We start from the raw sequence: 144,179 nt of genomic DNA on the forward strand, positions 1-144,179 counted from the left end.
GAGGGGGTGTGGCAGCAAGTGGCAGTAGACTTTTTTGGTCCATTTAAGTCGGGACAATACATCTTAGCCATAATGGATGAATACTCTCGCTTCCCCATTGCTCACATCATATCATCCACCAGAGCTTCAAGTACGATACCTGTGCTAGATGAAGTATTCGCGGCCTGGGGCATCCCTATAACGGTGAAAACAGACAATGGGCCCCCGTTCAATAGTCAGGATTTTGCGGACTTTGCCAAGCATCTAAATTTCAGACATCGCAAAATCACGCCTCTGTGGCCTCAAGCCAATGGGATGATCGAGAGATTCATGTCCACGCTAAAGAAAGCCATTCAGCAAGCAGAGGTGGCACGGCAAGACATCCAGACAGTGCTCAATGAAGTTCTACGGGCATACCGGAACACTCCTCATTCCACGACGGGGAAATGTCCCGCCACGCTAATGCTGGGTCGGCCCGTGCGCACCAGGATCCCGATGGTGGAGTGGTCTGACAAGGCCATGTGGCCAGAATCGGACACCGATGACATTGCTCGAGCGGATCAACTCAAAAAGGAGAAAATGAAAGCGTATGCGGACCATCGTAGGAGGGCTGCTCCATCTGGGATCCAGAAGGTGACTGGGTCCTGGTGAAACAGGAACAGCAGAAGAAAACGGACTGTCGTTTTAATGAGACTCCTCTGGTGGTCGTCAGACAAATGGGGACTATGATCACTGCCGAGTCGGATGACAAGAGGATAACCAGGAACGTGACTCACTTTCAGAAATGTAGTCCCAAGGTGCGAGAGTCTCTTGGCAGTGCCAGCCAAAGGGAAAACGTTCCCCGTGAAACTGAGACCAGTATTCTGCCACCAAGAGCGGACTCGAATGAAGGAGGCAGTCATCGTCCTGGAGTCGATAGTCGTCCTCGCCGACACATCAAGAGGCCGAGTCGGCTGATCGAGGAACTGTAACTATGTTGATGTTATTTGAGTATGTACATCAAATATTAGGATGAGCGTTTTGAATTTTGTTAAGAAAGGGGGAGATGTAATGTGGTGCTGATTTGGAAGGGCGCTAGGACCGCCTCGGACTAGGAGGCAGGGAGGGGCGGGACTAGGGAGGGGCAAGGGGATGCCTGGGAAAAAGGAACGGCAGTTGAATGCAGGCTAGCGACGAAGTAGGTCGCGTGTAATAAAGAAAGAGTTGAACCCTCACATGTGTATGCGTGGTACCTCCGCCGACACTACAGTGTCCAGGTTGGCGCGACTGAGGGAAAGGGTGAGCCGATTTCACCGCACTCGGTGGCATTTACTACATGCATCAAACGGGGATGACTGAATTTTTCCCTCGCAGAGGCCAGGCCGCGGGTCACGTGCGTGCAGTGGCTGGCCTGGCTTTTGTTCTGTATGGGTGAGGCCTCGCGCAGGGTGGGATGTGGCGTCCCAAGCATATCAGGGCTTTAAGGGTATGATTAGGATCGCATGTTGAGGGCTATGGGGACCTGGGTTCCATTCACTCGGTCTTCAGGACAAGAATTTCTGTTTAGCACGCGATGCACTTATGCAGCTTGTACCATGCGCGGGGTTCGGCCTCTGGTCGCATTTTGTCGAGGCATAAGGGCCATTAAGAGCACGGTCGAAGGGGCCAGGGGGGGCTTACGGAGCACACGCGGGCGTGTTCCTATTAGGCGTCCGGGGCGGTGTGGACAGTTTGTGTGGCTCTTGGTTGTGAGTGTCCCCAACACGATAGTTGTCCGGGGCCGAACCCATGTCCTGGGCTGAATTAATACAAATTTGGGCATGTTGTTGCACCCACAGCAATTACCCCGCAAGGCAGCGGCTGAGGTGCCCCCCCCCTTTTCATATTTGATAGGTCTGCTCATCGCTCGGGGGGGAAGGGTCCTGTGGGGGTTGTGTGGTGCCGCCGCCTCGCTTGTGCGGATCGGTGCCGGGCTCCGGCTGGCGGTGTGTCACTGGTGGCCTTGTCACCTGTCCCAGGGGTTGTACCTTGCTATGGCCCCTCTCCCCCATTGGGACAGTGGTTTGTGCCCCCCCTGGGTGGGGGTAGGGGGTGGGGGTCACGGGAACACTGCCATTTGGTCCCGCATCCAGTCTGTTGATGCTATGCACCGCATGTTCCCAATAGGGGAAGAGTCGCAGCGGGGGTGCACACCCCCCTCTCGTGTTTTCTTGGTTCGAGGCGCGATTGCGGCTCCCAGAACCCTGCTCCAGACAGTGCATTTCACTTAGGCTCTTTCTGCCTTTTGTAATATATGGGGATCAGCACAGTCATTCTGTTTGGGGTGAGCCTGGCCGCTTCCGGCGTAGGTGTTGTGACCCCTGCAGTGATGGGCTTGGCGTTGCCGGCAGGGGGTGCTGGTAGCATAGCCTCTGTTAATGGTGTTCTCTCTGTGATGGTACTGCTAGGGGCGAAGGCCACTCGGGTCACTGTTGGTACTTTGGCTGCATGCGGATAGGCGTTCCGGTAGGTTCTTATTTGTTTGAGAACTAGTCGTTCGGTCTTTTCGTTAAGATAACTATTTTCAGACCTCAGTGGGTTGCGGGGACATGAGAAAGCAGATTCCTTGAAAATAGTCGCTAGTGCCGCAAGAGGCATTGGGCCTCACGCAGCTACAGTAAAAGGACAATTATACTGCCCCTAGGAGAACACCGTTCCAGTCTCCTGAGCCGGGACAATATTTCTGTTGTAACATGGACTCGTTTTCAAAGCAGGTGCCAGAACTCTAGGTGGGTGAGAGCCAACTGATGCTGTTGGGTGTTCTTGCAGACATAGGCCAGGGTAGACTTCCTGATGCCCCTTGACTTAAGGGACAATGCAGGTTGCCCTCTCAGGTTCATCTTTCTCACCTCAGGGTTGAGACCTATAATCAGCAGTGGCGTCACTAGGGTTGGTGTCACCCGGTGCGGGTAACTCATGGTGTCACCCCCTCACGACTTACTGCATGGACCTCCTCCGCTCCGAGTCCGCCAGTAGACACAGTTGGCAAATAACGGGACCATTCAGAATCCTCAGTAACGTTTGTAAATGTAGGTCCTATATTTACAAAATGTGCCTGTTAACAACAGTGTGATAATGACTCTTTAATCAGGTTGTACAGTGGGCTACCTGCTAGTCAACAGTTTATTGGAATTTATAATATCATAGGTATGGTACTTTGTACTGGTGTGGTGTTCCCACTATCCAGCAACACGATATATCAGTGGTCGAAGTGGGGGGAAAAAAGTAGGGGAACTGTGGGCGGAGAATCAGAGGGCAGGAATAACCCAAGGATTGGATCAGTGGGCAGAGCCAGAGGTGTGGCCAGAATGCGCAAACATCCCAATTTTTTGTAATTGTTTGGTTTCACTGCCCAGTTTTATCAACCAATGGATACACATGATTATTTACGGTTATAATGAGTTATTGACAGTAAAATGTATTCACAAAGTGGGATATACTTCTAATCACAGAATGTCCCCAAATGCGATAAAAAGCACAAGCCATTTGTCTCCGAGCCATGGAGTTTCTGTCATCAGCACTTCTCCCTTTTCCACAGCAGTTCAAACATGAATGGCTAAAAATCCTAGTTTGCAAATGTTTTCTAAATAATAATGGCTCTGACATATTTGCCTCATAATGCAAGATCTGCAGCATGATCTGTCCATTTCAACTAATAAATTGTTTGTAGCTCATATGTATCAAAAGTTAATAAAAAATGTGACTTGTGTTGCTGCGGAGTAGATGACAGTTAATAGCTCACTGTTCTATGTTAGGATTTTAACTTATAAACTGCAAGTAACAAAAGGATCTCTCTGACAAAAGCAGTAGCCCACTGGCCTATTTACATTCTGTGCACTTTGTGATCTGCATGGTACATGTTCTCTGCAGCAGGTACATTAACCCTCTGAGCTACTTTTCCATGAGTTAAATCTTCCATTAGACAAAATTCCGATCTCTCTCTAGGAAGAACATTAATCACCAGAGTCATCATGACATTTTTATTGTTACCGAAAATTGCTGGAGGCCAGGAAGGAGGCAGCAAGCGCTTTTAAAACCATAATAGACTTGCAAAAATGATGCCTTCACCTAAAGTCAGCACCTGGTGCGGTCACACCGGTTGCACCGCCCTAGAGCTGGCCCTTCTCAAGGGTCCTGTGATCTCAGTGACAGGGTCACTGTTGTTCTAGGCTGTGCTGCTTCATAGGCCAGCCCGCAAGACTGGAGGTGAACTTCAGTATGAATAGTGGTGGACAAGCCTTGAAGGTTAACCTACACTTGTCATGCTAGGGTGCACCTGCTGGTGCTACGACACCAGGGATTCTAATGTCTTGCGAAGCCTTCTAAGGTCTAGCATGAGATAGTGCTCTCTCAGGAGAGTGGTCTGGCGGACTGGTTATTAAGGCTGAACCTGGTTCCCCAGTTCCAAATTCAGCAGCTCTGGCCATAGTGCCACATCCTCTCCCCCACTGAACACCATATTGCCCCACTGAGAAAATCTCAGACTGCCTTCAACTACAACCCAATTGTTGCCAGCGATAAACACCTGGATGCGGCTCAATTTAAATTACGCACTGGGCAAGAGCAATATGTGGCCTGCAAGTAAAAAGTGAGAGCATCCTGGAAAAAGCAAACAATCATAGGGAATGCAAAATTTTGCAAACCATGTGAAATGTAAGCAGGTACAACATGATTACCTTAACGCTTTTACACTCACTGTTCAGAAATCAGTGAGTGCTTTTGCCTGAAAAGTTAAGGACATGACAACAGGGCCCTGAATGGACCCATTTCAATGACCATTGCTTATATCCTTACAAAACGTAAGCAGTATGGTAAAAAAAGACAACATCCCTAGATGCAGAGCAGCAGCACAAATTTTGTTTTTCAATCCTCACATTGCAGTACCTCCAGGATTGGTGCACTAGTTCCAAGCCCGGGGAAAACAAGGCCAAGACAACAAAAATAGCGCTTCACTGGCAAACTCTGTAAAAGTGGCGCTAATGTGTTTGGGTGTGAATAAAATCAATCTGGCCAGTTTGCTACCACTCTGTCTTACTTTATTTAGTTATTTATTTTGCATATTTTTAAACTTTTATTCCCGATGCTGCACTTTGGAATTAAATGTCAGAAAAATACGACATTGATTTTCCAGCAAAAGTGATTTTCTTTTTTCGATCCATTTCACAGGGGAGCAAATAAAAGAAAGGAGAGGAAAGAGAGTGAGAACCCCGTCTTGCAGCCACTGTCTTCAGTAAGAGAAGAACTGCCGGGTTAGCAGGCGAGAGGCCTCAGCTTGTACACAGAGCTGCTGTGCCTGAGAGTCGTCTTCGCAGGCCTCCAGACAGCTCAAAAGATGGGCCCACAACTCGGTGATCAGAGGCAAGCAACCTCGCTCCGCACTGCCTTCGCCCTCCCCCTGCGCCCTGCTGGGTGTCACCCCATGTGAGGGTGTCACCCGGTGCGGTCCGCACCCCCCGCACCCCCATAGTGACGCCGCTGATAATCAGGACATGTGAATGATGGGTTGGACCTACTGTTGTGCAGTATCCTGTTGTTTGTCGGCTTGGCCAAGGGGAGGGGTAATTGCGTTTACCTCTCCCAGCCATATTCGAATCTGATCCTCTTGTTACGGGGAAACATGTCAGTTACGTCAGGTGAGACTTGGGATTAGATTCTCGGCCGCGTGCATGCACAGTCCATGTTCTAGTGAGCTGCAGTTCTGAATGTTTTGGCATCAAAAGCAGCTACTTTAACTGTGCTTGTGGGGCAAGGTGGTTCCTGGTGCGTGGCTAGGAACAACACTAACAGCCTGGGAACCTATTTTGCGGGCCTGCATCACCCCTGATTAGTTTGCTCCATTGGTCGGACAACATTAAGAATTATATAGAATGTTTACACCAAATAGGCCAATTTGGGATAGAGGGTTGGTCAACTTGTGGGGGTCCTAAACCCGGAGCTCCTCACTCACATAGATGTACGGTACGGACATACGTGCATAGTGAAGTAAACACTAAGTGGACAGCCATATTCATAGGAAGGTTAAGGATAAAACTACACCCCTGCAATGGATTAAATTGTGAGGTACATGGGTGACTAGGTCATGATTTCATCAACAGTTCAGTTAATTGTTAGAAGCACGCGGACGAGGGGCGGGATGACTTAGTTATTTGCTGAGATTTATTGTGTTGGTCCATGCAACATACATAATCAGTATATTAGACCAAAGCAGGACCTCATAAATGAGAAGTGGAGGGTGTCACAGATATTATTTTGCAGTGATAGCAGTGAGCGGCTGCTGTGTTCCAATGTTTGAAAACACAAGTCACTATCCCTGGATATTGATGCTTAACGGCACACAATAAGGTTTTGAACTGCAGGGGGAAGGACTCAATTAACTTTCACCCTCTCAATAGAGTCACAGTGATACACACTTTACAGTTGAACTACACAGGTGCTTGAACTAAAAACTGATGGATTTAACTTTGCCCACATTAACTTAGTTGTATCACAACATCACCATTTTCTTGGACTCAGGGCCACTGGAATTATGGTAAGGCAGCAGCAAGTTGCACAAACCTTGGGGCCTGCAGTAGCCTCTAATATACCTCCTCCATTCTGGCCCACACTTAGTCCATTCGGCTCTGACTCCACTGTTGGTCTGGCTGATACAACAAAGCCTTTTATTTGTTTAATCTCTTTGGATTTAATGGTTTGTTTTAATTTCTGTTGCCCAGAATACAATTTTAACGTGGGCGATGCGTGAGAAGATATTAGTTATCTTGCAGAGCAATATTGTGTGCTTCGTACAACAACAAAACAGTATCCTAAAACATCACAGGACCTCAAAAATGAAGGGTTGGGGGTCATATATGATTGGCAGTAATATTAGGGAGCTGCTGCTGAAGTACACGTTAAAAACACGAGTCATTATCCCTAAATATTGACGCAAACACAATTAGATCACAGGGGCCAGTAGGCGGGGAAGATTTCGACAATAGGAGGAGCAGGCTTGTTAACCTATACTTTGTCCGATCTGAAGGGTTACATGTACTTGAATAAGAACTGTTGGTTTTAATACTGCCCACAGTAACATAAGTTGTATCACAGCATCGCCAGTGTCTTATACTCAGGCCCATTGGCATTATGGTAATGCGGCAGCATAGTGCACAGAGCTTTGGGCCTGCATTAGCCACACATACCTCCTCCAGTCTGACCCACACTAAGATCATTCAGCTCTGGCTCCACTTCGGGTCGGGTTGATACAAGAAAGCCTTTAACTTGTTTAATCTCATTGGACACATATTGACACATTTATGGCCATATAGGGTTGTGTCTTAGCAGGAGTGCCTGCGATTGGTTTGGCTGGTTTTACTTGAAGGGTCCGAATGTGGGCAGGCAAAAACAACGTCTAAAACGCAACAGGGTTCACATGCAGTGGAGGGCCCTTGGCTAGGTGCACTAGTAATCTTTCTACCTCAGACAGTATTTATTTAGTGGTTATTCAGGTACTAAGGTGGGGATACCATAGGCAGTATTTACATGCCTGGAAGTACGTAGTGAGGAAGTAAGTGCCCCAAGTTGCGCAATATGATATATATATTTGGAGAGGGTGCTTGTTAAAAGCTGCCTTGGGTCCAACGAGTGCCAGGCAAACGGGTTTGATCAAATGGGCGTAATTACTGATATCGGTATGTCTCCCTCATCTTCATTGTTAGATTGCCAGCAAGAAAGTGTCATTCATAGTCTTTTAAATGTCACTCTTAGTGCATTGAAATGATGGAAATGTCACACATAGCAGTTGAAACCTTGGCAGCCATGGATGGGGGCGGCTAGCTCTTGGTTGGCTATGCAAGAAAGCTATTATTGTGGCTTATTTATCTTATGCAACTATGAAGCGTTGACTGAGCCAACAGATGGGCTTGTTGTAGGTGTAGTGCTCCTTTTGTAGTAAATATAGGGAGGCAATGACATAGCGGCTAAATACCAGGCAATATTCAGCACATTGCCTGAGTGAGATGGGTAGCCCTGCAGATTAATTAGGCCTGCATAAGCCACACATATACTGCCTACATTCTGTCTCACGCTGAGACATTTACATAAGTTGTATCACAGCATCGCCAGTTTCTTATACTTAGGCCCGTTGGCATTATGGTGATGCATTATCAATTTGCACAGATTTTGGGCCTGCATTAGCCACACATACCTCCTCCAGTCTGACCCCACTAAGACCATTCAGCTCTGGCTCCACTTCGGGTCTGGCTGATACAATAAAGCGTCTAACTGGTTTAATCTCATTGGCAACGAGTGCCAAGCAAACGTGGACGACTTGTAAAAGAGATAAACATGAGTAGTTACTCAACACCGTGTGTTAGAAGGGATGTTGCCTAAGCAGAACTCAAACTGGCCTTAAACGCATGATGGAGACAATTAGTGACATGCCTAAAGAGCAAAAACCTGTGTTAAAGGGAGGGTATGCCAAGGGAGATAGCTTACATATTTCACGGAATTGCGTCAATGCAACATGCCTAAGTAAGCAAGGCATGCCCGAGTGATGGGTTGGACCTGGTATTAATTTTATTAAACACACCAAGTACTGCGAAGTAGTGACATTTGAACTCATTCAAGGGTACTTCCAGGACACATCTCCTTCAGTACACACACCGCCAGACAGGGCTGCTCTCCCATGGAGCAAAGGGAAGCTAAACACCATAAACGGCATAACGCCAACGCGTTGGCAACGTTAGCTAAGCTTGCGGCCAGGCAGTGGGCTTGTCTAACTAATATGATAATGTTAAGGGTTGCACGCATGCACCAAGAGATGGATCCTCTGGACCATCCAGGACAGACAAAAAGACCCACCCTATTGCCAGGGAGCCAGGCATTTGTGGAGGCTGCCAGCTAACTTGTGGGTTGCGGTACAATAAGCTGAGGGGAACAAGGGGTCAGAGCATATGTGGCTACAATGATTGAAGAAGGATTGTTTTGCAGTTCCCACTGCTCAAGAAGGGGCAAGTATTCATTCTGTTGTTCCCCCTTTTACACGGCAGGTACACGAGGACACCCGTGCTTATGTCACATATCCCATGGCAGGATAGTCACCAAAAGGAGGGAATGGCCATTGACATGCCTTGCCAGGATAGGGATAGCCACTCACACTAACTGGCGCCTCTAGGAAGATAAATGTTAGAAACACAGACTGGGTGTGCTGGGCCCAAAACCCTTCACCAAAGCTGCGGGGGGCATTAGGCTGTCAGGTGCCTTTGAGGGACAGGCAAGGGCATTAAGGGCCATAGTGCGTGACACAGCATTTGCAGGGATACAGAAGGGTCCCAGCGGATCCACCAAAGGGACTACAGCGAAACATCTACATCTAGCCGCCTTCCTCGAGACGAACGGATCCCTCGACCCATCGCAGTCCGGATTCAGAGCGAACCACAGCACCGAGACCGCCCTCATCGCAGCCACCGACGACATCCGAGCCCTGCTCGACAACGGCGAAACAGCGGCACTCATCCTCCTAGACCTCTCCGAAGCATTTGACACCGTCTGCCACCGCACCCTAGTCCAACGCCTTAACGACACTGGCATCCAAGGAAATGCCCTGGAATGGATCATCTCCTACCTCTCCGGCAGAACACAAAGAGTACGCCTCCCTCCGTTCCGCTCTGAAGCCACCGAAGTCATCTGCGGCGTCCCGCAAGGATCATCGCTCAGCCCCACCCTCTTCAACGTCTACATGAAACCCCTCGCTGCCATCGCACGCCAACACAACCTCAACATCATTTCCTACGCCGACGACACCCAACTGATTCTCTCCCTCACCAGAGACCCCGACACCGCCAAAGTCTGCCTACACGAAGGAATGAAAGACGTCGCCGAATGGATGAACATCAGCCGCCTGAAGCTGAACACGGACAAGACAGAAGTCCTCATCCTGGGACCATCGCCCTCCGCATGGGACGACTCCTGGTGGCCCCCGGCACTAGGCACCGCACCCAAACCAACGGACCACGCACGCAACTTGGGCGTCATCCTGGACTCCTCCCTATCGATGGCCAGACAAGTCAACGCCGTCTCCTCAGCTTGCTTCCACAACCTTCGCATGCTCCGCAAGATCTTCCGATGGATCCCGATCGAGACCAGGAAGACGGTCACCCAGGCCCTCGTCACCAGCAGACTAGACTACGGAAACACCCTCTACGCCGGTACAACAGCCAAGCTTCAGAAACGACTTCAACGTATCCAGAACGCCTCCGCCCGACTCATCCTGGACGTCCCCCGACGCTGCCACATCTCGAGCCACCTAAGAGACCTGCACTGGCTCCCTGTCAACAAGAGGATCACGTTCAGACTCCTCACCCACGCACACAAATCCCTCCACGACCTGGGCCCAAGATACCTCAACGACCGACTGACCTTCTACACGCCCACCCGCCAGCTACGATCCGCGAACCTCGCCCTCGCCGTCGTCCCTCGCATCCAGAGAACCACCGCCGGAGGAAGATCCTTCTCCTACCTGGCGGCTAAGACATGGAACTCCCTGCCCGTCCACCTGCGACTGACCCGGGACCACCTCGCCTTCAGGAGGCAGCTCAAGACCTGGCTGTTCGAGCAGTAGCAGCCCCCCTCCCCCAAGCGCCTTGAGACCCTTCCGGGTGAGTAGTGCGCGATACAAATTTCTTGATTGATTGATTGAACATGTGACACAGAATCTGGTAGTCCGACACCATTACTGGTGTAAGTTCCTAGGGTCACAGGTGGATAGCAGGGACCGGGCATCTGTGGTGCAGACAGGTTCAGCAAGCAGAGTAGGCTGCGTAAGTTGTCACTTCACAAAAGGGTGTAGTGTCTAATAATGGGCCCCATACACTTATTCCCTCAAACCTGTTGTGACACCATTACTATGTGCACCAGGGATACATTGAAAAGAACTATGAAATTGTTTGGTCAATGTGGCGAAGTAATGCACCCTAGAAGAAGACCACACGGTGCAAATTAGCAACCAGTTGGGGACAGGCGAACTTCAGTGTTCTGAAATCACCCCCGGCTCCCGTGGCATGGAGCTCGGTCGGGGGAGGCGATGGAGCCGGCGCGCAGGAGGTTCATCTGCGCTATGCGTAAATTCACTGAGCAGAGGAGATTTGGCTTCATTAGACATGGGTGCTACACCCCAAATTCACAGGGCACTTTGAGGACTGTTGGACTTGGCTGTTACATGACTCTGGGCACTTTGCCACTGCTGATCAGTGCTAAAGTGTATATGCTCTCCCTATTGTAAATTATTGTATGAATTTGTGATTCCATGAGTGGTTGGTTTGGTTTACCTGTCAGATCCTAGTACAGTGCACCAGGAGTGCCCAGGGCTTGTAAATCCAAATGCTGCTGGTGGGCTTGCAGCACTGGTTGTGCCACCCACAGAAGCAGCCTGTAAAAGTGTGTCTAAGGTCTGCCATTGCAGAGCCTGCGTGCAGTCTGGTACTGTCATGCTGACTGGGCAAGTGCACCCACTTGCCAGTCCCTAAACCTTCCCTTTTCTTCATATCAGACACCCCTATGGTAGGCCCAAGGGCAGGGTGCATTGTAAGCATAAGGTAGGACATGCCCTGGTGTGTGTGGCATGTTCTAATAGTGAATCACAGCCATTTTCGTTTTTCACTATTGCAGGGCTACCTGTTCTCCATAGGCCAGAAAGGGCAGTTTGATTATTACATCTTATAATCCTAACTGACTCAGGGAACATGGTAGAAGTTCGAATTTAGTACGCCTGAACTCAGAATGATAAAATACATCTTTTAGTGAAGTTGGTTTTAACATTCTGTGTTTGAAAATACCACTTTTAGAAAGTAGGTATTTTCTTGTCTAACCATTCAAACCTGCCTCTGCAAGGCTGTGTATTCCCTGTCTGGAGTTTGAGTGACAGGGCTGGGGAATTCCAGGAGACAGGGTGAGTCCGCCCAGTGGTGAATAGAGAGATCTGCATCTAGATGGGAGGGAGGAGTTGCACCTGGGACATGAATTTGACAGTGACTGCCCCCCACAGTGCTGGCTCCACCCCCTGTGGAGCGTCTGATGTCTCTGCCCTGCACTGTGAAAGGAGAGAAGGAATCATGTCAACAAAGTGCTCCAGGGCTGTGCTTTCCCTCCACAATGCTGGCTCCACCTCCTGTGGGGCGTCTGATGTTTCTGCCCTGTACTGTGAAAGGAAAGAAGGAGTCATGTAAACAGAGTGCTCCAGAACTGGTTTGGACTGGGAAAAGGCCCCTCTGCCCTCAGAGGACAAAGGATTTTGGGGTATAAATATTGGGACCCTGATCCCAAGAAATTAGATCCCTTTGGGAAAACTAGAAGAACCTCTGCTGATGGAGGAACCAGAAGACGCTGAGGAGGAAACTATCCCTGAACCTGGGGGATTTGCCTGCAGTGGTTGCCTTACTGCCAAAGAGAGGAGAACGGAACTTTGTGTGTACTTTTGCTCAACTTGTGAAGGATCTCCAAGGGCTTGGAAAAGAGCTTGCCTCCTGCTGAAGTCTCAGGAACAACAGACTTCACCCCCCAGCTCCTCAGAGTTCTTTGGAAGTGCCTGCTGCTGTTGTTGGGCCTTCTGAGGGACTGAGTGTCGCAAGGAGCTGGAAGCGTGACTCAAGAAGGAGAAGCGTGCCACCGTCTGAGATGTTGTCGTCGCATCTCGTAAAGTGTGTCGCCGCTGCAGAATCGCATCGAGCGGAAGCGTCTCGCATCATCCAGGAAGTGTCCCGCGTGTCGCCATCGCAGCCATCGTAGCTGACGCATTGCACCGCATCAAGAGAAGAGACTTGCATCGAGGAAGAAGCGTGTCGCCATCGCAGCCATCGTAGTTGTCGCATTGCACCGCATCAAGAAAAGCTCCTTGCATCCACGGAGAAGCATGGCGCCATCGGAGCTGCAGTCATTGCATCGTGTAAAGGGGTGTCGCCGCTGCAACATCACATCGAGCGGAAGCGTCTCGCAAACATCAGAGAAGAGTGTCGCTGCCAAGGCCGCTGTTGTCGCATCGCGTAAAGGGTGACGCCGCTGCAGCTGAAGCATCGAATCGATTCTTCTCGCAACATCGGAGAAGCGTGCCGCCTCTGGAAGATCTTCACATCTTTGTTTCTTTGCACAAAAAACTTCATCGCATCAACATAGTTGCAACACTTTCGTTGCCCTGCGTGTCGCATCTAAAAGGTACATTGACTTAAAGTGTCGAATTTAAGAACTTAAGAGAACTAAGCAAAATTCTACTATCTAAAATAACAGTATTGTGTGTTTTTGTCGTTTAATGGTCTTGTGGTCAATCTATATAAAGAATACTTATTTTTTATATAAAGCCTGTGTGGTGTCCATTTGTAGTGTTGTCACTTGGTTACTGTATGTGTTCACAAATGCTTTACACACTGCCTCTGAGATAAGCCTGTCTGCTCGTGCCAAGCTACCAAGGGGGTGAGCAGGGGTTATTTTAGGAGTGTACCCCCTTACCCTGACTGGAGGAGGAGGTCCCTATTTGTCACAAGTGCATACCTGTGCCAACTAGAGACCCCCAAGTCTAACAAGGACGATGGGGTACATCTGTCCAGTATAAGCATGGACCTGTTTCTTGCTGGATAGGGGAGAGGCCCTAGAAATAGCAGGATATAAGTAGGAATGCCGGCCTTGATGGGGGGCCCTGGCTGCTACGGTCGCCACACCCAGGGCTGTGGTGGAGTTACAGGGCAATCCAGAGGCGGAAAGGTACTCAGGGGTACCCTCTTCAGGAGCACAAAGGGTGCTGAGGCCTATTATCCCAGGAAGTCTGTGTGATGGACCCTGGGGTGCGACGGCGCCCCGTCTGTCCTACGGGCGGTTGGAAACCTGTACAACCGGGGGTCACTTAAACGCTCTGCCCCTCATAGGGGGGGGCGTGAGTAAGAGGGTGGACCGATGGTTCACCGGAAGTGGGAGGGGCTATCCCCTCACCACAACCACTAAGCACCGATTGGTGGTAGGCCGCGAGGGGCAGCTTGCCTTTGGATCGCCTGTTAGATAACCCACCATGTTGGCATATTTTGTATGCTAATAACCCTGCAGCAATTTTTCCCACCAAAGGATGTCTTGTCTGCTTATTTATGTTACATGTATGTTGCTGCGGAGGACTGGTGAATGTGGCTGATATTGGCACTATGCGGGCAGACCGACTCGTCCCCTCAGGGGACCCTCATAAGAGGGCGGCCCCTTTAGTGCCATAGGATGGCACACTGGATAGCCTAGTGTCCAGTGACCGATTCGGGGTACCATGCGTCACTTCCGGCCGAGGTGGGGGAAGGGGAGAGGTATATATGCCTCCCCGCCCACCTGGCGGCCTCTTTGTCCCTCACCGTGACGCCGTTTCCCTCCCTACCGCTTACCCGGCGTATCAGGGTTGAGGGGAAGGTTCTTCTAATCCTCTTTATTTGTGTTGCAGGCGGAGTTAAAGGGCGATCCAGAGGTGGAAAGGTACTCAGGGGTACCCTCTTCAGGAGCACAAAGGGTGCTGAGGCCTAATATCTCCAGGAAGTCTGTGCGGTGGACCCTGGGGTGCGACGGCACCCCGTCTGTCCTACGGGCAGTTGGAAATCTGTACAACTGGGGGTCGCTTTAACACTCCGCCCCTCGTAATGGGGGGCGTGAGTAAGAGGGTGGACTGATGGTTCACCAGAAGTGGGAGGGGCTATCCCCTCACCACAACCGCTAAGCACCAATTGGCTAAGACCACGATGCAAGTTGGCCCATCAGGTGGTAGGCCGCGAGGGGCGGCTTGCCTTTGGATCGCCTGTAAGATAACCCACCATGTTGGCATATTTTGTATGCTAATAAACCTGCAGCAATTTTTCCCACCAAAAGTTGTCTTGTCTGCTTATTTATGTTACATGTATGTTGCTGTGGGAGGGCTGGTGAGTGTGGCCGATATTGGCACTATGTTGCTGCTCCTGAGTTTCAAAAGGAGAAGGTGAATCCAGAGAGAAAATTATGCTCTTTAAAGGATTTCCCTTCCCCTACAACTCTCTCCACTAGTGAGGAGTGATCAGTATGAGCACGTGCACATCGATGTGCCTGCTGTCACTGCAGTCCGGAAAAAATGGACCGCCTGTGCCAGGGTATAAAACAGAGCCCGATAAAGACCCGTTTCAAGGCCCTCTTCAAAAAACTGCTGGTGCTCAGCACCAGTGAGACCCGTCCCACTTAAAGCCCTGGGCAGCACCAAAGCTGAATGCACGCGCGTCCAGATGGACAAACATGGCTGCTCTCGCCTCCTGCAAAGCTAAACATGCACGCGTAGGGACAAAAAAATGCACACGCATGTGGACAGCCCGATGCCATCTTTGACATGCGCACGCATTTTTTTGTCCGTACGCGTGCTTTCGCTTTTCCTCCCAATCCCCGTCGGCCCTCTGCACCCCTGCCACAAGTCCTGCGAGGGAGGTATTAGGCTGCGTGCGGTGTGTGCACATGTGGCATGCCGTGGTACACTAACCTCCTGCACTAGGGACAGCAACATGTATCCCCCAGCCACTCCCTGCACACTTTAAGTATTGCACGCTTTAAGTATTGCGCACACGGTGTGTATATGTGCATAATAAAATTCTAATGAGAGACGCCTGCAACTGGATCTGTGAAGTATGTGAGGGCTTGCACACTGTGTGTGCGCACGTGTCTGTGTGTATACCTGGTACGTCATGCCGGATTCCAGACTCATTGCACACTAAACACTACTCACCCCCATCATACCAACAGCTGTATAGGATGGGCAGTTAAAACCATGCACGTACGCTCATGCAGGGTGTAATACTTTCCACAAACTTTCATCCTGACTTTTGTATACCGCCCTGCACTTGTGCATACAGAGCGGTAGCCTGCACACGAACACTACCCTCTGCACAGGTCAAACATGGAAAGATTGACAGTGCACAGCGCCACCCGAGTCTTTCCACCATGTGTGCACACATCCACCATGTGTGCACACGTGCAATAAGTGTCCCCTCCTGTTTACCCCAGCTGTTGCCAATTCTCAGACTTAACAGTGTTGCCCATCACTCGGTACTACTTCAGCTAGAATGAAGTACACACCCATAGTGCCTAGTAACTCCCCCTATCCACCCAGCTGCCCTTCCCCGCACTAACCCCACTACCCACTGACAGAGGCTCTTCAACACAACATATCCCCACACAGTCAGACCCCCAATACATATACTGAGACCCCTGCTTCCCTCGACTTTACCTAAGGGCTGGCACACTTCGTGTACAATCACTGATCTACCAAGGCTGTCCTCCTCTGCATGTTCAACACCGCATAGTCTGCAGCGACCCAAGGGACAGGCCCGCCACAGTTATTAATGAGGTGAACATACATGTCTTAGTTATCACACACCATGGTGATTTGTGTGGCCAGCTCCGTGTCAGCGTCCTCAGTGCAGTGTGCCAGCCTGCTGTGGGCATCAATCTTGCTCGGCGCACTACAGCCTCACGTGCACAGTGACTCCACATGACCTGCCTATGGTGCACTTCTTAACGTTGCACAGCAGGCGGCCGTCGTTGGACATGGTGCTGCACCATCCCTGTGCACATAGTGCCAATATCGGCCACACTCACCAGCCCTCTTGCAGCAACATACAGGTAGCATAAATAAGCAGACAAGACAACTTTTGGTGGAGAAAATTGCTGCAGGTTTATTAGCATACCAAATATGCCAACATGGTGGGTTATCTTACAGGTGATCCAAAGGCAAGCCGCCCCTCACGGCCTACCACCTGATGGGTCAACTTGCATCGTGGTCTTAGCCAATCAGTGCTTAGCGGTTGTGGTGAGGGGATAGCCCCTCCCCCTTCCGGTGAAACATTGGTCCACCATATAACTCACGCCCCCCCCTACGAGGGGCGGAGCGTTCAAGCGACCCCCGGTTGTACAGGTTTCCAACCGCCCGTAGGACAGATGGGGCGCCGTCGCACCCCAGGCTCCACCGCACAGACTTCCTGGGATATTCGGCCTCAGCACCCTTTGTGCGCCTGAAGAGGGTACCCCTGAGTACCTTTCCGCCTCTGGATTGCCATGTGACTCCACCTGCAACACAAATAAAAAGATTAGAACATCCTTCCTCCCCTCACCCTGACACCCCGGGTAAGCGGTAGGGAGAGAGTTGGCATCAGGGCGAGGGAACTATTAGGCCGCCAGGGGGGCGGGGGAGGACTATATACCTCTCCCTGACCCCCCACTGGCCGGAAATGACGCGGAGAGGACCCCAACCGGGGTCTATGGACAAACACTAGGCTGCCCAGTGTGCCATCTTGTGGCACTAAAGGGGCTGCCCTCTTATGAGGGTCCCCTGCGGGGACAGTCGGTCAGCCCGCATAGTGCCAATATCGGCCACACTCACCAGCCCTCTTGCAGCAACATACAGGTAGCATAAATAAGCAGACAAGACAACTTTTGGTGGAGAATATTGCTGCAGGTTTATTAGCATATCAAATATGCCAACATCGTGGGTTATCTTACAGGCGATCCAAAGGCAAGCCGCCCCTCGCGGCCTACCACCTGATGGGCCAACTTGCATTGTGGTCTTAGCCAATCAGTGCTTAGCGGTTGTGGTGAGGGGATAGCCCCTCCCCCTTCCGGTGAAACATTGGTCCACCATATAACTCACACCCCCCCTACGAGGGGCGGAGCGTTTAAGCGACCCCCGGTTGTACAGGTTTTCAACCGCCCGTAGGACAGATGGGGCGCCGTCCACCCCAGGGTCCACCGCACAGACTTCCTGGGGATATTCGGCCTCAGCACCCTTTGTGCTCCTGAAGAGGGTACTCCTGAGTACCTTTCCGCCTCTGGATCGCCTTGTAACTCCGCCACAGCCCTGGGTGTGGCGACCGTCGCAGCCAGGGCCCCCTACCAAGGCCTGCGCTCCTATTTGCATCCCGCTATTTACAGGGCCTCCCCTAGGTCAAGGAGGAACAAGTCCATGCCTATTCTGGAGAGATGTTCCCCATCGTCCTCGAAACACCCTATGGATTTAGCATGAAGCAAACCATGCCTTATGAATCCAAACCCAATTTGTTCGGTGAATTTACGCATCGCGCAATTGACTCTCCTGCGCGCAGCCTCCATTGCTTCCCCAGAGCGTGCTCCCTGCCACAGGAGCCGTGGGGTGATTTCCGACCACCACAGTTCACATGTCCCTAACTTATTGCTAAATTTGCAACGAGTGGCTTTCATATTTTGAAGCAATGTCCTCTTGCCCAGTGCCATCAGGTCATTGCCCCTCAGGTGAATGACCAGCACATTTGGGGGACTCGTCACTCCCCCCAGTCTCTGCTGCAGTTTGTCCAACAACCCATTCCATCGCATGCCCTGGTACCCCAGCCAAGTTATCTCGGTGTTTGAAAAGCCATGCCTCCACTTCCTGCTCGCAGCCCACTCTGCCAATCTGCTGATGCCAGAATGGCCAATCACCCAGACCTTTGTTCCTGGTAAATAAAGAAATGTGATGTTGCAAAACGTTTATTACCAACACAGCACACCATAATGAAACATTTAAATTACACTAACACCACACTCCCGTCAGTTCCCGGAAAACCGGTTCCTGCGGGCAAACCAAATAACGTGGCTCATGGCCAAACACAATTGTAAATAGTAGCTTAAAAAACACAATGCCCCCCATCACATGCCATGACCGGGCTGCAGAAAAGGCCCCTAAAGTTCGTTGGCTCATGGACGTATGTGTCTTTTGAAACAGTGGGATTGCCAGCGCCCCACTTGTTTGATGCCCTCTGCTGGTAAGCCTTCCTTAAATGCTGTAGTTGCTGCCCCTATGCGGAAGGAGTGGCTGCAGAAACGTTTGCTAGGGTCCTTGTTACCAGATAGTGCCAGGCACGCATGCATGATGTGTTCCACCTGGTACTTAGTAAGAGGCGAGCTGTCTGCATGTATGAAAAGATAAGCGTCTGCTGTCGGACGCAGGGACGCAGAGGCGGAGAACAGCCTAACTGGGCAATACCTCCAGTCCCCCAAACTGTGCAGCCAGAACACCCTGCCTTTGCCGCTCTGATCTGTCTTTGACCTTCGTAGTGTTACTTTGAGGGCATCCCCGGCGACAACCACATCCTGCCAATTCAGAGCCCCCCCAGACTTATCATTCTTTTCTCTGGCCACCAACTCACTAATGCGAAGTGCCCCAAAGAAAGCCAGGCTGAACGCGGCAGCAAACAATGCTGCCTCAAACTCAGAGTGGGTGGCCTTGTGCATCCAATCTAGCATCCCTTGGAATGTCTCGAAGTCTATAGGGGACCTGTGTCATCCGGTGCCTTAGGTTCACTCCTGGCCCACCCTTTTAATGCCGCTCTGATTACAAAAGAACTTGTTGGGTCTGACTGCCCCTTGAGTCTAGCGTGGTGGCTGATTGCTGCAAGGTAGCCCGATATCCATGAATGACTCTTCCCATTGTCTTTTGCCCACAATATGAAGGATTTCACTCCGGTTGCTAAAGATAGATCGCCTCCATCCCATGGGCCCGTAACTGAACAGAATTTGTTCACACAGGATTTATATCTCTTGTTGGTCCCCGGCGCAGAGATAACTCGCCCAGGCCCCTCATACGTTTTGCCACTTCAACAGGAACCACAGGTGCGCAGGGAAAGGTGTCCCCTCCTCTCTCGCTTTCGGCCATGCCTCCCGGAACCGGTGCCACTGAAAACAAGAGAGAGCATCAGCCGCTGTGTTCTGCACACCCTGAATGTGTCGCGCCCTGAATTCAACATTGTTGTAAAGACAAGCCCGCACCAACTCCCTCAAGAGGCACAGAACCAGGGGACAACTCGCTGACTGGGAATTGATGGCCTGCACTACCGCTAGCTTGTCAGACCAGAAAAGGACCCTTTTGGCCGACAGTATTGTGGGCCATAAATGCAAAGCCACCACAATGGGGAATAACTCCAGCACTGTGATGTTGGTTGTGATCCTTTTCTTGTGCCAGGCACTAGGCCATTTCTCAGCACACCATTCCCTGTCTAGAATGGCTCCAAATCCTTCCCTGCCTGATGCATCTGTGTGTAGGGCTAGTTCCTGGGCTGCCTGCCCAGGGAGCCCTCCAAATTACTGAATCGTTGAAGTTGGCCAAGAAATCCGCCCACATGGCCAGGTCCAGTCTCATGCCTTTGCTTAGCTTGACCATGTTGGGCTTTTTTAAGACCCTGGCGGTGGCCCTGGCCAACCTTCTGGCAAATACTCTTCCAGCTGGTATGACCCTCGCTGCAAAGTTCAGTTTCCCTAAGAGCCCTTGAATGCATTCTAGGGTGGCCTTGCCCTGCGCAACCACAGACTGAATGTGTTGCGCGAGGTCGCGTACCTTGTCTGTAGGTAATATGGATTCCCCCGCGATGGTGTCTAGCTCTATCCCTAGAAAAGTTAAAACCTGTGCTGGACCCACCGTTTTAAGTGGTGCGAGGGGGACCCCCAAGTGACTGGTCAGCTGTTCAAAATCCTCAAGGGCTTGCTTACAGTCCTGCGTGCCCTCACTCCCAATGAACAGGAAGTCATCTAGATAATGGGTCACCCCTGCAACCCCGTAGGTATCCTGGAGAGCCCATTGCAAGAAGCAACTGAACGCCTCAAAATAGGCACAAGACACCGCGCTGCCCATGGGCATGCATCTGTACCATGTCGGTGGTGGACATTAAACGCACGCCACAGCAGGTCCCGGAGAGGTCACTTCTCTCACGCACACTGGCTGCGAGTCTGGCAAAGCGTTCACATTTCTGTCACAGGCGTGGCCTTGGCCTGTAGAGACTGTCGAACACCTAATATATTATGAGGCCCACCTCCTGCTCCTCTCAGGGACTACCTGCATTACCAGGGCTTTCCCTGCAGTCTGTGCTCGGCAAAGGGCCTGTGTTATGGGGCTTGCATTCTGTGTACCACAAGGAAAGCAAGTACTTCCGGGGCTTCTGTGCCCCACACGGGCCTGGTACTTCTTCATGTCATACCCTGCATTCCATGGTGCTAATATAAATAAATGCAGTCTGCCCCCCCCTCATTCCTTACTGGCAGGGGTATCCTGTGCAGTCCTTGTGGCACAGAGGACTTTCGAACTGCATGTGGTTTCCATTCATTGTAGGTAGCACAAGGGACCTACGACCTGCCTCAGGCATTGCATACATTCCAGTTGATGCAAGGGACCTGCTTACTACCCACGGGTCCCATGCATTCTGAGTAACTACTGTCTGGGAATTCCGTGCGTACGGTGCGTACCATGTAACACAAGGGGCATACCTACAGGTGAAGACACATACAGGGGCCCCATATATTGTCTGGGGTCTTCTCCTGCACTAAGTGTACTTACTACAAGGAACGTACGTACTTTGCAAGACTACACTAACATTACAGTGAGCCTCTACTATATGGGGTTTCACTCAAAGGGCCTAAATATGGTCCCGTGCTTCCTTACATTTTACAAGTAGCACAAGAAACAACGTTCAAAGGGGGCACCCTACCCTCCCTGAAACTAAAGCCCCTATTCCCAGCCAAAGGCGTCCTTTTGCGTTCCAGGTAACACAATGGGCGTATATGGTGCTTGGGCTCTTCGCCTACACTTCCTCTAACACCTGGAGTCGACTCCTAATACTGCACAACATTCTAGGTAATACAAGGGACAGCACCACCAAGGGCTTCTTACATTTCAGGTTTTGCAACGGGCCATCTACAATCTGACACTTCCATACATTCCAATTAACACAAGGGGCCATCTACCACCTGTGATCTTTCTATTTCTGGGCAACATTCTTTGCAGTCCCTTCCTAAGAGTCTCAGTTGGGACTTGGGGGCGGGAGTGAGCGATAGATTGCAAAATAAAACAAGCATTGAAAATGCAATAGGTCTTGCCTTTGATTAAGTTAAAGCCATTTGCTTTGCTAATGGTATTGTATAGCAAAGCAAAATGCTTTAACTTAATTAAAGGCGAGACCTATTGCATTTTTAGGTCTCGCCTTGGTGGCGCATGCGCTGCATGCGCTGTCTCAGTGAGACATAAAGTAATCTATATATGTTGGCAAGCGGCTGGTAGTTTCTCCTGCCGCTTGCCATTTGCTGAATGTTCGTATCGCTTTTGTTACCTTTGTTTTGATTGTCTGTTGATGTCCAACTGACTTCCGTGTAGTCCCGGAAGCAGCGGCCACCAACTACAGTTTTCGTCCGCACTGTTTGGACTTTTTCTTTGTCTTGCACGTCTCTGCCTGATGTAAACATGGCAGCGGCGCATGCGCAAGGAGCCGGTGTGACCGAGGGGCGGGCAGCACATGGGGGTCTGTCTTGGGCATATGTATCAGCACGGTGCCCACTGCGTAGATGCCGTGCTTGTTTTTAAAGTAAACATTTTCTTTCAATTATAATAAGCACCACTGCTTTTCCAGCCACTCTTACATTTTCGACTGATCTTTTAATTACACAGACCTCTTCGCAGCTTGTGTATCGGCGCTTATTTCACAGAGGCGCTTCATGTTTAGGATGCCGTTTCTCACCTAATCTCCTGTGCTGCCCTAAATGCCCCTCCCACAACACTGCTTAGGGTCTGCCTCAGGCTTGTGTGTTGGCGCCCAGTTCACAGAGGCACTTTCTGTTTGGGACACCATTTGTCACTTAATCTCCTGTCCCGTCCCCATGCCCCTCCCACAACACTGCTTGGGGTCTGCCTCAGGCTTGCGTGTCATAGCCCATTTCACAGAGGCGCTTCATGTTTCGGACACAGTTTCTCACAATCTCCTGTGCCGTCTCCCATGCCCTTCCCACAACACTGCTTGTTTGTGACAATATTGCTTGTGGTCATTTTCAAAGTTATGCTTTACTTTTTTGTGTGAATCTATTAAACACTATTACATTTGTACATAGTTCTCACATGTAAGTGTGCCTAAATAAGCAATTTGTATTTTCTTCTCAGATTAGTTTTTTTTTCAGACGAATACTTTGAGATTTGCAAGAAACTTGACAATTCACAGATGGTTGCCAGGCTTATCAACCATTCGATAGAGGCCATCTTGTTTTGCTAACCTTCTCCTTGCAAGTCTCCTTTTGGTGCCTCGTGCCTGCTGCACGCTGGGCACACCGGGAATGTGCGGTGGCTTCCCATGTCTCATTCTTCTCCTTGGGACCGTTTCCTCTTGCCCCTGGTTGGGCACTCGGCTTACTTCAGCCGGAATCGAGGTTAGCGTGCTCAGACGCCAAGGAGCCGGTAGTTGGTAAGAAAGAGAGGGTGAGAGTGGGGTAGGGTATTCTTTAAGTTGTCGTACTTGGTGCGGGGTAAGAGGTCATGCATATCCTCTCAGTATCTTCAGGTCTCCGAAGAGAACACATAGCTGTCTCACCTCTTCTGGGGTTCAATACATGCTCATAACCCTCCAGCTTTATACTGCCCCACATAATCTTCCGACACTTGACACATCTCTTTTAAGTTTGTCTAGCCTGTAATAAAGTAGGTTTTGTCAGTGGAATCATAGATGGTTGGCTGATCGCTTTTGTTTTTGAGTTCGTTCTGAAGAGAGAAGTCTTTAGTCTGCCTTCATATAGCGATGGGACTTTTGAAATTGTATTATGGATTTTGTGTTTAAAACCTGAAGTATTCAGGTTTTAAACACAAAATAGGTCGCACATGGTCAAATTGGTTTTATTCACAACCACACACATTAGCGCCACTTTACAGAGTTTGCTAGTGAAGCGCTACTTTTTCTCCTCTTTCTTTAAACAACATTGTTTTTCCGGGTGGGGAAATACACCATACCTGTAGGTACTGCAATACCTGGTTGATGCCTAAAGTGGTAAACGTTTAAATATGATCCTTATCAGTGTTTATTTTTATTTTAGTTTTAAAATATGTACAGCGGCCTTGTGCTCAGGAATATGGTCTTTTTAAACTATATTTTGTAAGGATTAAAGCAATGGACATTGAAACAGGTCAATGTAGTCATGTTCTTAACTTTTCAGGCAGAAACACTCAATAATTTCTAAATAATAGGTGTAAAAGCATTAAGGGAACTATGTTGTTCCTGCTTACATTTCACATGCTTTACTCAATTTGCATTGCCTACGAGTGTTTGCTATTTCCAGGATGTTGAAACTTTTTTTTTCAGCCAGCATATTACACGTCTGCCTTTCCTCATAACCTATTTCACAATTTTCTGGTTCTCCAGCGCTGCGGGAGGTCATAAAATGGCAATAGCCCTATGCAAATATCATCCTTCAACAGCATAATAAAAAAAATAAAAAGCATAGTGATTTTCAACATCAAGAGCTCTAACTTTCACAAATGCAAAACCGATTGCATTGCAAATGCTTGTTTATAAGCCCACTCCACTCCAAACCAAAATACATGGGTAAGAGTCATTGTCATTTAAAACGCCAATAGCTCTAACTCTCTCAAATGCGAGACCTACTGCATTGCAAATGCTTGTTAATGCTTGTTCTCTATGTAGGCTGCTTTGCAGCAGCCTAAATGGAGAAAATGGCCCGGCTGGGGCGCGCTCCGCTGAGCCTCACCAATCACAACGCTGCCATTGCAGCGTTGTGATTGGCGGAGGGGAGAGAGGGAGGCTGCCTTTCCTGGCTGAAGAAGATGCAGGAATTCAATTCGGAAAAGGCAGGACGGCGGGAGTCGTGAGTCGGATGGTGGACCCATCCAGAAGCTGAGATGGCAGCGGCGCAGGACGGTAAGTTAAGTTTTAAATTAGATTATATATTTTTTAAATTAAACAAACTCCTCCCGCCTCCCCCCATCCCTCCCGGGATGACCCCATTTCCGCCCCCTCTTCCCCCACCTGCTTATCATGCAGGCCGCAACTGCAGTTACCACAAGCAAATAAATGTTAATAAATTAGCAGGTGACTCGCATGGAAGATATGAGCTCCATTAAGTTGGGCAATAGAAACCATCTTCGTCTTTATTTGCTTTGTTACTTAATTCCTCACTGCCCCACCTCAAGCTACTTCGAAGCGCTAAGGTTAAGGTACATAGTAAAATGCTCGTGTGAAAAGAGTGATCAATTCTCTTCAGACAAGTCTGCCTCCGATAGCTCCTTTCATGCATCACTGGAAAGGTTCACTGCTCTGCTGAAATAGAAATCTGCGCCTGTACTTCAGCGTTCCTTCCGACTCTGAAGGGTCATGTTTTCACACTAGGCTTCACGATTCGTAGCTCGCGAGCTCAGCATGCACTGGGACTGTGTTTGTGCCACAGAGGTGCCACGGTGGTGCTTAGCACTGCGTCAGCCTGCCTGAACTCTGTTGTAATAGAAGATCTGCACCTGGCGCACTACAGTAATCCACGCTCATGCAGGCAGGCTATGGGACATGCCTTGTGAGGATAGATCATTGTAAGTGAAAAGCGTATAGCCTGGGATACTGATAGTGAATGGGAGATGTCGCATGCCACTGTTAAACCATCAACTCTGTGCAGAAATGAGATGGGTCAGTATTTGAAACAATATGTGACAATAGCTGAACCATGAACGTGTTTACATTTGCTGTAAAACTAAAAGCGAGAAAGTTACAGTAAAAGATTAATTGTGAGATGCAATTTTGCCTGACATTTTAGTTTACAGGTGACAAATATAAATCGATTTTAAATAACGTTAGTATTGGCACTTTTCAGCGTCAGTGCAACTGAAGATGTATGCAAATGACAATGGGGAAAAGTTTTTTTTTGTGTGTTAACTTTGTGTTATTTAGGTTGTCAATGATTTATGCAGCAGTGACTTTAGCATGCTGAGCTAAGAAATATGAAGTATTGTGATTATGAAAATTATGCTAGGTAATAGAAAAACCGTCTCCGGTTATATTTATGGAAACATAATTTTACTTTACCTCCACATTTATAGTATCCTAAAGTTATGTTACTGACCATAGGTGAATGCAGAGATTAACTTTCATAGAATTAAAAGACAATGTATGGATTTAAAGCACACCAGTGTAATGATTAATTGGGGAATTTTGAAATCATAGGTATTGTGTTCATACGCTAATGGGTTCATTATACATACTCTAATATGATACCAAAGTGTAGCATTTTGTAGTGTTTTGTTCCACTGATTCTTATTCTCTACTTTGTGTGTATTATAGTGCTGCGTTCACGTAGCTCTCTTTGACTGTGTTTTCCTCACTGGGGGTCCACATTTAGTGCTGTTTTTCTGTGCTTGCCAAACTCTGCTTTGCACGTTTACCCTTTATTGTCCTCAGGCTATTATTTTCAGGATTGCACTATGGTGTTGTGTCACGTGTCATATTAGACACGTGGCAGTGTTTGTTTGTGGCTGTGGCCCTCTAGGTAATCACTGGAGTCTGTCAGCACCCTTCAATGACTGATAACATGAAGACATTTGATCTTGCACACTTGTTACAGTTTGGCGTGGCAGTTTACGCCCTACTACTTTAAAAGTACACCAACCGCCACTGGAGAAAAGTGAGGGAGCACTTCAAAGGTTGCTGCCTTTGTTGGAGGAGTGGTTTCTCCATGGGATAAGCTGCCTCCCCATGGAGAAACAAAAAGGTTCTGGAGTGATAGATTATATCTTCACATAAAAAAATGAACAGGTGTCACATTTCCAAGTTCAACACCGTTTACTTCTGAAATTCTTGGGCATTCCATGAAAGCCAGAAAAAAGTCTGAGCTTTTTTTGTGAATTATACCTCAACTGAAAAGGTGTGGCATTTATTGTAGGAGTTTGTGAAAGTGCACCATCTTACATCTCACAACGCTGTATAGTATTTTTTAAATTATGGGCGATATGCAGAATTTGCAGTGCAAGTAGTTATAAAAAGCACTGGCAAAGCCAATAGGCATGCACCTATGTGATGGCTATTAGCTTTGTCAGTGTCATTTAGCCATGGTGTACAGCAGCACGGCTACAATGCAGCATGGCTAAAAGTTTGAAAAAAGTACTATGATGGTGCCAGCGCTGGCCATGTCAAAGCGCTTTTTTTTCCTATGGTGCGTGGGGATGTGCCATGATGGACAATGAGAGGGAGGGCAATAGAGAACGGGCAACACAAGCAACGGGACCAAGGGTAGCAGGCAACAGTATCGTAAATAAGAGCAGCTAATATACTATTTTCATATGGCAGATGGGAGGATTGGAGGGTTTAAAATCAACATGGACAAGAGGGATGGGAGGGAGGTAAAAGCAACACAGACAAAGGGGAAAGGGAGGGATTACATGCAACACAGAGAAGGGGGTGTAATGTGTTAAAACCAACATAGACATGAGGGAAGAGGGGGTTTAAAAGCAAAACAGACAATGGCAGGACGAGAGGGCATTTAAAGGCAATACAGACTGGGGAAGAAGGGTGTTTAAAAGCAAACCAGAGACAAATGAGTAATAGGGGCAAGGGTGTTAAAAGCTTTCAAAGGCCAGACCTATAAATGAGGAGCATCTCTGGGTATCTCAGGAATGGAGCTCCTAAGCTGATCTCCTACCTTCCTGGAGAGTCAAAGCTGGCCCCCACACCTACACAACCAACCAAAACATGTGTCCCCCTACTCATAGTGCAGTCTAGCCTAGTATGTCCAACCACCATCAGCCTTTTCTCCCCGCTTCACTCTGCTCTCCTGCCAGCCATTCTATTTTCCCAGCAGCTTATCCTGGCACCTACGAGTATTCCTAGGGAAGGTGCAGTCTTCTTGCCAGCATCTCCTGCTTGCTGACATCTACTACTTGGAACAGAAAATGGTGGAAGTGAGAGGTCCCACCACCCCATCAACTATTTCCTGCTCTTGGATATCAAAAAGCAGGACATGCCAGTGGGCAGGCTGTGCCTTCCATGGAACACCAGTGTAGGAAATTAGGTTACTGGTTGAGGGGGGTAAAACGCTACTCAAGCAGCAATCACAATTCTTGCCAGGGTGAAACAGAAGCGAACCCCAAACTAACCTGTGCTTTACCCTCTGGTAGCTTGGCACAAAAGCCGACAGGCTTAATTTAGAGGCAATGTGTAATGTACTTAGGCAGCATGTCAAACAATTAGAAAGTGAAAACACAACACAAGAAAAATCCCATATCAATTTAGAAATGTAGGGTAAAATTTAATAAATTGCTTGAGACCCAAACAGCAAAAATCTAATCAGTAGAAGGTGCTAACTGTGGCTATCTGGTTGGGCCGGACTGGGACAAAGTCACAAATTCAGGCCAACCGTGATGGAGCATGGATAAGATACAGGGACCAATTCACATCTGCTGAACAAATTACTTTCAATCATGGTTGCATTGCATTGTGAGATCTCTTTCAGAGCAGCAGTCCAGCAGAGTGGCAGTCATTGTAGCAGCACAGCAGTACTACTTAATGGCATATTATCCACAGGTCTAGAAGTGTATTGTAGTGGTGGTGTGTGACATATAATATTTATACCCAGTTGTGCTATTGAAGTGGGAAGAAGCTTCTAGGGGCATGACATTGAAGTACACAGATGTCCTGCCTTCCTAGCTGCAACTCCAGACTAACTACTGGGGGTATGCAGCCCTTTGTGTTGATGCAGGATACAGCCTGTTCAAGTGTAAGTGGGGATTTTCCCAGGCCCTTCCACACATCCTGCCAGCGATGGCCCATCCAGTTTCACCTAAGCTCCCCTATAGTGTGTGGCTGTTCAGGAGGAATACACAAAGTCCAACTGTCAACCACACTAAGTCATTTGACCCATATTTGGGCTGCATGCCTCAATTGGCTAAGGCAAGAAAAAATACCAACTTTCTAAAGTGCCATTTTCATCATAAGATAGGATTTTAAATTGTGATTCCGGAGGCACCAAACATTAATGGGTTACCTATTCCCATTAAGAAATTACACCCAAAAAATGTAATAAGGTAAGTCCAATGATATCCTGTGGAAGTGGTAGGCCTTGCATTAATGAAATATGAGTTTAAGAGCTTTTCACTACCAGGACATGTAAAACCTTAAAGGTACATGTCCTACTTTTTAAATGAATTACACCTTGCCCTTTGGGCCGTCCAGGACCTACCCTACTGGTGACTTATATGTATTAAAAAGGACAGTTTGGGCCTGGCAAAAGGTTTATTTTGCCAGGTCGAAGTGGCAGCTTAAAACTGCATCTATAGGCTCTGCAATGGCAGGTCTCAGACCTTGTTCAAAAGACTACTTATGAGGGTGTCACACTCTGTGCTGCCGGCCCACTAGTAGCATTTCACAAGAGGCCCTGGACACAGGTAGTGCCACTACACTAGGGACTTACAAGTAAATTAATATACCAATTGGGTGTAAGCTAACCCTGGGCATCGTACTCCTCTCCGCCAGCAGAGTTTGCAGAGTTTTACCAACTCTGCGCTCCGCTGTGAACGCGAAGTTGGACAAAACTCCACCTCTGTGGCAGAACGGAATATGAGGCCAGTCCCATTTAAAAAAAAAAATCCTAAACACACCACTTACCTTGTCTTCTGCCTTCCCTCCTCCTCGCCACGGTGTCTCCCTTCTTCCGGCGTCCTCCTCCTCGGGTCCCTGTAGGTATTACAACATGCGTGAACTGCGCATGCGCAGTTCACGGAAGAAGTAATACCTACAGGGACGCGAGGAGGAGGACGCGGGAAGAAGGGAGACACCGTGGTGAGGAGCAGGGCAGGCAGAAGACAAGGTAAGTGGTGATTTATAAAAAAATGTATACTGCTTTGTGTGGTCCTGGGACAGAGCTGAGCTCTGCGTAGTTCCACTGAGTTTTTTTTTACTCCATGGAACTACTCGGAGCACCACTACGCATACTCTGCCCAGGGTTAGCGTAAGCCAGTTCTGCCACGTTTTGAGGAGAGAGTACAATCACATTAGCACCATTTAGCAGTAGTAAAGTGGGCAAAGTCCTAAAAGCCAACAAAAACAGGTTCAGAAAACAGAAGGGTGAAGGCAAACAGTTTGGGAATGACCCTGCAGAAAGGGCCAAGTCCAACTACCGGCATTGCATTGTCATAGGAAAATAGGAAAAATACACTTACTATCCGTAGGCTAGAATTTCCCAACTTTCAGAACTATGGAGTCATAAGGAAAACTTTGCAGACCTCTACTTTATTGTCACCAGCTGTTTTTACTTCATGACTTTAACATAATTAATCTTCAAGTCTTGTTAATAATACCACTTCTGGCTACATTTCCTGCTTTTTGCTTCTCCTACGACCAAGAATGAGAACTGATAAAAATTTGAGCAAGTAAATACTGTCCAAGAAACATAAATTTGTTCACTAGACAAGACCCAATAACAATAACACTAGCTGTGTAAAAGACCAAAAATAAGTGTTATCTCAAAGTGAAAGAATTCAGATATGTGTATTATGTATGCAAAATGTAACATAGAAAGAATTTCTCTATTGATAGTACAAATCAATAACTTAAATTAGCAACTAAAATGATTTACTTGTAGCTTTCATGATCAAACATCAACTCTTCAAGCTACATGTGGATGAGTCATTGACAAAATTGTGCACTACGTTGCTTCAACAAGGCCTGTGTAAGATAGTTGATAAGAAACACTTATGGCCTATGACGGAGACACACATTGTACTCTAGTTGCTGTTGGTGATTCACAATATGTAATATGCCCTCACAAACAGATTTCCTCACACCGAAAATGATGCCACTATTGCACACCCTTAATCGGGAGAGGTGTGGCACAGCAGCCAGGGCAGCTGACTCCGGAGCACGGGCCTCATGGTTCGATTCCCAGCCCCGGCGGCAACTAAGCCCAGCACCTTGTTACTCTATGCAATAGCTCGCTTAATCTCCCCAATGGCCCCCAGTGCCTTGAGGCCCTTAGGGGTGATTAGTTTGCGTTTTACAAAATATCGGGTTATGGTATTCCACGTTAAGTAGACCAATCACATATGAGCAAATTAATAGATTTCTCTAAGGGTAACGTATCTTCCCTGCGAGAAACAAAAAAAGTTATTTAGTGCCAATGCAATCATGCATTGCATTTAAACATGAATGAAGAAATTCATGCTTAATTTATAAGTGTGTAAATGTGTATCTTTAATTGCAGCTTCCGAGGTCTACTCTTGGAATTCTTGTAAATGCCAGGAAAGTCAGAAGCTTTCTCAAAATGTAAGAGTAAACTTAAGGACCAAATATTCAAGCCTTTTTGAAAATCACGCCCTAAAAAACATGTGGGTGGTACTGTGAAATTGTGTTTCTATTTCATGATTGTGACATTCTCCCGCCTTGTGTTGCCAATAATCCGAATTCGGAATACATGCCCTGCTGTTTGCTTCTACTACTACAAAGACTGAGAACTAAGAGAAACTCTAATACGTAAATACTTCCCTAGAAAAGTATTTACTTTCACCAAACTGCAATCACTAAGATCATCCACGTAAGCCACAACTAATATATTACCTAAAGATGGTAGTGTTCAGCTTTATGTATGGTGCTAGCTTAGCATTATATCAATAAATTATGCATACACATAACAAAAAATATCTTAATTAGGTTAATGGAATCATTTATTTGCATGCTTTGCAATCAAATCTCACTTCTTGCAGCTGCTTGTGAATGACGCTTTGAAAGGATCACACCCTATGTCTCAACAAGTGTTGTCAGGTAATACATTGACATTTCTACTGCAATCTCCAATTGGAAGTAGGGGCATATTTGAATATGAAGAGGAAGGATATTGCACTTTTGTTAGTGGGGGGTCTAAGTTCTAGATGTAGATTGTGTATAGTTTGCAATTACCAAATAGTGAATTTATACGATTCGCTATTTGGTAATTGCAAACACCAATGTACAAACGTATCTTAGACGCATTTAGCGATTCCCAGTGGGTTTCAAGTAGATGAATATTGCATGTTACATCACATGTTATTACATCACGTTCCTTTACAATGCGGTTGTTACAACGACAGCGTTGGTAGAACGCGATACCTTTACAACGCAAGTCATTAGATCGACTTGCAGTAGGGGGCACGCTGGACTTTGGAATAGTATAATTTACTATTCCAACTCCAGCCTGCGCAACAGTAGGGAATGTGTTGGAATAGTAAATTATACTGTTCCTTAAGTTAGAGCGCCCTCTACAGTAAGTTGATCTAATGACTTGAGTTGTAAAGGCATTGCGTTCTAACAACACGGTCGTTGTAACGACCGCGTTGTAAAGGAACTGCGATGAAATGACTGCGTTGTAAACGCTGTCTCCCCAAGTAGACCTGCCTCATTAATATTCATGAGGTAGGTCTCGGTTTACGACCAATTGGGAATTGCAAAAATGACAGGGATGGTGGCCAGCAGCCAACCATGTCTGAGATTGGTTTTCAATAAACCAAATTTTTTTTAATGCAGCCCTTTTTCCTTAAATGAAAATGGGATGCGTTTCAAAAAGAAAAATTAAAAGCTTTCTTTTAATTTTTTAAGAGTAGGCAGTGGTGCGTGGGACCGCTGCCTGCTCTTAAAAAATGTTTTTGCAAATATTCTCACAGGGGAAAGGGTCCCGAGGGGACCCCTTCCCATTTGTATATGGGTTACCACCTAGTTGAAGTAGGCAGAAAAATTTGAATGTTTTGCAGCCTAATTTCGGTTGCAAAACATTCACACATACCACTGCAATACGGTATTAGAAAGGGACGCAGTAAACACGCCCTTTACTAATACCGAATCACAAATCCAATTTGCGATTCAGTAATAGATTACTTGAATTTTAAATTGGGCCTTTGTACATTAAAACATTTTATTTGGAGGTCGCAAACGACCCTATTCTGCGATTTGGGACTTTTGCGACGTCACAAAAGCTTTGTACATCTGGCCCTAAGTGGTTAAACCAGTAGCTCTTCTGTTTAAAGTTACATTGTAATACACAAGGTTAACTTGAAATGAATGTAAGATCATATGTGACAGACTGATACGAAATTGACATGGCTATTCCTGTCCCACACTGGCTCCTGCCCTACACAAAGAATGAGACTGCATTTGCCTTCCTGGGGAAAGTGGCCACCTCCGGCATATCATTTCTTGGATGGTAGCAGCTTCTATTGGTCAGTCAAAGGCCAGCACATTGCTGGATCTATAACTGGAACAGTGTTCTTCTTTGGCTTAGAGCAAATTGCCTTAATTATGGTGTATGTTTGAGTGAAAAAACTGATCCTGTCAGTCCACACCATGAGAAACTCATACAGTTAATCAGAGCAGGTGTTGTATTTACTCTTGTTAAATGTTGTATTTACTCTTGTGAATGTGACTAACTAAAGTTAACTTACAGTATTTACCTTTCTTCTGTCATTATAGTTCTCTAGAGTTCTGCCGGAGTCCAGACATCTAATTGTTCGAAAGGCAACTAACCACTGCATTAAGGGCAGAACGTTCTGCAAAATTTAGACTCCTTAATAATTTGGCTGCAAGATAAGACCAACCAGTAGCATGGGCATGTCCCTGCCCCCCAATACTTAACACATTGGGAATGTTCCATCAATATTTCAATCAGTGTTGGGCACATTTAAACTGAATCTCCCACACAGCCAGCCAAATTTGACTCCAACAATTGACTTTAAATTGGTAGACATGCAGCATTGCTCTGATTCAAAATTGACAACATCAGAGACAACTAGGGAAGTTGAAGACTCTACTGAGACCACTAACATTGGTGTGACACAATTTGCAACAGCAGCAAACGGGATAGAGATACCAAGCTATGGTTCACCTAACATAACCCTCTGCAGGCCAATGTTCACAAGTTTTGCGATGAGTCACTGTCCAATATTGCCTACAACATGAGACAAAAAAAGAAAAAACAATCAAATACCCCGTGAAAAAGCCTGAGCTTATAGGGGTAGATTCATTGCCCACCTCAACAATGAATCTATTGCCTTTGGCAAACAAGTCTACAAATACAATGGCAACAAACAACACACTAAAAAAGAGGGGGGCTTTGTTGCAGAAGAAAGTCAAGGACACTAGCTGCACAATGATAAATTTAAAAAAACATTTAAGTCATAAATTAAAAAACAATCACATTCATATGCTAATCATGTTGAAAGCTGTGATCCAACAACTTCAGAGTGTGGAATCTGAAATAAAAGCAAGAAATGAATCCACGCAAACAGTTCTCTGTCAAGGGTAAGATAATAGCGTTTATTGGAAAACCAATAACAGAGTAACGTGCAGCACGGGGGCATCAGCAAAGTCACTGAGTGCCCAAAGATGTGACGTTGGTGACAGCTTTTATAGGCCAAAACCACAAAGGATACGGCATCATCACATACGTAGCACAAATTGAGCCCTATCCATTTGACCAATTAGCAAAGGCCTAGATTGTGCTATACCTTTTAAGGTCCGAAATATACTGTTGCTAACCACGTGTCCCAAGTGGGCAGCTATGGGGACTTTCCACAGTAATGTAATCTAGCAACGTTGGTACCTTCCCAGTTAATTATTGCAACATAATAGAAAGGACCAGACATATTGCAAAATGTGCTATGCTGAAATGTCTGTGTCTACGTGAGCATCTACCCTGTCACGTATTATTCTTGATCGAACCTTGTGTTACAAAAGCTGTGTCTCTGAAGCGAATGGAAAAGTACAAGCATTTTGTGCACTGCTTTTCATGTCAACTTAGCAGGGCCTAAAAGCTTACAGCATTTGGTATCATACAAGAAAGATGGCTTCTACAAGAGGAGCATGATATTGGATCACCCCAAACCTCACCCACCTCCATCAAGATCTACTGGTTGAGATGGAAAAAGCATTACCTTTTTTCATGAACATAACCAACAAGACCCCATAATAGGGAGTAAGAGCCAAATCAACAGAAAAAAGAGTGACAGGGACCTCCTGTAACTAAATCCATTCCAATCTGTCAGGTACTGCAATGCGTCCTTTTTATAAGACACAAGAAAACTACAAAAATAGTGCAAAAATCTCCATCAAAACACCCCAGCTCTACTCTCGCTCTATCAGTCCATCAAATAGCACTACCTAAATCTGTGGAAGAGCCTTACCCTCATCCCCTTCACATGGATAGGCCTCGCTTGTGCATGTCCTCAAGCTTCTTGAGGGAAGAAGTACCTAAAGCACCTAGCAAGATTAGAACACCAAACCCTTTTGCTCTGGCAGCTCCAAATTGTCGTTTCCATTCTACACTATCCTGTCAGTGGTTTCCTTTTATGCCTTAGACAAGGGCCAGAACACTATTGTCCCTAGTAAATTTTTCATTGCTGCCATTTGTTTTCCCACTTATAGGGGCATCCCCTCCACTCATAGACTTGCTTTTCCACCAACATGCACCAATCCATGTCTTTTTACCCAGAGGTCAAATTTTGAGGCATATCAGATCCTTATTTCTTGCCCACATTCCTTTTTGCTATTATCAGCCCCAAGGTGGTGAGAGTTCTGTTTGTGGGAGGTGTGTTCAATGTCTCCAAATGTTGAGTACCTCTAGCCTGGGAGATAGTTTTGCCTGGGATCCAGTGACATAGCTCTGGCACGCCCATGCAGCCTTCAGTAGTCAGTTAGCATTGGGCAGCCCCATTGTGTGTAAAGAAAGGTTCCCAATCAGCTGCATCCACTGGCACAGAGATCTGACCCTATTTTACCCCATCTTACATAAGCTATATTTTGTTTAGTGGGATGTATATAGAAAGAGCAACTGGACCAGGCAAAAGCTAACCCAGATCACTATTTCTAGAGGGTGCTAAGTGCCTACTCCCACCCCCCTCTTTAGCTTCTCCAGGGCTTTCGGTAATTGTTGAGCAGCTATAAGTAAGTTAGATGGCTTCTTGGTAAGGGGTTCTTTCAGCGGGGGAGCCGTTGCAACCTATTCTCCCACCACTATGTGAGTCGACATAGCATGGTGTGTCTAGAACTAGAAAAAGACCTCCGTATCAGCCATCTGGCAGTCCTCCCAAAGGACAACCCAGGTTTTTCAGCCTTCCATCTTGGCACAAGCTCCCAATTTTCTGATTCATATCTAGTCCTAACCTCAGATCTCTGCGTTTTCTGCACTTCAGTCTGTGCCACACTGTCCCATACCAGGATTTGATTCACTAATGCCTTCTCCAATGCAATTATCTAGTGGCCTCCTTGAATGTTCAAAACATGGACTATGTATGTACCTTTAGTCCTGCCATTGTCTCAGGTCCATGCAAAGCTGTTAGGTAGCCCCTAGTTCCCAGAATCACTGTATCTACTTTTAGGAATGGCTCATTGTGATGCAGAGTAGTGTTTCCAGCAATCCAGTAGCACAATTCTACTGTCATAGACTTCCCTTGTGAGTTTGGCAAGGTTGTCTGCACCTCCCCTCCATCACACAGTAGCATTGGGATTTCTGCCTCCAACTCTCTTTTTTTTCTTTGTTTTCATAGAATAGGATAAAACAGTGTGGACCATCAGTCAAAGTGAATACAAAACACTTCCAAAATAAATTTCTGTCTGCACTCCCCTGACCCTCCCGCACTCCCCTGACCCTCCCCCACTCTCCGACCCTCCCTTTCCCACTAGGTAGAACTGCATGGATATGACTTCACTACCTTACCTAGCATTGAAGGTCAAATAAATGGTCCCACATCTGGCACTTAATAAATTGAACAACAAATCAACAATAGGTTACACAGTAGCTGCTCATTTACGATGTCAGGTGTAGGGATCTCAGCAACTTGAGACAAACATACACAAACTCTTTCTTGCAAGCAATGTACCAGGGGAGTCCACATCTTTTTATATTTATGCTCCATTTCAAGAATGCCCCAGATCAATGTTTCCATTGCCAACAATATCCAGAGTTATCCCACCCATTACATTGCCGAAATAAGAGGAGAGTTCCATTTAAGTGCCAGACTAATGGCAAAAGTCCATCTTGGATTCTCTTTCGATATGCATTTAATGTCAGGTGGCCTCAAATTAAGAACCATCGTCGCTGGGATTGTTTGTACGGGATATCCAACCACTACTCCATATGACTTAGGACTTCCTTACAAAAGAGCATACGGCAAGTATACATCCACCGCATATACATAGCATATCCCCACATTCTCACATCCCAGCCAGCAGAGCTGGCATGTCATACATGTTTCAATTTCACTGGTGTGGCATGCCATCCAATCATTATCGCATACAATAATTCTCTAGTCTGCAAACTCTTGCATAAGGATGGGATTGCCACCCATAGTTTTTGCCATTGAGACGAGGAGAGTTGCATTCCTAAGGACTTGAGCCAGTGCTTCATATAAGACCACTCCGGTGCTTCTCTCATATCTCTCAAAATAGCATATATATTGGAAATGAGCCCGGTAGGACCATCATATGTAGCATCACGCTTTTCCCAGACAGTCAGTGGTCTAAGTGCTGCAGCTGTATTCTCATGGTTAAGAGTTCACTGTTGCAACTTGAATTAGTGGATGCAGTCTGTCTCTGAGTTTGTAATCTTGCTGACATGTAAGGGTTTAATATCGGACCCATGAAACAAGTCTCATAGCAACCAGCACTCCCTTCCATCCAGCGTTTAAAGTCTCTCTTACCAATACTTAGAGTGAAATCTATTTTACCCACCAATGATGTATAGGGAGATGGAAAGGAAGCCAGAGTTTTACCATCACGCTATCTTGGCTGGTTTTAGAAGTTCAGAGTAATAGCAGACTGGTGGTCTATCTTTCTTGGGCAACCACAGAACAGCTAATGGGGCATGATTCCTCACTGTGGCATCCATATGGATTCAGTGGCGTTTAGTTTAATAAAAGGACCGTTCAAAAAATAATTGTAAGCTGAGACACCTAATAGTATTTCTTAATGTCTGGTAGCCCCACTCCACCTGAACGTTTGTGCTCTTTCAAACTTTTCCTCAAAACCCTTGCCTTTTTACACACCCTTATGAAGGCATTGATCACTTTCTTCCTAGTCCCTACATCAGACTTGGGGAGAATCACTGGGAGTGCTAGAAAAAGGTAAAGGAATCTCTGCAATAGATTCTATTCAATTACTGCTGCCCTGCCCATTCACAAGAGAAAGAGATTGCTCCACTTGTGCAAATCGTTAGTGATAGCATTAAGCAGGGAAGGGTAGTTTGCTGCACATATTAAGTGGTGTTTTGGAGTAATATTGAACTCTAAATATTCACATTTCTTTGCAGCCCACTTCAGTGGTCTGACCTCTAGGAGTCTAGTTTTGACCTCTGGCAGTATACCTAGATGAGCATTTCAGATTTATCTAGATTGATCTTGATTCCCGATAGTTTCCCATAGGATTCCAAAACTTCCATAACTTTAGTGATCAAGCATTCAGGGTCTGCCAGCGTTAATAAGAGATTGTCGTGAACAAGAGTATTTTATGTTGGTCATCCCCCGCGTGCATCACCAAGATATCCTGAAGCTGCTTCACAATGGCAGCTAAGGTCTCTATTACCACTACAAATATAAAAGGCACGGGGGCATCCCTGTTTCATCCTTCTTGATAGGGGAGTGGTCCAGTATGCTACATTGACCAGTACATTTGTGTAGTTTGCTTTTGGCTAGCCGCTATCCAGGGGAGAATGTTGGGGCCCAACTCGATCGCCTCTAGCACCTAAAAAAGAAATGTTTAGCTGACCATATCAAAGGGTAGGGGATCTTCCTGAACTTAGCCTTTTCAACCAGATAAAGAACTCGCTAAATATTATCAGCCACTTGTCTCCAAAAACCTGATCAGAGTCAGTAAGGTAGGGCCAATGAGGTATGAATCTATTGGCCAGCACGTTTGTGAAAATCTTGATATCCGAATTCATAAGAGCTATTGGACTGTAGGACTTGTATTTATCAACTGGTTTGCCAGGCTTATGAATGAGAGAAATATTTGCTATCAACATTGAGGCCATAAACATTTGTGATCACTGAAAGTATGGAATAGTATTACTAAGTGGGGATTAGTTCAGGTGCAAAATGTTTGTTAAAGCTAATAGTGAGACCATTCGGTCCCTGGGCTTTGTCAGGGATCTTGGTCAATGTTCCATTTAAGTCCTCCTTCCTGGTGAATTTTCTCTTAGATAGCTGCATTAACCTTGGTCAGTCACATATAAGTGACCTCTTTGACCAGGGACGGCTCCTCCGCTAAGACGGAGGAGCGTCGCCCCACTGCTCTGAGAGCAGGAGAAATGAAAAATAAAATGATAATAACCCAGTTATTATCATTTTATTTTTCTCTACAGGGCTAGGTTAGGGCGGGGCGGGGTAGGGGGTCACAGGTGGAGGAGTGGTTTGCATTCCCTAAGTGTGCATGAATGTTTGACCTGTACTCTTGGGCCGGCCAAACAGTCATGTGCAATTTGCATGTTCCCCACTAGGCTGCAATACACAGCCTGGTGAGGAATATACCGAGGCTCCCATTCCTGTCTAAGTGCCAAACCACGGTGCTCAGACTAATCACAACACTGCAGCGTTGTGATTTATTTAGGAAAGAGAGCCTGTGTGCTTCCTGCTTTCCCCGAAACTGAGGAGAAGGCGGCATGGGAAGGGACCGATGCGGAGGAGAGACAGTGGCAGGCAAAATGTAAGTTTTTTTTTTTGTCTGACGCCCCATCTCCCTGTTCCCTGCCAGCTTCCACTATCTTTGAGACAGGACTTTATGTCATCCACTGAGACAGGGTTCGCACACTAGAGGGCTTTGCATTAGTTCCTAAAAGCTTCAGCTTTAGCTGCATTTGCACTAATAATTTGATGCGTGATACCCTCGAGAGTCAGATTTGTACCTGCCGCCTTCCGTTAGTTAAGTCACCTTTAAAAATAAGGAAGCTCTTTTATTGGCATGTTCGTAAAATCTTTCTTGTAGGTATAATTTAGAACTTTTCTCACTCTCTGTGTGGCCAATAGGTCAACCAGAACTTTCAGCAAGGTGATCTTCCACCGGGCCTTTACGGAACCTATGTGTATATGTTGTTCAGTCGCCACTTTAAGCTCAGCTTCCAACGATCTTTTTTCAGACTTTCCTGTCTCACTCTGCTGGGCCCTATCCACTATACTGTTGCCCCTACAGACAGCTTTACATGTGTCCCATAACATAAGGGAAGACATTGCTCAGGTCATTCTCCTCAAAATACCTATTAATTGCATCCCTCAATGTCTGCAGATTTAGTCAATCTTTATGGAATGTTCTACCAAATTTCCAACTATTCGTTCTTCATTTCTCTTGCTGAATTTCTCACTGCCGAACAATCATTGTGTGGTCAGATACCACTATGGTACCATGCACACTAGAGGTTGTGTTGTCGACCAATGCCTGGCTACCCCATTAAGTGTGTCCATGAGTAGGATCTATGGACATGAGGGAAGACACTATATTCCTTCTCATCTGTTTTTTTAACTTTCCAAAGGTCGATAAGGCCTATGCCTGTCAGAACCTAATTTGTCTCCTGGGAGAGTATTCATGTCATGGTGGTGTCTATACAGGAAAGCATCTGGCGCAATGTTGAAGTACCCAACCCACAAAAGGCTGTCTGGTGCCCAGTTTTTGATCTTAGGTTTGAGGCTAACAATATATTGTTGTTGACCTTGGTTAGGGGTATAGAGGTTAAGTATGTCCACTGGGAGTCTCTGTTGTCTACCCCCAAATGAATGAAGCGACCATCTGCTGAGTCACATTGGACCCATAGTACTTTGTAATGAAAGTGTTTATATATCCCAATCACTACCCCTCTCTTACTAGCCGTAGCCACATGGTACTGTGTGGGATATAAGCGGTGTTTCATAAAGTTAATGTCAGAGGTTTCTCAAATGGGTTTCTTGAAGACACACAACCTCTGGGACAGCGTCCTGTATTACCCTCCAAATTTTGTGTCACTTAACCAGGGAATGTAATCCCTTTAAGTTCAATGTGATTACTTTAACCATGAAATAATAGAAGGGTTGAGATTTCTTGTGCCTGTTGCACTTTTCAAATCTAACTGGATGTCACATTTAATACAGCACCATATTTCAAAACATGCCTGTTAGAAATGGGGTTTCTGGTTGGCTCGTGTATGTATCTAAGCCAGGCAGGACCCACCACTCTAGTCAGGGTAAGGGAGCAAAACACAGAAGATAACCCCTGCTAACCCCCATGGTAGCTTGGCAGACCAGTCTGGCTTATCGCAGAGGCACTGTGTAAAGCGTTTGCGTAACACACACACACCAGTGACACACTAAGCACACCACAAAAAGAGACTCCACAAAAGGTTATATAAAAATATCACTTTGTATTATAGGTAAAACACGTTAGACCACAATCACATAATGCACTGCACCATTAGGTGATTGTCATGACGTGACGTAGATAAGTTACAGGAACCACAAATCACCTTTCCAACTAGGCAATTGTCATAACAATAAATTTAGTGCAATAAAGCAAATACTTATAAATTGCACGTCATGGGAATATCATGAAAGACATAATTACTGTGTATATTCTACCCTCCATAGCTACATCATTACATCAGGATATGATGTGTAGCAGTATTGTAGGGAGAGAAACACGACTCACCAGATATCACTCTTATAGCCTTGGACACCATGAAATTAATGACGACGTCGAGCCTGTGCTCGTACCAGAGGCTATACATTAATTTTGTGGGCTTCACGCAGATCCAGAATCACTGCATGCCCATTCTGTGGACAACAGTAACTTGGGGCCCTGTCAGCAAGTTCCCACTCAGGCGCCTCCGTTGATGCTAGTTACAGATAGGGGGCCTGTCCTGCCCTCATCCCGCAATGGGTACACGTGTTAAGATTGGGTGCCCCCCCAGGTAAGTTCAGACATGAAGGGGGCATAGACCACATCAGCAGGGACACTCAGCCTGCCCCCACGCGCTCATGAGTTAACCCACAGGTGCACACAATGCACATAGGCATATGGGGCAGGCTGCTACCACACGGTGCAGCCTTTGTCATCTGACGCCCGTCAGCCTGCAGCGCCTATCGCTTCTGGGGTGGTGAAATCAGAGACCTCCTCGGGTCCTGCTGCGGCCTCAAGAGTCCTCCCTTGTTCTTCACCAGCGGTGCCACTGCGGAGCTAACTACCTGTTGGCAGCCGCGCCGCTCAATCTCCTCAGTGGCACAGGAGCAACTCTGGCAAGCCCCTAGGGACTCCTTGACTTTGTACAGGCAGCATCATATTTCTCCTCTGTTGGAGGCAGCACAATCTCCCTCTGGGTCTCCGGTCTCGGACCCTGGTTGCTACGGCAACCTGCCAGCCGCAGTGTAGCTTTCCTGAGGACGGGTTCCTTCAAGGGGGGGCTTTGACCGTGTCGCCTGCGCTTCTCAGGCTCAGCAATCCTCAACAACCCGGGGCCACAAAGGCAGTGCCCTGGCTGTAAACCTTAAGGAAAGATGGCATTGAGAAGCGCTGGGCCCAGGGCAGGATGAACACAAACAAAAAGAAATACGAGGAAAGGGAAGCACTCACCACATGCTCCTTAAGGCTTGTTTGGTTTTAGCATTCCTCAGCCTTTAGTGAAAAGCAAAGCACTCCACATACAGGCAGAAAGCACTTTGGCCAGGTTTCCTTCTCTTTGGCCCAAAATAAACGAGGGGGGAAGCGCTCTTCAGGCAAAATCACAGCACTCTCCATGCACTTTATGATAACAGGGTGAAGAACAATCCACTCCTTCCCCCAGCTCCAAACAGCCAGTATCTTCCTTGAAGTCTTTTGTATCCCTCAGACTTCCAAGAGGAGGCCAGCACACACAAGATTTTGGAGATTCTTCACAAGCAAGCACACAAGCCTTTGGAGATTCTTCACAAGCAAGATACCACAGCAGGGCAAAAAGAATGAGTCCTTTCCATCCACCACAAACAGGAGCAGCAACTGCAGGCCAACCCACCCCTCACTCAGAAAAGCAAGTGCTCCTCACACAGTCCTTCCGCTCTCATCTTCGCAGAGAACATGTAAGTAGCACAAATGCACAGTGGTGTCCAGGGGGATACCAAACTATATACTAAAATAGTGGAATGCGAACCATGACTTAAGTCGGAACTAAACCCAGAAGATGTAGAAGAGTGGGGGACCCAAGGAACCACCCAAGGTAAGTACCCAGGAATCCCACTGAGGTCGTGTGCAGAGTGGGAACACGGCCGCGTGCTCAATACAAGTCAATGGGTAAGTCATGAATTTAAAGAAGAAGGACCCTTCCCAGCGGACCCTGAAGAAACTCCATGGAGTCACCCCACTCGTGGATACCCCAGGAACCAGGATACCTACACCAGTAAAGCTGGGTGCGTAGGTGCGAAGTGACATTGAAAACCACCAAAGACCACAATGGAGGACTTCGGTGAAGATGCTGCTAGCGAAGACGGCGAAAGAGCCCAAAGGTGGGAGGTACACTTATAACCAAGCACCCTGCCTTCAGGATGATTGAAAGGCCTGCCTTAGAGGTTACTTATAGGTTTTAAGTGCAGTGACCTCAGACTGTCATAAGTGGTGCTTGCACCAGCTTACACAGGCTTCAATGGCAGGCCTGCAGTCTCAATTTGAATGGTCTCCCATGGGTGGCACAATACATGCTTCAGCCCATGGGTGTATCTATGCCCTGGGTGCCTTAATACCATATACTAGGGACTTACAAGGGTACATCAGTAGCCAATCTGAGAGGTACCTAAGTACTCATCAAGACCAATTCCGGTAAGAAGTACAGAGACTGGGGTCAGATTAGCAGGATCCCACCCAGACTCGTCAGTAAACTATAATGACACCAGCAGAATGTTGGGGTGACCATGAAAGCTGATCCTACTTTCCTATACAGATTGATTGATTGAAAGTTAGGAGGTAACAGTATAAAGGAAACGGCCCCCACAAATCTCCTCATATTATGTTATTAGCAATCATGCGGCTTATTTTGCTGAATACACCTCTGTCGTGTCTGTGGGAAAAAGGTCTACATGATGTCAGCCTCTTATTCAGTTCAGCAATCCCAAGGTAGGCTGCAATATGGCCGCAGACATTAAGTGCTTGGGAAACGAGTGCCACGGAGGAAAGGCCATTCAGGAAGCCACCATGGAGGGTTATATTATACACTGCGTGCTGTCTGAGAAATTGAGCCTACCATGTCTAGTGGGTGCTGCCTCATGGAGGGTTTCAATTCACCTCAGGCAGATCACATGGGGAGCCAAGCCCGGAGCTCGTCCATCAGACACGTTTCATGTCCGAGCGCAGGCCGTCTGCCTACAGCTTTAGAAGGAATTCTGGTAAGATCCTGTAAGGGATATTTTGGAATGTGTAAAAGAGTTTGGACAGAGTGATCCTTTTGAACATTTTTACCTAGCCTAGTATAGCCGGTGCAGGACCCTCCAATGACGATCGTCATTCCTGAAGCTGTTCATAAATGGGGTACAGAGTTTTTTATAGGAAGACTTCATTTTTATCCATTACATATACCCCTAAATATTTAAATCCCTCCAGAACAATTGATATTGTTTTTCTGTACCTTACCTCCCAGGGTCAACCTGTTGATGGATAGAATAGGGATTTTTCCCAGTTGAAAGTAGATACTGAGTATGTGCCAAAAATCTGTATGAGTCTGGTCATTAGGGCATGACATGTACAAAAGGATATCCTCAGTGTATAGAGAGATTCTGTCCTCACAGTCTTCCTCCCCTCCCAGTCTCAGAACCTGCCAGTCTTCCCAGCTCCAGCAGGCCAGGGGTTCCAGCGAAAGTACACATAACATTGGGGATAGGTGCCATTCCTGCCTCATACCCCTCTCCTAACCGAAGAAGGCACAATATAATACCATTTACTTTTACCCTCGTCATTGGTTGACTGTAAAAGAGCTTTGTCCACTGTCGGAAGCAGGGGCCTATGCATACTCTTTCCAATACTCAATGCATGTATGTGCACTTCAGAGTGGTGGAGACTTTTGTGGTGTCAAGTTATAGTACAGCTTTATGATCTCTGTCAATCTACTACCGCAGCTGTAGAGGCATGTGATGTTCAGCATAGTTCTCCTATGAGGCATGCAACCCAACTGGTCAGTGTGACCCAGTTTAGAGATTTATTTAAATAGAATTTTATTGGTTCTTAACATTTGTACATATATATCAAGCCGTACTTTCAATATGTTGGTTTCATTACTTCCATATCTATAACTCTCCGAGTGCTCAACTTTCTATCAATCAACTGTCCGACCCTCCTCCCCGAGCAGCATCATACAATACCAGTTCCCCTTCAACCACAGCAGATCCTGGTCTGCAGGACTTGTCTCACCTTCATTTATAGTCCCACATCGGTAGGAAGTTTTATTTTGTACATTTTGTGTCAAGCAGTCATAAGCGTTATCCTTCATTTAGTTCCCATCCCCTTCCTGCTTTCTCTCATTCCCCAATGATGCCACTATCGATGAAGGGTCCTGATCCCTTATACAGTCCACCAGAGCTTCCCATGCTCGTGCTACCTCAAGAGAGATATGGCTTTGTTTGGCCTCTTGAAACAACACTCCACTTTCATATCCTGCCCATCTCTCAAGCTCACTGCGCCAGCCCTCTACTCTGGGCACCCTAGCTAACTTCTACTTCCGGATAATTTCCCACTTTGTAAATGTCAATTGTCTGTCGGTCAGATTATAAACCAAACACAAATTTGTGCTGTTACCGAACCTTCATGGCACGTGGCCAGAACGCAATTATTGTAGCGTCCATCTTAAAAGCAAAATGGAGCGCAATTGAGATTGCTCATGTTGTAGAATAGACAAATCTTGTTCCATTATGTTGATTTCTTTAGACACAATGTTGCCCAGTAAATAAATACGCGAATAAAGTGTTGTCATACCATTGTCTACCACAGCCAAGGCCTTTTCTAGGTTGAGTCTATCAATCTCACGTAATCTCTCAGCAGCATCCTGTTGGGAGACTTTCCACAGTTCATTGTAGATGGCATATAAGAAGCGTTTTTTACGCGGTTTCTTGGGACCTAGCAAGAAATCCCTACAATGCAGGTTGTCAGCTAGAAGGGACTAGTGTTGTTTCACCTGTAATAGTGTTGAGATTTTTAGCCATTCTAGGCACAACTTCCCAACACTATAAGAAGTCACTACCCCTGGGTTGTATGTGTGTACATAGCGTGGGTCAGCCCTATGGATACTAAGCCCTCCGGTGCTACCCCTGAATCTTGACTGAAACCTATTTGTGTTGATAGGCCAAACCAACCATCCCTTCCAATTGGTAGCTGATGAATTGTACGTACCATTCTGTATTATTGCACCCAGCATCGCCTCACTTATCAGTGTGTCATTTAATAAACCTTCAATTGGTGTGGGTAAGGGGGTGCCTGGTGTTATCAGGTCTTTTATTTTTGCAAACCTGTAGCAGGTAGTCTTTTGCACTGTTCTGTTTAGGAATATTATCTGTAATGGTATGAGGCAAGCTCTAAATAAACCCTCTGTTCCCTGAACCTGCCAGTCTTTTGTCCCCAGATGGATTTTGAGTCTATCGTGTCCCTCCAATAGTCGAAACATTGTATAGACAGGTGGACGATAAAAGGTGCTGAACATATGAGCTTGGTGTTTGTCAACATCATTTTCTTCGCAGTTGCATTTGTCTGTACTACCTTATAGTAATATGACATTGGGTCTGATGTACTAAACCCTGAAAAGTATGCAAATGTCTGTGTGAATGTGGCAGAACTAGGGGTGGGCAGAATTTGCGAAAGCGACTTTTTCAAATTATCGCGAAAATGTTTAAAATCTCCGCAAACACGCGGAAATATCGCGAAGATGCGGAAGTTTTTTTCCCGCCCATTCGTGGTATTTTCTGCGTGTTCGCGGCTCGCCAACTTACCCATGCGGTTGCTTGCGGGCGCGGCCATCTTGTTTTCACTCTTCTCGCGGTGCATGATCGCGAGAAGAAAGACGTGATCGCGTGACGCATGACGTTACAGCACGAGCAAGAACCAAATTATCGCTAAGCTGCGGAATGCGGAAATTTTGACATTTTCGCGCTCTCCACGGAACGCGAAAATGTCAAATTATCGCAATTTCCGCGAGCGGAACGGAAAGTTAGCCCAGGCCTAGGCAGAACTACCTTTTGGTGGTGTCAGGCAATATTCCCATTGATGGTAAGTGTTAACAGTGCAGGGACACTAGCTCTGTGTGAAATGTGATGACCATAATGCTGGTAGCAATACATACTGTCGAAGTCAGGTGTATCTTTGTACAATTCCCTTTAAGAAAATGCAGCAGATTGTTCTAAATCTAAGAGCATAGTATTTACAGTCTCAATGTCCCAATCATCAGAGAGTGTACTCGGGGTAATGAGATCCTTCAATGAAATTTTAAATACATGCAGAATTTTTAAGTGTTCAGTAGGACTAAATGCATCATATGAAACTCTATCCCAAACTATACCATTCGGTACTAAAACTGCTGCAATGTTCAATAGGGACAGGTCTCTCTGTTCACAGTGTAATGACATATGTAGTTTCAAGACCAAGTTAACAGGTTGGACTGCAGAGCATTGTTGGAGGTATCCATTCAGTAGTAGGAATAAGACAGTTACTATACCAATCCAAATTAACAGGAACAGGATCACTAATGCAAACCAAAGATGCAACCAAATGGACACAAAGTAAGTCTTTTTTAGCCAGAGATAGATTTCTTGAAATTTCTCTTTTTTGGAAATGGTTTGCGTTTGCTCTGGTTCACTTGGATCTGAAGAGAAGTCATAGAAGTTGATGAAGTAGCCAGAAGCAATTCGATCAATCTTTGGTAGCTCAGCAGGGTTTGTAGAACTGGCAGTTGCTTCATGTGAAGGCACATTGATGTAGATGTCATTATTGGGCCGATCTGCAATTTGCGTTTCAGTTGTATTTGCATATTGTTCTGTTTCAACAGGTGTAATTCATGCTCCATTGTTTGCTACTCCTGCATCTTGCGCAGAGGAGTCTTGAAACGTTAGTAGTCTTTCCACCAGAACTTCCTGTATAGTAGTGAGAGGAGATCCGCGGCTTCTCAGTATTCCACGTGGCCTGCTGTTTAGAATCGGCCACATAGTGTGGTTTGATCAGATCAATAGAGACAAATCATTTCTTTTTTTTGCCAGCAAGAGGCGGAAGAAGTACTGTTCTTGTCCCTAGAAACGCCAGGACAGGTACAGGTGTTCTTCAGAATGGCCCAAACTCCACCTTGCCCACGATCTTTTCTCTGACCAGGTCTTGCCAGGAACCAGTTTCACTTCTCCAGTGGCGGTGCAATTTACTTGGACATTACTTTGTAATGCCCGGAATTCATTGAGTTCTTGTAAAACAGCCCAACAATCATTCAATGCAAATGGTTTTACATCTTCCACTGTGCTGGCACCATCAATGGCAGGTACACACATTCTTGTCCCAAACAGGATATCATAAGGGGTATGTCATCCCAAGGAACTTCTTGGCATGTTGTCTAGTTCCCTCTGGACCCCATATAGGTGATTGACCCAAGTACCCGCGCCTAATACCCTTGCTGTTAAGGATTGCTTTAGGTCCTGGTTTTGCCTCTCCACCACCCGATTTCCCTCAGGATGGTAGGGAGAGGAGTACTGCAAGGCCATGCCCATATTTTGCATGGCTACCTTGTAAGCCTGTGAGCTAAATGCAGGGCCGCGGTCGGAATGTAACGTGCCAATTGCGTATGTCTCAATGAAGACTCGCAAATCCTTTATAACAGTTTGAGCGTCAGCCGAGCGCTGAGGCCAAACCCATAAAAATCTAAAGCATGAATCTACTGCCACCAAGATGTACTTGTAAGCCCCGTCTGAATTTAGGGGGCCACAGTGATCCAAATAGTCACATGCAAGAGGTCTGTCTGAAATGAGTAATGGTGTTTGTGGTGGGCGTGCTACGGTGGAACCTTTCATCTGCTGGCAGATGTCACACTTTAGTACAGAACCCTTGGTTTGTTTATACAAACCTGGCCACCAGAATCGTTGCTTCAGTAGTTAAATTGTAGCAGTGACTCCTGCATGTGCTGAGCCCAGACCCTCGTGCACAGCTAGTATTAAACCTAATCTGCGATCCATGTTTGGTATAACTCTATCCCCCACTTCTGGAATTTGAGCATACGTTGTGTATTGCACATCTAATTTATAGGAATATTTTAGTGTAAAGTCCTTTGGTACGTTGTTTTTCGAGGCATTGACAGCTATCAGTATATCTCTGTCTATCCTCATGCTAGAACAAGTGATTGCAGCAACGGCAGCAGTTTGCACTGTTGCCTTGGCGGCTTCATCAGCCAGTGAATTCCCTTCAACGTGTACACCAGCATGCTGATGGTTTCAGCTTTGCCACTTGTTCTCGTAACAATTTATGCTTAATTGTGCAACCCTTGGAATCTCTAAACCCATTCGGGCCCCAGTCATGAAGATATTCATTATAGGATTGCACACCGTAAAACGAATCGCATACTATCAGTGTGGGGAATTCTCGGTCCGTATACTGTGGTGCCAATATCAGGGCTTTTAGTTCTGCCAGCTGCACTGTACATTCGCCTAGAGATTGCCTAGTTGTATTGCTAGGATGGAATTTACTGTCTCGCATATGACCCTTCACTATAGCACATGCTGTGCGATACTGTTGTTTACTTCCAAAGGCAGTCTGAGCAGAACCATCAGTGTAAATGATGTAGTCATATTTTCCTAGAGGCAAGATTTCCTACGGGAGAGGGTTTTTTTGTTCGTACTGCAGGAAAGCTTGTGTTTTCAATGTAGAATAATATTTGTAATCTACATCTGTTGCAGTGAGAGAATTAGCACATTGTATCCATCGTGGATGCAGTGCTTTCGCTTTTGGAATGCTTGCTTTGGTACTAGCTCTAAAAGTCGGTACCGGGGTTACAACGATTATGCATTTCCCCTGTGCTAGTGCTCTTTTTCTCACTACTGCAGTCTGTGCTGCTGTCTGTATTTTTTCTGTGGCCACAAATCACATTTCAGCATTTGTGTATAAATGTGATAGGTATGGAATTGGGACTGCACCACCTTCGTTGAAATTAATGTATGAACATCCTGATAAACCCGGGATCACCCGATTCACCAAGTTGGAAAAATTCACACGTGTGTGCAAATATTTAGTTGCTATCATATCAGCCTGAACTGAACGTGGTATATCTGTATGTTCCTGTCTCTGCTGATGTGCTGTGAAATCAGGTCTGATTACGTTGTAGAAAGCTTTTACTCTCTCAGCATAATCCAGAATGTATGTTCTGCAAAACTTTTGAAATCCTAAAATGGATTGCAAACCCTTTAGATTCTTTGGAGGTTGGAGCAGCGCACAGTTTTCTAAAAAGTTGGCTGCCAGGCTCCTGCCTTCACTTGATAGCTCATGTCCCAAAAATAGGACATTGAGATGGGCAATTTTTGCTTTTTTGAAAAAATTGGCGAATCACAAAATTATGTTGTTTACCCTGCTCAAGAGCTCAAGTAATTCATCGTCCGTCAGATAGATGTTATCTACATAGGACACTGCCTCCTAGCCGCATGTTTGTAATATTTCTGACACTCTTGCCGAGAATAGCCCCAGGCTGCTCTTATAGCCCTGGGACAAACAACACAAATTTTGTTGACTGCAGAGGGCAGAAATGTTGTCCAATATCTGCTTTCTGGAGCTATATTTTGGCAGAAGAATCCATTCGAGATATCTAATGTTGTTTTGTATTTCTTCCGCACAATGTTATTCATTAATGCAGCACTGTGTGCATTCTGTACTGCAATTGTTTGTGTGCATCAGTTTAACCCCTTCGATGCGAATCCGCGCCGCGCTGAAGGGGTTAATGTCTAAAACGAGAATATATGAGTTGTCGGGTTTCATTATGGGAAACAAAGTATTGTTCATCAGGGAGGTGAAAGTCTCAATCACACCTTGGCATTCAAGTTGGTCTACGATTTCTTTGACCTATCTTTTTGCATCAATTTTTAATAGGGTTCTGTCTCTCTGGGATTTAGTGGTGGGTAGACTCCATGTACCACCATACATGGTTGTGGTATAATGCCGGAGCCAGCGCCACTCCTGTGCGTATGAATTTTGTAAAGATTCTGTAACGAGGTCGGAGAAAGCATGCAAAATAACGCTTTCTCCTTTTGGGCAATCCATCACAAGCTCAGGCGGTCAATCTTTTTCTGCTAACAGGACATCATATCTATAAGTTACGTTCTCCCAAAAGAGTCCTTTAACTTTTCTTGTGATGTCCCACTCTATTTGGAGTGTAATTTCTTACAGTCAATGTGGGACACTAACTCTTGTATCAGGTGTTTCCACCGTGATATGCTCATTCAATACTGCTGTCACCAGAAAATCCTTCAGGTTCTGGTGAGCTAATGTTACTTCTGTTGCGCTGTCTAGCATCTCAGAGCCCATTCCCCATTCAGAAGCGGAGTCCTCAGTAACCTGGGCATGTCTAATTTTTAAGCCAGCTACTTTCTTCTTTTTAAATTGAAGTTTCGTTTTAGGTTGTTCTTCCTGTTTGATAATATCATCTGAAGTACGATGTGTTTCTCTTTTTGTCTTTGGTCGATCTTCAGTCTTTTGTTCTGATCACCCGTCCCTCTCAGAGTTTTTGATGAACCCTGACACGAACGAAAGGAACATGTATCAGTGTCCTGATAGGTATCTTAATGTTATCACGATTCCTAAGGTTAAACCTCTTTTCAGAGGCCTCCCGTTGGGGAGGCTCACCCCTTGAGTGTGAATTCTTTTCTGTATTGTTATTTTTGGATTGTTTGTTATCCCACTTCTTTTTAGAAGAAGTGGGTGTTTGCTTTGAGTTGTTCTTTTTGAGACTACCCGCCATTTGCGGTTTCCCTGCTTTGGTTCCCAAATTATCTCTACCAAATGCAGCATAGGTTTCTTTGATAATTTTTGGTAATTCGCGCTCTTTATTTATAGGTGCTATTTCCCTTAGGCAGCTGTGTATCGTCCCAGCTGCTGCCTCCCCCTTTATTTTGCTCAGCATGATGGCAGAGATTTGAGCAAAATTACCCATCAGTTTCATTCCCAAGTCCAGGGCAGGTCCTGCCTTGTACTCCTTCTGTATCTGTTTCAATACCTCTGGAATGACTGCTATGGAAGGGGTACCATGTATTCTGATGTAAACAACATCAAAGATTGTTCCCCAAGTGGTACAATCCTCGATGGAGTGAACCATCCCCATTGGCAAGCAAATGGTTAGCATTCTATGTGTTTCCTACGGACCCGTATGGGGAAATACTGCTTCCAGCTGTGCTATATTTTGTGCAATCCAGAACGAAATTTGCCCCCGTTTGGAAAGTATTGTCCCTATTACTGATTTCAGTGTCTGTGGGATAATTGTTGGTGTTGCTTGATGTGGACCAGCTAGAGCATTTCTCACAGGTTGGACTGTCAATGTTCGCATGACAAACTGGACAATGCGTCTATATAGCCTGACTATGTCTTTGTATATTGTATGGACTTCATTCACTGATAGGGTATCCATTTCGGGATGTGGAGTGTATGTCGCTAAGACCGACCAGATCGCTCCTTCTATGCTGAGTGGACCGAGTCTCATGACAGATGTTGCGTGTGGGAGGGCGCCTTTATACCAGTTTCTGTGTTGCTGGTAAGTTAAGGGGACTGCATTGTCTCGGTATGGATTGTATTCTTCTGGTGGTTCAACTACAATGTATGTGTGGAAAAATGTAGTCTGTGGATCTGCAGGTGGGAACTGAACCAAGAATAGAACACCTCGTGTGCCTCAATCACGAAGGTAACACAGCCACCTGTTGTGGGTACGCTGCGTTCTATATTTTTGTTTTTATAGTTACTGCATATCTGCAGTTCTCTGTGATGTTAAGAGCGTTTGCAAATTCGTCTTCCACCGTACTACTAGCAGGGTCAGTAATTTTTTTAAAGAGAAAAGAAAAGTTATGGGCTAGGGTTTTGCACAATGTGGTGAACCTTTTATCCTTATAAGCTTGTTTAAACCTTCAGCCAATACACAGGGTATATCTACTCAGCTGAGGCGCCATGTCATGTAGTTCCTAGGAATCCCCAGGATCTGCGCTTTTTGAATGACCTAATCTGAGGGCTTTGTGTCCCAACCGCTTCAGGACACCCCCACAGGATATGTCAGCCATTAGACCAGCTAGCTCTACAGTGCCACTACCACTTACAGTGGTATAGGTAGTTTCTGGCAACCACTGAACATGACAACCCTGATTCCTCAAGATCGTGGAAAACAGTACAGTACTTTTTGCTCAGTCACTCGTGCTTATTCTCAGAAAATACACAGGATGGCGATTAGGACGTTTCAAAAGTATTTATTTGTCCAGCGTTATTCTTGTGTAAAATATATTTGCTACGATAATCAGGAGACAGAAGCATATGAAAGAAATCGCAAGTACTAATATGGTAAACAGTAGATACAGTTCTACCATAGTGCTAATAAGATGAAGATAAGCAGTTGAGATAAAAACAGTAGCATTTGCATATTCCTAAAATGCACGCCCTAAGTATTTTGCCTAAATGTACGTAGCCTAGATATGTTGGTGCAGCCTGTTTATGGGTATGGAACCAAGAATCCCCGAGGGGAGAACCCTCCTCACCAGATGGTAAAGAATAAGAATAAATGACCCCGTCTCTGCTTCGAGGATGACACCCCACATGGCATGTCAGACCACTGCATGTTGAAGATTCAGCATGCAGGACCCCGTGTCAGCTTGGAAGGAATTCTCTAATTTGCAGGGGCGAATAAGGGTCTTTTATACTAGAGTGATCATTCCAGGGTTTCCTAAAGAATCTATATGTTTTGAAAACAATCACAACTGTTTTGAAAACAATCTTAGATGTTTTTCCAAACAAATGCATTCATGCACAGCTGGCTGTTGGCCAAGGAGGAAAAAAGTGGTGACCCTTATACAGAATAATTAAGCGTTGCCTGAGGGCATGTTTATGTACGTCAGGTACAGGGATTATGATAGAATACTAAGAGCCTGGTGTCGAAGAGACAGGGGCAAGCTACTAGGTAAAAGGTCACCTGTTTCAGAACTGTTATAGTCATGTGGATGGGAAAATGTATGTAAAAAGGGGTATATATGACACGACTAGCCTAAAAGACATGACAGAACCAGAATACCTACACCAGGGAAGCCGGGAGCATAGGTGCAAAGTGGCGTCAGAAACTGCTCTAGGACTCAATGGAGGATTTCAGGAAGATGCTGCTGGCGAAGAAGGTGAAAGTGTTCGGTGGAACGCAAAGGTGTATTCACAAGGAGAAGCACCTGCAAGCAGAGGGGACAGAGTCTATTCCACTCAGGAGTGACCAGGAGGCATGGAAGATGCTTGCCAAACAATGTCTGGTGTTGAAGGTGACCTTGGAGCTGCAGCTGTGTGGACCAGGTGATGCTGTGGTAGACCAGGAGCTGGTCACAAGCTTTCCCACATCAGATGTCGAGACTTGAGGGGTCGTTGTCTGCCAGCAGCACCAACAAGCCTTGGCAACTGCAAACAATGTGGCAAGGGAAAAAGGTGCAGTGTCGGAACCAGCAAGGTCCAAGTGACTCACCACAAGTAGTAGGGTCAGAATTGGCCCCAAGCAATCAGAGGAGCCCACTGGAGTAAAAAAAGACCCTCGAAAGGACCCACAGGACAGAGGCACAGAAGTCGCAAAAGGACCTCGAGCAGTCAACAAAGATGCAGGCCTAAAGTGTAAGTCTAGTGGTGAGGACAAACATCTTGGCTGCAGGAGATGCTTCAGGATGGAGCTTCTTGAAGCCCATAGATCTCTGACCAAGAGATCCAACAAGTCTTTGCAAAGACAATTTGATGAGGAGCACAGGGGTTCCGTTCCAGGGGTTACGACGAGGGATACTAGCCTCAAACTAGGTGAGAAGACAGTGCAGGCCTAGAGGGAGTTGCAGAACCACCACCTGTGTGGCTGAGCCTTACAGAGTCCGTGGGAGATCGGGACCAGCAGACCGGAAAGCTGCATTGCGGTGCCTGCAGATGCAGGAAATTGACTCCTTTACTTCAAGGGAGATGCCTTCAGGTTCCTAGATTTCCACAGGCCTTGTTAGGAGGCTGTATGGAGCACAGGCACAGATGTTGCAGTAGACTTGCAGGACGACGAGACTAGGAGCAGCAGGAGTCATCTCAGTTGTAGTCTCGGTGCCTATAGCAAAGTCCAGTGAAGTCCCCAGACAGTCAAAGATGAAGTGTTGTCTTGATCTGAATCTTGTCCCACGATGAATCTAGGGACCCACCCACAGGTAAGCCCTTAAGTGCCTTAAAGAAAGGGTTGGGAAGATTCAGGGGACCATCCCAGAGGAAGGGATGGACAGTGGGGACGTTACTCCCATGTCCTTTGTCCAGTTTAGAGCCTGAGTGGGAGCCAACGGTTCCCTGGACTGGTCTGATCTGGAGTATGCAAGGAGGGTACCAAGTGTGCCCTTCATACAGTCTAAGTGGCGCTAGCAAGTGCCCCCACCCTGCCCCAATACACTAAACCCTGTCTAGGAGGTGGTCACAGCTCGCTGTGACAGGATATCTACTGTTCTGCCTTCCCCTGCTCAAGCTTGGCTCAGCAGGAGGACAGAAACATGTCTCTGGTAGGCAGCAGCCCTAGCTTGCCGTCCGGTTCTGGAAGACTGGTACCGGGAGCACTGAGGGCCTCCCGGAGGAACTTTACAGTGCATGGAATCATACCTCCCACACCGTTTTTGGTGTGGGGGTATGATTCCAACATGTTTGATACCAAACATGACAGGGTTCGTTACAGCCATTTTAGAGATGGTCATCACGTAATGACGCATGGCCACTCTATGTGCCGTAATGTCTGATGCAGTTACAACCCGGAAGAATGGACTCCTTGGGTTGCAGGGGTGTCCTGCTCATGTAGTGGCACCCTCATGCATTTATAACCAAGGACCCTGCCTTCAGAATTGAAAGGCCGGCCTTCGATGTGACTTATAGGTTTTAAGTGCAGCGCCCTCAGATATAAGGAAATGTATATCTGTTATAAGTGATGCTAGCACTAGTTTACACAGGCTGCAATGGTAGGCCTGTAGTCTCAATCTGAATGGTCTCCCATGGGTGGCCCAATACATGCTTAAGCAAATGGGTGACCACTGGTGTACCTATGCCCTGGGTACCTTAGTACCATATACTAGGGACTAACAAGGGTACATCAGTAGCCAATTTGGGGGGTACCTAAGTACTCACCATGTCCAATTTAGGGAAGAAGCACAGAGACTGAAGTCCTGATTAGCAGAATCCAAATCAGACTAGTCAGTAAACCGCAATGACACCAGCAAAAAGTTGGGATTACCATGAAAGCAGATCCTACTTTCCTACAGTGATGGATTGACTGAAACTTAGGAGGTAACAGTATAAAGAAAACAATCCTCACAGATCTCTTTATATTATGTTATTAGCCCTCATGCGGCTTACTTAGCCAAATACACCTCTATCGTGTCTTAGGGCAAAAGGTCTACATGATGTCAGCCTCTCATTCAGTTCAGCAATCCCAAAAAAGGCTGCTATTTGGCCGCAGTCATTATGTGCTTGGGGAACGGGTGCTGGCTGCCTGCCTACAGCTTTCAAATGAATTCTGGTAGGATCCTGTGAGGGATATTTTGAAACTCATAAAAGAGTTTGGACAGAGGGATCCTTTTGAACATTTCGGCCTGGCATAGTACTGCCGGTGCAGGGCTCTCCAATGCCTATCATCATTCCTGAAGCTGTCATAAATGGGGTAAAGATTTTTTGATAGGAAGACTTCGGGGCATATTATTATGGGCTGGCGATAAATATCGCAAAGCTCACTTAGCACTTGCATATTTATCGCCGGCTATCTCTGTTATTTATCGGCCGGTTAGCGCGCTATCAACAACGCGCATCGCGAGACGATAAAAATTCCAGAGATAGAGTGGATATTGCCGTTTTCCACCATGGAAAACGGCGATATCCTAGATGATAGGGCCTATGGTCTTAGCCACACAATCCACTCCACATGTTAGGTATGCCTTAGTCAGGAATTTAACAGACGTTAAATTCCTGCGTTAAGGCATACTTAACGTGATTTTAAATATCGCTAATCCTCGTTGTCAATATGACGAAGCTGGACTAGCGATATTTTCCCAAGGGAGTCTTGTCAGGCATGCCTCCTTTGCATCTCATTAGCGATTCGATGGGAGGCGTCCTGACAAGGAGCGCTATTGCAAGGAAACACGCACTAGCGTGTCATTGTTGATAATGCGATTATATTATTGCCGATTTTCGGCCAAAAACAGGCTCTAAAGCGGCGATAATATTATCGCCACCCCTTGTTGATATGCCCCTTCATTTTATCCATTACATATACCCTAATTATTTAAATCCCTTTAGAACTATTGATATGGTTGTTCTGTACCCTACCTCCCAATGTCAACCATTTTTCCCAGTTGAATGTTGATCCTGAGTATGTGCTGAAAATCTGTATGAGTCTGGTCATTAGGGCATGACACGTACACAAGGATATCATCAGTGTATAGAGAGATCTGTCCTCACAGTCTTCCTCCCCTCCCAGTCCCCATACCTGCCAGTCTTCCCAGATCCTGCAGGCCAGGGGTTCCAGCGAAAGCGCAAATAGCATTGGGGATAGATGCCATCCCTGCCTCGTTCCCCTCTCCAACCCAAAGAGGGTACGGTATAATACCATTTACTTGTACCCTCACCATTGGTTGACTGTAGCAGTGCTTTGTCCACTGTCGGAAGCAGTGGCCTATGCATACTCTTTCCAATACTCAATGCAGGTATGTGCACTTCAGAGTGGTGGAGACTTTCATGGAGTCAAGGGATAGTACAGCTGTGTGATCTCTCAATCCCCTCCGCCAGCTGTAGAGGCCTGTGATGTTCAGTGCAGTTCTCCTATGAGGCATGAAGCCCAACTGGTCAGGATGACCCAGTTTGAGGTTTTTTTAAACCTAATTTTATTGGTTCTCAACATTCGTACATATATATCAAGCCATACTTTCAATATATTAGTTTCATTACTTCCATATCAATAACTCTCCTACTGCCTAACTTTCTCTCCCTAAACTGTCCCACCCTCCTCCCCAAGCAGTATCATACAGTACTAGTGCCCCTTCAACCACAGCAGATCATGGCCTGCAAGACTTGTCTCACCTATGTTCATGGTCCCACATCCTTAGATAGCTTATTTTTACATTTTGTATTAAGCAGTCATAAGCGTTATCCTTCATTTAGTTCCCATTCCCTTCCTGCTTTCTCGTATTCGCTGTTGATGGAGGGTCCGGTTCCCTCATACAGTCCACCAAAGCCTTCCATGCTTGTGCTACCTCGATGGAGCTATGGTTTCGTTTGGCCTCTCGAAACAGCACTCCCATTCAACATCCTGCCCATCTCTCAAGCTCACTACGCCAGCCATCTTCTCTGTCCCCCAGCTGGCTTCTATTTCAGATAATTTCCCGCATTTTTAGTGTAGGTGGCTAATTTAGTATGTGGTGCTCACTTATGTAAGTGTAGCACCCTGCACTGAACCAGACAACCCTTAACGTGATTTTAGTGGCCTTAGACAACCTTAGGAAGCTCTCTAAGTGGTAGCTGTGGAGTGCAACCTCAGTCTTAGTCCAGAAGGACTGAGTGAAAAAGAACCACACAGTGTATTTATAAAAATATGTATTTATTATAAGAAACTCACTAACACACATATATAGCTCCTATCCGGAGATAGAACACAATGCACACAATACTTTGTAAATAAAACATGTAAGTAGCACAAATACAGAGGTCGCCAGGGGGAGACCAAACCATATACTAAAATAGTGGGATGCAAACCTCAACTCAAGCCAAAACTATACCCAGAAGATTTAGAAGTGCTTGGGGATCCAGGGAGCCACACTAGGTAAGTACCCAGGAACTCCACGGAGGCCGTTTGCAGAGTGGGCACACGACAGCGTGGTCAATTCAAGTCAACGTGTAAGTCGCAGTTGCAATTTTAAGGAAGAAAGACCCTTCCCAGTGGACATTGAAGAAATCCTGTGGAAGACAAAAGGTTGGAGAGCCACCCCACCTGTGTATAACTTAGGAACCAGGATACCTAAACCAAGGAATTTCGGGTAATTTCCTGCATTGTTAGTGTAGGGGGCTGGCTTAGTATATGGTGCTCACTTATGTAAGTGTACCACCCAGCACTGACCCAGACAACCCTTAAAGGGATTCTAGTGGTCTGAGACAACCTTAGAAAGCTCTCTAAGTGGTAGTTGTGGAGAGCAGGCTTCAGGCTTTGTCCAGAAGGTGTGTAAATCAGCGTGTTTTACCAGAACGGACTCTTATTGATATAGATTAAGTGAAAAAGAACCACACAGTGTATTTATAAAAATATGTATTTATTATAAGAAACTCACTAACGTATATATATATGTGTGTCCTAACCGGAGATATAACGCAATGCACACAATGCTTTGCAAATAAAACAGGTAAGTAGCACAAATACATAGTGGTCGCTGGGGGAGATTAAACCATTTACCAAAATTGTGGGATGCGAACCACAACTCAAGTCCAAACTATACTCAGAAGACGTACTAGTGATTGGGGACCCAAGGAACCACTCTAGGTAAGTACCCTGGAACACCACAAAGGCCGTTTGCAGAGTGGGAACACGACGGAGTGCTCAATTTAAATCTATGGGTAAGTCGTAGTTGCAATTATAAGGAAGACAGACCCTTCCCAGTGGACCCTGAAGAAATCCAGTGGAAGATAAAAGGTTGGAGAGCCACCCCACCTGTGTATACCCAAGGAACCAGGATACCTACACTAGGGAATTCCAGGTAATTTCCCGCTCTTGTAGTGTAGGAGTCTGGCTTAGTATATGCTCCTCACTTATGTAAGTGTAGCATCCTGCACTAATCCAGACAAACGCTAATGTGATTTTAGTGGTCTTAGACAAACTTAGAAATCTCTCTAGGTGGTAGCTGTGGAGAGCAGGCTTCAGGCTTAGTCCTGAAGGAGTGTAAAGCAGCTTGTTTTACCAGAACGTAATCTTATTGGTATAGATTAAGTGAAAAAGAAACACACAATGTATTTAGAAAAATATGTATTTATTACAAGACACTCACTAACATATATATATATCTCCTATCCGGAGATATAACACACTGCAGAAAATACTTTGCAAATAAAACAGGTAAGTAGCACAAATACACAGTGGTCACCAGGCGGAGACCAAACCATTTACTAAAATAGTGGGATGCGAACCACAACTCAAGTCAAGACTATATCTAAGACGTAGAAGTGCATTGGGACCAAAAGAACCACCCGAGGTAAGTACCCAGGAACCTCAGGGATGGCTTTCGAAGAGTGGGAACATGACCGCATGCACAATTCAAGTCAATGGGTAAGTTGCAGTTGCAATTTTAACAAAGAAAGACCCTTCCCAGTGGACCCTGAAGAAATCCCTTGGAAGACAAAAGGTTAGAGAGCCACCCCACCTGTTTATACAATAGGAAACAGGATACTTACACCAAGGAATTTTGGGTAATTTCCAGCTTCGTTACTGTAGGAGGGTGGCTTAGTACTGCACTAATCCAGACAGCTTTTAATGTGATTTTAGCGGTCTAAGAGAACCTTAGAAAGCTAAGTGGTAGTTGTGTAGAGCAGCCTTCACACTTAGTCATGAAGGAGAGTAAAGCAGCTTGTTTTACCAGAACGTGATCTTATTGGTATGGATTAAGTGAAAAAGAAGCAGACAATGTATTTATAAAAATATGTATTTATCATAGGACACTAAATAACATATATATATTTATATATATATATATATATATATATATATATATATATATATATATATATCTCACCAACGCCCAACCGCTTGAGGCCGCAACACAGCTGCAGTTAGGTCAGCAAACCTTTATTTAAACAAAAGCAGGTAACTTCGCATCCCTTTCTCCGTCCTTGGCCTGATACATTTCGGAGAATCTTCCTCCTTCTTCAGAGACCGTGTGTCAAATACCAATTCAGCTCGTATACTGCCTCCCCCTTGCATGCTCTAATTATATCCTTAATTGGCCTCCAGTGTGCCTCAGTGTCCGTAATCAAACCAAATGCATGCCGGGAAATGTAGTAAGTTTGTACCTTTTCAAACACCCTCCAGTGGGCTCTGGTCTTGACAACAATTTCAGGACCAATCACGGCCCTCCATTGAGCCTAGGATGGGACTTTGCCTACTTAAAGTAATTGTTCCTGCAGCGCCAACACAACGGGCAAATTTCCTTCCGTTGGACCCTTCACACGCTCTCGGGTTGCGCGATCCCTCTGCGGCTCGGACTCGCCGCATTAAATATCTCTCACCAACGCCCAAACGCTTGAGGGCGCAACACAGCTGCAGTTAGGTCAGCAAACCTTTATTTAAACAAAAGCAGGTAACTTCGCATCCCTTTCTCCGTCCTTGGCCTGATGCATTTCGGAGAATCTTCCTCCTTCTTCAGAGACCGTGTGTCAAATACCAATTCAGCTCGTATACTGCCTCCCCCTTGCATGCTCTAATTATATCCTTAATTGGCCTCCAGTGTGCCTCAGTGTCCGTAATCAAACCAAATGCATGCCGGGAAATGTATATGTATATATATATATGTATATATATCTCCTATCCAGAGATATAACACATTGCACACAATGCTTTGCAAATAAAACAGGTAAGTACACAGTCACCAGGGGGAGACCCAACCATTTACTAAAATAGTGGGATGCGAACCACACCTCATGTCAAGTTTATAACGAGAAGACAGAGAAGTGCAAGGGGACAGAAGGAACGATCTGAGGTATGTACCCAGGAACCCCACGGATGCAGTTTGCAGAGTGGTAACACAACCGCGTGCTCAATTCAAGTCAATGGGCAAGTCGCAGTTACAATGTTAAAGAAGAAAGACCCTTCAAGTGGACCCTGAAGAAATCCCATGGAAGACATAAGGTTGGAGAGCCATCCCACTTATGGATACCCTAGGAACCAGGATCCCTACACCAGGGAATTCCGGGTAATTTTCCGCTCTTTTAGTGTAGGAGTCTGGCTTAGTATATGCTCCTCACTTATGTAAGTGTATCACCATGCACTAATCCAGACAACCGTTATTAATGTGATGTTAGTGGTCCTAGACAACCTTAGAAAGCTCTCTAAGTGGTAGCTGTGGAGTGCAGCCTTCAGGCTTAGTCCTGAAGGAGTGTAAAGCAGTTTGTTTTTACCAGACTGTGATCTTATTGGTATAGATTAAGTGAAAAACAACCACCCAATGTATTTATAAAAATAATGTATTTAGTATAAGACAATCACTACCATATATATATATATCTCCTATCTGAAGATATAACACAATATACAAAATACTTTGCAAATTGAAATCGGTAAGTAGCACAAATACACAGTGGTCGCCAGTGGGAGACCAAACCATTTACTAAAATAGTGGGATGCGAACCACAACTGAAGTCAAGACTATATCCAGAAGACGTAAAAGTGCATGGGGACCATAGGAATTACCCGAGGAAAGTACCCAGGAACCCCACGGATGCCGTTTGCAGAGTGAGAACACAACCGCGTGCTCAATTCAAGTCAATGGGTAAGTCGCAGTTACAATCTTAAAGAAGAAGGACCCTTCAAGTGGATCCTGAAGAAATCCCATGGAAGACGTAAGGTTGGAGGGCCATCCCACTTATGGATACCCTAGGAACCAGAATCCCTACACCAGGGAATTCCGGGTAATTTCCCACTCTTTTAGTGTAGGAGTCTGGCTTAGTATATGCTCCCCCTTATTTAAGTGTAGCACCATGCACTAATCCAGACAACCAATATTAATGTGGTGTTACTGGTCCTAGACAACCTTAGAAAGCTCTCTAAGTGGCAGCTGTGGAGCACAACCTACAGGCTTAGTCCTAAAGGAGTGTAAAGCAGTTTGTTTTTCCAGAATGTGATCTTATTGATATAGATTAAGTGAAAAAGAACCACACAATGTATTTATAAAAAAAAACTCATGCGAATACCTCGCACTCTCCATAGTTAATAACGACAGCAGCTTTGCATGGTTTATACATTCTATCACCCACCAGGCAAGAATGAACCTTTTTGTCGGCCACTTAATGGAGATCATCACAGCAAACAAGCTCCCCACACTCCAATGACATATTCCTAGGAGACTTCAATTTACACTGGAACAATCCTAATGACAGACAGATCAACATCATCAAAGACTTCCTAGCAGACCAAAACCGAGTGCAAGCCTGCACGCTTCCAACGCAAAAGCTCCATGATAGACTGGATCATATCCAAAGATAAATCTGTGAGCTTGACCTCAATCATGCCTTGTGACTGGTCAGATCAACACATAATAACCTTCCAAATTCCCAGAATACTGAAGAAATGAATAACTCAACCAATCAAACCCAAACAATGGGTGAGGACCACAAAAAATGTGGACAATGAGAAGCTGGTGTCGTTATGTAGGAGAGATCTTCCCCTTCCCAGTAATATGACAAACGCCAACAAACTCACGGAGCACTACAATGCGAAGATGTCACAGATAATGGACACTATAGCACCGTTAAATCTAAGACGAACATCGGACAAAGATAAAAACCCCAGGTTCAGCGACACGCTAAATGAAGAAAGACTAGCAGAAAGGAAATGAAGCCAGTAACCATCCTCCCCACAGCTAAAACTGCTAAGAAAAACCAGAAGCGCCTACAATAAAAATATTCTGAAGTCAGAAAAAGATTTCTTCAGAACGGAATTGGAAAATGCGAAAAACAGACCTAGTAAACTATTTAAATTGGTTCAACAGCATCAAACAAAACATACAAATCCGCACTCGAAGTAACAAAATCGCAAATTAGCTGTGAAGAATTCTCAAATGTCTTTACATCCAAGGACGCGGCACTGGAATGTGAGCTTAAGTCAGCAGCTTCTACATGGGAGGCCTCTCAACCAAATATTCATTCAATGCCCAATGATTCAATACCCAAAAACAAAGCTTATTGGTCCACTTTTGAGCGATACGACCAGAACAACATCCTGAAAACCTTATCGGCCATTAAGCCAAACAATCACTTCAACGACCCACTCCCTGCAAAATTTGTGCCACACATCGACCAGGAGATCATCCCCAGCTGGACATCGATAGTCAATGCTTCCCTGTCTCAAGGATCTTTCTCAGACTGTCCTGAAATTGGGACAAGTCATTCCCATCATAAAAAAACTGACATAGAATCCCGCTGAACCTAGAAACTTTCGGCCAGTATCCAACATTTCCCTATTAGCTAAAGTGATTGAAAAATGTGTTCAGCAACAACTAAGTCAGCACATATCTAAATTTCAACTACTAGACGATTGCCAATCAGGATTTAGACCTAACCATAGTACAGAAACGGCAATTCTGCACATGGTAGATGACGCATTACTCGCTCTCGACCAAAATAAAGCATGTCTGTTAATCTTGCTGGATTTGTCATCCGCATTCGACACAGTTAACCACGAGATGCTGCTTGAATGTCTGGAGAACAGGATGGGTTTGCCCGAGAACGTTCTTGAATGGTTCAAGTCCTACTTGAGGAATAGATCACAAAGATTTCTGGTTAATAAGAACCTGTCAACTTCATCCCACATTCAGATAGGGGTTCCTCAAGGATCAACCCTCTACCCATCACTATTCAACTTATATGAGGAACCACTAACGGAAATACTCCACCGTGCCAACATCCTTTGCCACATGTATGCAGATGACACGCAGATCTACATTAAGATCTCCTCCTTAGAGGAGATTAGAACAATGAACAAGGCTCTACAGGAGACGATGCAATGGCTAACAAGCAACCAGCTTAAACTAAATGCAAAAGAACCAGAATTCCTCCTAATTTCCCCCCTAAAAGGCCGCCCACTATAAAAGAATGGACTTAACGCTAGACCAAAGCCTGAACATGCAGTCACACATTAACAGGCTAGCTAAAAATGCAAGATTTCACCTGAGCTACATTAAGAAATTGAAAACTTTCATTGAAACGGCGGACCTCAAAATGGCAGTTCAAGCATTAGTAATCTCGAGGATCGAATACGGATGCACAACACTTTCTGGGCTCCCCAAAATTGCAACAGCACCTCGAAGAGCCTGCCTCAACGCAGCAACAAGGCTCATAACAGGGTAAAGAAAATGCGACCACATCTCTCCTCACCTGAAAGCACTGAACTGGCTACCTTATGAAGCCAGAATTCAGCTCAAACTGGCGTGTATAACACACAAAGCTCTACACTTCAAGTCACCAAGATACCTAGCGCAAAAATTGGGGATCTCTGGGAGAAACAGACAATCAAGGAGCACCAGAGATCTAGTGTTGAAACCACCAATTTTCCAGACAAAAAAACTTACAACAGAGCGTTCTCAGGTGCCGCACCAAGAATATGGAACTTGCTACCTCCAGACATCAGAAGGCTACCCAACCACGCAAAATTCATGAGAGAAACTAAGATCTTCTTAATGAGTAAATTCCTACCGTAAACATTACAGAGCATCCACGCATGACTCGCCCAAATACTCTTGCCCTAGGTCACAAGCGCTTTTTATCAAGAGCTAATTGTCATTTGTCCTTACAGGGTTTTGCTTCCCTTGAGGACATGGGTCCTCTAGTCTTACAGCCTGTGAACGTACTATAGCAGCTATCAAAAGATGAAGCTGGGACAACTTTGAACAGGACTAGAATATTTTGGATGTCATACAGGACTCTGTACTGGAAAAGTTACCACGTCCTACGCTGTGAAGCGCTCTGATACCCTACTTGGTCAAGTTCGCGCTATACAAAACACTGAATAAATAAATAAATAAATGTATTTAAATATAAGACACTCACTACCATATATATATATATATACATATATATATATATATATATATATATATATATATATATATATATATATCCGAAGATATAACACAATGCACAAAATACTTTGCAAATAAAACAGTTAAGTAGCACAAATACACAGTGGTCGCCAGGGGGAGACCAAACCATTTATTAAAATAGTGGGATGTGAACCACAACTCAAGTCAAGACTATATCCAGACAGACGTAGAAGTGCATGGGAACCGAATGGTACCACCGGAGATAATTACCCAGGAACCGCATGGATGCCATTTGCAGAGTGGGAACACAACCACATGCTCAATTCAAGTCAATGGGTAAGTCGCAATTACAATTTTAAAGAAGAAAGACCCTTCGAAGTGTACCCTGAAGAAATGCCGTGAAAGGCAGGAGGTTGGAGAGCCACCCCACCTATGGATACCCTAGGAACCAGTATACTTACACCAGAGAATTCCGGGTAATTTTCCGCTTTGTTAGTGTGGGAGGCTGGCTTAGTGTATGGTGCTCACTAATGTCAGTGTAGCACCCTGCACTGATCCAGACAACCCTTAAGGTGATTTTCATGGTCATAGACAACCTTAGAAACCTCTCTAAGTGGTAGCTGTGGAGTGCAGCCTTCAGGCTTATTCCAGAAGGAGTGTAAATCCGCTTGTTTCACCAGAACAGAATCTTATTGGTATAGATTAAGTGAAAAAAAAACACAGAGTGTACTTATAAAAATATATTTTTATTATAAGACATTCACTAACACATATATATAGCTCCTATCCAGAGACAGAACACAATGCACATAATACTTTGCAAATAAACCAGGTAATTAGTACAAACACAGAGAGGTCGCCAGGGTTAGACCAAACCATATACTAAAATAGTGGGATGCGAACCACAACTCAAGTCAAAACTATACCCACAAAACTTAGAAGTACTTGGGGACCCAAGGAGCCACCCTAGGTAAGTACCCAGAAACCCCACGGAGGCATTTGCAGATTGGGAATACGACCACGTGCTCAATTCAAGTCAATGGGTAAGTTGCATTTGCAATTTTAAGGAAGAAACACCCTTCCCAGTGGACCCTGAAGAAATCCTGTGGAAGACAAAAGGTGGAGAGCCACCCCACCTGTGTATACCCTAGGAACCAGGATACCTACAACAGGGAATTCCGGGTAATTTCCTACTTTGTTAGTGTAGGAGTCTGGCTTAGTATATGCTGCTCGCTTATGTAAGTGTAGCACACTGTACTGATCCAGACAACTGTTAATCTGATTTTATTGGTCTTAGACAAACTTAGAAAGCTCTCTAAGTGGTAGCTGTGGAGAGCAGCCTCCAGGCTTAGTCCTGAAGGTGAGTAAAGCAGCTTGTTTTACCAGAATATGATCTTATTCATCTTATTTAATATAAGACACTAGCTACCATATTTATATATATATATTTCTCCGACTCGGAGATATAACACAATGCACACAATACTTTGCAAATAATACAGGTAAGTAGCAGAAACACACAGTGGTTGCCAGGGTGAGATCAAACCATTTACTAAACTAGTGGGATGAGAACCACAACTCAAGTCAAGGGTATACCCAGAAGATGTAGAAGTGCATGAGGACAGAAGGAACGACCCGAGGTAAGTACCCAGGAACCTCACGGATTCCGTTTGCAGATTGGGAACATGACTGCGTGCTCAATTCAAGTCAATGGGTAAGTCGCAGTAACAATTTTAAAGAAGAAAGACCCTTCCCACTGGACCCTGAAGAAATCCCATGAAAGACAGAAGGTCCGAGAGCTACCCTACTTATGGATACCCTAGGAGCCAGGATACCTACACCAGAGAATTCCTGGTAATTTCCAGCTTTGTTAGTCTAGAAGGCTGGCTTAGTTTATGGTGCTCACTTATGCATGTGTAGCACCCTGTACTGATCCAGACAACCGTTAATCTGATTTTATTGGTCTTAGACAAACTTAGAAAGCTCTCTAAGTGGTAGCTGTGGAGAGCAGCCTCCAGGCTTAGTCCTGAAGCTGAGTAAAGCAGCTTGTTTTACCAGAACATGATCTTATTCATCTTATTTAATATAAGACACTAGCTACCATATTTATATATATATATTTCTCCGACTCGGAGATATAACACAATGCACACAATACTTTGCAAATAAAACAGGTAAGTAGCAGAAACACACAGTGGTTGCCAGGGTGAGACCAAACCATTTACTAAACTAGTGGGATGAGAACCACAACTCAAGTCAAGGGTATACCCAGAAGACGTAGAAGTGCATGGGGACAGAAGGAACGACCCGAGGTACGTACCCAGGAACCTCACGGATTGCGTTTGCAGAGTGGGAACATGACTGCGTGCTCAATTCAAGTCAATGGGTAAGTCGCAGTTACAATTTTAAAGAAGAAAGACCCTTCCCACTAGACCCTGAAGAAATCCCATGAAAGACAGAAGGTCCGAGAGCTACCCTACTTATGGATACCCTAAGAGCCAGAATACCTACACCAGAGAATTCCTGGTAATTTCCAGCTTTGTTAGTCTAGACGGCTGGCTTAGTTTATGGTGCTCACTTATGCAAGTGTAGCACCCTGCACTGATCCAGACAACCCTTAAGGTGATTTTAGTGGTCTTAGAAAACCTTAGAAGGCTCTCTAAGTAGTAGCTGTGGAGAACAGCCTTCAGGCTTAGTCCCGAAGGAGTATAAATCATCTTGTTTTACCAGACCGGAGTCTGATTGGTATAGAACCACACAGTGTTTTAAAAAAATATGTATTTATTATAAGACACTCACTAACACATATATATAGCTCCTATCCGGAGATAGAAGACAATGCACACAATACTTTGTAAATAAAACAGGTAAGTAGCACAAATACATAGAGGTCGCCAGGGGAGACCAAACCATATACTAAAATAGTGGATGCGAACCACAACTCAAGTCAAGACTATACCCAGAAGAAATAGAAGGGCATGAGGACCCAAGGAACCACACAGGGTAAGTAACCAGGAACCCCCCCCCCCCGGGCCGTTTGCAGTTTGGGAACACGACCGCGTGCTCAATTCAAGTCAATGGGTAAGTTGCAGTTGCAATTTTAAAGAAGAGAGCACCTTGCCAGGGGACCCTGAAGAAATACCATGAAAGACAGAAGGTTGGAGAGCCACCCCACCCGTGCATACACTAGGATCCAGGATATCTACACCAGGGAAGCTGGGTGCATAGGTGCAAGTGGCATCAGAAATCGCCGTCGGACTCAATGGAGGTCTTCAAAAAGATGCTGCTGTCGAAGAAAGTGAAAGTGTCCGGTAGAACCCAAAGGGGGATTCAAGATGAGAAGAACCTGCAAGCGGAGGGTACAGAGTCTATGCCACTCAGGAGTGACCAGGAGGCATGGAAGGCGAATGCCAACCAATGTTGAGTGTTGCAGGAGAATTGAAGGTGAACTTGGAGCTGCAGCTGTGTGGACCAGGCAAAGCTGTGGCAGACCAGGAGCTGTTCACAAGCTATCCCATGTCGGATGTTGAGAGTTGAGGGGTCGTTGTTCGCCGGGAGCACCAACAAGCCTTGGCAACTGCAAACAACTTGGCAAGAGAAAAAGGTGCAATGTCGGTACCAGCAAGGTCCAAGTGACTCACAACAAGCGGGGAGTCAGAGTAATCCCCAAGCAATCAGAGGAGCCCACTGGAGTCTAACAAGACCCTCGAAGGGACCCACCAGCCGGAGGCACAGGAGTCGCAAAAGGACATTGAGCAGCTCAACAAAGATGCAGGCCCACGGTGTAAGAGTTGCGGTGAGGACAAAGATCTTGGCTGCCGAAGATGCTTGAGGTTGGAGCTTCTTGAACCCTGAAGATCTCTAAGAGAGAGAGCTAACAAGCCTTTTCAAAGACACTTCGATGCAGTGCATAGGGGTTCTGTTCCAGGGGTTACGACAAGGGATACTGGTCTCAATCTCAGGAATAAGAAAGTGCAGGCCTCTGGGGATTTGCAGAACCACCACTTGTGTTGCTGAGCCTTTCAGAGTCCGTGGGAACCCAGGATCAGCAGACCTTTCAGCAGCATTGTGATGCCTGCAAAGGCAGGGAAGTGACTACTTCACTTCAAAGAAAATTCCTTCAGGTGTCTTGGATGTCAACAGGCCTTGTTAGGATCCTGTATGAAGCAAATTCACATACTTTGCAGCAGACTTGCAGGACAATTAGACCAGGATCAGCAGGAGTCTTCCCAGTTGCAGTCTCGGTGCCCAGAACAAATTCCAGCAAATTCCAGAGTCCCCAGATGGTTGACGATATAGTGGTGTCTTGTTCTGAATCTTGTCCCATGAAGAATCTAGGAATCCTGCCACAGGTAAGCCCTTATGTACCCTAAGGAAAGGGTTTCAACCAGGGGCGTAACAAACACCCCCGCAGCCCCCGCGGTGCGGGGGGCCCCCAGTCTTCGGTTAGGTGAAGGGGGCCCCCTCAGCTCTTCGGTAAAGAGCTGGGAGAGAAATGCTTGCTGTAAAAAGCAGGTGCACTCTGCAGCCTGCTCAGAGCTCCTCGCGCTGACCCAGGGCAGGACTGAAGAGAAACAAAGTAACAAGTTACATTGTTTCTCTTCAGTCAGAGCCCGGCCGGAAAAGGGATGGGGGTGGGGGCCCCAGAGAGAGCATGCCCCACAAGGCACAGCCTCTGAGAAGGGACGAGGCAACAGAGTGTTGGCGGAGAAGGTTTGCAGCTCCAGGGACAGGACTCTGCTGGGACACATTGGAAGGTAAGCAAGCATTGGAAATGCAATTGGCTTCGCAGTCTCCCTGGATGGCACAGAGTGTTTCCTCTGTGGCCTGCAGTGTCCCCGATGCTGATAGTGAACATGGAAACGTTCCCAGATCTCTACAGAAGAGAGAAAAAAAAATGGCTCAAGAATGTTTGAAAATGGATGTACGTGTAGAAAATGACAGAGAATACTTTTTTAAATAGTTCAATATAGCGTAAGCTCGGCCCCAAGGTATTGGAGCGCTTTACACGAGCACCAGTTACATTACATGGATATTTCTTTTTCTATGCAGCGCAGGAAAAAATAAGTTTGTTTATTCCTATCACCTTTCCTGACCCCTGCAGCTGCTTATCACATCAGGCTGTGACACAAAGTTTGACTAATGGTGTAGGTAAGAGAATGTGTTACCATTTGTTTTTCTTTTTAAAATATGCACAGGCCCAGCAGGACACATACTTTGTGTGTGCTTCATTTAAACAGTTTTTATCATTATCATGGCTGATGCAGGACAACAATAAGACAATGCAAAATGCCCAGATAACGCTGGTGCTAAATTATCCTGCTGGAGAGAAATCATTTGTCTGTTAGTAGTTTTTAAATGCAGATGAGCTGTATTTTATGTGGAAGCTCAGTGGGTTACTGCCTTTGTCACAGATATCCTTGTGCTACTTGCAGTTCAGTAGTTACAATCCTAACATAGGACAGTGACCAATGACCTGTCATCAAACAGCTGCAGACAAACATGAATGGTATAGTTAGAACTTCGCTTTCTTTTTTTGTGATACAGTTAGAACTTTGCCAGTCTTTCATTATTCTAATGTTGCTAAAATGAGTAAGTGTGGGCAGATATACATTTTTATCAGTAAAGCTGACCCCCATGGAATACTCTTTAAATCCTGAGCTTGTGTTTCCCCAGACCAAACCCTCTTAAAATATACTGCCCACCAGTATGGATGACATGTGATTCCTACACCTTGTAATACTCATTGGCTTATGTGACATTCCCTGTAGACTGATTTACATACTTGTATGATTCACTGTCTCTGTATAATGTGTGCGTGGTGTAAGTACTGACACACACTACACTGATATGAGTAGCGCTACACAACACATGAAATGCATATGAGAGAGGCGCTACGTAAAGATGAGGAGCACTGTTGGAGGGTTACACAAGGCCACACTTATTTTTTAAGCACGGGGTTATTAAGTGATTTGCCCAGAATCACAGGATGTTGAACCAACGCTGAGACTCGAGCATGATCCCCCAGTTCCAAAGCCAGCATCTCTTGCTGTTATGCCACATTCCATTTGTGTCAGTGGTCTTCCCAGCTGCAAAGGAAGGGAGAACATGTCTGTGGTTGTTGCACATTTTTGAGTGACATTTGAGACCAAGTGCAAAACTATCTGGAGCCTTCAGCAAAATTCTATTTTTATGTTTTTTGCTCCCTCCTTAGAATTAATTGGTAATATTTGATGCTTTTGGTGTCAATTTGGCACTGTCTGGTGCTGGCACCATCGGCACCTGCCTAGTATTATTAACTCGCTTTATCATCAGCCCTTTATTTACTTTTAGACTCTGGCCATGGGCGTACATACCAATGGTTCAGCATGTGCAGTGGCATCGGGTCCTAGGAATGGGAGGGGCACACTGACTACAGATGTCTTTCAGTACCCAACCAGGAGCCAGGGGGCACTTTCACCTCCTTAAATGAGGGCGCGTGAGGCTCGTGCTACGCCACTGACTCCAGCTTAACTGAAAAACTCACATTTTAGGGGCCTCCAGAGTACTATAGAGTTGGGGAAAGTCATTCCCAGGTTCCACAGCACAGAACCTTTATTTTCTTTTTTTTAAATACATTTTAGGTATCCAGTTTCTGCCCATGCTGTGCACTTTTTATTTTATGTTTGTTTTGCTATGAATTCTATTTCTTGTTATTCACATTGGTAATATTTTTTATTGAAGAATCCAATAAAGAGCAGGTTATGAATTGGTACTTAAAGTCTAATGATGCATAGAATGAGCCCAGAACAGCAACGAAATGCTAAAAATAATAGAGATATATTCAGGGAAATGAATGGGACTGGAGTGTAGCAAACTATCACCAGAGTCATATGGGAGAGAGTAGGACACACATAAGAATGGAAGGACATTGTGGGTCGGAAGGGGAGAATCCATGTAAGATGTCATATCTAATAAGCGTTGGCAAAGCCAATAGGTCTGACGTTGGTTGGATGACTATTGGCTGTACCATTGTATGTTTCTTTTGCTGTAGTTTATTATGAATTTATTGTTCCAAGATGGCTAATGGATGCTGAGAGAAGAAAGACATGAAGGAATCATTGAAATACGAAAGGGTGTAAATACAGCGGGTGGACAGCGGTGTATGAGAGACAATGAAATACTTCAGGGTGTAAATACAGTGGGTGGACAGTGGTGTATGAGAGACAATGAAATACAGGGTGTAAATACTGCAGGTGGACAGTGGTGTATAAGAGACAATGAAATACTAAAGGGTGTAAATGCAGTGGGTGGACAGTGGTGTATGAGAGACAATGAAATACTACAGGGTGTAAATACAGTGGGTGGACAGTGGTGTATGAGAGACAGTGAAATATGAAAGGGTGTAAATACAGCAGGTGGACAGTTGTGTATAACAGACAATGAAATACTACAGGGTGTAAATACAGTGGGTGGATAGAAATGTATGAGCGACAATGAAATACAGGGTGTAAATACTGTAGGTGGACAGTGGTGAATAAGAGACAATGAAAAAATACTACAGGGCGTAAATACAGTAGGTGGACAGTGGTGTATGAGAGACAATGAAATGCGAAAGGGTGTAAATACTGTAAGTGGACAGTGGTGTATGAGATACAATGAAATATTACAGGGTGTAAATACAGTGGGTGGACAGCGGTGTATGAGAGACAATGGAATACAGGGTGTAAATACAGTGGGTGCGACAGCAGTGTATGAGAGACAATGAATTACAGGGTGTAAATACAGTAGGTGGACAGTAGTGTATGAGAGACAATGAATTACAGTGTGTAAATACAGTAGGTGGACAGTGGTGAATGAGAGACAATGAACTACTACAGGGTGTAAATACAGTAGGTGGACAGTGGTGAATAAGAGACAATGAAATACAGGGTGTAAATACAGTGGGTGCGACAGCGGTGTATGAGAGACAATGAATTACAGGGTGTAAATACAGTAGGTGGACAGCGGTGAATAAGAGACAATGAAATACTGGGTGTAAATACAGTAGGTGGACAGTGGTGCATAAGACAATGAAATACTGGGTGTAAATACAGAAGGTGGACAAGGGTGAATGAGAGACAATGAAATACTACAGGGTGTAAATACAGTAGGTGGACAGTGGTGAATAAGAGACAATGAAATACTAAAGGGTGTAAATACAGTAGGTGGACAGTGGTGAATAAGAGACAATTAAATACTGGGTGTAAATACAGTAGGTGGACAGTGGTGAATGAGAGACAATGAAATACTACAGGGTGTAAATACAGTGGGTGGACAGTGGTGTATGAGAGACAATGAAATACAGGGTGTAAATACAGTAGGTGGACAGTGGTGCATAAGACAATGAAATACTGGGTGTAAATACCGAAGGTGGACAGTGGTGAATAAGAGACAATGAAATACACCAGAGTGTAAATACAGTGGGTGGACAGCGGTGTATGAGAGACAATGAATTACAGGGTTTAAATACAGTAGGTGGACAGTGGTGTATGAGAGACAATGAAATACTAAAGGGTGTAAATACAGTAGGTGGACAGTGGTGAATAAGAGACAATGAAATACTGGGTGTAAATACAGTAGGTGGACAGCGGTCCATAAGAGACAATGAGATACTAAAGGGTGTAAATACAGTGGGTGGACAGTGGTGTATGAGAGACAATGAAATACAGGGTGTAAATACAGTAGGTGGACAGCGGTGAATAAGATACTATGAAATACTGGGTGTAAATGCAGTAGGTGGACTGTGGTGAATAAGACAATGAAATACTGGGTGTAAGTACAGTAGGTGGACAGTGGTGTATGAGAGACAAATAAATACTACTGGGTGTAAATACAGTAGGTGGACAGTGGTGTATGAGAGACAATGAAATACTACAGGGTGTAAATACAGTAGGTGGACAGTGGTGAATGAGAGACAATGAAATACTACAGGGCGTAAATAAGGTTGCACAACATAGACTTGAATTAACACAGGGCAGGGAGTAAACACAGTGGGCTCTGAAGTCGTGACCCTCAGCTGTCCTGCAGAGAACTGTACTCAAGTGCCCCATAGTCAATTTCATACCCCACATCACGCATAAAGGTCAAGCTATTTTTATTCTCTAAACTTTCTCCCCATACTTCCCTAAATAAGTAACCATTCCAGGATGGTTGATATGCATTTGACCTGTAGAAGGGTACAGGGGACATATGGGTGTCCTTGTGTACTGTGGGAAGGGCTGTGACGAGAGGGGGTGGACTGTTAGAGACAAACAAGGAAGCCGTTCATATCTTTCTCTCTCTTTTCCATTGTGCCTGCGACATGCCTTTGTGTAGAAAAAACTATCACTAGGTAAAGAGGGGAGCTTGTCACAGCCACTAGTGAGATTCTACAGAGCTACCCCATTTCAACACCAGCAATGTTCCATGATTGTGTACTTAATAAATAAATAAAATAACATGACATAATGTTGGCCCTGCCATAATGGTGTCACATATCGGCCCAATGTGCTCACCCATGGTATAATGGAGCCCAAACCAGGTAAAATGCGGGCGCTGGCATAATAGTGGTAATTCCTGTCTGATTGCGTGGTGCACAGTCCTCATACTTGCTTCGGCATAATGGCGGTAATTCTTGGCATAAGATTGGCGCATATGACATGCAACTATGACATAGATATTCAAGGTGGAATCCAAAACTGTCTGTACGCACCGCGGTGCCCGAGCAACTTTGGGTGATGCCCGGAGGAGCTGTCCTATGCAGCTATAGAGGAGTTTGGCTCTGGTTCACCCCTTGGCCGCCACCTACCCAGCCGGACATCGGACATTGTTTTCCTCGTCTCCACGTTGTGTTTCTTTTCCCTCCCCCACCTCCTCCCTCCGTGATTCTTTGTCTGCCTTCCCTTTTCCAGCCTGACTCTCCTGTGTCACCTGAAGTACTTTCCCCATTACCGTTTTTTTTTCTAATGTTATGCTATGCTTTTGTAATTCATGTAACTTTTGTAACTCCAACAACTGATGTAACAATGTTCTGAAACAATGTCCTTCTTCATGTAAAGCGCTCTGATACCTCCGGGTCTAGCCAGCGCTATATAAAACTTTTCAAACAAACAAACAAACAAGGCGGAATCTATCATGTGTTTTAGTGGTTCATGACAATAATTGAACTTTTTCACAAAAAAGATAACTTCTTGATTTATGTAAATTTAAATTATTTTTCAAGAAGGCAAAGCTGGTATTTAATAGCCAAACGTGTCTGCTTTCATAAACTGACAAACTGATATTTTGGAGACAAATGACTGAATTTATTTAAAGCTGAAATTTGAGTGGTTAAAGGGCCCACTTGGGAAAGCCAACCCCGAACACACCTCTTTCACTTTGGTGTGCTTGCTGTACTCACTTCCTTCTTCAACTTGGTTCTCAGCTTTTCGTTCCACCACTTTTAGAATTCACCAGCCGCCACTGGTGCATGCGCAGCAGGCCCCCGACCTGAGAACTCCTGACTGAATCCGGAGCGTGGGGGGCCCCCTCCATATTCTTTGCAGGGGGGCCCCCTCAAGTTTCGTTACGCCACTGGTTTCAACAATTCAGGGGTCCCTCCAAGAAGAGGAGCCGGACAGTGGGGAGGTTACTCCCAGATCCTTTGTACAGTTTCGAGCCAGAGCAGGAACCAATGGCTCCCTTTACTGGTCTGAACTGGAGTATGCAAGGAGGGCAACAAGTGTGCCCTTCATGCAGTCTAAGTTGTGCTGGCAAGCGCCCCCACCCTGCCCCAATACACTAAACCGTGTCCGGGAGGTTGTCACACCTCACTGTGACAGGATATCTATTGTTCTGCCTTCCCTTGCTCAAGCTTGGCTCAGCAGGAGGGCAGAAACATGTCTCTGGTCGGCAGCAGCCCTAGCTTGCTGTCCAGTTCTGGAAGACTCGTACTGGGAGCACTGAGGACCTCCCGGAGGAGCTTAACAGTGCATGGAATAATACCTCCCACACCGTTTATGGTGTGGGATGTATGATTCCAACATGTTTGATACCAATCTTGACAGGGTTTGATAACAGTCTGTTTAGAAATGGTCATCGCGTAATGACACCTGGCCACTCTATGTATCATAATGGCTGATGCAGTTAAAACCCCGGGAGAATGGACTCCATGGATTGGCGGGGTGCCCTGCTTATGCAGGGGCACCCTCACACATTTATAACTGAGCACCCTGCTTTCAGGATTGAAAGGCCTGCCTTAGGTGTGACATAGGTTTTACGTGCAGTGACCTCAGATATAAGGAAATGTATATCTGTTATAAGTGGTGCTAGCACCAGCTTACACAGGCTACCATGGCAGGCCTGAAGCCTAAATTTGAATGGTCTCCCATGGATGGGACAAGACATGCTTCAGCCCAGGGGGGACCACTGGTGTACCTATGCCCTGGGTGCCTCAGTACCATATTCTAAGGACTTACAAGGGTACATCAGTAGCCAATCTGGGGGGTACCTAAGTACTCACCATGTCCGATTTAGGGAAGAAGTACAGAGACCGGGGTCCTGATTAGTAGCCATTTACTTTTACAGTCGCCATTAGTTGACTATAGAAGAGCTTTATCCACCACCGGAAGCAGGAGCCTATGCATACTCTTTCCAATACTCAATGCAGGTATGTGCACTTCAGAGTGGTGTAGACGTTCGTGGAGTCAAAGGTTAGTACAGCTGTGTGATCTCTCAATCTACTCCGGCAGCTGTAGAGGCGTGTGATGTTCAGCGTAGTTCTTCTATGAGGCATGAAGCACAAGTGGTCAGGATGACCCAGTTTAGAGATTTTTTTAAACAGAATTATATTGGTTCTTAACATTCATACATACATATCAAGCCATACTTTCAATATGTTAGTTTCATTACTCCCATAATAAAAAGTCTCACAGTACACAACTTTCTCTGCCTCAACTGTCTCACCTTCCTCCCCAAGCAGCATCATACAATATCTGTGCCCCTTCAACCAAAGCACATCCCAGTCTGCAAGACTTATCTATCCTACACTCATAGTCTCACATCGTTAGGTAGGCTCTTTTTACATTTTGTGTTAAGCAGTCCTAAGTATGATCCTTCGTATAGATCCCATGCCCTTCCCGCTATCTCATATTCCCCTGTGATGCCACTGTCGATGGAGGGTCCGGTTCCCTCATACAGCCCACAAAAGCCTCCCATGCTCGTGCTACCTCAAGGGAGCTATGGCTTCGGTTGGCCTCTCGAAGCAGCACTCCACTTTCATATCCTTCCCACGTCTCAAGCTCACTGCGCCAGCCCTCTATTCTGGGCCCCCTAGTTGGCTTCTAATTCCGGATAATTTCTCGCTTTGTAAATGTAGGAGGCTGGCTTAGTATATGGCGCTCACTCATTTAAGTGTAGCACCCTGCACTAATCTATACAACCTTTAAGGTAATTTTAGTGGTCTTAGCCAACCTTAGAAATCTCTCTGAGTGGTAACTTCAGGCTTAGTCCAGAAGGAGTGTAAAGCAGCTTGTTTTACCAGAACGGAATCCTATTAGTATATATTATTGGTATATATTAAGTGAAAAAGAGCAACAGAATATATTTATAAACATATGTATTTATTATAAGACACTCACTAACACATATATATATAGCTCCTATCCTTAGATAGCACACAATGCACACAATACTTTGTAAATAAAACAGGTAAGTAGCACAAATACATAGTGGTCACCAGGGGAAGACCAAACCATATACTAAAATAATGGGATGCGAACCACAACTCAAGTCAAAACTATACCCAGAAGACGTAGAAGTGCTTCGGAACCCCAGAAACCACCCGAGGTAAGTACCCAGGAACCCCACGGATGCCGTTTGCAGAGTGGGAACTCGACCGCGTGCTCAATTCAAGTCAATGGGTAAGTCGCAGTTACAATTTTAAAGAAGAAAGACCTTTTCCAGTGGACCCTGAAGAAATCCGTGGAAGACAGGAGGTTGGAGTGCCACATCACCTATGGATACGCTAGGAACCAGGTTACCTTCACCAGGGAATTCCGGGTAATTTCCTGCTTTGTTAGTGTAGGAGGCTGACTTAGTATATGCTGCTCACTTATGTATATGTAGCACCCTGCACTAATACAGACAACTGTTAATCTGATTTTAGTAGTCTTAGGCAACCTTTGAAAGCTCTCGAAGTGTTAGCTGTGGAGAGCAGCCTTCAGGCTTAGTACTGAAGGAGTGTAAAGCAGCTTGTTTTACCAGAGCGTGATCTTATTGGTATAGATTAAGTGAAAAGGAACCACAAAGTGTGTTTATAAAAATATGTATTTATTATAGGACACTCACTAACATATATATATATATATATATATATATATATATATATATATATATATATATTCACTGAAAAAACCATAGGTTTCACACACGTTATAGTTAGGAATTAGCATTTAAAAAACCTTGCTAATTCAATGAAAAAACCATAGGTTTCACACATGTTATAGTTAGCTGGAAATTTTACTGATAAAAAACCAATGAAATTCCCCCGTTATAGTTACTGTAGGCAACTATAACTCACGCGACCGTAATCCTCTGCTGATGCTAATACTGTATTTAGACACTTATTTGCCCATGTCTTCTTCCATTAAATTTTAGCTATACATATATTACAAATATTTTTTTTCATAAAGACACATATGTCATCAGCAGAGGATTGCGGTCGCGTGAGTTATAGTTGCCTACAGTAACTATAACGGGGGAATTTCATTGGTTTTTTATCAGTAAAATTTCCAGCTAACTATAACATGTGTGAAACCTATGGTTTTTTCATTGAATTAGCAAGGTTTTTTAAATGCTAATTCCTAACTATAACGTGTGTGAAACCTATGGTTTTTTCAGTGAATTTGTACGTTTTTTTAAATGCTAAGTTACTTTACGCCATTCGTGGCGTGCACGCCCACTTAACGCAGTTCGTTCCATGCGCGCACGGTGCGCTTCGCGCATAGTGCGCGCACAGTGAGCACGCGGTGCGCTTCGCGCACCGCGCGCCCACTTTACGCAGTTAGTGCCGTACACGCAAGGTGGGCACGCAGTGCGCTACGCGCACCGCGTGCCCACGTTACGCACCGTGCGCACATGGAGGACATATTATGCGCTTCCTTGTGATAGGTAATCTGTTAAATTTAATTTGTGAGTGATGACAATAATATGCCATGCACAGAGAGTGTTTTTTTTTTTTTTATTAAAATTTTTAGCGTAAGCGCACCGTACGCGTACGGTAAGCGTAATCGGCTAAATTTTCAAAAAATAAAAATTTACCGTTTTTGGCCTTGGGGGATCTTTGAGGACTCAACTAACATGGCTATGTGCATGGGCGCTGTCTAAACAGCCCCTTTATATGTTTTTTGCCTTTGTTTACAGCCCCCCCCTCAGAGTGCGAGAGAGAAAATGGCGGCCGCCGCTTCCTGGTTTCGACCGATTCGAATGTTTACTTAGATGTAACAGCCAATCAGAATCGCGCTCGCGCACGCCACCGTGCGCGTACGGTAAGTTTACGGTAAGCGTACCGTAAGCTGGCTCAGATATATATATTGATTTAAAGGCTATTTTCTCAGAATCTACTGAACAGATTTACACCAAACCTACAAAAGGCACTTCCTTGACCTGAGGACTACCTCTCTGCCAAATTTCTAGTAATTCTGTTCAGCCGTTCGGGCTGTAGCCCTGTCTAAAGGTCCTATGGAAAAATGCATGGGAAAAACGCGTTTTGGGACCCCCCTTTTATCTCAGCCCCCGCTTGACGAATCCCCCCGAGACTTTCAGGGTAGGAGCGGAGCGTAGCGCCCCACCTATTTTGAGAAATTCGCGAGGATTCGTCGACCGGCGCCAAAGTTATTCAAAATAGAATGTTGCGGATTTCCTATGGAAACAGGGTCCTAACTATAACTACCTACTGGCGACCGCCAGTAGGTTATATATATATATATATATATATATATATATATATATATATATATATATATATATATATATATATATATATATATATATGAAGAAATTTCCTCCCCTGTATACGGAAGGAAAACGAAGCCGTGTGCGGTTGAAAAATGCTTTTATTCCTCAGTCAGCCATCCGTCAAACGCGTTTCGAGTGCGCAGCACCCTTGTTCACTGACGCTGAGTAAAGTTTTCACAACCATTTTAACTTGTGCTTCCCACGTGACTATACAACTACACTGTAAGTGTATTAGAAGACAGACTCGTAGTTTTTACTACGAATTTCATGATATTGAACTTAAATAGTGAATCAACAGTGATTGATGTTGAAAAACAGATAAATACTCTGTCATCCTTTTCAAACAACAATAAATGAATAATACATAATAATACATTGAACGGTGTCAGTAATGCCCAAGTGGGCTTTTTTGTAGTTGTTACATATATTTCCACGATGCTGGCCAATTCATCACAGTATAATTTCATTGATATTAAAGTAAAATAGTATCAACTGTGATTGGAAATCAATTTCTCCATCATCCATTGCATTAATCAATCCATCAAACCAATCAAATAAACCACGTCGATAGTGCCCCAGTGGGCTTATGACCATATCACTGTTTGGTAACCTGTTTAAAGGCTTTAGCTCAAACGAGCTGTTTTACCAATGTGGTGCCTTGATACAACTTTCGTCAATTTGTACATGGAAAGCTCTGTATAACTAAAGATTTTTCGGCTAGGAACGTTGGTTCAAATTCTATTAACCAAGGTGAGTGTACATATCCTCTTCAACATTCAAACCTTCTGGCTGTTTGGAATTCAATTTGATTATATATCGTGACTCCAATCTCCTTAACTGTTTTTCCCTGTTGCCTTCCCTAGGATTCTTTTCTACTGCATCTATCACAAAATATGTGAGACCATCTGGTCGTTTATTGTGAAGTTTCTCAAAGTGTCGTGCGACAGGATATGATCTGTCGTCATTTTTGATTACTCTTAGATGTTGTAACACTCTCTTGTGTACTTCTAAAATAGTGCTGCCAACGTACCTCAAGCCACAAGGGCATTGAAGCACGTAGACAGCGTACTCAGTTTTACATGAGAATTTTCCTCTTATTATTTGCATTTGTTTATTTAGGCCTGGTACATACTTTTCTGTGTTCACACCGTGCTTACATGCTTTGCACTTGGAACACTTTGTTATGTTATGTTATGTTATTTATTCTTTTATATAGCGCAACGGTTACTCAAAAAGAGTGTCCCGGCGCTTTTAGGTAAGGGAAACAGATTTCAGAATAACACAACACGGCTAAAAACAAGATAAAAGATAAACAAAAAACAAGCAACTGAGAGACCTATTGAGAAAACAGCCAGGTTTTGAGACCTCTTCTAAAATCAAGGAGAGTGAAAGCCCCCCTCAGAGGGAGCGGTAGTGCGTTCCACATCTGTGGGGCCAACAGACTGAAAGAGCGGCCCCCCAGGCGAGCCCTCTTCACACGCGGAACAGCCGCCAAGAGTAGAGATTCTGACCTCAACGCGCGAGTCGGATGGTAAAAGGTCAGTCTCTTTTGAAGATGTTTAGCTCCCACTGCATGGAGCGCCTTGTAGGCCAGGGTCAAAGCCTTAAAGGCAATCCGTTTGCGGATGGGTAGCCAGTGTAACGCCACCAACAACCCAGAGGCGCTGGCCCGTCTACTTAGGCCAAAGATGGCCCTGGCCGCCGCGTTCTGTACAACTTGAAGCCTTTGTAGCAGGTACTCTGGCAGGCCCAGGTAAAGAATGTTGGCATAATCCAACCTGGGGCCTATCAGAGCCTGCACCGTCAGCCTCCTGTGCTCCTCTGATAAGAGAGGCAAGAACCTCCGCAGCATTTTTAAGAGGCCGAAGCAAGTGCCGGTTACCCCCATGATCTGGGCTTTCATCGTCAGCCCCTTGTCCATCTTAACCCCCAAGTTTTTAGCCATGGGAGAAGAACCGGACGGAGGGAACATGTCGATGGGCCACCAGGCCTGCCAGCTAGGCTCCGTCTCGCACCCAAAGAAGAGTACCTCCGATTTGTCGGAATTGCACTTGAGGCTGTTCCGTTGGAACCATGCGAACACCGCCCCAAGGCAATTCCAGATACTCTCCCCGTCAAAGTCAGCCCCTCTCTCGCAAGAGAAGAGGAGCTGGGTGTCGTCGGCATACGACACGATCCGGGCCCCAAATGACTCCGCCACCGCCGCCAAAGGGGTCATAAAGATGTTAAAAAGGGTCGGGCTCAATATAGAGCCCTGAGGGACCCCGACTCCCAGAGGCGGCATAACGGCGGTGCCAGATGGTGTCCAGACCGTTTGCCGGCGGCCGGCCAAAAAGGAAGAAAACCATTTGAGCACCGTCCCCCGCAGACCAATCTCAAAGAGTCTTGCGAGCAGGCCCTCATGAGGGACGGTGTCGAAAGCCGCCGACAAGTCCAACAACACCAGCATGACTTTGCCCCCGGTATCCAACACCCCTTTAATGGTTTCAGAAACCTCAAGGAGCGCGGTCTCGGTGCTGCGATGTGAACGGAAGCCCGACTGGGAGTCATGTAATATCTCATGAGACTCCAGAAAATTGGAGAGCACCGACTGAACGTGCTACTCCAAAATTTTTACAAGGGCCGGCAGCAACGAAATTGGCCTATAATTGGCTGGGGCTTTCGGATCAAGTCCCGGCTTTTTAAGCAACGGGACGACCATTGCCTGCTTCCATACTGGCGGCACCTCTCCCAAACTCAACGAGAGGTTGAGAAGAGGGTGCGCCAACGGATTAACCACCTCCGCCAGTTTACCCAGGAGCTTAGCAGGGCAGGGGTCAAGCGGAGACCCAGATTTTAAGTTGCCCATAAGCGCTAAAGAAGCTGAGGCTGGCAGAGACGGAAACTCAGCCAATAAGGCACCCTGCCCAACTGAAGGAGGCGAGCCCGCCTCGGGCAGCGGCAATATAACCAGTTCACTCGATAGAAAGGAGTCCTGGATAAGTTTGATCTTGCCTGTAAAAAAACACGCAAGATCCGCCGCCCAAGATTCTGCGGGCCCCTCTTCCGAAGCAATAGTCCGAGGGGAGATGAATTCTCGAACGATGGTAAAGATCTCCTTACTGGAGTTCGAAGCTGCTTCGATTCTCCCCGCAAGATAGGCTTTCTTTCCGAGGCGGATGTCTCGATGGTAGATTTTGACCACAGCCATGTAGGCGGACCTGTCCTTGCTGTCATAGTGTGCCCGCCAGGCCCTTTCGGCTACCTTGCACTGCTGCCGCATAGCCTTCAGAGCAGGGGTGAACCAAGGGGCCGAGACCCGCTTAGATGTCGAGCGGGGGGGCAGGACTGGGGCCAGGTCATTCAGCCTCGCCGTCAGCCATTCTTGCAGGGACTCCAGATCTCTCTCTAGTTCGCCAGACAGAGGACAAGGGTGCGACACAGCAGCCTGAGCCAGCATCTCAGGGGTCACCCTGCAAAATGCTCTAAAGGCACGTCCCCGCTGCTGTAAGACAGGGTAAGGCACCCTGGCGTTGCTGCTGATTACAAATTTGGCCAGCCAGTGATCCGACCACAGGACCGGGAGAATCTCTTTCACCACTAGAGGCGAGGTCGAGAAGACCTGGTCTAGAGTGTGCCCCTTGTCATGGGTCGGGCCCTGCAAATGCGGGGAAAGACCCAGCGGAGTCATAGTCTCCAACAGCTTAATAGCAGCGGGGTCCGACGGATCATCCATCCGGATGTTAAAGTCCCCCGCCACTAAGCAGTGTTCTGCTCTCAGTGCTAGGCCCACCAGCACCGAATCAAGATCAGCAAAAAACGTCCCAAGCGGACCAGGGGGGCGGTAGACTAACAGTCCCTTTACTGATTGATGCGGCGCTAGCACAATTGAAAAAGCCAACGATTCCGAGCCGCGGATGTCCTCAGTGGGCAGGATAGTGCAGGGTGTGCCCTTCTTAACCATCAATGCAACCCCGCCACCCCTGCCCTTTGCTCTGTCCTTCCTGAAGACATCAAAATCCGGCGGAATGGCCATAGCCACATCAGGATTGGAAGCTTCACCCCACCAGGTCTCCGTCAGCATTAGGCAAAGTGGCTTCTCCATCTCGAGGAGCTCAAAGATGTGTTGCGCATGGCTGCGTGCAGATCTGGTGTTTAACAGCATGCAAGCATACTCTGCACCAGCACTGACAGTAGGCGGGGCTGATGACAGAACCCGTGTCGGATGCCAGCCACATCCCGGACATCGCGACTTACCTCTGTAGCGGCCCGGGAAGACAGTACGACAGCAGCTCTCCCTATGATTCAAGGAGCGCAACTCCCTAGAAGAGTACCGCACCGAATGAGGGCCCGGATTACTCATTCTCGGTAAGCAGAGCCCCGCCCGCCGCCCAAAACGCCGCCGGGACGCTGACGGGCGCAGACGGGCAGGACTCTGGCAAGACTCCGGCAAGCGACGGCGTCCTCGCTGCGCGTTCCCGCTGCGCGGGTGAGAGCGACTTTAAATAGGCACCGAAGTGGAGGGAGGAGCGCCTGGACGCTCCAAGATGGCGCCCGCCACAAAAAGCCTGGACCCAATCCAAGATGGCGCTGGTCGCCGATGAAAGATGATCCCCGGACCACCCACAGAACCCGGGCCCACCAAAAACGGTGGTGAGTATTCCACAATTTAAATGCAGGTGTGAGGGGGGGGGAGAGCCCAGCCAGTGCACGCTAAATAAAACAAGGACAAGTGCCAAACGCGCAAAAACGCGCTAAACGCGCTATAAACTGCCCCAAGTAAAATTTTAAAAACTGCAGCCCTTACAAACCGCAGCACGGTATAAAACGGGACCTTTCAGGCACACCACCAATAAAAAAGTGCCTTAAATAGGCACCGAAGTGGAGGGAGGAGCGCCTGGACGCTCCAAGATGGCGCCCGCCACAAAAAGCCTAGACCCAATCCAAGATGGCGCTGGTCGCCGATGAAAGACGATCCCCGGACCACCCACAGAACCCGGGCCCACCAAAAACGGTGGTGAGTATTCCACAATTTAAATGCAGGTGTGAGGGGGGGGGAGAGCCCAGCCAGTGCACGCTAAATAAAACAAGGACAAGTGCCAAACGCGCAAAAACGCGCTAAACGCGCTATAAACTGCCCCAAGTGAAATTTTAAAAACTGCAGCCCTTACAAACTGCAGCACGGTATAAAACGGGACCTTTCAGGCACACCACCAATAAAAAAGTGCCTTAAATAGGCACCGAAGTGGAGGGAGGAGCGCCTGGACGCTCCAAGATGGCGCCCGCCACAAAAAGCCTGGACCCAATCCAAGATGGCGCTGGTCGCCGATGAAAGACGATCCCCGGACCACCCACAGAACCCGGGCCCACCAAAAACGGTGGTGAGTATTCCACAATTTAAATGCAGGTGTGAGGGGGGGGGAGAGCCCAGCCAGTGCACGCTAAATAAAACAAGGACAAGTGCCAAACGCGCAAAAACGCGCTAAACGCGCTATAAACTGCCCCAAGTGAAATTTTAAAAACTGCAGCCCTTACAAACCGCAGCACGGTATAAAACGGGACCTTGCTTTTTTGTTAACCAAGTCGTTTTTGGTTTGGATTTTTTTAAAGTACTTTTAACCAGGGTCTGTTTGAACGATTTCGCTCTGCGAAATGTGATCTGTGGTCTGTTTGGGAGAACTTTTCCAAGGACTGGGTCATTCTTAATTACATGCCAGTGTTTGTTTAAAATGCCTCTTAGTTTAGTATGCTGTGTGTTGTATGTTGTAATGAATCTACCTGGTGTAGTTAAAGACGGTTTCTTACTTTTCCCCTGATCCTCCTCTTTTTTATCAAATAGAATATTTTCTCTTTTCCTTTTCTGCACTTTATGGATTGCACTTTCTATCCAATCATCTGGGTATCCTCTCTCCTGAAATCTCCCCTTTAGTACTGATAGTTCTTGTACAATTATCTGTTCTTGGCTACAGTTGCGTTTAGTTCGTATGCATTCGCCATAAGGGATGCTCTTTTTGAGATTGATGGGGTGAAAACTTTTTGCATGTAAGATAGTATTACTGGAGGTAGGTTTGCGGTACAACTTGGTCTCAATTTTTCCATCTTCAATGTATACTGTCAAGTCCAAAAAATTAATTTCAGTCTTGCTAATTTCACTAGTAAATTTTAAATTGAGATCATTGTTTTGTAGGCTATTGATAAATGTCTTAGCCTCCTCTTCAGTCCCTTTCCATATGACGAACAAGTCGTCAATAAACGTACTCCAATGTAGAATATTATTCTCCCACTGTTGTTGATACTGCGACCTGACCACCTGCTCCTCCCACCAGCCCATATGCAAATTAGCATAGCTGGGGGCGAAGCAGGTGCCCATCGCAGTACCGCATACTTGATGGAACAGTTCATTATGGAACAAAAAGAAATTACTTGTGAGACATCTCTCAATCATTGACAAAAGCATTTGGGTGTGGGCCCACATTGATATAGGTCTTGAACCTAGAAAGTATTTGGCAGCCTTTATCCCATCAGTGTGTCGTATACTCGTATAGAGTGTTGTAACATCTATCGTTATCAAAAGATAGTCATCTTCCCATGGTAGGTCATAGATACCCCTCAAAAAATCCCCTGTGTCCTGAATATAGGAAGGTAAAGTTTTAACTAAGGGGTTAATGAAAGAATCTACATATTTTGAAGTATTCTCCAGGGCACTACCAATAGCAGAAATAATTGGGCGCCCTGGAGGTACCTCAATGTCTTTGTGGACCTTGGGAACTCTCGCTTAGGTGGAGGCACTTCATAAACGGAAGACTTTAAGGTATATATATATATATATATATATATATATATATATATATATATATATATATATATATATATATCTATCTACTATCCGGATATATAACACAATACACACAATACTTTGCAAATAACACTGGTAAGTAGCACAAATACACAGGGGTCACCAGGGAGAGACCAAACCATTTTACTAAAGTAGTGGAATGCGTACCACTACTCAAGACAAGCCTTTACCCAGGAGACGTGGAAGTGCATGGAGACCAAAGGAACCACCCGAGGTAAGTACACAGGAACCCCAAGGATGCTGTTTGCAGAGTGGGAACTTGGCCGCGTGCTCAATTCAAGTCAATGGGTAAGTCGCAGTTACAATTTTAAAGAAGAAAGACCCTTCCCAGTGGACCCTGAAGAAATCCAGTGGAAGACACAAGGTTGAAGAGCCACACCACCTATGGTGACCCTAAGAACCAGGATATCTACACCAGAGAATTCTGGGTAATTTCCTGCTTTGTTAGTGTAGGAGGCTGGCTTAGTATATGCTGCTCACTTATGTAAGTGTAGCACCCTGCGCTAATCCAGACAGCCGTTAATGTGATTTTTGTAGTCTTAGTCAACCTTAGAAAGCTCACTAAGTTGTAGCTGTGGAAATCAGTCCTCAGGCTTAGTCCTGAAGGAGTGTAAAGCAGCTTGATTTACCAGAAAGTGATCTTATTGGTATAGATTAAGTGAAAAACAAGCACACAATGTATTTACAAAAAAAGTATTTATTATAAGACACTCACTAACATATATATATATATATATCTCCTATCCGGATATATAACACAATGCACACAATACTTTGCAAATAAAACTGGTAAGTAGCACAAATACACAGGGGTCGCCAGGGGAGACCAAACCATTTACTAAAATAGTGGAATGCGTACCACAGCTCAAAACAAGACTATACTCAGAAGACGAAGAAGTGCATGGGGATCGAAGGAACCACCCAAGGTAAGTACCCAGGAACCCCACGGATGCCGTTTGCAGAGTGGGAACTTGACCGCGTGCTGAATTCAAGTCAATGGGTGAGTCGCAGTTACAATATCAAAGAAGAAAGGCCCTTCCCAGTGGACCCTGACTAAATCCTGTGGAAGACAAAAGGTTGGAGAGCCACCCCACCTTTGTATATCCTTGGAACCAGGATACCTTCACTGGGGAATTCCGGGTAATGTCCTGCTTTGTTAGTGTAGGAGGCTGGCTTAGTATATTCTGTTCACTTATGTAAGTGTAGCACCCTGCACTAATCCAGACAACTGTTAATCTGATTTTAGCGGTCTTAGGCAACCTTAGAAAGCTCTCTAAGTGGTAGCAGGAGAGCAGCCTTCAGGCTTAGTTCTGAATGAGAGTAAAGCAGCTTGTTTTATCAGAGCGTGATCTTATTGGTATAGATTAAGTGAAAAGGAACCACACAGTGTGTTTATAAAAATATGTATTTATTATAAGACACTCTCTAACACATATGACTAGCTCATATCCGGAGATAGAATACAAAGCGCACAATACTTTGAAAATAAAACATGTAAGTAGCACAAATGCACAGATGTCGCCAGGGGGAAACCAAACCATATACTAAAATAGTGGGATACCAATCAGAACTCAAGTCAAGACTATACCCAGAAGACGTAGAAGTGCACGGGGACCGAAGGAACCACCCGAGGTAAGTACCCAGGAACCCCACGGATGCTGTTTGCAGAGTGGGAACACAATTCAAGTCAATTAGTAAGTCGCAGTTACAATTTTAAAGATGAAGGACCCTTCCCAGTAGACACTCAAGAAATCCCTTGAGAGACAAGAGGTTGGAGAGCCACCCCACCTATGGATACCCTAGGAGAGCAGCCTGTAGGCTTAGTTCAGAAGGAGTGTAAATCAGCTTGTTTTACCAGAACAGAATCTTATTGGTATAGATATAATTTAATTTATATAAATATGTATTTATTATAAGACACTCACTAACACATATATATATAGCTCCTATAGAACACCATGCACACAATACTTTGCAAATAAAACAGGTAAGTAGCACAAATACACGGAGGTTCCCAGGGGGAGACCAAACCATATACTAAAATAGTGGGATGTGAACCACGACTCAAGTCAAGACTATACCCAGAAGACATAGAAGGACATAGGGACCCAAGGAACCACCTGAGGTAAGTAACCAGGGACCCCACGGAGGCTGTTTGCAGTGTGGGAACACGACCGCGTGCTCAATTCGAGTCAATGGGTAAGTCACAGTAGCAATTTTAAAGAAGAGAGAACCTTCCCAGTGGACCATGAAGAAATCCCATGGAAGACAGAAGGTTGGAGAGTCACCCCACCCGTGGATACACTAGGAACCAGGATACCTGCACCAGGGAAGCCGGGTGCTTAGGTGCGAAGTGGCGTCAGAAAACCGTCGTCGGACTAAATGGAGGACTTCAGGAAGATGCTGCTGTTGAAGAAGGTGAAAGTGTCTGGTGGAACCCAAAGGTGGATTCAAAATGAGAAAAACCTGCAATCAGAGGGGACAGAGTCTATGCCACTCAGGAGTGACCAGGAGGCATGGAAGGCGAATGCCAAACAATGTTGAATGAAGCAGGAGAATTGAAGGTGACCTTGGAGCTGCAGCGGTGTGGACTGATCGTACTGTAAAAGCAGGAGACGGCTTTGAAGGTTCCAGAGGGCATGCATATTATTTGGCAACTCCGAATTGTTGGAGGCTCCGCCATTCCCAGGCCCCCAATTTTCCTTAATCGCTGCTGACATTGCTCTATGGAGCAAAAAGTACCCCTTCAGGAGGTCAAATTCTAGTCTCAAGTCTTAGAATGGGAGTAACTCATCTGCACAAAATAAATTACCTATTGAAGCTATGGCAGCAGCTGTCCACTGTGACAATTACCACCAGTATACCCCTTGGGGTAGTTCATCTAGTATGTGTAAGTGTATCTCAGGTGAGTACTGAAACTGTGTGTGTGCTTTTTGTAAGCATTTAAGCCAATGTTTCATTACCTGGAGCTCGGCAGAGCCCCCCTTGAGTGGTCATCGAGCTGCAAGAAGCAGCTGGAATAGCTGCTGGAGCCCAGGAAAAAATGGGCACATTTCTCGAACAGGAGTCATTCTGTTGTACAGCCATTGTGTCAACCCCTGCATCTGCATGGCAGGTAGTATGTCTCAAAGTCTGGGACTGCCAGCCCACCTTCTAAAACAGGGCATTGCAACTTAGCCAGTGCCACTTTCTGGCGCCTCGTACCCATATCAAGGTGATGAGGAGTGAGTCTAGTTTTCAAAATATAGTGCAGGATACCAATGTAGGCAAAACCGTGTAGAAGTATGAGAGTCTAGAAAGTGCCACCATCTTAATGATGGCCTCTCGCCTGGAAACTGGGCACTGGGAGCATTTTCCAAAACTCAACTCTAGCCCGCAAGGATCTGCAAGCTCGCCCTACATTCCCATCTATCAGGTCTCCAGTGTCATGGAATATCTGTACTCCCAAATATTGCAGGCAGGTTTGCTCCCATAGCAATGCCCTCGAGGTCACAGGAGGCTGGGGACCCGGTCTCACTGGGAACAACCGCGACTTGCACCAGTTGACCCCTAATGCAGATATTTCACCGAATCTATCTTCCCCATGTTAACTCCGTATTGGCACCATGTACGAATAATAGCTAAATAATAGTTGGAAAAAGGGAAAAGGGTGGTCATTAAGGCACTCGGTACAGTACAGTATATCTTGCTGTACCCCATATTGCCCCGCGGGCAATATGGGGTACACATCAGGCAGGTTTTTGAGATCAGCTTCCAAAAAAAGTAATTGTTCCTCAGTTTCAAAAGGTGTCAAAAAATGGGGCGGCCACTCCCTTTCCATCACCGTGGCTAAGCTATGGAACACTTTCCCCATTCATGTTGCAGAAAGCAAGTCTTTTACATCTTTTAGAAAACTTTATAAAACTTGGCTAATCTCCTACTAGCCATGGTTTTTCAGTACTTTGCTGTCAGCAGATGTTAGTGTTTTCCTTGATTCTCTCAGCTTGTTTGTGTTTTTTTTCTAGTGTCTCTGCTGCAGTGCCTTGATTCCTTTAGGTTTATCATCCTTTATAAATGTATTTTTCATTTAATTTCATAGCAAGTCATCAGCATACAGTGCTATGTGATGGTTAAGCCTCTGATTTCCAATCCCAGTTAGGTGAGCTCAGTCCTCGCGCTGCAGGCCAGGGTCTCCATCGCAAGCACGTAGAGCTTGGGTGAAAACGAGTATCTTCATCCCACTGCATAGTCCTCCGATATTACTCTACTGGTCTTCACCTGGGCCCTTGGGCCTGTGTATAATAGTCTGGTCCAGTTTATAAATCCGCTCCCCAGTTAAAATTTCTTCAGCACTCTTTAGAGGAACCCCACACTCCAAACTATCATAGCTCTTCTCTATATCCACTGTGAATATCACCACTGCCGGATGATCGGATGTATCATCGCCCGTCAGTGCCAACAGACACTGGATATGAAGTGCTGTGTTGCGGCCTTGCATAAAACCCGCTTGGTCCGCATTGTGCTAATATAGTCATGTAGGGTAAAAGTCTTGTTGCCAAGACTCAACTCAGTGTTTTATAATCAATACTAAGCATTGATAGTAGCCTACAGGCCTTCCTATCGTGAGGGTTCTGCCCGGTTTCACCAGCGGGATTGCTAATGCCACTTTAGTGTAGGTCAGTAGCTGTTCCGAAATCTACGCTGATTTATATACCTCTACCAACTTCTAGTTTCTCTGCGTATATTATGTACAATTCAACGGGCAGCCCAACACTGCCAACCAATTTCTTCTGGGCCATCCCTCAGCATCTTCTCACGTGAGCTCTGGCATAGAAAGTGGATCCAGAAAGGCGTCCATTTCGTGTGGGGCGTAGGTGGGAGCACTTGTATAAAGATGGGTATAAGGATTGTAGTACTCCCTATAGTTATCATTCATATCATAATGCTTATGGAGCCTTTCCCCTTGGTCTGTTTCCAACACAATATTCATGGAGCCTCTCTAAGCTGGATTGGCGGCCAAGCTAGTAGTGAACCAGACTTATCTCATTGTGCGTGTGCCCGGACCATCTACTTTCTGTAGTAAAAACACTTGACCTTCTCTATCCTCCCTCCGGGAGTTCTCTGGATTGTAGCAGTGTCCGCTGCAGCTCCAGGTGCCGAGGTCTTTAATGTTCCATGTCTCTCAACTCAGGTGTCTCCATCTCCCTTGTGTACGCCTAACTCCCATCAATTCTTCTATACATTTCTCTGAGATCATTACTTTGAAGGCATACCATTTGATCTGTGGCGTGGACGGCATGTCCATGTTATCCTTGAAATACTGTATGATACTATCCCCAATCGAGTGTTGGAAGACTGGGTCTTTCAATGTCTCATCCTTCAGTTTCCACATAGGCATACAGGGCCGTACCACCTCCCAATACAAATAAAATAGCACCAGATTATAATCCAACAGAGTTCTTGTTAAGTATTCGATATCATGTATTGCCCTGTGTACTTTAGGGAGGTGTCTAGTCGAACTTGCTATTCGTGGAGGCTTGAAAAAAAGTAGTAGTCTCTGGTCGTCTGGTGGTTGCGTCACCACCAGTCTACCAGTACCCGTTGTGACTGTCAACCTGAAACTCTACGAGACACCGGAATAAATGGGGAGTCTCCCAATGGCGGATGCAACCTATCTAAGGTGGGGTCAGCAACACAGTTGTATACTTCCCCACTCAGGACAGATTGCACGAGATAGGCAGCGAAAAACCAACACAGTTCCTCTAGAAAGCTCACCTGGTCTACATTCAGGGCATAAACACCACCAGGTCCTGTCCGGCAAGTGTCCCAGTCAGCACCACATAGCATCCCGCTGGTCCACAAGTTCCCTGGTTCTCTGAAAGAGGATCTCAGGGTGAACCCAAATAGGAACCCCACCTTTCAAATGCTGAATAGGTTGTGTGAAAGATCTGACCTCGCCAGCGCCTATGAAGCATCAGTCCTTACTTAGCTGTGAGATGTGTTTCTTGTAAGAGGGCTTTATGCCCCCTCATCTTAAGGTAAGAAAATACCCAAAACCACGTGTTGTTCATCTGCTGGATTCCATTATAGGAGCTTATATTTCAGGAAGGTTTCCATAAGGGTAGTTGCTATCTCTTCCCTCTACAGGCTTCTACTAATGCTGCCTCTACTGTAAATCTTGCCCTTCCAGATCCAGGACCTATGTCATACTCCACCAAGGACACAGCAAAAACAAAAACAAACAACTATCTGAACTCCCCAACCCCAAGACAAGTAAGCAACATCCACCCATCCAAACTAGCATTCCAACTGCAAACACATGCATGCACAACATACTTGAACCTCAAAGTGAGGGGTGTAACAATACAGATGCCTCCCATCCAGATGCCTCACCATGCAGCATCATGTGGCCAGTATATCCGTACTGCTGAGGGGTCCAAGGTCTCCTCCAGGGTTCCTGAGGGGTCACCTAATTGGTGTCACCCAACCAGAAGCTGTTTCCAGTTGATCCTAATGTACTTACAGTCACATTAGATCATCAGTTGCCTGGGGTGTCAACATAATTAAAACAGTATCGAAGCCCCTCAAAGAGACCGATCTGTGATCAGAATCAGAGTCTTGAATACCATGTTCCTCCATCGTCATTGGGGGGCTCGCTCCTGATCAGCTCATTGTCGCAACTGTTCATGCTGGAGCTCCACCCATGAGGAGACTGCTTTCTTAATGCTCCATGCTCGTCGCCTCAACTTATTCCAAACTGATCTACGTCTCAATGGAGTGGGGTTACTTTCAGAGGGTGGGTGCTGATCTATTTATTCCCACACTTTTGAGCTGAGCTGAAAAACTGCACACCTGCTGCTGTAATCAGTCATATCCTGGCAGGAAACTACATTGCATACTGGATTCCTATCTAGCAAAGGTGCAGTTTAGCTTCCAAGAATGTGGTTCTCTGGTTTTGGATCTCTCCAGTGAAGTCCAGGAAAATCATGATCCTTCTGTTCTCCATTTTCAGTTCACCACGCAATCTGGCCTGTTGCAGTATGTGGTCCCGGTTCTTATAGTAAAGTTGTTTGGCCATCACTGGGCAAGGCAGTGCCCCAGAAGGTGGTGTTTTTGCCCGGAGCCTGTGTGGTCTCTCCAGGGAAAAGAAGCGGGAGAGCCTATCCAGTGCCAGATCGTCCCTCAGCCATTTTTCCAAGAAAAGCAATGTCAGGCACCTCAGCACGTTCATGCAGGCCTATCATGCGAATATTATTTTTCTGGCCCTATTTTCAGCTTCCTCTGTCTGTATTCCAAGGTCTTGACCCTTCTCTCCATGCAAGCATGGTGTTCTCTCAGGGTCTCCATCTCCGTGGGTAGATCCGTTGGTCTTTGTTCTGTGTTTGTGACATATACTGCTAGACGCCTGTAGTAATCTCTCAGGATCCCCAAGGCTCCTCTTGGTGCAGATAAGGTTCCCCTGGTGCCCGAGGCCCACTCGTTGTCCCAGTGACTCACCACAGGTGACTCACGGTATTTTTGAGCCGTCCACCTGCCCACGCTGCTCTTTTCCAGTGTTCTGCTGCCCAGGGGTGTCACCTCCTACACTCTCTCAGTGGGTCATCATTTTCCCGGCTACTGCTCGCGAACAGCAGTCAATCTATCAGGGTCCCATGTGTGGCATCCAATCCCCACTCATCAGCAGCACTTTACTCTCGGGTGTCTCTGTGAGGGTTAAGGGCGGAACGCATATGTCTGCTTGCAGGGGGAGTCTTTCCGGTGCAGGTAGCGCTCCCTCAGGGCCCGGTCTCTGCTGTTGCCCCGGTGTCTCACCGGAAGTGTTTTTCTGCGTTTTCAGCTGTCCACCTATCATAGCCACACTTTTTAGGTTTCCACTGCCCAGGGGTGCCACCCCACAGCTTGCTCAAGGGGCGGCTTGTTCCCCCTTTGCTACTTGAGATCAGCAGCAGATCTATGGGCACCTGTGTGCGGACTCACTCCCCCAATAGTCAGCAGTACCCTGCCCTTCGGTGTCTTGGGGTGGGTTCTGGGCCACACGCATACGTCTGCTCATAGGGAGGGTACTCCTTGGTGCAGGTAAAGATCCTCCAGGGCCCCAGTCTCTCTTTTGTTGACCCTGCGTCTCACCGTGATTGTCCTGATGTGTTTTTGGGGTCATCTATCTTATGAAGGCTCCTTCAGCTTGAGCTTGATGCAGGATATTGCTGGATCCAGCCAGGCAGCCGGGAGCTCCGATTTTCTCGCCTCACTCCATCAGCGCGTCATGAACCAATTTAAAGATGACCTGCCTTAGGTGAGTGATCAGTACTTTTGTTAGGATTAAGCAGTGACATCTCTATAGGAGGCACATCTACCTGGCAGTTTGCCAACTTTTAGGACTGTCACTATGGTGTCTAAATGTTTGTCACAGGGTAGCTGGCCTATTTCATTAGCTTCAAGGAACATAGGTCTTATGTACGGCGCCTAGGATCCAAGCCATTCTTTTATATAGTTCTTTCAAAAGTTTGTTCAGCCCCACAGCTTTCCCAGATTGCATTTCTCTGAAGGGCCTAACTATCTTATCTTCTCCTATGTCTTAATCTAGTTCCTTTGCTTCCTCTGGCATGAGGACTGGGAGATGCATATGTTTGCAGATGTCAGATAGACCTTTAGCTAAAAAAGTAATCCCACCAAAGAAATCTCCCCTGTCCTTTCCTGTCATTGTGGGTATCTATCCTCCCCATCACTCTTCACTAGATTGAAGTTGCCTAAAAATAGTACCCAGTCAGGTAGGCACAATAGGAGGGTGCCCAGTGCCTTCAAGGTCCATGCAAGGAGTTTAGGTGGGACGTATAGGGAGCAAAGGTTGATTTGCATGCAGTCCTAGCAGCCCGACTCTTCAACTTATCACCCTTAGAGGACGTCGACACACATATGATGAGCGTTGACTTTTTTATTAGCAGTCCTACTCCCTTTGAGTCAGATGTGTGTCCCAAATGCGCCAGCACTTTATATCCCCCTTTTCAGTGCCTCACAGTTGTTTCCATTCAGGTGTGTTTCATGTAACATTGCCACTGCATGTCACAAGTGTTTCAGATACTGAACCACTATGCATCTGTTTGTTTTGTGCCCAAGTCCATTTATATTCCAGGACAACATTTTAATTTGCCCCCTCCGCTGCATGCTTTGTGTAGATACATAGTGAGAAGCTTTTCTTTGCTCTTGATGTGCCCAGTTGTCTGGCTTCCCATGTCTCCTAGAGTCTCTGAAACACTGTCAGTTGAGACCAATGACAGCAGCTATGTGAATAACTCCCCTCTGAACCACCTCTTCTCCTTGTACCTCCCTGCTACTTTGCTGACTGGGCTTAAAACTACTTTGCCTCCCACACTTGCCTGTTGTGTCCTCTCTGGCCACAGAAGCTGTACTGGGAACCTTCTCAGCTTTGTCTTCCCTCTCCCCATTCCCTGCAGTCACCATTTGTCACTCCATCATTTTGCCCAGCGGAGCAGATGCAGGAATCTAACTGATAGTCCTCATCGTGTTCAGGTGCATTTAACATAAGGATAAAACCTCAACAAACTATGCGAACACTGTCCTCAGTCCTCACCAGTCCATCAAATAACACTAGCTAAATCTGTGGAAGAGTCCTCTCTTCATCTCCCGCACATGGAGGCCCCTGATTTGTACGTGTCACCGAGCTCTTTGAGATAGGGAGTATCCGAAACCACCAGCAAGATTATCACACTGATAGCAAATGACAGGGAAGGTGTATGTGTCCGCACTCAGGCCAAGTAACACCCATTTGGTGAAATGGGAGAAAAATCAACACCCTTTCAGCAAGTCCACCAGCTGTCACCCAGAGCTTGAGTCTTTTTTTAATTCTATAAGAACCGGAATACATCTTTAGAGGGAACATCATTACTTGAACAAGGCAGCATTTCAAACTCCTGACGTATCTCAAGAATGTCCCAATTTGATTTCTGAAGAATCAATAACAAAATTGCATTTCTTTCTGCATAGAAAGGAGAAAGTAGAAAAACCAAAACAATTGTAATAAAATACAAGAATGAGTTTGACTGCATTACGATACAAAAACCAACATTTGCCAAGTGGGGCATTCTAATTTCCCACCGAAAGCCTGATCGCTCTCTAACAATATGCCTACAGTGCATCGCAAAAAAAAACCAAAAATGATTGAAACTCTATGAAAATGCCTGGCTTTTAGGGGAAGATCCATCACCCACCTCAACAATGAACTTAATGCCTTTGGCAAATGAATCTGCAAATACAACGACAAAAAAGCAACTATACACAGACAAAAGAAGATGAGGAGTTTGCTACAGCGGAAAATCAAGGAAACCTGCCGCATTATGATATGTTAAAGGAAGAACTTAAGCCTTTCATTTAAAAAAAGAACAGCATAAGAGATAAATGACTCAAAAGCAAAGAAATGCAAGTTTTATATGAAATCAAACTGCACCCAACTTTAAGCCAAAAACAAAATGTTGTTCCCTCCCTTTCATAGGAAACAAAACATTAGAAACTGAGCCACAACCCCCTTCATATACTTATCACATTGAAAGCTGTGATCTAACAACTTCAGAAGAGCATGATATTGAACGGACATATTACTCATCCAAACTGCAACAGCAACTACAGGATGATTTTGAAAAAGTAAAAAAGTATTGACATTAGAACAAAACTTTCGACCTGAACATGAGCAACAAGATCCCAAATAGGATGGAAGAGAAAGTTCAACTTTAAGAAAAACTGAGTTAAGTGGGCCTCCTGTAACTATGTCCATCGCAAACTATGTGGTTCTGCAGGGAATCCCTATTATAAAGCACAAGAAAACGAAAGAAGTTAGTGTGAGAAACCTTCATCAAACCATGCCAGCACTACCCTCAGTCCACAGCATTCCATCAAATAACACTGACTAAATCTGGAGAAGAGCCCTGTCTTCATCCCCCGCACATGGATAGGCCTAACTTGTACAAGTCTTCTCATTCTTTGAGGTAAGGAGTATCCCAAACCACCAGCAAGATTAGCTCACTGACAGTACAAGACAGGTAAGCAATCTGTTCGAGCACTCAGGCCTAGCAGCACCCAATAGGTAAAATGTAGGAAAAATCAACACCCTTTCAGCAAGGGAGTTTTGTTATTCTATTAGAATGACAATACAACTTTAGAGGTCACATGAATACTTGAATCAAGGCAACATTCTGAAACTCCTGAGGTATCTCCAGAATGTCCCAAAACGTTTCTGGACAATCAATAAAAACATTACTTTTTTTGCACATAAAGGAGAAAGTAGAAAAAACAAAGCTATGGTATTAAAATACAAACATGAGGTTGGGTGCATTATGATACAAAACTCAACTTTTGCCAAGTGGGTCATACTAATTTTGCACCTGGAACCTGAGTGTTCTCCAACAATATGTCTACAGAGCAACACACACACAAAAAAAAACGAAACCCAATGAAAATGTCTGGACTTTAAGAGGAAGATCCATCACCCATCACAACAATAGACTTATTGCCTTTGGCAAATGAGTCTGCAAGATTTTGCTGCAGGAGTAAATCAAGGAAACCAGTCGCACAATGATACATTAAAAGAAAACTTTAAGCCCTGCATTTAAAAAAAGAATTGCATACGAGACAAATGACTAAAAAGCAAAGAAATGGAATCTTGATATGAAATCAAACCGCACCGTTTTAAGCCAAAAAAACAAATGTTACGCCCTTTTCATAGGAAATAAAAAATTATAATCTGAGCCCCAACCCGCTATATATGCTAATCAAATTGAAAACTGTGATCTAACAAATACAGATGAGCATGATATTCAACGGACAGATTCCTCATCCAAACTCCAACAGCATCTACAGGTTGATTTCGTAAAAATAAAAAAGTGCTGACATTTGAAGAAGACTTTCCATAAGAACAGAAGAAACAAGACCCTAACATTTGGAAGGAAGAGACAATTCAACCTTGAAAAAAGATGCAAAATTACATACCGGAAACTATGTCTATCGCAAATTATGAGGCTCTGCAGGAAATCCCTATTATAAAGTACAAGAAAATAAAAAATAAAAAATTTAGTGCAAAAAACCTTCATCGAACTATGCCAGCACTGTCCTCAGACCTCACCAGCCCATCAAATAACGCTAGCTAAATCTGGAGTAGAGCCCTTTCTTCATCCCGCGCACATGGATAGACCTAACTTGAACAAGTCTCCCAACTCTTTGAGGGAAGGAGTATCCCAAACCACCGGCAAGATTAGCACACTGACAGCACAAGACAGGGAAACAATTGGTGTGAGCACTCATGCCCAGCAGCACCCAATAGGCGAAATGGAAGAAAAATCAACACCCTTTCAACAAGTCCACCAGCTGTAAGCCCAGAGCTTGAGACTTTTGTTACACTATTAGAACCGTAATAGAACTTTAGAGGTCACATGATTACTTAATCTAAAGCAACATTATCAGTCTCCTGACGTATTGCCCGAATGTCCAAAAACTGTTTTCTGAAGAATCAATAAAATATAGCTTTTTTCTGCACAGAAATGTATTAAAATCAAAATGAGTTTGACTACATGATGTTACTAAAATCACCATTTGCCAAGTGGGACATTCTAATTTGGTGCCTGGAGCCTGATCGCTATCAAACTGTATGCCTACAGTGCAGACCAAAGAGAAGAAGAAAAAAAAACCTAACCCCCATGAAAATGCCTGGATCATTGAGGGACGATCCATAAACCACCTCAACAATGGACTTTATTGCCTTTTGCAAATGATTCTGAATATATAACAACAACAAGCAGCTATGAACAGACTAACAGACTAAAAATGATAGGGATTTTGCTGCAGTAGAAAATCAAGAAAATCAGCCACACAATGTTACATTAAAAAGAGGAGTATAAACCCTGCATTTAAAAAGTAATTGCATACGACACAAATGAAGATGGATATATGCTGGGTAAATTAGCTTTAAGTATTTAACTATTTTTTAAGGCATATATATCTAGAGTATGGTGTGCTAGTATGTACATTGATGCTGTAGGTAACAGCAGGTATGCCTTAAGCCCATGGATAATTACTGCTATCTGAACTCTTCTATACGGATTGAGCGTCAGCACAATGTTGCACAGAGAAGTACAAGAGGACCTTTGGACTTTTAAAAAGTAAAGTCTGATGTCTCCATTGGATTGGTGTGGTGATGTCTTGCAATATTCTCCAGAAATCAGTCGTAAAATGGTGTCAACATGTGCAATTCTACACAATATAGTGATTTGGAAGTTTGGATGTCTGAGTCAGAGTCTGATGAAGAGGGCAAAGAGCCATTAGCACCTCAGTAAGACAATGACTCAAGAACAGCCCAAGGCCACGTACGCCTCACTAATGTAACAAATAATTATTTTACAGGGTGAGTTATAATTGTACCAAATCATTTTAGCATAATAATACAAATGCTTTGTAGTTGGTAAACCATAGTCTCGCTTTACTTTCAGATATGGTAACGTATATAAGCAAAGTAATGTAACATTACTCTATGACACAAAATGTGAATGATAAGTTACAAAACGTATAATATGTGTGTTATATAATAATATAAAATAAAAGATATAACATGTGTGTTGTTACTAAACGTGGGCGGAGAACTCTGCTCCGCCCGCGGAGTTTTGCCTACTCCATGTTCCGTGGAGAACGAGGAGTAGGCAAAACTCCGCACACTCCACAGGGGAGTGAAGTTGGCCAGACCCCGTCACCCACCCGCCCTATTAACAATAAGTAAAAACTCTAAAAAAAAAATTGATTTAAATAAAGAAAAAAGCCTTACCTTAGCGGCGGCGTCCCCGGACTGCCCTCTTCCTCTTCATCGCGTTCGCCCACGCATGCGCGGACGACCGAGCATGCGCAGTTTTGATCAAGAACGCAATGAAGAGGAAGAGGGCAGCCCAGGGACGCCGCAGCGAAGGCAAGGCATCTTTCTTTACTTTTAAATCATTTTTTAAAAGTGTTTACTTATTGTGAATAGGGCGGGTGGGCGGCGGGTGGTGTAGCGGAGCTACGTGGAGTGTCACGGAGTTTGTTTGCAACTCCGTGGAGCTCCACGTAGCCCCACTACACCCACTATGCCCAGGCTTAGTTGTTACCCTAAACACACCAAAAATAACATGTTGACAAATACAATGTCCAGCTTTTTCTTCATGGAAATCTGGGTTCAAGCATGAGTATGTCCAATTTTTTGAAAACCAAATGTAATGATCTTTTTCATGTTTGTCTTTTTATTCCAGGTACTGAGCCTTAAGCATTGACGCCTTCAAACCTCCAGAGAGTTGCAAATTTTTATCACTATGAGCAGTTCCCAGAATTTTTTAGGATCGTGTGTTGACAACATGGCGAGTGCGAGCTCCACATTGACCGGATTTGTCTTAGCCTCACTACAGTTTCTTGAGTGACACTCTGTGTGTCTCTTCCACACACCTCTTGCTCTGTGACTCTGTCATTTATATATCCCCCTTAGAGTGCTGTGCCCTGGCTATGAAGATGAATTGGTCCGTGAGATTTCACATGTCCCTGGCTTCTGACACATCATTCCCATGAGCCTGGATATCTGTTAGAAAATGGAATCATGATTAATAAGTTTGTTGTACTAAGCTAATGTGTTAATGTGTTTTCACTACATCTACCATGATAAGCTATGAACAATCACTGCTTTTTTAATGTACACTAACATGCTGATTCCATTCCCTATTTATATATACACAGGAATTAAAAAGGTTGTATAATGTATGTGTTTTGACACTGCCCAACCACATATATTTTTGTATGCAACAATGCTGTCTTGTACTTCCCTAGAGAGGCTCCTGGAATGTCAGGTGCATCAATTTTACTGAATCCATTGATTGATTCTGATTTTAGAGTAGTTTTTACCAATTCGTCTATTGCAGTTGGTTTCGGGCAGTGGAGGACCTCTTCCAATAGCTCTAGCCTCAATTAGACAGTTTGCAACCTTCTCGTTTGTCCATGATCTGAGATCTTCCCATCGTTTTCTGATTTCCCTCAATGGATCTCTGCATCACACAAACAAAGTTGATTTTTTCTGTATTGCTTTTCATATTTAATTCTTTTGTGATAAAGGCACTGTGAGGGATGATTTCCCAAAAGGTTTGTCATGGTGCCCAGCACTCTGCTCTGTCAATATTTCCAGTTCTTTTCTTGAATATTTTATTTTGCGTTTCCACGTCCCAGCCTCCTTCTCTGTGTAATTTCTTGACATTTGATGTCTTTATGGGTGGATGCCACACACACACAGGTCAATGTTGTTTGGATACTGTCCACAATCTCCAGCATGCACACTCTGCTATTTCCAATTGAGCAGCACATTTCGGTTGTTAGGTCATCAGGAGTTTTCAAAATACGATGGCCATTAATTCTGACAAGATTCACAATTTAGGAAATTGCAGAATGCGATTACCTAAGTAGCGCACCAAACAATTACTGATGTTGATGCAACTACTATCATGCATTCCGAATAGCGATTTCCTAATTGCGAGGTGCTATTTGTCACAATTAGCAAATTACTAATCAGATGCTTTATACATCTGTCCCAATATTTATAGAACCCTCACGCGCAAAGGTAAACCCACTGGAGACCGACAAAACTAATAAAACCTCTATCAATATCCCTGCAGGAGCAAACACAAAGAAAAATGTAATACATTTCAGGCCCCCATGATACACAGTGACATGGAGCCACTCAAAAGGTCATGATAAATTGAAAGCCACTAGGACTAACAAGTAAATAGATCGCTATACTTACTTTTTAGTATTATTAGCTTATACAGAGGCTACAAGGCAATGGCTTCCCTTACATGGTCCATCAAAAACCAGGATGCCCAGCCCCCGGGATATCAGAGTTGGCGACCAACAAAACCACCCAAACTGTAAATGAAAATGAGCAACGGTCCAAGTAGACTAAAATACTGTGTTGCTAACGAAACATCCCCTGTCACTCAGCCAGTCCACAGAGCCAATTGCTTATCAAATAACATATGAAGATCTGCTTGATAAAAGTGCATTCAATTTTTTACAAACCACAGAAGAAATCATCTCACCAGAAGAAGACCAAATTCAAAATAACCAAACAAATTGGTAAGAACTATCAGCTGCATTGAACGTGATGATCCCAGCTCTTTTGCGACAAACACGCATCCTTGAAAAGCAAATAACTGCTGTATAAACAGCCGAGCGTTCTTTGGCAATGATCAATACTAAACTGCAAAATCTGAACTTCTTAATAATCAGGCCTACCAGCGCCCACAGGCATGTCCCTCCTGCTTCCCAATAACTAATAAATGTTAGCGGCTATTTACCAGGCCTTCTAGTAAATAGTGATTTTTTTTCTGCTATTTACTCAACCACTGGCTAAATAGTAGAAATTGTTTAATATCTGGCTGGCAACCTTGAAAATAGAAAAGAAACGTCACTATTTATCTGGCCACTGGTTAACTAATAGACTGACTGTTTTGCAGACGGCTGTGCAAATAGCAGAGAAACTTCACCATTTGCCCGGCCACATGCTAAACAGCTGAGATTCTAAACTCTTCTTCGGCTCACAGCCGTGTAAATAGCAGAACAAATTCACAATTCGGCAACTGGTTAAATAGTAGAGACTCTACACTATCTTGTTGGTGGCGGTACAAATAGCAGGAAACCTAAATATTTATATGACTGCTGACTAAATTGTAGAGATTTTGCTCTGTCCCTCTGGCACCATGCAATTTACTGAAAACTTCACTGTTTACTCACCTGCTGGATAAGCAGTAGAGATTCTGCACTGTGTGGCTGGCGGCCTTGCACATAGCAGAAAAACTTCACTTCATACCCTGCAGCTGGTTAAATAGTAGATATTCTGCAGTGGGCATCTGGCAGCTGTGAGAATAGCAGAAAAACTTAAATACTTACGTGGCTGCTGGCTGAAAACTAGAGATTCTGCCTGTTTGTCCGGTAGCTGTGAAAATAGCAGAAAAACTTCTATATTTGTCTGGTCGCTGTCTAAATAGTAGAGATACTGCACAATTGGCCGGCAGTTTTGGGAAAAGGGACGTGTTCCCTTTTGCAAATTATTTGCCACCCCAACTAGGGGCCATTAGCTCATCAATGGTTTGCAACAACATTTGCAGTCACAAATGATGAATCAATTCCTTTCTGAATTGGAAAAGGGAGGGAGGAAACCCCTTTCATGAACCCTCCTATTTGCATTTCAGAAACGATCACAAACGTCATTTTAATAGTCTAAAGAAATCTCCAACTCATAAAAAAGGATTTTGAGGATAATGATAAGCATGTGTGTGGTCACACACAGTGTGATTTTGCAACATGAAGCCCTTAGTGCTAAAACTGACTGAGATGCAGACACTAACCTTTAAGTCTAAAAGTCCCAAATATTTGAAGGTTTCCAAGTTATTTTGTAAGACATGGCACAGAATGTCACTCCATTTCACCGTGGGCCAACACATGGCATCTTGGGAGGCCCTTCATAGAGCTGTCTAGTGTTCCAAAAATGTTCTTACTTTTTTACATTTACCTGCAGATGCTACTAAAAATGAAGATGAACAGAACCTTTGCGAGACTAGTTAGAGCTGTTTACTCTTCTAAAGCTATATACTCGCTTTTACTCACAAAGCCTTGGAAATGTACAGGAGCCAGATATAGGTTTAAACAAAAGACATTGTGTTATGAGAACATCTCTTTTTCTGCAGCAAATCTGTGCATTTTGGAATTATTCATTATGGTTCAGTTCTAGTAAGCAAACCAGACTAAAACACTTGAAAACAATGATTTGTAAAAGTAAAAACCAGAAATGCAAAAGTTGTATTGCAGTAACATAGGGGCATCTAATATTTAGGATGATTTTATCAAAATGTAAACAATTGCATAGGGCTCCTTATGAAGTGACCTACATAGTATATTCAAGAGACTTCATTCCAATCTCATGACAGAAGTAAAAAAAACTATGTGCTTGATTCAGAGTTTTGAAGACGGAGTAAACCCAGTCAGGATGGATGAGGACAATACTACTGACATCCTGAGAGACCTCGACAATACCACTGACATCCTGAGAGACCTCCGCCCACAAAAAATGTAGAGTTGTACGCTGGCCTGTGGACCGCTCTCTGGATTGACAGGAACTGCTATCATGGCAGTTCCTCTCTAGGCACAAATTATTTGTAGGACAGGAGAGTCAGATATGATGGCTGGGTACAAACCTTTAAAAAACATTTTGTTTTTGTTGGAAAGGGGTCTATTAGTAGTGATAAGTAGTGACTTACCACTAGTAATAAGGCCACAAACAAAATAACAGGTTCAGATAGAGTCTCAATAAATTAATCCCTTGCTGAACCTTTGGTAGCTGGCAATGAGCAGGCAGGATACAGGTGTGTAATACATTTAAAAACACCAATACATTGAACAAATAAGGCACAACACACAATAAAAATCCCAAACTAATTTATAAACATACTTTGTATTTGTATGAAGGAATTGACACCAAAACGACAACAATCCAATGTAGGGAACTGGAAATATGAATTTTTAAAGAATAAACACTTTTTAGCGCACAAAAACAATAGCGCCAAATTAGGACATCTGCTCGCTCATGGCCGGGACAAAGTCAAAGTTTGAGACCAACCACAATGGATCCACCAAGCGGGAGGCCTCGGTCAAACTTATACCTTCTCACTTAGTCATTTTTCTGGAACTTTTTTTTCTCGACGCCAAACAAGGCTCCTCTTCAGGCCAGATTTGTGTCAATGTCATTGTCTAGGTGTTCTGTGATGCCCCTGTGAAATCCTGGAAGTCTGCAGCTCCGGATATTTCCGTGGGACGAATCTGAAATTCAGGCCTGGTCGCTGGCGTTGAATCAGTCTACTTATGGAGCTTTTTACAAAAAGTTCCCAAACTTCACCAAACTTCTGGATCTTCTTCCAGAAGTTCCCCATGAGGGCTCAAAGTGTCCACAACACCATTCCAGTGGTTTGGAGTCTCTGAGATGGTCCTTGGGATGTTGGTACTACAAATCCCACAATGCACCTGGCCACATCCTTAAGAGTCCACTGGACGCATTCCAGACTAAGGACATCTCAGTGGAAAGGATGCAGGTGGGCTCAGTTAACCTGTAGCTTGCGGAGGGTCCACTCCTTAATCCTTCTTGAGGGAAGTTATAATAGTTAGAGTGCAGACCTTTGTCATTTCTTCTCCTCATAGTTTCAGGAAGCAGATTGGAGTTGCCATGCAGCTTTTCCATATTTATGCAGTGGTCCTGGGTGTCAAGCGGGGGGTCCCCTGAACAATGAGATGCACTTCCTCCAACATGTTGCATATTCTTGTCTCAGAAGGCACTATTATGCCAAAATCCAAAATGGAGAAAATCTCTCCTCACTGGTGTGGCTCAGATTCCTTAACACTCCTCTTCCATCCCATTCCCTAAATCTAATTAAAGTGGCTCCTATGTGGCCGGGGTTGCAGGATGTGGGGGTGAGCCTGTGCTGACCTAAAGTATCTGTCTCCCTTTGAAGACCAGTCTGGTTACTCCACCCGATCCTCTCTGTTGCTTCTGCCACTGCAGGATAGCTTGGCTCAGCTTGGCAAGGCTAGCCAATCAGGCGAAGGGAGCTGGAGGGCTGGATTTTGGCTTACAGAAAAGAAAATGTAATAACTTATTTTCTGTGATAGTTATACATCTAACAGTGGCAAGTTAGTGGATTTATCATAACTAGCATTTTAAGTCCTTGAATGACATTTTGAGCTCCTTCGCATCAATATTTATGCTGAAATTAAATATTCCAATGTTAGCGTATAGAGCTAAGTATCTACAATGAGGAAAAACAGATTTGACAGGTTTTTTTTCACCAGGACTTATAAAACATCTTTTATAATGTCCCTGCTTTTAGTTACATGGCACCCTACCCTTGGGGCACCTAAACCGTAGGGGTGACATACATGTATAAATAAGGTAGATCCCTCCTTTAGAAGTACCTTTAATTCCAAAGTCGAAGTTGCATATAAATTATTTTTAAAGACAGTCTGCAAAGCAGGGCTGCTTTTAAAATAACAGCAGGCAACACAGCAGTGCACACTCCAGTGTGGGAAATCTACTGGGCCTCTAAACCTCTATTATATACTAGTGACTAGGGACTTATAGGTAGTTTGAATCCCCCTTACCTTATTATATACTAGGGACTTACAGGGGTCTCTCATTGCTAATTCTGATTATACAGAATTACAATATACTTGTAATCAGAGCAGAGGCCCTGGGTCTGGTTAGCAGAGCCCATGGAGCAGTCTGGTAGGCAAAATGTGGGGAGACACTGCAAACAGGTCCTGATTTCTCAGAGTGCACAATTACTATGTATTTGCCTCTTTTACTGCATCTGTAATACAGTGTGGATGCAATGGCAAAAGGTTGCCTCATTTCCATGGTCTTTTACTTGAACAAGACGTCACACTGGCAAACAGCTGGAGCAATTGCACTCTAAACTTTTATATACAACAACCAACTTCAATACTTATCGAACAACGAAGTATAAATGATGACAACATGTGAGCCCTGAAGAAGTTCTTGGTGGGCGAAACGCGTTGGCTACTGTTCGTTTGATGTGATTTTAAGAAAAAAGAGATAAATAAAGATTTACTGAAAGAAGAAATTATCTTCACATCTGTTTATTGAGACTAGATGATGACATTGCTTGAAGTTACAAATTGTGTATAATATACTCAAGTTTCACTATATACATTTAACAATTTTGGAATTGAGTGCTGAACCACTATCTTGTATGCCTGTGCAGATATGTTGTGACTACTGCTGAAGACCTTAATTTCTGTAAATACAGGATACTTGCTGGTAGACGGGGAAAATATAAAAATTTGAATCTGGCGCCCTAGCTGCTCTTCCAGAGAGGGGGTAAAACCTTGGAAATTCTGCTTGGGCAACCTCCCGCTTCACAAGTGGTGTAGGAGCATGGGCCTGCCAGTAGCTGGCTGGGAGCTGCAGACAGTATTCATCATTATCCTCTTGGGGGAATAAATATTCTCTCTAAACCACCCTGCTTCACGCATGGCTGTAATGGTTTGCCATGGTTAATAAGACTAGAATTAGAAGCAGCTGCCACTTCCCTGCCACAGGGACTGCCCCTGTTCACCTCATTGCCATTATCAAATTCATATTCCTGCGCGTGCAAAGTTATGTTAGTTAAGTTGTGTTATGTCATGTTGTTATGCTGTGCTTTGTTATGTTAGATTGTGCTGTGCTATGTTATGGTATGTTATGCTGTGCTGTGCCATGCATAACAAAATGTTATGTTGTTATGTTAGGTTGTGTTGTATTGTGTTAGGTTGTGTTTTGCCATGTTATGTTAGTTATATTATTTGTATTTGTACAGCACACAAGTAACCATAGAGGGTATCCTGCCACTGAAGCTGGAGTTATATGGGACAAGCCAGGGTCGGGGCTAAGTGAAGAGGCAGGTCTTCAGTTTCTTGGGGAATTCAAGAACTGAGGAGGAGGCTCTGTTGTACAAGGGAAGATTGTTCTAGGCTTTATCAGCGAGATAGGAGAAGGCACAAACTCTAGATCTGGTTATGTCTATGAAGGAGGAGGGGTGCAAGTAGGAGTCTGGCTTAACTGAAATGTCTGGTAGGTTTGTGGAAATGTATGCTGTTGTTAAGGTACATAAGGCTAATGCTTATTTGCAGATCGAGAGTCAGTGGAGCTCTTTGAGGTGTAACGTGCTATGCATGCAGGCTGGTAGGTTAAGGATGAGGCTGGTGGCTGAGTTTTGTAAGGTCTGAAGTCTTCTGGTCAGTTGAGTGTTGATTCCACCATAGAGTGCATTGCTGTAGGATAGCTTGCTGGTGATGAAGGCTTGAGTGACAATTCTATGATTGTTCATGGGGAGCCATTTGTAGATTTTTTTCCCCATTTTAGAATGTGTGGAATCAGGAGATGGAATAGCATTCACTTGGCCGGTCATGGTGAGTTAGCTGTCTATGATTATTCCGAGGTGCTTTGCATGGAATGCTGGGAGGGGTGTGGGTCCAAGTTCGGCAGGGCACCAGGTGGAGTCCCAGAGTGAGCTGTCTTTGCTGAAGATTACTATTTTCTGCCAACTTGCCATTATTATTCCTGCACATGCAGAGTCCCAATGTCAAATATTCAATAATACTGCAATGGTAGAACCCAGCTGAATCCTATCACTTATTATTCCTGCAGCAGTGAATCGTGCTATCACTGCACCTACCCATCCGTGCATATTCCTGCATGTGAGAGCCCTGCTGCTCCCTATACATGCATATTCCTGCATGACAGAGCCCTGCTCCTACCTGTCCATGCATATTCCTGCATGTTAGAGCCCTGCTCCTACCTATCCGTGCATACCTTTACATATTCCTGCATGTAAAAGCCCTACTCCTACCTATCAGTGCATATTCCTGTTTGTGTGAGCCCTGCTACTACATATCCATGCATATTCCTGCATGTGAGAGCCCTACTCCTACCTATCAGTGCATATTCCTGTATGCCTGAGCCCTGCTACTACATATCCATGCATATTCCTGCATGCGAGAGCCCTGCTGCTCCCTATACATGCATATTCCTGCATGAGAGAGCCCTGCTATTTCCTGCATGCATGGATATTCCTGCATGCGAGAGCCCTGCTACTACCTATCCATTCACACTACCACTCATAGAACCTTTCTGCTACCTATTCAATGATATTCTTGCCTGTAAAATGCACTGCTGCCACATATCCATTAATATTCAAGTATGCGAGGCCCTGCTGCTACCTATCCATGCATATTCCTACATACGAGAGTCCTGCCATCTATCCGTTCATATTACTGCATGCGAGAGCCCTGCCGCCACCTATTCATTCATATTCAAGCATGTGAGACCCTGCTGCAACCTATTCATTCAGAATGCAAGAGACCTGCTGCCAGATTTTGAGCTGGAAATAATAACCTTTTGTCAGGCATAAACCTTCCTTTTTAATACTTTTTAATACTTAATCCTTTTTAATACTTACAAGCCAAACCTAAGGTAGGCCCTAGAAGCTAATAGATTGGGGTGCATGGTATTTAACAAGCATGACAAGTGTATTTATGTTTTACATGTCCTGACAATGAAAAACTCCGAAAATAGTTTTTCACTGTTTTAAGGCCAATCTCTCCCATAGGCTAACATAGGGTTACCTTATTTCAATTATTGAGAGCTAACTTCAGATTGGGGATCAGATAGATAAATACTGTTTGCACTCAAATGAACTGTAATATAAAATCCCCTTTAATTGTAAAGTTGGTTCTCCCATCAAGAATGTGTATTGGGCCCAGACAGTGAGCAATGGGACCTGGGTGTAGCTGGGAGAGGATCTTCCTAGCGGGATGGCTGGGGAGGAGCTGTACCCCCCCACCCCCGAATACATTTCAAGGACCGTGTCCACAGCACACACAGTTTCAGGGACAGGCCAGTGAATTCCCACACAGACTGTCACCAGGTATAAAAAGGGACCTTGAGAAGCACTCATCAGAACACTCCTGGACCTGTGAAAATTCAGAGGAAGGACTACCCTTCCGCCAGAAGGACCGCCATGCTGCTTAAAGGTCTGCCTTGGTGTCTGAGGAAGGAAGACTGGACCTCCTTGCTTTGATTACAATTTTGTTAAAAGAAATAATATTTATAAATTAAAATAATATATTGTAATTATTAATTCCCCCAAGTCTCTGAGTCATAGGACTGCTACCTATATATCACAAGTAGATATCGCAATAGGTGTTCATCCCTTGTCTGCGGAAACCCCCACCACCCCACACTTTAAAACTTCCTGATCTGAAGGTTCAACCTGCTCAAGTCACATGCTGTTGAGAAGTCCAGAGTCGCCCTATTTGGTCCTACTTTTTTGGGCAACCACAACTCTTACAGGTTTGCTTCTCTTGCAGGGAGCACCAGTCCATGCCCTTTCTCCATTGATTCAGATCTGTCCAGAAGTACCTTTTCGAACACTGCAGCTGTTATGGCTATGTGAATGCCTGAAAGTCATACATCCGCACCCTTAAAAATGAGAAAGCATTTCTGGAAAAAGTTGACTTTGCAAGAGTCCTGAAGTGCTGAAAGGGCACTGCTGGGACACTGATGAAGCCCCTTTGCAATATGACGGTACAGCTGGGTGAAGCTCTCACTGCTGTAATCGTTGTCAACAGAGTCAGTTTTGTTTCTACCCACCAAGCTGCTGTGAAGAGTTGTTAGCTATGCTACATACTTTGTGTGGCTTCTGTCTCTGTCACATTGGTTCAGACACTCTAAGCTGTGGAGGCCTCATTTAGTGGTGCACTTCTGTGATGGTCCACTAGGGTGGCTTTTAGACCAGGGCAGACTGGTGCAAGGGCAGCGACAAATCCTGGCATCCCAAACAGCTCTCTATATCTGGGCTTGTCTGGCTGCGGCTCTCTTTCCATCTTAATTGGGTGAACCTCAGTGTAGGCAGCTTTTCTTGGTCCCAGGAACGATGACTGAACCCACCTTGTAGAATATGTCTTGGGCAGTAGGTGCGCAAACAAAATACTATCACTTCAGCATGCTGTTTTAATTTGCCCCACCTTGGGCCGGGGAATTTTATTAACCTCTTCCGTCAGCACGTCGGACCAAACCATAGCTCTGACGTCTTAGGGTGGGTTTATCTAATTCCCCTGAGCTGATGGCACACGAATGGGAGAGACATCTCATGTCTCCCAAATCTATATTAGTCCTTTACCTTAACCAAAATGAAAACACCTTCAAAACAAAACCCTTGTTCCAACAGGGATAGCATAGAAAAAAAACACAGGAAAACAAAAATATGTCACCTATCACATCAAATTTCAGATGTGCAGGGGTAGCGATATAGGAAACATAGGAAAACACATCAAATATACTTCACATATCACATCGTGCTTTAGACAGGCAGGTACCAGACAGTTCACCATCTGGCTGTTCTCGACTGTCCTTTCCCAAGGACCAAAACACCTTCTGCTCACTCATTCCAGCACATAGTCTTTGTACGTTTGTGACGGCGCTGGGTTTATTCTCAAATGGTATCCCTGGGACCCTCCACTTTGCACTAGAGGTGTGACAGTCTCTGCCTCGATCTCCTTCATGTCACAGTAACTGGGGTCCTCTAGGGGGGTGGGCTTGCAAAACTATCTTCATCATCTTCTTTTTCTGAATACACTTCCACACTCCCCTCATTAGGGCTTATGGTGTCCCCTTCCTCGGGATGTTCTTCTGTTAGAAGACGTGGGTTATATTTCTTGAGAAACTGCCTCTTCCTTGTTGAGCTGTCACCCAGACTCCCTTCACCTCAGTTACTATCCACGAACGGGGCCCAAAAGGCAGATAGAATTTTCTTCCAGGGTGTGGGTATTTGACTAGGACTTTGTCCCCTGTCTCATATGTTCTGTACCAGGCTCGCCGTCTTCTACTGGCATAGTCATTATGGCATTACCTCTGGCTGAATAACTTGCTGTGGCTCATGACTATCCACCTACTGACGATGATGGGAAATAGCATGCCCGTGGTGGAGTGTGGTGTAGCTCTGTACTCTCGCAGAAACATGTATATCGTATTATCTGTGCCTTTCTGCCTCTGCAATGCGGATCACTTTCTTTAGGCTCCTCATTCATCGTTCTGCCTCCACATTGGCTTGGGGCCACTCTAGCATGATGCGTCGGTGTTGGGTGTTCCTGGACTGGAGGTAATCCTCCCATCCAGTGCTGTTGAATGGAAGTTCCTAATCAGTCCGGATTTCGCCCATTAGCACATGCGCCACCATGATCTTCTGCATCTTTGGAATGACATCCCCTGTGGATGTGGAAGGTATCAGATTGACTTTCAGATATTTGCCATTAGTCAGCAGTGACTTTTTGCCACAGGACAATTGGACCTTCCTCAGTGAACAATGGGGCTAGTGGGTCTGGGAGACCGGTTGCTTGGTACTCAGTACACTTCTGCACTGTTGTCTTGAGAGGATGTCTGTACTTGACACTGAAGTTATATTCTTGGAACTGCAGGATCCATTTCTCGAATCGCAGTAGGGGGTGAGAAGCAGATCCCGTAAAGAGAGAAATCAGTGGCTTATTGTCGGTGTAGACCATAATAGGGTGCCCATAAAGGTACAATTGGAAATGGCAGCATCCCCAGTGCACTACAATGACCTTTGTTCAGTCAGAGTCAGTATCGCAGCTTGAGTATGTGACTGGGGCCTATTCTCCAACTCCTTGGCATTGTGACAGCACGGCTCCTAACCCTGTGGCGACTGCATCTACCTCCAGTTCTGATGTTCTCTGGGGGCCAAAGTATGCAAGCGTGCTTTCCGCAGACAGTGCTGATTTGGTTTTCTTGAACACTATCTCTTGTGATTTACCCCCGACCCAGGGGTTCGAGCCCTAAGTGAGCTTTCAGAGCAGTGTTGTAGGATCAGTGAGGTTCTGCATGAAATGGCTACAATAAGTGACCATTCCCAGAAAGCTTTGGACACAGGACACTGATGTGGGGGCTGACGTCTTTCGTATATGTCGCATACTTTTTCTGGGTCAGTGGCAACTCCATTTTTCATGAAGTGGTAGCCAAAGAAAAATATGTCTTCCCAAAGGAATTCACACTTCTCCTTGTGGAGAGTGAGACCATGATCCTGTAACCATAGGAACCTTGACCGCAGCCCCATCAGATGACTTTCGATGGCAGGGGCATGCACCAGGATAATGTCTCTGACATTCAGCACAGCAGTGAGCCTTAGAGTATTTCTTTTATGATATTCTGGGAAATGTAGGTGTGCTGGAGATACCAAAACTCAGTCTCTTGTACTGCCATAACCCACGTGCGTTGACAAAGTAGTTATGTGTCATGAGTTGGGGTGCAGGGGTATCTGGTTGTACCCCACCCACAGGTCCATCTTAGAGAACCATTTTGAACCAGCTAGTTCCTCTATGATATAATCGATTGTGGGGGTCAAATGTCTCTCTTGTTTGGTTTCCAGGTTGGGTATCTATCCTCATTTTGACACATATTCTTACTGCCTCAGGTTGTGTTTTTTTTTTAGCAACCACAATGTGGAAGGCCCAGGGGTGGGTCTGTGACTTTTTGAATAATTTCTGCCTCTTCAAGTTGTTTTAACTCCTACTCGACTTTGGGCGCAGTTGGAATGCCACCCTTCAATGACGGAGGGCAATCGACTGGATTGATTTGTCTATGTGAAGGCACACCGATTTGTTCTTCAGGCACCCAATTCCTAGAAACGGCTGGGAGAACTCTTGCAACAACACATCTATCTCAACTGCATGGACGGAGAAGGGAAACTGGAAAAGACCCAGATCCTGCGCAGTTTGGCAGCCGAGTAGGAACCTCGTCCCTTCTTGTGAGACGTAGACCTTAGCTCTTATGTTGGAGTCACAATGGCTGAGGTCAGCAGATATTTGCAGAGATATTGCATTTCAAAATGCATGACCCTTATTCTCGTGGGCTGGAGAGCTGGTGGTGTTGGTAGTGATGCATATTTTTCTGTGGCCTTGATGGATGCCCCCGTATCTATGAGGGCCATAACTGGGGCACACTGGAGGCGGAGCTGGAGGCGGAGCTGGCAGCTCGATGTGGCACCGGGGTGCTTGGAGCCTGGTTTGACTGCATGAATAACATGCACTACCTTGGTCATCATCATTCATAGCACTGTCTTATGAGACATCTAGTGCTGCATTGACTGCTCGCACCTGCTTCTGGCAAGGTTTCGCTGACTTCTGGCAGTGTACAGTCAAGGGTGTTTTGCTAGGCTGTGCTTGGGTTTTTGGGGCATCTTAATGGATTGTATTAACTGACCCGGTTTTCACAGACTGTTGTAAGACCATTTACATGTGTGATACCCTGGCCTTGGACAGCTCTTTCAATCAACCAACTGCAAATATATCTTTCATTGGCATGTTGGGAGTTTGAAGCATATGCTCTCGGAGCTTGGAAGGGGCACAACCCTGTATGAATTGAGCCCAGATCGCATCGTCTTCATCAGGCAGGGTGCAGGTCCTGGCCAATTCGATGTGGGCGAAGAAAACATCGATGGACTTCTCTGGATGCTGGCGTGCCTGGTGGAGGAGGAGCCGCTTGTAGTCATGATTTATGGATGGTTCGAAGCAGGCTGTGATCGATTCTTTGAGGTTGCCATTTGTATGGGGTGGTCTTGCCTCAGCGATGCCAATTGCGATCTTTTGGATGTCCTCGACAGCCAAATGTAAATGAAGAGATCTTTCCCTCTCATCAGAGGTGTCAAGGGCAACAAATTATTTCTCCAGCCAATCAGCCCACTCTCTCCATTGGGCCACTTGAGTGGGCGGGGTTCCAGTGACTGCAAAATTCTCCAGTTCCAGGATGGACGTCATTTGGGCTGTGTAGCCGATGAGCACGTGGATAGTGGTGGTGGGGTTGATAGTGCAGTTGCGTGGTGCCTAGGCATGGGTACCCATGCAGATGGGCATCTTGGCTTGGTGGTACTGCCTGTGCTGCAATGCTGGCAAGATCAGATGTTCATGTGGTGGATGTGGCCTTGGTTTGGTAGCACATGTGCCCTTGCAGGCAGATGAGGATGTGGTTGCCCTGAATACCTGGACAGGAGCTAACAAATGCCCTCCTTCAGGCCACACTGCACATGTTAGGCGTTGCCACTGATTTAAATGTGGGGACCGGCAGGAGGTGAGGTTTGATAGGGCGCCACTGTTGGAGGAGAGGCCTGCGAGGTGTTGCAGCCATTGTCTACCCACTCGTTGCCGTATGGTATGCCCAGGGCTTTAAGTGGGCTGGGTCTTACAAGTGCCAAGCACCAGCAGTTTTTTAAAGGGGGCCTTGAAACGGGTCTCCATCGAGCTCTGATTTGTGTCCTGGCACAGGCGGTCTATTTTTTCCTGGACAGCAGTGACAGCAGGCACGTCCATGTGCGATGCTCACACTGCTCACTTCTCACTAGTAGAGAAGTTACGGCATGGCGTCATGCCAGGTAAGCTTGTAGGGGAAGGGAAATGCTTTAAAGAGAGTTATTTTCTCTCTGGATTTCCCTTCTCTTTTTGAAACTCAGGAGCAGCAACATTTTTGTGGTGTCTCCAGGGCTTTGAGTGGAAGCTTTTTCAATATTAATTACAAGCCATAGTTGCTGTTTATATATTGTATCCAACTAACAACCATTGGCAAATCCAATAGTCCTGAATTGTTGTAGGTATGATGTTACTTGTTGTATCATATCTGGATGCAATGACAGACACAGCAAAATACAAGTCGGGCAGCACACTATGCTAAGTACAGATTTTTAGCTTATGTGTTTTCAAGCCACGCCCTTAATTACACTGGCCACTCCTCTTTGAGAGACCCCCCCAGTTTTTTCATCCCACTTAAAGCCCTGGGTATGGCTGGGCCATTGTTTTGTCGTGGTGCGATGAGGCTGTGTGGGCAGGCAGAAGTCAGGCAACGTGAGAGCGAGTGCAGGCACCAGCACTTGCTTGAGATGCAGAAACACACTAGCCACCGGGCTTCAGGCTGTCAGCCGGCTGGACGAGCCGCCAACTCCAGATTTGCAGCCCCGTGGGCACCACAGCGGGCGTCGGTGGACCATGGCAAGGGCAGATGTGTCCAGCACAGGAGGGGTGTAGCCAGGCCTCCTTGCCACCAGAGTAGAATGCGGCCTGCACGGCAGTTGCGCAAACATACCAGACTCACTCCAGTGTGCTGTTTTAACTTGCCCCATCTTGTGCCTGGGGAATTTATTTTAACATCTTCAGTCAGTGCGTCTGGCCAAACTATATCCATGACATTTTAGAGTAGGGTCATCCAACCCCCCTGCTGATGGCACGCAAATGGGAGGGACATTGCACGTCTCCCAACTCTACACGCCTGTCTACAAAGGTGTGTGCCAGACTGCGAGATGAGAGTCTTTGTGGTTCTGTGGCCTGGCCATGCATTTGGTCCACTGTTTAATTATGCCTCCCTCTAGGGACTAGCTATTGTCCGGACCCCATTTTAGACTACATGCTGTACTGGTGGCACTTTGGAGTCATGCTGCCCAGCATGCATATATATGATATGCGTGTCCTAAACAGTGCTAAGAAGTTCTTGACCTCACCCTGCGTCGCTTACAATAAAAACAATCCCTCTAGACTTCATAAAGACTGCAAAACAATTGCAGGAAGGACATCAGTTTATGTGGGTATCCCAGACAAAAATATCTGGTGGTTGCTTTCGTCCTCTACCTCCCGCCCAACCCCAGGCCCCACTCACCTTTAACAAAAGATACCTATCTCTTGCTAGGAAAAAAATTGTGTAGTAAAGCTAAATTGGCATATGTTGCACAATATTTATAACACTATCTCATTTATTCTCTAGAGTCATTGCTGCCACACCTGAATGACTCTTAATTTTCTTAAGTAGTGAGTTAATTTGCTGACACTGACTGATGGATTGGTATATTCTCCACGTTTGATCTTTCATATTGTTAATTGCACAACACTGTCACAATGTAATACTAATGGCAAACAAATGTGTTGTTCCGGGCTCTTAAGAAGTTTCTTTTCCTTCTTCCACTGTGTTCTCAGAAAGCAGTGGTTCATGCAGTCTAGGTTGGACCAGGCAATGCTCTTTATCTTGGCTTCCGGAAGGCTTCATCAGCAGGTTGCAAGTGGTCCAGAACACTGCTGCTTGCCTAGTTATGAAAACTTCCTTGGTGGGCTTCAGTTTCTGGTTATCCCAGATCTCTCCACTTGCTCCCAATTAATAGGAGGATTCTTTTTAAGTCTTTGGTTCTGGTTCATCTGGCCCTTTTTCTTCTGGCATGCTCTATCTCTCTGCAAGATTTGAGTCGTATCGCCTTGCCAGACCACTTCAGTCAGCCATGGCTGCCCTGGCAGTAGTGCCATGGGCTAGGCGATCAAGAAAGGGGACCACTCTATCTCTTTTTTGGCAGCTAAGGCTTGGAATCAGCTACCTCTGGAACCTCTGTCCCTTGGGTCCAAATTGTTATTACAGAAATAGCTCACAACATGGCTGTTCTCACTGTGCTGAAGCTGTGGCAGAGGATAATTGAACTTCATATTCTTTAGCACGGGCCACCCTTTGTAGTAACTGCTTGCTTTACAAAACACCTTCATGTTTTAATTCATTCATTCAATCATTAATTAATTAATTCATTCATACCAATAAGTGCCATAAAAAATCATATAAGATAACATAAAAAGGGGTCTCTGAAAGTTGGACTACAAATTCCAGCTCCGAATTGCACCAAGCAAAGGATCCAGATGTCATCTGTGAGGTTTTGGAAGTTTCCCCTTATAAGTTTTGATAATATGGTTCCAAACAGGGCAATTCACACCACTATTTTCACATAAATCTCATAAAAAGCCATAGGTTTTAAAAGGGCATTTTGTGAAATATTCCATTACTTTCATTGTCTGTGAAATAAGCTTGTCCATGATGATTCTCAATTCCAGGCAATTTGTGAAAAAATGGTGGTATTAATAGAAGGTAAAAACAGTTTGACAATCTGATATTTGTAATTCTTAAAAGAAAAATGCAATTTTATTACATTGGTAGTAAAAGCTTCATACACATGGAGGTACCTGCTGGTCTCAAGTTCAAATACCAGCAAGGTCAGCTCATTCTTCCATCCTTTCGAGGTTGATAAATTCATTAAGTAACTGGAACACCTGTTACATTTGGTGCTAAGAAGCTACAGTTTGTGGAGGGACAGTTTTTTTAGAAAGTTTGATCCACCATCTTCCGGAATCTGACCACTGGAGATCAGTGTAGGACGCTGATATTGGTTTAATATGAAATATTACTTTTTTCTTGGATAACGTATACTTGAAACTAATTGCTTTTAGGTGCACAATCTTGTGGCAGATAGGTGACCTGAGAAAAATACCGAAAATAATGTGTCCATGATCACAATATTTGTCCAGATTTGAACCTAGTTCTTCTTGCTCCGAGGTTACCATGTAGAAGCTTGATGTCCATCCCACTACCATCCGAAGATAGGCCATCCTTGACCCTTACATTCTGAACATTTTGAAAGACACAAAGAGGGCTAAAATAAGTGAATTTCACATTTGTATATGCTTTCCTTCTGATATAAAAGTTTTGTCATTCACAACAATTGTAAAATATGATATTTCAACATTGCTCAGCAATGACTTTATGTTCTTGAAGCTAATAGTAGCTATAATGTATTTGGTAAAACAAGTGAAAGTGCACCATATTTTTCAAGTGCATTGGGGGCATATTCACAAGGAACTATCACCGAGTTAACGGCACTTTATCGCAGCCAAAGTTGCGATAAATTTATCGCTCCATTCACAAGCTGGTGTTAACAGCCAACAGCACCAGTTTACCTGCGATAGCAGCCACAAAAAACATCACCACGGATGACCCCCAAAACTATCGCTAATGAGTTACAGAGTAGGCGTACCCGTGCCAAAAGCCGCAACAACACCACTCCACAACATTCACAACGACCAGACAGAACTGCGATAAGAAAACGAAACAGGCGATAAGGCGCGTTAGCAGCAGGTAAATAACACCTGATCTGACCTGGTGCTAAGTCGGACCAAAGCCTGTACCACAAAAGGGAGCACAGCCCACAGCCACGCATGAAGAACAACAGATGCACCCGGGCAACTGAACATGCAGCCCGGAGGGCCGAAAGGAAAACAAAAGCCGCTGCAACCACCCCCAGAACCCCCCTGCCCCAGCCCCCCAATCAAAGACATGCCACATCAGCTACACCCAATCACGTATAAAATTATCCGCATGATGTCGCACAATCACAACTGGTGACATGCATGTGTCGTCACAAAAATGAGCATCACACATTCATTTCTGAAGAAATAAATCAAACTTTATTAAAATTAACACAAAAATGAAGACACATTACGGCTCCCCTTGGGCCAATCCGAAGGTCACAGCCTGCAAGACAAAAATCATGATGAGAAGGTGTGTCCTGCGCACATCAAAGGACAGAGAGAGACCGAAGGAGAGAGAGAGAGGAAGAGGGGGAGAGAGAGGAAGAGGGGGAGAGAGAGAGAAGAAGAGAGGGGGAGAGAGAGAGAGAGAGAGAGAAGAAGAGAGTGGGAGAGAGAGAGAGCGAGAGGAAGAGGGGGGAGGGAGAGAGAGAGAGAGAGAAGAAGAAAAGGGGAGAGAGAGAGAGCGCCGCCCCAGCGCACCCAGGCCACACTGCTCACCTGCTGCCACCGGTGTGTTTCCAACCACTTGCCGGCATGTAGTGCAGGCCATTGGGTCACACATCTGAGACAAACCCGTCATCTGAAACAGAGTCCAGATACATGTTTGGCACAGTACACACAATCGCACAAAACAACATCGCCTACCCGCCCATGCACACCCAGACAGAGGCACCCCAGACCTCCCACCGCCCATCGGAGCATGCCCGCCCCTGCGCACCCAGGCTACACTGCTCCCCTTCCACCACCGGCATACAGACAGGAGGTCCCACCACGTGCCACTGCAGGCCACAAGCCTGGGGCCCACGGACATGGCACACTCCACACCATGCTGCCAGCTCCGCAGGCCACCAGGTCTCACGTTTGGTGCTGGGTCTTGATTACTCCACTGCAGAGGACATACCAGGCCACCGGGCCTCATCGCAGGCTGCACACCCACTCAGCCCAATAGGTGCCACCGACTCTGTGATCCCGGAATCGACGCCACGTGGCGGTAGGTCCGCGCTGCCCGCTGGCTCTGGCCTACACTGCGGTCCAGCAGGGCACACAAAACCTGAGCTGTCCGGACCGCGGGGACGGGGCCTCATTGCAGGCTGCACACCAGCTCAGCAGCTTACGGTGCCACTGACTCAGTGCACCCAAAGTCACCGTCCCGTGGCGGGGTGTCTGTGCCAGCCACACTGCTCCAGGTGCCACTAACCCTGTGCAAGCCCAGTCAGCGCCACGTGGTGGCAGGCCCATGACGGACCCAAGACCTCGGGTGCCACTAACCCTGTGCGCAACAACTCATGGGCCCTTTATGATTGAGAACCGTGGCATGCCCATCATCCAGTCACTACCGGCAGAGGGGAATGTGACGTTGTCGGCCCCTTATGTTGGCGGAGTCACATGGCCTGTGACGCCTGTGCCGGATGGGTGTGGTGTGCGTGCAAACCTGCCCTCAGGGAGCGGCTGTGACATGCTGACAACTAGACCAGTGACCTGCACACCACCAGCAAGTACGCCTGTGACGGGTAGCAATGAGGGCCCCCCTCGGAGCATAAGAGGATTGGTCTGGCCTGCCGTACGCTGGACCAGTGCAGGGCTTGGCACAATGATGCGTGGGATCTGGGCGTGGTTAAGTCCATGTCCGGACATGGAAGTGACTGATGCGTGTGTCCCTGTTGTAGTGTTCACGGGACCCGGTACCCAATATGCTCTGTAGCACCCTCTGAATGGCATCCCACAGGATGAGCATCATTGACGCAAGGGACATCACTGTCTCTACATTTACCCACACATTCAAACATGGATGATGAATGACATAACACAGCAGTGCACTACTGGATGTTTATTGCACACCCAGTGCAGGCCTGCAGCTGGAGCAGTACAGGGCCATGCCGAACACACTACACAATATGGGCCAGTCAGAGTCCATCCGGGGATGACAAGTCCTGCGGAAGAGGTAGGGTACAGTCCGCAGTGTGGTCGCTGTGTCATTGGTCATCAATTTGGATATGTCAGTCCATGTCGCTGTCCAAGGTGAGTGCATCGGAGTGTATCAGGGGTCAGTGGTAGGTCATGGGGCCATGTGCGGCACCAAGCAGGAACAGGCCAGGTGGCGTAAATGAAAGCTAGTGCCTCCTGATCACAAACCCATCCTTTTCCTCGTCCCCGGATGTGTACACTGCCCCACCTGTGGGTGTTGCAGTACCGGCTGGGGCACTGTGTGCCACTGACACATCAGGGGCCGGAGGAGGGTTGTCGGCTGCACTGTGTGGCAGTGACACATCAGGTGCTGGAGTGGATATTCCTGCTGCACTGTGGGGCACTGACACACAAGGGGGCAGAGATGTGGATGGTGTGGGGTCAACAGCATTCATCAGCGCCACGCCTTGTGGCAGCAATGCCATGATGATGGTCTGCAGGGTATGGTAGATCCCAGCTACATTTCGCTGATGTGCAGCTACGAGACTCGTCACGGGTTCCAAGAAGACCAACCACATCTCGCCAGACCTGAAATCACTCAACTGGCTTCCTTGAGGCAAGGATCCAATTAAAGATTGCTTGCATGACCCATAGAGCTCTTCACTTTAATACCCTACTCTACCTGACAAATAAGCTGGAACTTTCTGGGGGCTACCGGTCCACAAGGAGCACCAGCACCTTGCTGCTCAAGCCAAAGAAAGTCAATAAGCTTAAAACGTACAATCGTACATTCTCGGACATTGCCCCCGAGAATCTGGAACGCCCTTCCAGTGGAGACAAGGCTTATTCCATCCACATTTGCCTTCAAAAGGAAATTGAAAGCACTACTAATGAACAATGCGCTGATCTAGAAGCTTTGCTCCTCTTACCTCGAGACTTTTTGGCTATCCTAACTATTATCATTTGTTATGACCTACTGTTGCCTGCCATAATGTCCCTTTTGTTCTTGATGTATATTGCCCTAATTTTCTTTCTACCCTAGCCTTCTCCCTATTTTCCACCATTACGTCATTGTTGCTCTTGTTGCACATTGATCAACTTGTACCTTGATACCTTGATTTTTTTTCTTGAGCTGTGTTCCTATGTCTTCTTCAACCTTATGTAAAGTGCTCTGATACCCACTTGGGTCATGTTCGCGCTAAACAAAACATATAAATAAATACAGCGGTGGCTGCCATCCTTTCCGCCTTCATCCGCATCATGTCCTCCATGAGCCTCCGCATGTGTGCCAGCTCACGGCTGCTATCGCTGGAGCGCCTCTGAGTGGACAGGTGTTCTTCTCTCCACGTCAGGACTCCAGCGGTGTCAGTCAGGGCTCGTTGGGGGCCATGGAGCGGGCCTAGACACCCATGGATGGCGTCCAGTTTGGTAGCCATGAGGTTGAACCCCACCCGCACCTGCTCAGCCGTCTCCCTCTGGGCCTCCAGCACACGGCGTTGGAAGACCATGTGTTGTTTCTGGGGGTCTTGGGAGACTGGCGGGCCATGGGTGCCTCCTGCTGGGTGGTTTGGGTGGTGGGTGGGGTCTCCTCGATGCAGCTGGTCAGCCCTGATCCTGGAGGTGAGTCGCGGATGATGTCAAGGGTGTCTAGGAGGGCTTGGGTGTTGAAGCTGGCGTTGTCCTCCTTGTCATCAGTGAAGAGTGGCTGGGACTGCTCTGCAGGGGGTGTTGACAGTGTCCCTGCAATGTGAAGGGGAGATGGTGTATATGCAATGTGTCCATATGTATGTAGCCGCATGGTACATGTTGACATTCAGACAGCATGGCATTGCACATTGTGATAGTCTGTGGATCTGGGCGATGACCCAGAGTCATTGAGGGTGTGCACCGTGCTGTACTTGATTGTGCATGTGTGCCATTGTGGCCATCCCCACCCAACCCCCCAGTACCTGGTGGTCACTCACCCTGTTGCGGTTGTGTTGTGTCCTGTCGAGCAATGTCCGGTCCCCCGACTCCGGCCACAGTACCCACACTGATGACAGTCAACACCAGCTCCTCCATGTCATCCAGCTCGAGCTGTGGTGCTGGGCCCCCACCTCCAGTCTGCATTGCTGACTTCTGGTTGGCTGCGAGTTTCTCCTTGGTCTTTCACTTGATGTCATTCCATCGCCTCTTGACCTCGTCCATTGTCCTCTTGTGCTCTCCGACGGCATTCACCTTGTCCACGATGTCTTGCCATATTCCAGTTTTGGTGCCCAATGACACGTTGGAGGTGATGAACAGTTGTTGATGGTGTTCCATCACCTCCGTGACTATGATCATGTTCGTCTGCGGACTGAACTTCGTCTTCCTATTCTTCTTGTCCTTGCCCTTCCCTGTTCCCGAGGTCCCGGGCTGGTCGTTCGGGGTGCTTGTGGGGTTGCGCTCGTCCTCTGCCCTTGCTCCGGCTGCCTCCATGGTGCTTGGGTGTTGGTGGTTTGTGTTTGGGTGCTTTTTTCTACTTTTATGGAGATTTGTCCGCCGGCCAGGTGTGTGTTCCAGGCCTGGCGCTGCTTATCGCTGATTTCCTCATCGCACTTTGCCCCAATGCAGGTTTTTTGGTGTTGAGGTTGTGTTTTTATCTCCATCGAGGTGGTTGTATCGCGGACATTGTCCGCGGTTTCGGCAGACTATCGCATGGTACTGCCTTGTTGTGAATTCCACGTTGACACTGGGTTATTTTCCCACGATGGGCTGCGATGTTGAGAGTTGTGTTAAGCTACTCTTGCGGTAGTTATCACATGATCTTGTGAATATGCCCCTTAGTGTTTTCATTTTTTCTTGGTGGGCATATTCTCTACAAGTGCAGAACTTTCAAATCAATCATGGAAGAATGTCTGGCAGACCAGCACTGCAAATCCTTCTAAGGATTTCTTGGCTTTTATGATCTGTATCCTTGTTCAACAGTACAACTTAATAAGTACATAGACGCCAATAGAAGTTCCATATTCTTTATTTCCAAAATCCAATTTGAACAAACGCCCAACTTGAACAACAGCCAACACGTGTTTCGTTGTGAAACGAATTTTTCAAGGCTTGGAGCAACAGTAGTTAACGAATTATTCACAGCATAGTATAGCAGTATAATGCTCTTTAGCGTAAACAAGCTCAGTCCAGTAGACCAAAATATGTACAAATCTCAGTTTGATACCCAGTGTCTTTAGTCCAATGAGTAATGTAAAAGGCAGAGCCAGGACATTGATAAGTCCCTAGCCCTCGATTTAGCGAGAAGAAACAGAAATGACGCGTCTGTCCCAAAACGTACTGGTCCTGTACGTTTCGGGACAGACGCGTTGTTTCTGTGTCGGCTGTTGTTCAAGTTGGGCGTTTGTTCAAATTGGATTTTGGAAATAAAGAATATGGAACTTTCCATTGGCGTCTATGTACTTACTAATTTGTACTGTTGAACACAACAGAAAGGACCCACAGAAAATAAGGACCTTGATATTTTCTGCTTGTAGTGGTGCTCTGAACAGTTCTTTGAACTCTAAGGTAGTCAGTCGAGCTCAGCCAGGGATATTTATCTCAGGGGTACCCAATTCCGAGGCACATTTTTCATTTGTTCACCCGCCACAGTGTGAGGGCTTGCGTTTCACTCTTGCACATATTGATACCATTATAGCTGTGTGAGTTGCCACATGTGACGCTTTCACTCAGTGCTTTTGAGATACAAACAGAATGTTTTGATTACTAATAATTGTAGACCTATTGGAAGTAATGTAACATTTCAGGACCTATATTTTGGTGATGGGGGCTTGCCATTGAAGGCCCCAGCTCAGGGTATCACACCCATCATGCACACAAGGGCACCACTGAAAGCAGAGCAGCATTAACAAAGAATTGTACCAGGGCACCGCAACACACAGTAGAACCCAGGAAACACTATAAGACCACCCAAACAAGTGTACTAATGGGCACCGCTAAAACCAGTGCCACACCAGTGTTCTACCAAAAGCAGAGAAGTTCAAATACAGAATAGAACAGGCCACTACCAGACACAGCAACACCCATACAAACCTATCATAACACTATAGCACCATGACACAAATAGACCCTGTGGATTGCCAGACCCAGTGCAATAACTAGGCACCACCAGAAACACGGAAGCAGAAAAACAGTAGCGCCAGTTCACATACAGACCGAGCAGCAGGATAATCCTGCAGTATCTGCAGGGGATTGACTGACCAAAAGCACCAACAAGGTATGGCCTGAGCATGGTGGGACTCAGAGCAGCATCAAACCATAACCAAAACAAGGCAGTGCTTGGCTTTTACCCAGAACAGTACGATGAAGCTGACAGAATTGGCAAAAAGGTATACGAAGAACAGCACCAAGGCAGAGCGTGACCCAAAACTCCACCAGGGGATTGCCAGAGCTTTACCAGGCCATGGCAGAGCTCCACTGGGCACGGCGAGGAGCAGGGTGCACCAGGCGTACTGCCATACTACCGTGTGACCCAGACCTGCACCTTTGTAGGGTCACAACAGCAATAGGGCACCGCAAAAAGTAAAGCTGCAAGGCACAAGCCAGTGGTGCCAAGGAAAGGCAAACACAATACTTGTGAGAACCTTTTGTGATAGCAGGGCAAAGCAAGACCTAGTGCAAAGCAAAAGAAAGACCTACCATAGCACCAGAGCAGGCAGATCTGTCAACAAACAGATCAAGGGATGGGCAAATGCCCCAGGTGGCAGGGAGTGGGCATAACACTAGCGGGACTGAACCCCCTGGGTAACAGCAGCTGGGTGCTGTGACCATTGGCAGTCCGAGGCTGTGTGTGCGGCTGGGGAAGGCTGCCTGCCATTCATTCTCCAGAGTGTGCTTGTGTAGGGGGTGGGGGTCGGGGTCGGTTTCTACTGCTCTCCTCCATCCCTTCGAGCCCAGCTCCCTCCAGAGCTCTGAAGCATGTCCAACGCCATGCTTGGCACCGGCATCAATGCACCTTCAAGTGTTGCATTTTATTAATCTGTACAGCCCCTGAAGTCTGCCATCTAGACCGACCCCGTGGACCCTTCATGCACGGCTCACTATCTGCCGTGTGATCTTGGTGGCCGCCATGTCCAGCACTAAGGCCAGCAGCAGTCACAAAAAGAAACTGTTCCAGGTGGGTTGAGACCAAGCCAAGAGCTGGGAGGCGCCAAGCAGGGGGCGGGCTGTGTGCAGTGAAGAGTAGCCTCACAGGCCTCAGTGCACGGTTGGCCTGCACACATTCAGCCTGTTTTGAAGTCGAAGGAAGCTGCTGTATGTCTTTCTTTTATCGCCGTGATGATAAAAGAAAGGCACCCCGTCGCCTTGCTTAAACATAAAGCAGGCACCATCTGATTAGGGTGTTCTACTTTTTGATAGACAGAACAAAGGAAACACTGCTTGATTTAGGGAAATGCTGCATTGTATGGACGCTTGGGTATGTGGGGGTAGGTATGCAGGGACAAGTGAGGAGGTGGGAGGGACGAATGTTCCATTAAGATGCAAGCAGCTATGGCCGTAGAAGCTGAAAATGCACCCACAGTGTAAGACGAGCAGGAAAAAATAAGCAAATAGTTCCCCAATGTACAGATAAAGGACCATAGCATAAGCATACAGTACTTAGTCCCTGCTCCATGGGAGGAGTGAAAAAGAAAGAGGAGGGACAAAGAGGCAGGACCGACCACTAGCAAGCAAGGATTTTTAAAGGACACTGAAACAAGCAAATGAAAAGCAGAGGAAGGACTTTAAACCCAAGAGAAGTATTTACTCAAGTATGTACAAGGTCTCGAATGCTTGACCAAAAAACATTCTTTCAGTTGAAAGAGTGGAGGTTCACCATGGTTTGTGTTTAGGGGTTGGTATAATACAAAACAAAAAGGGTGTGTTGAATAAACTAAAAGGGTGGGCTTTTTCATAAGTTACGACAGACGCATATCATGCATTTTCCCAAATAACTGTCTTGCCTCTATGGACTTGGAGACTCACTCATATATGAAGACGTGATGCAGTACAGCATAGAAAGTCACCTTGCTACACTGCACTGATTGACACGGAAAGGGCAGGAAAGCGCTGTATTTAAAAGAATACAGCACAATCCTGTCCTTTACCCTGAGCTGGCACCTTTTCGGCTGCTTAACACCAATGCAGGCAACCTTGCTCCATGGTGTTACCCATGTTACCTCCAGTAAGTCCCACACAGCAGGATTGCTGTGAGGTCTTCGGAGGCCACGCTCACTTTTTCCACCACTTTGCAGATGCGTCTCCTGGTCGCACTACTGGTTGACTGGCTGATTTTTGGCCCTGGGGACCCCATCTCCTGGGGCCAGGTATTTTTAGAATGGGGACGGTGCTGCCTGGCCCCCCTCCCCAGGGACCCCATCCCTGGCGCCCAGATTTTTCTTTTTTAAACATTTTTGTAATAAAGAAAGGGCAGCCACATGCCCCCCCCCTTCCCTGGGCGGATTTTGGCCATGGGGACCCCATCCTCTGAGGCCAGCCCTTTTTAAAATAAATGTTTCTGTTTTTGAAAATGGGAGGAGGACTGTGCGGCCCCCCTCCCGGGCCAATTTTGACCCCGTGGACCTAATCCATGGGGCCTACCCACAATACAGGTTGCCCTCGTCCCACCCAGGCCACCCAGTTTCTCACGTCCTTGCTGGCAACCCATGTCGTGCGGGAGCCACATTGCTCTTGAACAGAGGGAGCTGCTGAACATGCAGCTTCTTCTGTCCAAAAGCAATTCTGCTCTGCTTCGTGCAAGTGGCAGCATTTTAGTGCTCTCCCTTGTATGAAGCAGAGCAGAAATTGCTATGGTTTGGCGAGAACGGTGCTCCCGCCAAGCCATAGAAAACTGCAATGTCCCTGGGGTGGGCACTCTGGAACATTGCAGGTGTCGGCCCTGGGGGGTGGCGGTCCCCAGAGACATTATTAGCTCCAGAAGGGGGGCAGCGCATCCCCCTTCCATTGTTTGATTTAGCCCAGGGGAGGTGGCGGTCTCTGGGACTGCGGAGGGTCTGTGCGCCCCCGCATCAATTACAATTAAAGCCTTGATGAGGTGGCGGCCACTATGGCTGCAAGGTGGGGGTGGTCCGCCAGTAGGTAGTTATTGTTAGGACCAAAGTTTCAATAGGAAAAGCATTTTTTGACTTGACTATAACTTTGGCGTCGTTTGACCAATCGTCATAAAAATGTTCCAAAAATAGTGTCAAGTAGGTTTTGGTTGTCGTGAAAACTTTGGGATGATCTGTGCAGTGGGAATTGAGAATTTGGGCTGTGAAATAAGGGTGGGGTTGTAATATTAATTCCCATAGGAAGCTGTAGCTTACACCAAATTTAGCAGGGAGGTAGACGCTGGTTCAAGAAAGTGCCTTTTGTCTATTTGGTGTAAATCTGTTCAGTATTTTTTGAGAAATGTAAGCAGAAAAATTTAGTGATATTTCTGGGCATGGATATTTGCCCAGAAATATCCATGCCATGCGCAACAATTCATCCGGACAGAACCTGAACAGAAAGTTGTGGCTGCCATTTTATTGATCAGAACGGTTCTCGGGGCTGAAAATGTTTGAAAAACCTAACAAAAGGGGTCAGAGTGGAGGTAGTCTGACCCAATGGTTGAGAAATTGGGGTGTTAGTGACACAAGCTTTGTGTCCAAAATTTATTTTTTCAATCATGCACGATATTCGCGACGACCACATGACCGCCAGTGCGCCCCTCCCCCACCCCCCCCCGTGTACCATCGCCGGGACGTCGCGACTACCAACGTCATTGTCAATATTGGTGAAAATATAAAAATGTATATATATTTGTACACACTAGCAAGTGACTGTCACACACTTATGTACCTACTCACATATTCAATCAGACAAGAGAAACCCCTAGTGTGTAAAATACTGTAATATGTGTGGATATATGCGTTTTAGACTTTATGGAAAAGGCGCAAATAGTCGCGGTTAACAACGTCATCGCAACAACCCGAATAACCACGAAAACAGAAAATAGGCCCATATAGCACCTCTCACATTCAGTCGCTCATATACCCAATCACTCACCCATGCTGTCTTTCACATACCCAGTTACTCACCCATATACCACTGACAAATCCACTCACCCACATAGCCATAAACATACTCACTCACCCATACAGCCCCTCACAAACACACTCACTAACCCAAACAGTCACCGAAGCACCCATTCACTCTTCCATACAGGCAGTCACACACCCCCTCACCCACCCACACAGGCAGTCACACACCCATAGAGGTATTCATATAACCAATCAATAGCCCATACAGCCACTCATGTACTAACTCACACACCCATACAGCCACTTAGACTCCAACTGACAGACTAATACAAACATTCAGATGGCCTAGTCAGTGACCCAAACATTCACTGAGACACCAAATCACTTGCTTATACAGTCAGTCACAAACCCACTGAATAATCGATACAGCACTCACACACCCACTGATTCATCAGTGCACCTTGGTATCTATATATTTAACACTCATAAATATTCACTCACAGTCACTAGATGATGTAATTTTAGATGTCATCAGTGATGTCATCAGTGATGTTACTGACCATGTCATGAGTGATGTAATATGTGTGGTCATAAGCAGTGCATTGTGGGGGTGCAAGTTATAGTTAACTCAGCTAAGTATAACTGATGAATTTCTCTGGTTTTGTATGAGTGAAATGTCAGCCTAACTATAATGTCCCTGTAACCTTTGTTTTTGCAGTGAATATATATATATATATATATATATATATATATATAGATATGTATATCTATATATATATATATGTATATATATATTCCAATCGAGAAGCACCCAAGATTGAGGAAACCACACGCGGCGTGCATTACAATATTTATTTGCATGGCGGCGTTCAAACGTCCTTCTGGACACAGGATTCAGTATTCAAATTTAGCCATAATGTTCTGACGCATTTCGGGCATCCTTTCGCCCTTTCTCATGGAATGGCAACTGGAGTGTGGCGGCAGAAAAGGTCTTGCACCAGAGATATTTGTAAGTCCCGCCCCATGGGCGTAGCTGCTACGTGCATGATGGTATCAGTAGTTTTACTCATTGTCAGCCATAATGGATACTGCCACTTGTTCTCCCTTGGTAAGTTAAAAGCCGTAGTGGCACCCACTCTTGTGTACCTGGGGGTTGTTTGTTTTGCCTTTTTTCCTCGCAAATGTAGCACGTCGTTCCGACTTGGCTGCCTTCGTGGCAGCTCCGGACCCGCTCGTCCGCAGGGGGGTTGTCCTCGCGACCAGGGCGGGCCGCAACATATTCCAATCGAGAAGCACCCAAGATTGAGGAAACCACACGCGGCGTGCATTTCAATATTTATTTGCAAGGCGGCATTCAAACGTCCTTCTGGACACAGGATTCAGTATTCAAATTTAGCCATAATGTTCCGACGCGTTTCGGGCATCCTTTCGCCCTTTTTCATGGAATGGCAACTGGAGTGTGGCGGCAGAAAAGGTCTTGCACCAGAGATATTTGTAAGTCCCGCCCCATGGGCGTAGCTGCTACGTGCATGATGGTATCAGTAGTTTTACTCATTGTCAGCCATAATGGATACTGCCACTTGTTCTCCCTTGGTAAGTTAAAAGCCGTAGTGGCACCCACTCTTGTGTACCTGGGGGTGGTTTGTTTTGCCTTTTTTACTCGCAAATGTAGCACATCGTTCCGACTTGGCTGCCTTCGTGGCAGCTCCGGACCCGCTCGTCCGCAGGGGGGTTGTCCTCGCGACCAGGGCGGGCCGCAACATATTCCAATCGAGAAGCACCCAAGATTGAGGAAACCACACGCGGCGTGCATTTCAATATTTATTTGCAAGGCGGCGTTCAAACGTCCTTCTGGACACAGGATTCAGTATTCAAATTTAGCCATAATGTTCCGACGCGTTTCGGGCATCCTTTCGCCCTTTCTCATGGAATGGCAACTGGAGTGTGGCGGCAGAAAAGGTCTTGCACCAGAGATATTTGTAAGTCCCGCCCCATGGGCGTAGCTGCTACGTGCATGATGGTATCAGTAGTTTTACGAAGGCAGCCAAGTCGGAACGACGTGCTACATTTGCGAGGAAAAAAGGCAAAACAAACAACCCCCAGGTACACAAGAGTGGGTGCCACTACGGCTTTTAACTTACCAAGGGAGAACAAGTGGCAGTATCCATTATGGCTGACAATGAGTAAAACTACTGATACCATCATGCACGTAGCAGCTACGCCCATGGGGCGGGACTTACAAATATCTCTGGTGCAAGACCTTTTCTGCCGCCACACTCCAGTTGCCATTCCATGAGAAAGGGCGAAAGGATGCCCGAAACGCGTCGGAACATTATGGCTAAATTTGAATACTGAATCCTGTGTCCAGAAGGACGTTTGAACGCCGCCTTGCAAATAAATATTGAAATGCACGCCGTGTGTGGTTTCCTCAATCTTGGGTGCTTCTCGATTGGAATGTATATATATATATATATATATATATTCACTGAAAAAACCATAGGTTTCAGGTTTCAGGGGCGTTATAGTTATCTGGACATTTCCCTCGTACAAAACCCTAGAAATTCCCCTGTTATAGTTAGTTCAGCTAACTATAACTCGCGCCCCCGCAATGCACTGCTGATGACATCACATATTACATCACTCATGACATGGTCAGTGACATCACTGATGACATCTCAAATGACATCGCTGATGACATCATCCATTGAGTATGTGTTTCTGAACAGTTTTATTATGTTTAATATATATAGGGAAAGGCCTGTTGAAAAATTAGTGGGTGTACAAGTGTGTGAATGGATGATTTTCTAGGTGCGTAACTGACTCTATAAGTGAGTCATTAAATGTATCTTACTGCAGACTAGTGACTAAACTGTGTGAATGTCTGTATGTGTCTGTGTGTTGGTGTATAAGTGGCTGCATGGTTTTGTGAATAGCTATACGAGTGTCTATATGGGTTATAGATTGGTTGTCTGAGTATCTGTATGGGTGCCTGAGTGTTTGTGTGGGTAGGGTGTGTGTGACTCTGTGACTAGATGTGTGAGTGGGTTATTCAGTGGGTGCATGGTTTTAAGAGTGCATCTGTGATGGACTGTATGGTTGGGTGAGTGTACGTATGGGTGTGTTAGTGATTGAATGTATATCTCAGTTGTACATGTGTCAGTAACTACATATGTGAAACGCAGTGTATATGTGTGTAAGAGTATATAACTATCTATATGTGAGAGTGTGTGATTTTGGGAGTGGCTGTATGCGCCATAGTGCAATGATATCTGTGTCATGTGCTGTTTATTTTTCTGCAGGAAGACACCGAATTTGTTAGTATTTTTATGAGTAAGTGAACTTGAGTGTGTTTAACTGTATAGGTGAGTAAATTGGATTGTGATTAATTATTTGCATGACTGACTAGATGTGTCAGTACCTCAATGGATGATTGGCGGTGTGTGAGTGTCTATATAGGTATATTAATGCACAGAGTGACTGTAAGTATGAGTGTCTGTACAGGTGAGTGAGATGACATGTATGTAGACCTAAAAGTCAATGAGTGGGTGTGTAGTTATTGGTATTGGAGTATTTATGGTTGTCAAAATGGCCTTTTGAAATTTTGAGTCGGTGTATCAAAGGTTATATTAGGGTGTGAGAAGATGTACTAATTTATCACATGGATGACGTCATCAGTGATGTCATCAGTGATGTCACTGACCATGTCATGAGTGATGTAATATGTGACGTCATCAGCAGTGCATTGGGGGGGCGCGAGTTATAGCTAGCTGAACTAACTATAACAGGGGAATTTCTAAGGTTTTGTACGAGGGAAATGTCCAGCTAACTATAACGCCCCTGAAACCTATGGTTTTTTCAGTGAATTTCTAAGGTTTTTTAAATGCTAATTCCTAACTATAACGTGCCTGAAACCTATGGTTTTTTCAGTGAATTTCAAAGGTTTTTTAAATGCTAATTCCTATCTATAACTTATCTCTAAAGATATCATGAAAAGCATTCTTTTTTAAAAGTAGGGTGCACATTAGTTTTGTGGAAAAGCATCTTTGTGATTGGTTAAGAAAAAGCAGTTTTAACGTGGAGTACATATCATAGGATAAAATTTGCTCAGCTCAACCACACCTGCTACTTGCATTTGGAAGGCACTGTTCGAACTTAAAACAATCGTGAACTTTTAACCAGCACGTGTTGTAGAATGTTCTAGAAAGTGTGTTGATAGAATATGTTGCACTTCTGACTTCTATGTGTTGTTGAATATTAAAAAAACGGTTCATATGGAAAATTAAAAAGAAACCAATAGAGAAGTTTTGAAACCTAAAAGAATCAAGGAACTATTCTAATTTATTCTTTACATGTATTTATGTGTGCAGCAACAAAATTATAGACACAACAGCACTAGGAAGAGGAAGAAGCAGGGAGTGGGGGGAGGGGAGGAGATGGGCAGAATGGCACACATGCACAATTAAGTACAACACACATATAGACTACCAATGGCCAAAATGAAACACACCAACAAGGAGCACAAGTCACACAACCCGCCAACATCACACCACTGAACAAGCATAGAAGTGAAAACCACGCTGCATTCATACAGGATGTGTACAAAGGCCAGTCGTTGGTGTTGTGGGATGTCTGCAACCGTGGTCATCATGGATGAGATGCCCAGCATGTGGCACATGGTCGAGTTCACTGTGTGTTATGTTGCCAAACGGTTGCTCCTCCCTCCCACAAGCCCCCACACTTTTGTACGGTGCGCTGTTGTATCTCGTGCACTCGTACTGCACACCATTGTAATGCCTATTTGCGCATGTCCTGCTACATTCCAACTACAACATCACAGTGGCGTTTGGAGGTGGTGCATGCCACTTTACAACATCGACTGCTGCGGCTCTTGTAGCAGGCCACACCAGAACACAGAGACACACTTACCGCACTTCCTGTACACGGACATGTCCGAGACACCCTGTTCCCCTTGCCGGATAGGCACACCCCTGCACTGACCTGTGAACCCCAGACCAGCACACGCCAGTTGTGCATGCAGGAAGATGCATACATAGCTACACATGCAGGCTCACTGCCAACGCTGAGGTGACAGCACACTGTGATGTTGCAGGGCTCGTGCCTATCATGCAAAGACAATGACCACAGGGACACACTTACTAAGATGTGGGTTGGGGGGGGCATTGGCGGTCCTGGAGTTGTTGAGATGAGTCTTCTGGCCCTCATGGGTATCCCTGTATCATGCTCATTGACTCTATGGCACCTGTGGGTGTTCTGCTGTGGCTCTTGGCTGTGTTCCCTTTCATGGTGCAGGTAGTTGTCCTGCTTAACACCAGCAGAAAGCAGGTGTAAAATCCCTGGTGCTAACGTGTCTTATCGCCGGAATTTGTTTCGCATTGCAATTGGTGTGAAAGTTGTGATGTGATTTTTTTCGTTTGCAGAACAATATACGAACTGAGCAGTGTATCTCATCAAGATCCAGCACCTGACGCACTATTCCCAATCAATATAAATACAATGAGATTTCTTAATAGATTTTGTGTGTACACTGTAAGTGCAGCCAATACCTCAGTGCAATTCAATACAGGATTTTAGTACTTAGAATAAATCGGAAAGGTGCACCCCTTTTTGCACGGGAACGGCTACTCTCCATTTCATTATCAGCACTTTAACAGAAGTAAATTTGAGATAAATCTAACACACTATTCAGAAGTTGGTGCAAACTGCAGATATCACCAGTATTCCAGCGATAAGTGCCCCAAAATTTAACACCATGGTGGACTCCATCAAATAACAGTAATAAGAACAAGAAAGAGTCACACAGCAGTTAAGAGAACAACCAAAAACGTTTTTTTTTTTCAAACTTTATTTTTTCTAATAATAAATATATAAACGATAAACTATTTTCAAACTTTATATTTTTATTAACATATATATGAACAATAAACTAATAAACAAAATGTAACAACAATAATACAAAACAACAAGGCGGAACACTCCTGTGGGGACCATGGATGTCGACGACAGACCTGGAAAATCAGAAAGATTGTTAAAAAAAAAACCAACATGGTATTCTCAACAAAATACCACAAGAAACAAATCACAGATATATAAAATGCATACAGCTAACAAAATTTTATAAGTTTAACTTACAAAAACTGTAAATGTTGCCGCTTTAAAATATTTACCGAATCTGAGGAATTTTTTTTGCAGAAGGCACCACGCCCACAACGTTTTTCTTCAGTGGTGAAGACATTTTTTACTTTTCTCTAGGGGCAACCAAACACCAATGCCACCTTGATCATGCACAAGATTTTCAAAAGAGTTCGGTTACAAGGGGATCCTAACAAAAAATACTCGTGCGGCACAGCAAGTATGATGAAACACCTAAGGACCCTTCATCCAAACAATCTTGCACGAGAAGAGTGCAAACAGATGAGAAACACTCCTGTTCTGTATCTGTAAAAAAGAATCACAAATAAATGTACATTAATAACTTTCAAATGTATACTATTCCATTACTGTAAAAACACATTTTATATAAAAACTGACTAAGAAACTATAGCCCTGAACCACAAGTTTGACGATCGTTAAAACACTACATGCATAGTGCATACTACTTTGAAGCAGTTCATGCCCTAAAGCCTACCTCACTAAAAGACTACATGCTAACTGACTAAATGATTACAGTACTATAAGGAGACACACTGGGTGAGTGACAGGGTGTTTGCTAGAAGAGTATGAATACTAACTAGGGAATAGAAGGTGTGAAACACAACTGTGTAGGTGATTGGAGGACTGCATCCATACTGCATAGGCATTTAAAGCAGTCCATGTGCTAAGGCCTGGCTCACTGCATGACTACTTGGGTAATGACTGAATGATTAGAGTACAGCAAGGAGAGTGCCTAGGTGAATTTATAAGTGCTAGGCCTTTTGCACAGGGAATGGATTAGTACTTGGTACTGAATGGGTCACTAGAGGAGTGCAAAGGCAGTGACAAGTGCTGGACTGTATGGATACTGACTAGGAAATTGAAAATGTGAAAGACAAGTGTCTAGGTGGTTAGAAGACTGCATGCATAGTGCATAGGGGTTTGAAGCAGTCCATGTGCTAAGGCCTGGTTCAGTGTATGAATACTTAGGCACTCACTGAATGATCAGAGTACTGCAAAGATAGTATCTTGGTGAATTTATAAGTGTTTAGGTTTTAGCACAGTGAATGGATTAGTACATGGTGCTGAATGGGTCACTAGAGGACTGCAAAGGGAGTGACAGGGTATTTCCTGGAAGTGTATGGATACTGACTAGGGAATTGAAGGTGTGAAAGACAATTGTGCACGTGGTTAGAGGACTGCATGCATAGTGGATAAGGGTTTGTAGCAGTCCATATACTAAGGCCTGGGTCACTGGATGAGTACTTGGGTACTGACTGAATGATTAGAGTACTGCAAGGAGAGTGCCTGGGTGAATTTATTAGGGTTTGGCGCAGTGAATGGATTAGTACATGATGCTGAATGGGTCACTAGAGGAGTGCAACGGCAGTGACAGGGTGTTTGCTGGAAGTGAACGGATACTGACTGGGGAATTGAAGGTGTGAAAGACAAGTGTGTAGGTGGTTAGAGGACTGCATGCATAGTGGATAGGGGTTTGAAGAAGTCCATGTGCTAAGACCTGGCTCAGTGCATGAATACTTAGGCAGTGACTGAATCATTAGAGTACTGGAAAGAGAGTGTCTTGGTGAATGTATAAGTGTTTGGGTTTTTGCACAGTGAATGGATTAGTACATGCTGTTGAATGGGTCTCTAGAGGACTGCAAAGGAAGTGACAGGATGTTTCCTGGAAGTGTATGGATACTGACTAGGGAATTGAAGGTGTAAAAGACAAGTGTATAGTATGTTAGAACACTACATGCATACTGCATAGACATTTGAAGCAATCTATTTGGTACTTAGAAACTGACTAAATAACCAGACTACTTCTAGGACAGTGCTTAAGTAAAACTTCTACATTTTCAGTTCTGCCACAGTGAACAGAATAGTACATGGTACTGCACCTTAGTGTCAAACCCTGACTCATTTTATCAATGTATAAGCAAAGACTAGCTTCTAATGCTACTAAAACTTGACAACATGAGAGGTTTTAAATTAGTTATCTGTCAGCAAATACACGATGTTACCAAATGCTTCTCTGACAGTGGTTCCCAAATGCACACAGACTAACAGTGTGATTCTAGACAACAACCACTGTACCTAGGAGTTTACCAAAAATCATTCACTACTGTGGAAGTGGTAAGGGAACTGCACACAAACTTCATATTTCAGGACTGCACTTTTATGTCAAAGCCTGACTCATATAATCAAAGCATAAGCAAAGACTGGCTTCTAATGCTACTAAAACTTGACAACATGACCGGTTTTAAAACAGTTATCTGTCAGCAAATACACAATGTTACCAAATGCTTCTCACACAATCCTTATCCAAATGCACACAGACTCACAGTGTGATTTTAGACAAGCAACACTATCCTAGGAGTTTACCAAAACTCATTCACTAGTCTGGAAGAGTTAATGGTACTGCACACAATCTACATATTTAAGTACACCACATCAGTGTCAAAGCATGACTCATTTAATCAACGCATAAGCCATAGCTGTCTTCTAATGCCACTAAAACTTGACAACATGACATGTTTTAAAACAGTTATCTGTCAGCAAATACACGATGTTACCAAACACTTCTCTCACAGTGGTTCCCAAATGCACACAGACTCACAGTGTGATTCTAAACAAACAACACTATCCCTAGCAGATTACCAAAACTCATTCACTACAGTGGAAGTGGTAAGGGAACTGCACACAATCTACATATTTCACGACTGCACTTTAGTGTCAATGCCCGACTCATTTAATCAACGCATAAGCAATGACTAGCTTCTAATGCTACTAAAACTTGACAACATGACAGGTTTTAAAATATTTATCTGTCAGCAAATACACGCTGTTAACAAATGCTTCTCTCACAGTGGTTCCCAAATGCACACATACTCACAGTGTGATTCTAGACAACAACCACTATACCCAGGAGTTTACCAAAAATCATTCACTACTGTGGAAGTGGTAAGAAGTGGTAAGAGAACTGCACACAATATTCATATTTCAGGACTGCACTTTTGTGTCAAAGCCTGACTCATTTAATCAAAGCATAAGCACAGACTGGCTTCTAATGCTACTAAAACTTGACAACATGACCGGTTTTAAAACAAATATCTGTCAGCAAATACACAATGTTATCAAATGCTTCTCTCACAATCCTTACCCAAATGCACACAGACTCACAGTGTGATTTTAGACAAGCAACACTATCCTAGGAGTTTACCAAAACTCATTCACTAGTCTGGAAGAGTTAATGGTACTGCACACAATCTACATATTTAAGTACAGCACATCAGTGTCAAAGCATGACTCATTTAATCTCTTTCCTGCCTGGGGTACCTGCTTGTTGCTGGGCTGAGCTCCGCTGAGGCGCACGGACGTTGTTTCCTCCCGAGTCCTGTGCCGGCCGGGCTTGGGTCCGCCGGCCTGGGACCACAACTCCCAGCAGCCCCGCAGCTTCCTCTCAGGCGACGCTGCCGCCTCGTCATCTTCGCGCACCAGGAGGCGCTTTAAGGCTTTGCTTGGTGCTGAGTCCCTGGTGTCTCTTTCCTGCCTGGGGAACCTGCTTGTTGCTGGGCTGAGCTCCGCTGAGGCACACGGACGTTGTTTCCTCCCGAGTCCTGTGCCGGCCGGGCTTGGCTCCGCCGGCCTGGGACCACAACTCCCTGCAGCCCCGCAGCTTCCTCCCAGGCGACGCTGCCGCCTCGTCATCTTCGCGCGCCAGGAGGCGCTTTAAGGCTTTGCCTGGTCCCTCGTCCCGCGGCGACGCGCGCGGGACAAGCCCGGGTGAAGCCCGGGACAAGGGCGGGACCGTCTACGGCCGTCGTAGGCCGATCGAGGCTGGGCTGGGCCACCCCCCCTTAGCTTCGTTCTAGAGGTCTCTGGAAGATTCGCTTGTGGGAGCTAGTTCTGGACTATTTATGCGGACACCTGGTTGGACCTATTTCATGTAAATACCTTTTTATCTTTATTTGCTACACATTAGTAGCTGCTTATTTTTGTGTATTGCGTATGAGACGATAGTGCATCAATAACATAGTTGCATTATGCCTTCTCGCCTTAGCAAATCCAGGAATTCCTTAGTGGGGGGGTTCTGTTAGGGGGACACTAGATAATTTTATTACTAGGGCCGCCACAGTGCTGGAGCAAGAGATAGCTATTACAGAGCGCCGTTTGTCTTTGGACCCCTTGTACCATAAACTTGTCTTTAGGCCACATACAGCATGTACTTTCACCCCCAACGCCTAACATGGGCACCGACCTCGCACATGACATTGGCTCCCCTCCGCAACTGCAAAATTTAACAGACATATCTGAAACACCAAGGGCTATTAACATACACACCCTAAACACACAGCCAACATTAGATATCTCTCCGGAGGATCCGATTCCAACAAAAACCGTCAAAAACAACAAGAGAAAGGCTGTAAGAAACAAAACCACCGTTTCAGAGTGCTTAGTTAAAAAAAGATTGCGTCAGAAAAAAGTGAGGAAAGATAGTCACACTGAGACCTCCAAAGTTGCACCCCACATTCCGCTGACTTCAATACCTGCGAAGTCCCCAAAAGACTGTTTCCAGCCACCAATATCGTTTCCCTCCAACCTAATGGGCGACATAGAGCATCTAGTAAAATCACTACTTCTGCCTTTAGTGGAGAGGTTCAAAAACATTGCAGCCCAGTTAACGTCCTTAGAAGCTTCAACTGCTATAAATACTGCACTAATTAGGGAATTGAATACTTGCTTGCTGAAAAAGTCTACCCTTACCACTGATGTAGGGTCCCCCACACTCAACCAAACAGCCAGTCAGGCCTTGCTACCCGCCCGCTTGGAGAATACACACGCTGTCACGCTTACAACAGAGGAGAGAACTACTTGTGATCGGGATAGAAGAGGCGACCAACCCTATAAGCCTGTAGACTCCCATCGCAATAGTGCTAATATGCAGTTACCCTTGAATGATAGGAAGGGAACGATTCATCACATCGATCTACCCCCGGAAGCAGCTCCTTACGTAGTGATACTTACAGGCGTCCCGGAACTTGCCCCTGGCAAAACAGAAAGACATCAGGAACTTAAAAACAAGGTAGTATATTGGCTAAGTCAAAATAGGCCACTTCCCCCCGATATTGACGGCGAAATACTCCATGTGAGAAGATTAGGTTGGTTGGGATCCAGACCAAAGGACATTCAGGGAGATGTTATTATCATCAACTTCAGGGATCGCAGGGTATTACCTCACATAGTGGATTGGTACACCGTGAGAAGGGGTGCGGGGATCTTGACGCATGACCTAAGCTATTTTTATCCCCGCTCCCTTTTGTTAAACCCCCCAAAACCCTATTTAAAACACACAGATAACACAGAGGGCCACCAACTTAATTTTCCTGTTTCAAATCGATTTGCCACATTTTCCGGTCTGGATGACATAGACTGACTTTCAAACCTTGAGAATGAGGCTGGCAACCCCCCTAAAACGAGACCTTCGCAAGCCATATTAGACCCTGATTATGTTAATCAGAAGACAAACCCCACGAACCCTAGAAACTAGAGACGAAGTTAAACTCTGCCTCTGATTGTCTCCTTCCAACTCTTGAAATTGACAGACCATCTGGTCCATTAATAGCCAACACTCTTTTGATCCAACAACCATCGAGCGATATCTCGCTTTCTTTAACCCCCCCATTATCTCAGGAAACTAATGAGATTCAGGAGGACACCAAGAATGGTAATACCTGTAAAAAAAAGTCCACACTGGGGGACAGTTTATTATCCTGGAATGTGGCAGGTCTTCTTGACAAATTGACCAATCCTTTATGGGTCCAAATTGTGTCTCGTCACAGTATTATCTGCCTACAGGAAACTTGGTCCATTAATGAGCTTCATCTTTTAGGGTATAAGACCTTACATACCCCAGCTTTTCCTAGCTCACATGGCAGAAATATGGGGGGCTTTCGACATATATTTCTGTCGAATGTGGGCTGACACAAGTAAATTTTACTTGGACTGAAAATTATCAAACTATTGCCCTTACAGGGGGAGCTTTTAAAAACATCATCCTGGTTAATTTTTATAATAACATCCCAAGCCCCCTTTATGAATCGGTCCTCAATAGCTTACAGGCTGATTTAATAAAAATAGAGGATCATCTCAAAACAGACATGCTGCTTTTCTGGGTGGGGGATTTTAATTGCCCCCTGTGCACACAGAGCAACAAGGGCACTTGCGGCCTGGATATCGGCAGGGATGACCCACTTACCCATTTTTCGCATACCAAATTAGGGGGCTTATTAAATGGTTTAACATCTCATTTTAACTTATCATATGCAAATGAGTTGTGTTGCCCACCGAAGTGTTTTAAACCGACTTATAACGGGAGAGGTTGCCACTCTACAATTGATTATACCTTATTATCTTCTAGGTATTCAGGGATTATACTCAATTGGGAGACCCTCGATATTGCTCTCAGTGACCATTACCCTATTGTGGTGACCTTAAAATTAAATCCATATGTTATCTCCAACGTAAGGAAGAATCCTCCTCATACCCCGCCACATAAGTTGGCAACTATAAATGGGTTTCATTTGAAATGGGATAAAGTAGTCCCCATAGTTTTCCTCCAATCACTGGTTAAAAACACCTATGCCCATATTCAGACATGTCTTTCAACAACAGAAAACCCCCAGGCAATTAGTCATTCCTTCTCTATAATCACGCTGGAGATCAAAAGATTACTTGCACGGGCCCCAAGGAAAGTTCTACCGTGTAGCCAAGGCTGGTTTAATAGGACCTGTACTAAAGCTCTGAAACTTTTAAAAACGGCCCTACATACTAACCCAAGAAACCAGACAGAAATACGGCAATCTAGACAAAACTATCGTGCAGCTCGACTAGCTAGGAAAAACCAGTTGAAAACAGAGGCCTGGCTAGCCTTACAGGAGGCTTCCAACAAAAGGGACAATACTGCTTTTTGGAAGGCAGTAAATAAGGCAGTAAATGCCCCTTTCTTGCAGTGCACCCAGCCCCCCAAGATTGATTCAGCCATACCTGCCGAAACCTGGGTTAGACATTTTGGCACCTTATATAATATATCAGACCCCAAGGAACCGGCGGGTGTATTGAAGAGTTATCTCAACCCTCAGCTAGAGTCAAACATTTCTAGTCTTTTTCCTCTAGACATCCTTTTCGAATGTGAAGAGGTATTTGTGGCATTGAAGGAAAGCCCCTCTGGGAAGGCTCCCGGTCCGGACTATGTACCAATAGATGTATTTAAATCACAGCCGGACCTGTGGGCTCCCTTGCTTACCAACGTCCTAAATTCCTTGAATGTCACGGGTTTCATTCCCACCTGGCCTGAGGCGGTCGTAGTGCCGATTTTTTAAAAAGGTGACAGGAACAATCCCTCCAATTACCGCCCAATTTCGCTGCTCGACTCCCTGATGAAAGTTGCAGGGAGAATCATTTTAAATAGAATCCAGGACCGGATAAGTGAGGGAAATATTTTTTCCAATCTACAATATGGCTTTAGACATGGCAAAGGCACTATAGAACAAGGCTTGAACTTGGCCCTTATAATTGCCAAATACACTAAGGCTAAAAAGGGAAATCTCTTTGTGACTTTCGTAGATCTCAGTTCTGCGTTCGACTGCGTTGATCATGAGCTGCTCTGGGAATCTCTCGCAGAGATCGGCCTAGAGCCCCCTATCCTTTCATTCATCAAGGAACTCTATAGGGGAGCATCAGCCCGCGTTAGATATGGTAGATGCGGAGAATGCTCTGATAAGTTTTA

The sequence above is a fragment of the Triturus cristatus genome, chromosome 3_1, assembly GCF_964204655.1.
Source record: "Triturus cristatus chromosome 3_1, aTriCri1.1, whole genome shotgun sequence".
Lineage (NCBI taxonomy): Eukaryota > Metazoa > Chordata > Amphibia > Caudata > Salamandridae > Triturus > Triturus cristatus.